This window comes from Streptopelia decaocto (assembly GCF_964273445.1).
Source record: "Streptopelia decaocto genome assembly, chromosome: 7".
NCBI classification, from domain to species: Eukaryota; Metazoa; Chordata; class Aves; order Columbiformes; family Columbidae; genus Streptopelia; species Streptopelia decaocto.
Genome location: NC_138661.1, coordinates 38,779,404 through 38,923,582, shown reverse-complemented (window position 1 = coordinate 38,923,582; position 144,179 = coordinate 38,779,404). Strand labels below are relative to the sequence as shown.

Sequence of the window (144,179 nt, the reverse complement as noted above, 5' to 3'; positions counted from 1 at the left end):
AAGGCTTTAAAGGTTCATTTCTTCTGTTTAATACATTTAGTCTGTCCTTCCAGTGCTTGTCTATAGTTGTAGACAATGTAAGGTGGTACTTGAAATGGCTGTTAGCCATGTGGACACGTGTGCTATCAAACTGTCCTAATGTAAGCTCAGCTCGAAAAGAGCAACTTTGCTACTGAAATAGTAGGTTCTGCTTCGCCCTGTAAGAGTACCAGGCACATTTTCATTAAGACAGAGACCCTGAGCTCTGCCTCGAACAGTTTCCTGCTGTAGGAACAACAGTAAACCAATATTTAGGTGGCATTTAACGAGATCAGGCTGAATAAGGACTACTGAGCAGTAATGATTTTCCACTTCTCCAAAACACCCAGTAGCACAAGAATTGCAGAGCCATTTCTAGCAGGTCCTATGGGAGGGAAAGAGAATTTGAAACTGTAGGGAGAAGGAAAAGCAGAATTCAGCTGGAGGGAGATAGCTTTGAAACTGTGGGAGGAATGGAAATGATGGTGTGTGGTTTTTGTTGTGTTTTTTTGGTGGTGGTGGTGGGGTTTTTTAATTGTTAAAGATGAATGAGTTAAAAATCAGAACTGTTTTATAGAGGAAAAGTCTAAAATGCCAGGTGTTGAGCATTGCGAAAGGGTTTGAGAGGTTAACACCTTGAGTTATACCCGAAAAGAGTAAGGGAAAAGTGGAGATGGAGGAAGAACATAAACAAAGGAGTCATATTAAGTACAGCTTACATATTATATAGTCATTTGATTAGATGTATTGCCTTAAATGTTCATGTATATCGTAGTGAGCACTTACACTTCAGCGTGTATGGGACAGAAAAATGAATGTTGTCTTAAACTCCCAGTACCATTACATTATTGCCTATAGAGGGTGATTTAGGATACAGAGTAAATGAGTCTTAAAAACAGTTCCTTATAGCTTGGTGTTTTAATTGACCAGGCCTGAGCCTCAGAAACTGATACTCCCCAGTTAGGAATTAGTGGTTATGGACTAGACCATTGCTCCCCAGTTGTGAGTGCAGGTGGCACTCTCCTGCACGCCCTGGAGTCTCAGATCTCTTCTATTAAAAGAATAATAATAAAAAATTCCACCTCTCTTGACCAGCGTTGTCCTATAACAGAACAGTACAGTGGATGCATAAAGATGCTTCCAGTGTTGGTGGCAGTCTGTCCTGTGGAGAGAGGAGGCCTGTCTGTCCTTGTGTACATCCTCCAGCCTTTCTAACTGATTAGAGGGTGAGGACTTGGAAACATTAATGAGTTCCCCACGCTTTCCTTCCCAGGCACTGAATGGAGCAGCACCTCCTCAGGTGCAGCCTCACCAAGTCCTTTCCAAGGAAACCACAGACGTACTCCCTCAGAGGCAGACCGCTGGTTGGAAGAGGTCTCAAAGACTGTCAGAGCCCAGCAGCAGCCAGCCCCAGCCCCACAGCCACTCCTCCAGCCTCCTCCCGCAGCTTCCCAGTCAGCACCAGCCTTCCCAGTCAGCACCTTCATTGCTCCTCAGCCTGTGCCGGTGGGTGTGGTGCCGCCCATGCAGCCACCGTTTATTCCAGCACAGCCCTACGCCGTAGCAAACGGGATGACCTATGCAGCCCCAAGTGTACCTGTGGTGGGAATCACACCCTCCCAGATGGTGGCCAACGTCTTTGGCACGGCGAGCCACGCTCCCGCAGCCCATCCGCATCAGTCACCCAGTCTTGTCAAACAGCAGACGCTCCCTCAGTACGAAAGCAACAGCGCTACCGCCAGCCCTTTCTTCCACCCGCCCGCGCAGCACAACGGCTCCGCAGCTTTCAACGGGGTTGAGGGTGGGAAATGGGCTGCAGAGGACAAGCATTCGCAGCCCCCCGCCGCTGCGCCACAGGTAGATCCCTTCGAAGCACAGTGGGCAGCACTGGAGAGCAAGACAAAGCAGCGCACCAACCCTTCGCCGACTAACCCCTTCTCAAGTGATTTACAGAAGACATTTGAGATTGAACTCTAAGCAGTCCCGGAGGGGGTGGATAAATTGTACATTAGGATAGAGGGATAAAGGGAGCAGAGGGGACTGTTTCCGATCAGTTTGCTTTGATAGTCCCAAAGGTCCCTTCAAACAAAAATGGGTTAGAAAGAGGGAGCAATTACGGGAAGGATATAAACATACAGAGAATTTACCGTGCAGTTCTTAAGAAATGCTGGAGCTGCCCCAGTCTGCATTCCCTCCTCGCTTGGAGAGCTGGAAGTCAAACAGAGCAAAGAAAGGCACCCAGTCCCAAAGCCTGTTCTGCAGAAACAGCGATTATCTCACAGAAAGGGAGGCAGATTTTGTACCTGAGTCCTCCCGATGCCACGTGAGTCCTGGACGTTCCCCCTCAGGGAAAAATTGGGGTGGGGTGGGGGTGGATATGGGTGGGAGATTGTCACCTGCTTAGCGAAAGCTGGGTTTGTGGAAAAAAAGTTGAGCTTCCATTTTGAGTAACACAGTGAATATTATATGTAAAGAATAAAGTAAAGCCAAAATCTTTATTTTTATGCATTTAGAATATTTTAAATAGTTGGTTATTAAAAGCTGTATGAGTTGTAAGTAATCTTGCCAAAGGTTAAAAACAAAGGGGGTTGGATGTAAGAAATTGTACATAAGATTGATTTATCTCTGATTCTTATTGTAAGTAATATTGGGGGGGCGGAAAAAGGGGCTCTAGCTTGTTCTTGTATCTGTTCATTGTAAGTAGCATATTGCAACAACAATCACAACCCAGTAAGTCATGATAGTGTAGTTTTAAATAAAGAAAATTAAAGAACAGTATTGTCATGGTTTGAAAACCATGGGGAAAATTTACTGGTTTTTATTGGAATGAAGCTACATGTTATATATAGTATGGGTTTTTTCCTTTCATGTATTGCTGCAGTTTTGTTGTCTTAATCTATTGGTTCTAACACTACTGTGACAACTTACTGTAATCATATCTACATCCTGGGGCTACCTGGGAAACCATTTTATGTTTGTCTGTCAATAGATCTTAGAGGTTTTTAACTTTGTTTTTATTTTTTTCCCACTGATTTGTGAAACCTTGTGGTTAAGGCTGCAGCTGGTCCAGGTTCTGCCTCTGGTGACTTGTGAAAACCATCTCATTTAACTTTACTTTTAAACTTTGGCCTTACAAGCAAATGTAAGTTATATATATTTGTACTGATGATTTATAATCCGCTTTAACAAAAATAAATGTTGGTGGTAGAAGCACTGTCTGTGAAAGCTTTATTCCCCTCCCCCTTTCAGTTTTCAGCATTCTCCCTTCTGGGTGTCTTCTGTGTTATTAGGGGGATGTAGACGAGCCCTGCTTGCCAACCTAGATGCTCCGTAATGGTGTCTTAGCACCTCTCATTTTGTACACCAGGTGAGGTTACCTTGAACTTTGAGACTTGCAGATATCCTTGCTAATTAAAGCTCTGAAGTGCAGGGCTTTACTGAAAACATCAGATAATGGGTTTACATCACTGTATTTTCTAATGTTGAGCATTTACATACAGACAAATATGAAGACAGTAATATTCAAAAAGGAAAACTCACTTTGTTTTCTTTTCCCTGCTGGTAGGAGTGCAGATCCTAAGAGGCACGTAAGACAGTATTTTCATTCCTTTTGTGTTCTCCCAGTAAGTTGATACCTACTGTGTTAGTATGACTGTTTCTTACTGCATTCTGGTAGTTTTAGACCTCAAGAAAAGTCAGACTTTGCAACCTGAAGGGGAAGAAATGTTCTCTTTGTTGGGCTCTAGTGTTTGAGCTTGCCAGCAGTTTTCCATTTCCAGAGTACAGCAAGTCTCGCAGGGACATGGTCAATTCTTACCTTTGTTCAGTATGGTATGAACAGTCATGACCAACACTCCCTATAGTATTGGATTTGGTACCAATGCTTTTTTTAGCTTTCAAAAAGCAAGCAAATAAATGTATACATTTCTAATAGGATATAATAGAATAGCCTGTTCGTGCTTGCTTTTCTGATAGTGCCATAGCTTTCACAGCAGTGCCCAAAGTTCAGCTGAACATAGCCCAGTGTAGCTGCACCCCTCCCCTGCCCCAGAGGTAACAGTGAAGGAGATAGAGCCTTCCTACAATCCATTGGTTAGGGAAGAAGATCTTGATTCTCAAAAAAAATCAGTTAGGCAGTGAAGTGGCACTATACCGAGGGGAAAGCTCAGCTTGCCAAATAGAAGAAACATATAAGACCGTTTAGTTAACTAGTGCAGTGCTGACAGGTATTTAAAGCAGGGAACTGCATGACTTCAAATACCAGCCATAATACCCAGAAGGTCAGGAGAAACACTTCACCGAGCACCTTCAGCACTGACATCCTGCCCATCAGAATGTGGGTGCCTGTTACAGCCCTCACAGGTCTTGAGAAAGTGTTCCCTGGCCACAGCTTAAATGAAAGCTGGCTAAACACAATATTTAAATATTCTAAAAATAGAGCCTCTGACATGGTGGAAAGGGCTGTTACAGAACTCTGACTGCTTATTCTGGGACAAAAGGGTCTGATACAAACACAACAACTCCAACTGTGCCCCTGAGCAGGTCCACAGCCCTTGCCTATGCTCTGTGCTTGCCACATGGCAACTGAGAGGTCTTCACTAAGACTGGAATTTACATGGTCTGCGATATGTCCTTGGTCTCAATAGAAAGAGTCACACTATATGCTAAAATAGGAAAATATCCTATACACCAAAAAAAAACCGAAAAAAAGGTGCTAGTCTTTATGTTAAATGCAAGATCATGTACAAACACAATTAGAAGGTCTTTGGCCCCTCTAATTGTGCTTGAATATCCAGTGAAGACAACTTCAAACCTTATGCTGTAATGCATTAGCAGAGGAAGTTTTCACTAATCAAATTAAAGGGTCTTAACTGCAAAACACGTATTTTTTCTTTTTCTAGCAAGCAGAATCTCTCAGACCACAGACCCAAATAGCTGTGTGACTGCCACCTCTCACGCCTTTACTGGAGTGCTTCTAAACTTTTCATTTTGTTCGCATCTTAAAGCAGCATGTCCAATGATGCGGATGTAGACACACCTCTGCTGAAGAGGGTGCAATCATTAGGTTAGTAATTCTTATTTTAGGTGCAGCTGAACTGATTTACTGGATTTAGAGTCCAAACCAGCTTTCGGCTGTCAAGCCTGGGGATTTACACCTATGTACTACTGCTGCCCGAGTACTGAGTCCGGACTGAAGGAGAGGAGAGTGGTGTGAGAAGAGTCCTGATTTAGCTGCCTTCCCCAGAACTCTTAAAGAAGAGGACAAAAAAAAAAAAAGAACAGCAACAAAAAAAACCTCCACCACCCCAAACAAATCATCAACATCAACACTACACACCAGGCTACTTGTTTATAGCTACATCTATACAAATAATAAATGGGTGATGGTGCTAATTAATATGATTAACTCATCCAAGCCTCAGCAGGGAGTTTTGAAATGAGAAGGAGGGGGCCTGTTAGGCTGATGCTAGGGTACAACAATACTGTGGAGACTGTAAATAATGCTTTTTTCAGAAGTTATAATTCCATTTTGAGATATTGAAGACACCCAGGAGCCTTTTCTGCTTTAACAAATCCTCCCATAATCTCACCTCCCCACACACAACCCACCTTAATGCCCGACACGTTCACAGCCTCAAGTGCTTGTTAACCCTCAGTGTTTGTCTTGAAACAAAGGATGCTTTTCAGCTACAGCTGTTGTGCATCTGAAGTCCTCGCTGGTTAGCCCACAGCAGCAGGAATCAGCCCAGGCCACACACAGGGGCAGGCTGTCCGAGACCAGAGCAGATCATGGGAAGGTTTATCCTGGCAAGACAAATGCCCTACATGCATTTCTATGTGTGTATTATTCGCCTCCCCCAGTTCAACCTCAAGGCAATGCTACCACCACCAAGCCCAACTTCGCAATAAATTCAACAGCACCGTTCTGTCTCAGAAAAAAAAAATAATAATTAAAAAAAAACAAACCAAACCAAAACCTTCTGAGCCTTCCTAGAGTGATATTTTAACTGCAGCATCTCAGAATAATAGTGTTGGCATATTCATCTAAATTGCCCCTAACATTCAAGGAAGGGCTAAAAGTATTCTTCTATTTTGTGTTACGCTTTCTGTGAGGCATTGTTTCTGCAGTTTCATTCCAAAGCTGATTACAGTTAGGTAGAAACCAAATGGACCCAACTAGAGATTTTCCTCAGGTCTACTGGAATAAAACAGCTATGGTAACATGACATTACAGCTGTGCCGCTAAAGCTCGTAATCTCATAGGACCTGAACACTAATTTTATACGCATCAAGCTGTTTCTCATGGCCAGAGCCCTTTGCACTGAGCTGGCAAGTGCCCTCCAAGATTACAAATGTTCATCACTCATTAGTGCTTTGGTTAAGCCAGTTCAGGACCATCTTCAAACACTTCAGAGATTATTTTTTTTTAAGAGCACTTCTCTTGCGTGCTTGTATGAAGAACTGGTGTCTCTCTCTTTGGTTATCCGCCGCCTCTAAAGTCACAGTGTCCTTACATTCCCAGTGTCATCTTGTTCTGTGAATGACAGCAGCTACCCTTAAGTGAAGAGATGGATTTGCCACAGCAAGGCATGCAGGGGGTGGAGAAAGAAGTCTGCAATAAACTTGAGGGTGGTGGGTCTCCTACCTGGGAACAATTACAATCACTACATCATTCAATACACCCTCTTGAGCGCTCTGGCAGGGCAGAGCTCTCAGAACAGTTTCACTAAGGAAAAAGACAAAGTTCAGACTTCCAGTCTTATAATCTGTCGCCTGTGGCCGTGGAGGTGTCGGTCACCCACGGTGATGATGGGGCCTGTCCTGCGGCTGGTAGCGAGAGCAGCTGGCGCAGCAGAAGCTGGAGTAGTACTGGTTCCCACAGAGCTGGGCCTGCAGGATCAGGTCGCAGTTGGCGAGATGTGGCTGGTCCACACACTCTCTGCTCAGGTCTGCAACGTGGTTCACAGCAGCTGCAGCCAAGTAGAAGGTGAAGCAGCTGTAAATACACTGCCAGGGCTTATCCTCAGGTTTTGTTTCCCTCCCAAAACACAGAGCAGCTTCCTGCTTTCTCCACCCTGCCAGTTCTAAGGGGATTGTTTTAAATATAGTCCAATATCAATGAGAGAGATGAGGGAGAAACTAGTATCTCTGACGAATACATTAGGAGAATTCAGTTTTTGGGGCTGATCCCACTCTACACCCTGTGTAAAGCCATCTGGACAGTGTCCAGACTTCAAATACGAATCGTGCAGCAAACTGTTTTGTCAACCAGCTATGGCATTTTGGCCTCAGGAAGTTAATTAGCCTCCCAGCGCCCTGGTGTGTTCCCCCTGTCCTGCTTTTCTGACCCAGGGAACGCGGAGCTCCTCAGGCAGCACAACCAGAGAGTCCGAGGTCAGTGGTGGATGGGCACAGGCGATGCACAGATTTACAACAGTGGCCAACAGGCCAGCATGATGCTGGGGAAGCAGGGAGGACAGGTTGTACTCACTGCTAGGCCTGCTCCTCAGCACTTTCACCTCCGTGCTGGCACTGACGGAGTTGCTGCTGCTGTAGGCACTGCATGTGTAGGATCCCTCATCAGCCTCTTGAACGTTGCTTATGATCAGGCTTCCATCCTGGGACAAGTGGATGTGGTGACCATCTGCCCGCATAGGGACTCCATTCCTGTGGCGAAAAAATTTTGTATCATCACCATTCCCACCCATGGGGGCTAAAGGATCTCCCTGTGCTCTTTGGAAGGGGTGAATTTTTACAAATTCAGCGGGAAGGAAGAAGAGATCTTTGGTCGTGACCTGGCTCTACAACTGGGTAGTAACACGAGCCTAAGTGAGTCTGCATCCGTCAGCCCGCTGTCTGTGTGGGAGGTAGCTAGCTGTTTGCTCGGTATAAAGACATTGCCCTTTCTACTATTACACATTTTTGAGGTTTGAGGAACTACGAGAAAATCCAGGGTGCCTTTCCGTCTCTCCAGTTTGTGGTCTGGCAGTGCTTATTAGGCTGGCATTGATCGCAGCCAGATTGCTTGAGGACCATATGGGGTAGTGAGCAATGTGCCCTCTTTCCTCTCCCTTAAAAGTGTATTTAAAAAAAAAATGTTTAAAATACCAGCAAGATTGTGTCTGTTCCTGCTGATATTCTCTGTGCCCAACAGGAAAACTGCCTGAATTATGAGCTCCTAGTTATCAAGGAAATGACATTTGTTTCAGTGAAAAGGGTTTCATTCAGACTCTGAAACTTACATCATTTTGTTAACTGAAATACCAAACTTACACATGGAAGAAAAGCTCTCTTTGTCAGATGGCCCACTTCAGTCCTAACCCTTGGAGTAGAGGGATTTAAACAATTAGCAATCCGTCTCTCTGGATCCTTTGAAAGACGGCTCCAAAACAGAACTGATTATTTTCAAAAAGGGAAAAAAACCTGCCCCCAAACACTTGCACAGGTTCAGAATTTCACTGTAGACCATCAAGAGAAGAGGACATGGCTTTACCTTCATTAAAACACTTTCAATTCTCCTTTACTCACACTTGAGAGTAGAGGCAGAGAACTGTTGCAGCAGGAAGCTCGGAGAAGAGCTGCTGTTATGGTAGGGGCTAAAATGTTTGTTAGGGTTAGGCAGAGAGAGTTTTGTAAAGACCAACTGAAGATCTTCCTCCGGTTACTCACTTCTAGTTTTTGCTATTGTAATGTATGTCACTAGCTTTCCAACGTGGAGCCATTCCAAACTCCATGAAATCTTAGGCTAAAGTCTGTTTTCCTCTTTATTTGGCTGGAACATGAACTTGGAGACCACTACACCCCACAGGGATCTTGCCCAGGATTTTTAGGGTAACAGGTAAGTTGATCAGGAAAGGGCAGGTGATGCTGAGGCTGAGAACTCACTCTCTTACCTGGCAGGCATCCTGCATTGTTATTTGGAGGGTAAGGAGGTTCAGGAAGAGAAGGCAAGTTCTGTTTCACTTTAGCTCACCTGGACCACCTTATATTCACATTGTTGCCAGTCACTGTACAATGAAGCTGAGCAGTCCCTCCCTCAGGTACTGTGATGCTCGGAAGAAGACCAGTGATCCTCAGCTCTCCTAAACCAGAAGGGAAATCATCACTAGCAGGACAATGCCATGCTGCCCTGGCAGCAGGAGCATTCCCTAATGGGAAAAGTCCAATGTACGCTATGATGAGCTACGAGCCATTAGGCCTTGAAACAGCATGTTTGGAGCTATGATGCTCTTGCTATGGGGAAAGTGGATTTCCTAAGTAATTTGGCCCAAGCAAGGGCAAGTAGAAGAGGCCTCAAAGAGCTTTTTCCTCAGGTACCTCACGTGCACAGAAGAACCACCTCCTTAGTTCCTCTTGCTCCTATATCCATTCCACACCAGTGTCCCAGGAACAAGGCCCTGAAAGTCACTCTTACTGCTCTATTAGCCCCTCTACCCAGCTACCCGGAGCACCACGATCTACTAGACACACACAGATTACCCTTGGGTAAAACAACCCACTCTTCCCTTGTCCTCACGCTGCCTGTTGAATGTCAGGTGTGAAGCCAGGAGTCATGGCCAGAGAAGAAACCCACACTGCCCAGCCCCCCCTGTTTCCTGCTTGTGTGCACACACGTGTGTGCATACGGACATGCTACGCATGCATCCACCCATCCAGTACCTAGAGGTCGGAACAGGACCTGGCGCTGGTCCCGGTCACGTCCATTGGAGGCAACGCAGGTAAAGAAGCCAACATCTTCAGAGCTGACTCGGCTGATCACCAGGGCCCCATCTGACTGCTGCCTGTGTCTGGGGAACAAAACCAGAAAGCCCCTCAACCTGTGCTTAGGTCAGGGTGGGACTCCAGCTACCAGAGCTGAAGCTGAGCCTCGTGCACAACTTTATAGTAATGCTGAGCAAAGGTTTAGCAACAGCTCAGTTCAACCTGTAATGCAACTCCTGGTCCTCAAATCCCAGTACAACTGCTGAAGACTCTGGAAAAACTCACTGCTAGAGCAGGCTGTAGGAGCAGAGGGTGAGGGGAGCTGCAGAGAACAGCTCTAGGAGCTGTGGAAGTTCACTGCAGGCACCTGCTCTCTCTCTTTGCTTTGAACCTCTGCCCTGGCTCACAGACCAGCCAGATTTTGGCAAGTTTGCTTGCCATGTGTCCTCTTTTTGCTGATCTTGTGGATGAACTAGTTCCAGCTTTGGCTCACTTGTAGACCCTGTATCACAGCTGTTCACTGGAGGGTGCCATGTTCAGGCTTTGATCTATGAGCGAGGCTGGGACAGTTGGGCCCATACTGTCTGGCCCTAAACAGAAGAAGATGCCCAGCCCAAAGCAAGACAGGTCACAGCTGCATGGCCAGCAGTTCCATTCCCTCAGAGAGGAGAGACAAGGCGAGGAGGCAGCTCTCCTCCACATGAACCTGCTTGTGAGGATGGTGGGGCCACCAGGGATCTCACCTAGGAGAGGAGAGGGGCTGCCCGTCTTTCTGCCACTCAATGGTGAGAGCCGGCGATGCTTCCACAGCGCAGGGCAGTCTGACTCTGTCCCCGACGTTGGCCTCCACTACTGAGGGCTCGCTCTTATCCATCCTCAATCTGCAAAACCCACAAGCACAGCAAAAGATGCAGAAACTTCTTCCTTCAACATTTGATCTTCAACACAAGGCTTTTTTAATCACACACCGTATTTTTGGCTTCCAAAGGGAAAGGGTAGTTTCCACAATTCTGCCAGGGCTCTGGACCTTGCCATTACCAACATTCACTGACAACATTCAGAAAAGAGCAGCCTCCATCAGCTCCTGCTCCAGTTCAGCACAGCTTGGTGCTGCACTCCCACCAGCCAGCTTAACCCTTTAGAGGCAGCAACCCTGTTTCTTATGGCATCCCTCTGGATCACAGCCTAGGAAGTGTTAACAACATGAGCACACAGCAAACAGTACAAAGTCCTCAACAGGGCACCAAGCACACTTTCCCCAAGGTGCTTCTCTGGCACACAAAAACAAACAAATATTTTTGGGGGATGTGAAAAGCCCATTTCAATCACGCAAAGCCCAGGAGTTGGCCAGCCTCTTCATGTGGCAGAAAAGATGAGGTCAGGCTCTCACACCACTCATCTCTTCATGTGCTTTGCTTTCCTATAAGTACAGCTAAATACCACTTTACAAGGGAACTAAACCCTGATGTTCTCAGAGTGTAATAGAACATCATCTTCCTCACCCTCATTCTCTGACCTGATTTCTTGATCCCAAAAAAAACAAAACCAAAGAGCCTTAATTCAATGTTTTTAATTCAATGAGTCACTTCTTTCTGCTTTCAGGCAGAAGCAGCTGAGGAGGTTGTTAGGGAGTTCAGCCAATTGGCTAGGCTTTATGTTGTAAACTCAAAAGAAGGGAGAGATCAGATCATGGTCCCATTTAACTGGAAGCCCCAACATGCTTCATTTAAGGCAAAAATAACTTGTATGCTTTTATTTCTGTGGGGCCTAGAAGCACCAAAATAACAGGCAAGAAGCTACGAAATACGCCACCCAGTACGTGAGGAGAGTTTTGAGTCAAACTGGTTTGTTTACAAAATATTTAAAATAAATGGGTGGGGGCTAAAGTAACTGGAGCTTTTTTTAATATACTACATATTCCTAGTTTGTGCTAGTTAAACAGCTCCTATTTGCTTTTTTATAGAACAGGTTTCTTTTTCTGCTTACACTAACTTGAACATCTAAGGATACTGCTCCTGGTATTTCTACTTTCTTTTGAACATAGTTCCTTTGCTGTCAGCCTCCCTGCGCACCTTTGCTCAGAATATGCTTCTCTCAAGAGACCCTCAGGAAGGACAGAAGACAGCTTGCGACTGGGATTTTCTCCCGCTCCTGTTGTCAGCAGTTCAGCACTGCTTGCTTCCCAACCGTGCCCCAGAGCAGCTGACCCAAGACCTTTCCAATCTTCAGCTTTTCTACATGAAGAGATGCCATATGGTTCATCAGCTGGGCATGGTGGACAAACTGTTGCTGTACGTGAACTTACCTGTATGTGAATTGCTGATGCATAGAGGAACCGGCTGCCTGCGCAGCCTTCCCGCCTCTGGAGAGCTCACGATGCTGCTGATTTTCCTTGTGAAGGACCTGACCTCTCTCGCCCTCTGCCAGAACAGCATTCTGGTACTCTATTCAAAATAAAATGCCATATGTGAATGAAAGGACACTTCTTGTTGTGGCCTCTTGCGTAGGGTTTCTATGAGCTTGGGAGAGCTTGCTGAACTGGAGCCAAAGAGCCCTTCAGCCATCTGTTTTCTGGCTGACTAGTGCAGTAAGCCTGCGTTGTCTGCTAATGAGAGTCACAGACCTGCAGGCAAGCAATTTCAGACTCCTTTCTCTCCTCTGTCAGTGAACATGTTGCAGCATCCCTTCGGCCACAATGCCTTCTGCCCCATGTGCCATTGCTGCAACAAAGCACACTTCAGAGATTGAAGGCTACAGGGTGCCTTGCTGGCCCGTCTTTTGAGACTAGTCTTTCATATTTGTATGGTTTTGTTTCTTAAATAAGGCACGTTTTTCACAACAGGGAATCGTTTGTTACCCAGGAGGACCTGTTTGGGCAAAACACATAACATAAATGTACCAGCACAGAGAGCTATGGCAGACAGGTCGCATTACAGTGTGAGATGGAGAGTCCAGGAAACTGCAGAAAACCCTTTTCTGGAGTCTCATGTCTGGGATCAGGAGGCAGCTGATGAGTCTCAGGGAGGAAGGTGTGCTCACTGTGCTGGAAATGGGGCAGGTTACAGGCAAGCCACAACTCCAGTTATGGGGTGGCTTCTGCAGGAGAAGAAGTGCTTTAGGGCTAAGGATTTTTCAATAGGCAATCTCAAAAGAAGCTTTGCTGCCTCCACACTGCCTCTTGGCACCCCTATAGCGGAGAAGACCGACTGCTTTGCCTGGCTCTTGGGACATCCCGGCCATAGAGTGAAGGAACGCTGCTGGCACAGTGTGGCAGCAGAGGAAGTTTGTTCCCACAGCCGGCTTTGTGGCTCCCGTTGTCAACAACTGTCAACAAGGAGCCCTGAGCTACCTCTTTGGTCTTAAGTGGAAGGTAAGTCACCTATGATCTGTAACTGAATCTGTCGTCTCTCTGTCCTCCCGTCAGAAATGATACATGTGTAAGTCCCGGCATCCTCCGGTTTGACATGGCTGATCACTAAGGAGCTGTCGGAGCGGTAGGTGTGCCTGCGAGAGGAGCAAGGATGAGAAGGATGAATGGCCTCTGTTTGGCCAGCATGTAGTGCCCTCCCCAGCTCAGAAAAAATCCAAAGCCCTGTTGACCACACAGGGGTCACAGACAGGGAAAATAACTGCGGGAGAAAGCAGGCCAGGAACAAAGAGAAAACTGAGGTGGGAAAACAGGGAACTGCTTTCAGCAAACCTCTCCCGTCTGGAGGCAAACTGCCCTTCCAGGCAGGAGCGTGAGTCCCAGCAGTCATCTGCAAACAGAAAAGCATGACTGGGCCCTTCTTAACTGTGATTTTTCACAACATAAAGTGACCGTCTGGCTCCAAACTGTTGCTGGAAAAAGACCTCCCAGGAAAAACAGACTTTAAAAGTAGTTTAAAAAAAATATATATATATCTTGGATGTGACTGCCAGAAACTTTCAGCCAGAGGAACTCTGAGTTATTTGGCTACAAGCTTCACCTGGACTACTGACTTAGTGCTGCCTTACGATGAATCCAATAGAGAGAACGTTTTTCTGTATCACTACATCTGTCGTCTGTCAGCTTCCACCTGTGCCTTGTTATGGGACAGCACTTGTTGTGCTCCGTAACACCAGCCAACGCCTCAATATTATTGCAGGCTGTATATGTTTCTGCTGTGGACACACCAGGGGAACAGTTCATGCTCTTAGTGAACACATGGGCTTGTTTAATTATTTATTTATATATTTATTTATTTTTTAAAAATGTTAACACCAAGATTACAAAGAAAGCAGGCAAGCATATTGGGCCCTCCGCCCAGCAAGGAGCTCATCTGCTCTACAATGAAGGGGCTGAGCTCACCTGTCAGAAGAGACTGGTTGGCTGTCCTTCATCCACTCCACTCTGGAGAAGGGGGACATGCCTGTCTTGCAGACCAGCTGGACGTTTTGTCCCACGACTGCTGTCACAAGAAAGGGCTTGGCTTCCTCTAGGATGGTTCTGAAAGAGAAAGCCATTCCGCTGACATCTCTGTTGCCTTCCTCTCCTCTGGGTCCTCTAATGTGGCTCTGGATGAGTCACAACCACAGGACAAAGCAGGACTGGCTGCCTATTCAGCTCTGAGCAGATGCAACACATGGGGAGCCCTTTCCTACAAAGCAAAGGCTGCTCTGGACAGAATGAATGCTCCAGGAAGAGAGAGAGAGAGAGAGTCCTACAACCCCTCTTTTCTGAAGGAACTAGATGTAGCTCAGCACACAGACACAGGTCCAGTGCAAACACACTCATATCTAGCTCTACGCACTCCTGATTTTTGAGGTGACGCTGTCTGGATCCTGACCCAAAAAGTCTTCCCTAGAACAACCCACTGCTGCTCTATGCACTGCTGAGATAAAGGCTCTGAAGTTCAAGAGCCGGCTAAATTTGCTTGTGAGAACAAGCGAAACACCCAGGGATTCTCATTTACAGTGTAAGAATGCCTCCCAAAGACCCCAGGATCCTGCAAGTCTTTTCACAAACCATACTTCCAGTGCCTGTCAGAGAGCAGGGAGAGCGCGAGAAAAGAGAGAGTGGATACTCCAGGACCTGAATAACTTAATTTACCAAAGGGCTACATATATAGTCAATCCCCTGCTGGGTATTCCCAGTTAGCTGGCCCCAGTTGGGGCAACACTTTTACTGCAGAGGAAGCTGTACTGATGCTTCACAATGAGCTGGCAAAACAGGGGACGAAAAAAAACAAATAAAATATCATCACCTGTGCAGAGTCCGTGCTGTGAATGAGTCTGCAGACACCTGGTGCCCAAATCCCTCTGTCATGGAAACACCTGCTCCGAAAGCCTTGTGCCACTGCTGGCCCTCATGTGCTGGCACCTGCTGGGCACTGTTGCTCTGCCTCTGGGAGGGCCCTGGCACTGCTCTTTCCCACCAGTGCCGCTGGTTCAGGCTGTCCCACCTGCTCTGCTGGGTGCCCCAGCGCTGGCTCTCCAGCACACCAGTCCTTGGCAAAGACACTGGCGGCACCTCACTTCTCCAGCTCTCCTGTCTGTGGTTGTCTTGTGTGGGGTGTGAAGCCACATAGGCTCTTCCTTCTTGGCTGTGACTTGCAGACTCTGTCAGGGATGGCTGCTGCGGACCCCGAGCATCCCTGGTATGAGAATGAGAGCCAGTGTGCTGGTGTTGCAGGGCTCCGGTGCCAGAAGAGGGCTGGTGCTCCAGAGGACTGACTGCCGCAGAGTTGTGGCACACTCTCATGCACTCCTCCTCCGAGGCAAAGCTGTTTTTATTGCCGTGACAGCCACCGTACCAAAACCGGTTGCACCTGCCAACAACAGCCACAAAATACCAGCGCGTGGTCCAGTTTGTGCAGGGGCCGTGGGCGCTAGGCAGCAGGCACATGGCAGGATACGCTACCAAAAAGTGCAGAACAGAGGGAAATGTGAGGGTCATGAAGCACAAAGGTCTGGGTGCTTCAAGCCACCTAGCTAGGTGATCTGATGTGCCTCGTGGGCAAAGGGCAGCTGGGACACCTGAGTTTTACACCTGGCTCTGCTTTGAAATTGGGCAGCTTTCTGCCCCAGTTTTGCCACTGGTGGAAGGAGAACCATCCTCAGAGACATTTCTGAATCTAGATACTAGACAGATGCTTTATGACCTTTCCTAGGGAACTGTGAATTTGCAAAGTTAGCTCTGGGGCTTCCTCTCCTGCAAGGGACATGTGGCTGCTGCTTGCACATTTCCAGCCCACAAAGCAGGTGGATTAGACCCAGTTGTGAAGCCTCGTGAACTACAGAACATCCTTTCACACATATGAAGAGGAGCACAGCCCAATGTGCCTACAAACAGCCTTGTGCTCTGAGTCACAGGTATCACAGCCACATGCTGACAAACATGGGATGCAGGGCTCTGACTGAGGGGTCCTTTGCCAAGCTGTGGTTGAGCAGAGAGGATCCAGAGAGCTTTCCCCAGGGCAGCCCCACTGGGCTAACCACCAAGCAATTTCTGTGCTGTGGCAAAAGGGCAAGGCAACACAGCAGCGATGTGTCTGCAGAGGATACAGCTGGAACTAGAGGAGCAGAGATGCTTTTGCCCAGCAGCTCCAGTCCCCTCACAGGACAGCAGGCACTGTATTGAACTCTGCTGGCTGAAAACTTCCATGCAGCCTTGAGCAACACCTCCATCCTTAGCTGTAGCTCTCATTCCACCCCTGTCCATGGGCTGTTTGAAGGCTGAGTATGGCTCTGCTTTCTCAGTGAGGCCATATATCTCCCAAACCCATTTGGAGCACGCCAGGATGCACCAGGGTGTCTACTCAGGGGCAAACATGTCCCCAGAAGTCCTACAGACTGACAGAGACCACATAAACACACTTCTGTCCAACTATCAGCAGAGGACAACAAGAAATTCCGTGGTAGCTGACATAACTAAACCATGTGGCTGCTTTTCTATGCTCCCTCCAAGCTTCCCCCGCCTCAGCCAACAGGCAGAATTTATTTTCAAAGAGATAATTGACTACATTTTACAGAAAGTGGAATCTCTACACGGGAAACTTCCACAGACTACTGGATTCTGTAGGACTCCTCCTACATTTCTAAACCAAAAAGCCAAAGCATCACTTACGGTATTTGGGCCTATTTAGACATCCTTCCCCTTGAGGGCCTGAAGCTGAAGCGATATTGTCAAAACAGCATCCGTACAGGGAACTGCGGCACTCGCCCGAGGGAGGCTGCTGGGACAAGGCTTGGCTTGCCTTAGAGACAGGAATTGAAAGCCAGAAGTTATCATGCACACATGAGGACAGTAGCACATGCAAGGCACCGTGTCCAAGCTGTCGGCTGCAGGAGGCCAGCTGTTAGAGGAACCACTATGTGGTCTTTTTGCCTCCTAGAGGCTTTCATGCTGGGAAGGGGTGGGAAACTGGGCTGTCAGTGATGGAGCCAGGGCTGCACTTCTCTGCAAGACAGACCTCACCAGCCAAGCAGCAGGCTGTTTTTTTCAGCTGGCCCCACTAAGTACCCCAGGCTATGAGGCAAATTACCTCCTGACTAATTTGCCCTCAACTGATCTGCAGAGTTGACAAAGGCAATAAAGAGGGGCCATGTTTTTCCCATTTTTTCTCCTAGAAATTGGTTGGCAAATTTCTGACCGACGGAAATTTGGTTACTCAGGATTATTCAATCAGTTCTACGTGGGATGCTCTTCTACCTCTTGGACATCTCCCAGCCACCCACTCTGTCCCTGGCTTAGACGATCACAGGTGGATGCCCCAGATCGACCAGGAGCAAAGTAGGCCAAAGGGCTGATGCCATGCCTGGAGTATTGGTTCTCCAGTTTTACAGGCAGAGATGAAGTACAACAGAAACCCACAACCTGAGTCACCAGGGTCAAATCTGAATCTTTGTATCTGACAAATGGCTAGAACACAGAGGGTCTTGTACTTACTATTGGAGCAGCTGCAGTGGGCTGATTTCTGCTTACTTGAACATCACGGTAATATTGTGGGCATCCCATGTTGTTTGGACCCCGGGCAGCTGATACTCCATCAGGACAGCATCCATACCTATGGGCAGAGGCAGAAGGGCTGCAGCAATACCTGACCTGCCTGGCTCAACAGGCACAGGCTGTGAGTTTCAGCCAGCCCCCAGGAAAGGCAATGCCTCCCTGCTCAGGCCTATCTACTCCCAGCTACCTGTTTCGGTGACAAATGTTGAAGGGGCAACCTCTCCCCAGAGGGCCTGAAGCCGGAGTGTGTCCATCTGGGCAGCAGCCGTGTGGGCTCTGGTGACAGTCCTGGGAGCCGGTCCCAGCAGCGCGGTCCTGAGAGGAGCTGAGCTGATGGGAACCCGATGAGCGTGACAAGGACTCCCAGCGAACAGGCAACAAGTTGATGCCATGGTCCTGGCTGGGTGGAGTGTGGTGATTCCCAGAAGTACTATGGATTGTGGAGCTCCCAGGGAGCATCCTTTCATCACCAGAATCTGTGGAGAGAACTCCTATAAGCATGCAGGTTAGCATCAAAATCTGGTCAGTTTTCCTCACTTCCACCTGCTTATGGCTAACACAGCAGGCTTTTCCATATCAGGATTTCACCTGAATGTGTCTTCTGGTCCACTCTTCTGGATTCAGTTGTGCTGAGGTTCTTTTGCTCACTGCCCTGATCATTCTTCCTGTTGTCCCATGACAAACGACCTGCCACGTTACTGTGGTACCCTCACATGATCCTTTCTTCTTCCTATGGGCTTTGGGCAGCATTTGCATTTCTCTCAGCCAGCACTTAAGACATGCTGCCAGAGCCTGGGATCTATACACTGTACAGTCTCTTCTGCATCAACAGATTCAAATACTGCTCACTGTTGTGTAAAAGAATCTACACTTTGTCCCTGGCTCCACAGATTTCTAGAAGCCCACGAAATATATGAGAGAGATAAAGAAAAAGAGGAATTTTTCCCTTACCACACTCTGTTTCAAGTCTACCATCACCAAAAACCAAAACTAACCAAACTCTTCCAAACCTGTGGCAGGGTTCTTTGGGTTGTAACGTGTCAGCAAGGACTGGCGAGCGACATCATATCCCATAGTGTCCTGCATACTGGGGACCTCTGCAAAGAGAGACATACACAAAAAAAGGTGCAGTCAGTCCAGCTCTGTGTTCTAATAATTGCAAATGCACCCAACAGACTAAAGGTGATGAAAATGCTTCTTTTCTCCTGGAACAGCTGATGAGCAGCAATTGGATTCGACTGGATTTCTAGGACAACAGCCTGCAACAGGCAGGCTGACAAAAGTCAGCATTTCAACTCTGACATGAAGACTAGACACAGACAGCAAACGAAATCTTCTGAGCTGGTCCACAGAGGGATGAGAGCTGGCTCTAATTTTTGGTTACCGAGCCTGCACAGATTGCTATCCTTTGTGATGGGGAGTGCAGAGGGCAGTCTGTAGCATGGACTGGGACGGAGCCATCACCCAGTACTGAATTCAAAATGAACACATACCAATGTTGTTCTCAAGCCTGTTACATACATTTCAAACAGCACAGGTACTGGTGCTCTGAAGATGCCATGGTTATGTGCATAAAAGATAAACACAGAGGATGGAGACAGGCAGGTAAGAAGCTGAGAACAGCTAGTGCAGAGCTGGGAATTTCTACTCCTAAACAAAAGCATCTTAGGAAAAGCTAGGTGTGCAGCAACACCACTCACGCTGTGGCACGTAGCAGGGCTGCATGTTGCAGCTGCCCAGGGTGGCTGGTTTCTGTGGCTGGATGGCTTTGCACGTCTCAGGACTGTAGAATTTGGAGTCACCGTCAGCGCAGATGACTTGGCGTGTCCGGATGCCTGAATTGCAGCTCTTCGAACACTTGGGCACAGAGAAAAGGCAGGTGAGCAGGCAACAGAGGCCGAATGCAGAAACCCCACAGGCCAGAAGCATGGAAGAGCTGCATGATTAGCTGCAGGCTCAGCACAGCTTCCTCCACCAAGACAAAGCAAACAATACTTCATCTGGATTAATCTGGACAATTAGAAAACCGTACTTTAAACCATTTTGCCAAATGTTGCACCTAGCCCTGAAGCATTAGGCTCTGAGCCATGATCAGCCTCTAACATCAAGGTGAGCTGCTGTTACCCACAGTGGTGTGTCAGGGAGCTGGAGTCAATGGTTTCAGCCTGGCCTGAAGACATCTCAATACTATGGGGATCCACCAGCTGCAAGAGCGGCAGTTTTAAACTATGCACTCAAAACCAACAGTTTGCAATGGGAAAGCAAACTGGTGGCTTTCTTTAAGCAGCTAACTGGAGTTCCTCTCACTGGAAGCTGTGGATGAGGAGGGACCAAGGAGCAGCAGCTCAGGGGAGGAGAGAGGAGGCCGGTCTCTGTGTAACCTACCTGCTCATGGGCAAGCTTTACAAACACTGGGAGAGTATTTCTCTCTCTTACTCAGATGTAGGTAGGAACCCTATCAGAAAGCCACAGGCCAAGAAAGATCAATTTAAGGTATGCAGCTTCTTTAGCTGTTATTAAAACTTGGCCCACATCTCATGAAGAACCAGATGTAACATGTTTTAACTCAGAACAAGCTGGTCTGGTTAGCACAGAAGGGAAAATGTGTTTGAAAGTCACCTGGTGCATTTGATCTACCACTACCTTATCCCCCTGGCACTTTTCCCAGGTTGAACACAGTCTGTCTCCCTCCACAAAGGCAAGACTAATCCAGCTGAAGCACAGTTTATCTGAACAATTATAAAAATGTACTTTAAACCATATCATCAAACACAACGACCAGTCCTGAAGCCTGGAGCTCTGAGCCATACTCAGCCAGAGAGTTGTTGTGTTATTCATAGCGATGCAGCGAACAATTGGGAATAAGCAGCAAGAGTGGATTGTTTCAGCTTATTGGCTGCATTTTGCCACTGCCACTGAAACTATAATCCCCCCCTCAGAAGGATTTATTTTTGTAGCAGCTGCACACAAAGCAGGCAGCAGATTAACTGGAGCATCACTAGTGCCAGTTACAGTGCAACTGTGAGCTGAGGGATGGGTAATGAAGCAGTACATGCTGCCAGCCCCAGCCAATGTGCAGGCTGCACAGATCAAAGCTGGCTTGCAACGAGCACAGCAATATAATCAGTTATTTCCGGACTATGAAAGCAGGATGCTCACCAGGCCCCAGTCTCCAACGTGCCAGCCAATTTCCTGGATGCAGTTCTCCTTAAGGCAGGGCTGGGTGGCCGATGGCTTTGGCTCCATGAGGCAGGCGAAGTCCTGAGCCTGAGAGCCCTGCTGAGTTCTGCAGGTCACCGTCCGGGTCTGAACCCCTTCCCCACAGCTGGCTGAGCACTGCAGAAAGGGGCCCAAAAAATTACAAGGAAGCACCTGGTTTCCACTTGCATTTCTAGGCTGTGCTCCCTAACATTAGGACAGAGCACCACTTTGAGATTTCCTAAAACAACCAATCATCGTCAAAATCAGCTTCTGGGATGGGAGTTAGCAGAGTGGTTGTTTATGCTGTAGAAGAAACTATTAAGGCATGGCAGATAGGGTCTGGGAGATCTGGAGCTCACTGGATGATTTTGGCATAGTCATATAATTTCTCTTGATCTCTACCAAAGAAGACATGGAGAATGATTTTGGAAAAACATCAATACTGCAGAATATATTGATAACAATAAATGGCAGGAAATACCTGGAACCTCACTCCAATTTAAAATGAGCTCAAGGTAAAGAATTCAAGAGAAGAGAAAAAGATTTGGTTCTTGTATTTCTCATGTCTTCTGTCTGAAGACCTTGTGCTCCATTTTTACAATGTGAAGCTGTGACACAATTTCTATACTAGTAACTGGTTTGTGATGTTTTCAATGCCTTCTTAAATTCACAGTGGTGGTTCCTGGAATTCCTGGAATCCAGCCTACTTCTCCATGAATTAGCAAGGTCTCTTACAGAGAGCATTAACTTGGGGACAGTCTGAATTACTTTAGATGAGCTTCCCAGCTGAGTTTCAGCCACTCATTTACTAGAGTGAACTTTTATCTCTGTCTCAGAGATAAAACACAGTCGCTTTTGAGAACCCCAGAATGAATCACATAGGAATCAGTTTGTAAGAACAGGACACTTGGTGCCTCCCCAAACAGTGCTCTTACTCCACGACCCTGAAGTCATATCTCATGAGCGGGGAAAAAACAAAACAAAACAAGATTTTACAGTCTAGGTTATCATGCCTCTAAGTTACATTTTATGTTGTTGCACCAAAGTACCACCACAAGATTGTAAATCAAATATTGCAAGCACGTATGTACTTCTTTTAAAAGAGGGAAATTCACTTGTGCTTTAGAGACTGAGTAGACACTACCTTTACTTTCTAAGCCCCTGGAACATAAGATGCCTTCTAAACTCCTGGCTGGCAGCACTGAGCACATATAGTTTGAATGGTTTCCTTTCCTGAAGATAAAAATGCACACAGGCATCAAAAATGCACCACACAGTTGTGTTTGGAGAAGCCCTTGCACTGACACAGCCAACAGCAGGTCACCAGTATCTTGCTTACCAAATGCTGTGGTTTTAGTGCTGCTGGCCAGGGCTAGAAACGCTGAGGCAGTGATATGCATGTAATTAAACAGCACAGGCAGGAGCCACGAGCTCCTGTTTTACAGAGCAGGGTGTGTTGCTGCACATCACCCGCTGACGGACAGCAGCTCTCATGCCCGTCCTCTGACTTCACCAGGCCTGGCTCAGAAACTTGGCCAGGATCTGGTGGATCTGAAAAAAGTACAGGAGTGGGGTAAGGACTGAAGGACCAGAGAAGAAAGAACATGCAATGAGAGGAACAGAGGTGCAGGGGTACGCACATTTTTGAAGAACAAGGATGTGTTTAATAGGAGGGCACAGCTGCTAGCTAGCTGGAGGACTTGTTCGGAGGACTGCAGGGACAAATCCGGTACCTCTGCATACTACATATCTAGGGACACACACCTTTTACAGTCCCAGAAAAGGAGTCTGGCTCTTTATTCCAAAGCTTTGACATATTCTCCTTCAATAAATGCGAAGAGGCAGTTGGCTCTCACCCACAAACTCACCTCCGACCATGGCCCCGTGCTCCAGGTCGCACACTGTCGCACGTTGCAGGGCTGGCTGCTGCGCGGCTGCTGGGCAAAGACCATGCACTCAGCGTCATCCACCACCCCTTGGGAGCTCTGACCGTCAAACACCACGCAGTAAACAGAGCGAGTCTGGGTGCCCCCACCACAGGTAGCTGAGCAGGGTCCCCACTCCCCTGTTTTCCACCTGCAGGTCACAGAATCAAGCAAACAAATAAAAGTCCAGCTAAACACTCCAGAGGCACAAGGGAGGTCAGTGCTGTATCCCCTTTGTAATCAGGCAGGGAAAACATCCTTTTGCAGAGTAGAGTTAGAGGTGAGTTCCAATTTGATCAAGCGCTGCCCAGCATTACTGGCAATGCAGAGCAGGAGTCCCACTACAGAGAGAAATCCCCAATTATGCAACATTTGTTACACTGGAAGTGCAGAGCTCTTCCAGAGGGGGAAGATGTTTCGCCATGGCTTTTGGTCTCTTGATATCTGCAAAAATGTCATGCCTGAATGGAACACTGAAGAAAAAAAAAAATAAAGGAAGAAGAAAAAAGAAAAACTATTCAGATCAGATAGAAGAAAAATAACACACACCGGCCATCCGGAAGGACCTGGACAAGCTCAAGAAGTGGGCCCATGCGAATCTTATGAGGTTCAACAAGGCCAAGTGCAAAGGTTCTGTACCTGGGTTGGGGCAACCCCCAGTATCAACACAGGCTGCGGGATGAAGGGATTGAGAGCAGTCCTGCCAAGAAGGACTTGGGGGTACTGGTGGATGAAAGACTGGACATGAGCCAGCAATGTGCACTTGCAGCCCAGAAGGCCAATCGTATCTTGGGCTGCATCAAAAGGAGCATGGCCAGCAGGTGGAGGGAAGTGATTCTGCCCCTCTGCTCCGCTCTGGTGAGACCCCACCTGGAGTCCTGTGTCCAGCTCTGGAGCCCTCAGCACAGGAAAGACATGGACCTGTTGGAGAGGGGCCAGAGGAGGCCACAGAAATGATCAGAGGGCTGGAACAGCTCTGCTGTGAGGACAGACTGAGAGAGTTGGGGTTTTTTGGACTGGAGAAGTCTCCATCCAGGGAGACCTTACTGCAGCCTTTAAGTACTTAAAAGAGGCTTATAAGAAAGAAGGGGACAGACTTTTTAGCATGGGCTGTAGCAATAGGACAAGGGGTAATGCTTTTAAATTAAATGAGGGGAGAATCAGCCTAGACACGGGGAAGACAATTTTTACAGTGAGGGTGGTAAAACACTGGCACAGGTTGCCCAGAGAGGTGGTAGATGCCCCATCCCTGGCAACATTCAAGGCCAGGTTGGACAGTTTTCTGAGCAACCTGATCTAGTTGAAAATGTCCCTGCTCATTGCAGGGGGGTTAGACTAGATGACCTTTAAGGGTCGTCCCTTCCAACTCAAACTATTCTATGATTCTAACCACTCATTACACTACAGGCATTATCAGCAACAGTAAAACCAAGCCAAGACCTCACTCTGCTTGCAAACAATGCTACACGCTCTCAGAGGTGCTTGCTAACCTTTTGTTGACAGCTAGTAGAAAGCTGGTTTATTCCTTCCATTGGCCAAACAGCAGCCCACACAAAAAAGCCCCAAAAACTTTAAGTAGATTTTGTCCTTTGTTTGGTTGCTGAAGCTGTCACAGAAATGATACACCCTTTCTAAAGGAAGGGTGAATGCTCACAAAACAATCTGATGGTTTGGATGCTATAATCCCTGCACTTGTCCACTCCCATGTCTCAGAGCTGCCTGGGTAGCCAGGAACACAGCTTACGTGGCCTGACTTCAGGGACAACATGATGTTCCATTACTGACTCCAGTGTGCTGTGCAGTCTAAAGGCCCTGGTGGTGCAAGAGGAGGATCATGGTGATCTGCTTGTCACCTGCTGCCTCCCCTTGCAGTCAAGTCCCAGCCAGGGCATGAAGGCTGTATCAACTGGATGGCTCACCTACAGCTTTCTTCAATTGTGACCCAAGACATCTTGTCTGACACTTGTTTCATTTGCTTTGTAAGACAATGTCAATCCATAAGGCTGGGACACTCATCAGAGAGCAAAGCATTGCAAGTCCTAAGCTATTAGCAGTTTGCTGAAGGACAATTGTTTCGGTTTTATCTTTTTAATTCTCACACCTCAGTGTACATTTAAGTATTGTATCTGTCACATCCTTGTACTCATCACAGTATACAGGCACTTTTCTTTCTGCTGTAGGGTTCATGCTAAAGAAAGAACAGCTTTTGACGAACTCTGAAGCTTTTGCTATGGCACTCGGGGAGCCTGGCCAATGTTTCAAACTCCAAATCCATCATGCTCTGTTCTCCTTTCTGTTCTTTTATCTTGATACCAAACAAAAACATTCTAGAACATCCCTTCACCTCTCTACCCTGATTCCAGAGAAAAACCAGTTATCAGTATAAGCAGCCAAAAGCTATGAAAAAAACTCATCCCCCTTCTCAGTCCCAAGTTACCAGGAGCATGCACAAGCACCTAAGCAAAGCTGCCAGCCAGCACCCTCCACCATCATTTTCACTGTCAAGAATCAAAAGCAAAGCACCCACTGCTACCACCAGTGTCAAAGAGGAAAGCCCCTAAATCCCCACAGACTTCAGTGGGCAACTAGGTGGAAAGCAGAAGAGAGCAGCTGCCTTCCTGTGCTTTCTGCAGCCTCCTTCTCCTTGTTACCTCTTCATCTGAGAGCTCCGTGCTCCACTGCGACTCCAGGCTTGCGGCAGATAGATGTAAGAAGTCCTTTATACACAGAACACAGGATTTAAAGAGCTTAAAACAAGTAGCTACAGGCTACAGTATTCAGAAATGGTCCCAAGTTGCCAAGTGCCCTCTCACCCACAACAGCACTCTCATAGGCCTCCACTGCACCCACCAGATGCACAGTGAGATACACAGTTAAGGCTCTGGGTGCAGCTCTGGGTGCTCACATAAGAGCCAGGTGAAATCAACTGCAAGGCTATGTCAGCAAGGGACAAGGTGGAAATGGCTGGGTAAAGGGGTCTGAAAATGCTGGAGAACAAAAAGATTCTAGGATCCAGCCCTTTCTAAGAGCAAGGACACTGTGAATGCAGAAATTACATAAAATGACACCAGCTCTGACCCACTCCTCTGTTTTTGCCAGCTCCAGTCGAAAAGAACAAAAACCAAAGAATCTGTTTCTGTCTCCTACATGGACTAGAGGACTGTCTTCCACAATCACATGCTGGAAAGCAAATTTAATTGGTCTATAAAATGAACATATGACATATCAAGCCTTGTGCACACAGAAATGCTCATCACAGTGTTATCAACGTCCTTTGTCTTGGGCTTTCTCTAAGAAGTGAATTTCCTTGGAGAGCACCATGCTGATGGAAAGCAGTAGCGAGAGAGTATTTCTTTCTCTTGGCTCCAAAAGCACCTAAGGAAGAAGTCAGAGTCCAGAAGAGGAAAGGAAATCTTACCTTTTTGTCTGGGGACACATCTGAAGGCCACATGTCCGGTTATTGTCTGGTTGTGGTTTATTCCTGCACATAGAGTCTGGATAGATTTCATTGTCTATGGTACAAAACACCAAGCGTGACTGGAAACCTGAAGGAGAAGGAAGATAATATCTTGGTCAATGCAAGTCATGCAGGACTAGGTTTGAAATGCACTGGTGCTGGCAAGACAAATGTCTAAAGTCATGCCCCAGTCAAGCCGGAAAATTCAGGTGTGGTTCTTGGTCTGTCACTATATGTACAAATGATTCCTCCCAACAGTATGAGTCCATTGGAAGGGCAAGAAAAACAGAATAGTTCCATGTAGCTGAGGAACCATGCATGGTGTGTGCAGTGCACAGCAGAGAGCTGGGGGCCTCCTGCTAAACCCAAAAGGTCAGTCTCGTGAAGACTGGACACTGGATAAAAAACTTGTGACTCTTCTTGCTTCCTACAGGATAAGCATGCTAAGCAAAGACAATATCAGCTCCAACAACCACAATGAGCCAAAAGCTATTGACATGGCCATCAGCACAGAAAATCAGAAGAGGCTGATAGAAACTCTACGTACTTTCAGCTGGAGGTTTGTTGTTGGGTTTTGTTTTGCTTTGTTTTGTTTTTTAGCTTAAAATCCATAACTTCACCCATGGAAGAATTTGCAAACTGAACATGATATGACACCTCAGGAAATCTGACAGTCCCCCTGCAGAGGGGGAATCTTCCAGGTTGTGGTAGCAAGGAACGATGTGACTCAATTATGTAGGCCAGGTCAGCTTGGAGAGGACCCCTCAAGTGGTTGAAAACGCTTGAGAAAGACATAAAGAACTGAAGCAGAACAACATAAAACAAAGGCTACCTATGAAGAGCCTCAACAGATCCTAGTAACAAGTCGTGAAAAATAAGACATGACAAGGCATGGGACACAGTCCTGTTGTGACTCCCCTATGTGACCCTCCTTTGACAAAACTTTAGCTGACCTGCTGTCCTGTGTCATCTTCCAGCAGGAGACTGCTGGGAAGCAGCTGCAGAGGGCAGCACACAGTCACTCTGCCTTCAGGGGATGGACATAAACCCCACACCAGCCCAGAGACCAGCTCCTGTCCCCTTACCTCCTCCACACTCGGAGCTGCATTCACTCCAGGAACCATAGCTCCAGCTGTAACCCGAGGCCTGTCCTTGCACGGGCAGGTAGTACTCATACTGTACCCCTGGGTTTGGCTCCTGGCTGATGAGCTGTGAAAGCATGGGATAAAGTCAGAGAAATGGCAGCAGCTGCACTCTTCCCCTTTGCAGCATGTCCCCACTATGTCTGAGGGTCCAAGCTGACCTGCTTCCCTCCCATTCACAGAGCACTTCTCTACACGGTATTTTCTCCTTGCCTTCTGTGCTACTATTTACAGCATTATTTTTCAGAGAAGGGTGCATTCATCCCTCTCAGAGACCAGCTGCTCCTATAACAGTAAGTGTCCTTGCCTGGACTGCAGCACACTAGAGCCAGCAATACCCTGGAGCCTCTCCTTGCCCCAACCCCATTTGGTGCTGACTTGACTCTCACTCAAAGTCAGCACCCAAGGGGATGTGCAGGAAGCCAACATCAAGCCTTGCCCTCCTCCTTTCTGGGCAATAGAACCAGAGCCCTCTGAGAGTCCGCTCACTTCTCCGGTCTTCCCCATGTGGTCCCCATCAACACGTTCCCACTGCACAACGTGAAGGCTGATGCACAAATGGAAGGCTGATGCACAAAGCGAGAGAGCAGCACCATCAGTAGGGGGCAGGCGTGGCCGCTTACCTCGATGATGAGGGGTTCTGTGGTGGGGCCCCGGGCATGGAGCAGCTCTGGGGCCAGATCACCCTCGGAGCCACGGTCATAGTGCATAACCGTGCTGGCTACGTGTAGTGCTCGGCTGAAGTCAATTGCCCAATGCCCATTCAGATAGTACTCGCCTCGCACATTCTTGACAGCTGGACAAACCCACACACACCAGAGAAGAAAAAACGGGAAATTAACACACCTATAACCTGACGCATGATTTGTAGGGTGTTGGCAATCCACAGAGCTTTTGGCTCTATCATTTGAACTGCAGCTCCTTTACATCAGTGTTGGAACCCTTTAAGTACAGTGACAATCTAATACGGTAGCATCTACCGACACAGCATAAATTCACACATTGAAAGAGGACCATAAGAACTCCACAGGGATGCTCCTGTTTCAATTCAACACTGTATCGCAGGTGTGGCAAATAAAGGTGATCCTCCAACAATACTGTCCCCCCATAAGGTTGTCTTGCTGGAAGCTGCTCCACATTCAGACAGTGGTTCTTGCAGCTTAGCTGCAGACCAAGCACTTTTTTCCTGCACAACCAAATGCCTCACATTCCTGCACAACCAGAGACAGCATATTCCAGCGCTGTCTCTGCAATCCCCACTGTCAGTCACTGAAGCACAGCCCATGTCAGCCTCGGTCCCACTTGCCATTAAGATATGGGATTCATGCCCCACTGCCTCTACATCACTATCCTGTTCATCAGACATTCTATTCATAAGACAAATAACTTCGTGCTGAATTTGACTTCCTACAAGGGTAAACATCACCAGTCTGATTTGTCCAAAGCATTGGGTGATGGAAGATTCAGAAAGCAGAATATTTGCTTTCTCCACTGGAATTTCCTCAGTCTTAGCCAGAAATCTTGGTGAGGAGATTTCTCCCTCTGTTTTGCCCTCTGCAGCATGACCAGAGTTTGAGGTTGTACAGACAAACACCCAGAAGGTATCTATGGGGAAAAGAAGCCCATCCCAAACTTTTGGATGGCAGGAGTAGTCAATGTTTACGTTCACCAAGCAAACAACAGAACTCATAGCCAAAGTTTGCTGTATCAACTAGACTCCTTGCAGGTTTCGGGCAGGAAGTCTGAATGTTGTTTTGATATTTATATTCCCCTCTCAACAGAAAGATCACCACAGGAGAGAAAAAGAGGTAAACCTGAGGCCCAGGGTTGAACATCACTAACACTTCAAGGATATTCAGCATTCAGATCCTAATTTTCAGATAATTTTTCCCTCTGCTGTATGAAGCCCTCAAAGTAATCATCCCATAACCCAGCATAGCTGAAAAAAAAAAAATTAACACAGTGGCTGGAATCCAAATGGACTGAAACACAGGTTCTGACATGAGACTTACCCAGGAAGTTCCTGCTGGGCATAACCTCCTTAATCTGGACACTTGTGGCTCCCACAGGAATGATGAAGATTTGATTGTAACCTAAAAAAATAAACCAAGAGGGTTATTCAATATCTGTCTGTGGATGCCACACAGTCACTCTTCTGTGCCAAAGATGCTTATGGTTTCATTGGTGCCTGAACAACTGGATGAACTTTATGGTGGTGGTTTGAACCATTTCAGCTGTCACTTTATCTGCATTCTGAATAGCTTCACCCTACAATATCCACAGGTCAGTCCACATGTAAAAAGTTCCAATTATGCTTCAGAAAAGTAAGCACAGGAATCAATACAAAGGGCATTTTTTAGATTTTTAAAATCTTTGGAATTTCAGCAAGCATCATATTGGAACTCAACACAGAGAGATGTGGCCATGAGTTTAATTATTATCTTGAAATTTTTCAAAACGGGCCAAATTCAGAAGATGCAGTCCCATTTTTAGCCTTTGCACTAATCCTGGTGGAGCTATCAAGACACTGGACAAGGAGAAAGTCTTATGAAGGAGACACATGGCTATGTTCATATGCGACACTTACAGCATCTGCTGGAGATTGAGCAGGGAAAGACTCCAGCAGCAGAAGCACTTCAGAAGAGCAGAAGAGACTGAGGAAGTGATTCCCAGGATATGGCCATTTTAATTTCAATACATTTTCTGATGCTAAAGCAGCTAAAGAGCCACATGCCATACAGACATTTCAAGTGAATGTCCAAGCCTGTCTACAACAATCATGTGAGCATGTGTCTCCACCAGCCCTTGTAGCAGCTTGATGTTAGGTTTAACTCTCTCTTTCTCACCTGACCATACTACCTAGATCATCTGTACCTTTGGGGAGGCTGGGCACATCAAAAGTGCCCTTCACACTGTAGCAGGTGCTGCCATCTCCTCCACACTGCAAGCACTTGTCCTCCTTTTTGACAGATTCCAACATGTTATCACAGCCAACGGCCTGTCAGAGCACAGGAGTATTGATATGAATAAACAGTAATGAAAGATGAAGAAAGGGAAAGCGAAAATGAAAGAAGGAGAAAAGAGGAGAAAGGAGAAAGAAAACATGGCCAAATACTGGACTGATCTAATGAGAAGTCTGAATCTAGGAAGTCTGGGAAGTCAGGACAGGGCAAGAGTTGTCAGGAGGAAAGAGTTGGCATCTTCTATTTCACATTCAGAGACAGATGGAGAAATGCTGTCCACATGCTCCTCAGCACCTTGGGAGGTGAATGATCCTCCTTTTCTGATGCTATTATGAAAGGTCAAGCAGAATAAAGGGAAGCAACAGAAAGACTGGCAGACCCAATGGTAAATGAAGGAAACAGCAAGATGACTAACCCGACAAGCTCCCTCTACACAGATGTCTCGCTTGCCAGGTTCACAGGTAGTCCCATCTACCACTGCTTCCTTGTGCCTGTAGTAGAAGTTTTCTCCCTTTGGAATACAGTTTAACTCACACTTATTAGGCGCTGGTTAGGAGAGAAAAAAAACCAACATTATATAATATGGCTAATAGCTTGATAATGCATCAGGAGCCTGGGTTTAGATCACAGGAGCAGAAACAGAGAATGGGATTACATTAAGTGGCAGATACTGAACATATTTCTGTGTCACAAACTGCTGGGGGCTGGAAAAAACCCTGGTAAAGCCTCACTGTATGTAACCATTTCCTCAGGCACCTTGGCTGGCTAGTGGTGGAGGGGGGACGTTGGGCCAGGTAGATACTTGGTTATTCCTTAGTAGGATTGTTCTTATGCTCCCTTGGAGTACAAGGCTTTCTACAATGAGAACAAGTCCTGATACAGAACACAAGGGAGCTGTTATCTTAATGACCAAGAAACAGAACTTTAAATTAATCTTGAAATCCCTCGTAATTTGTTAAACAACTGTAAACGATAACACATCAAAGCTCAGAGCAAGGGCTGCTGGTTCCTACACCTGCCTTCTGAGCTGGTTCTTCAAGAAAGCATGGGCCAATTGTCATATTTTCAGTAGTGCTCATCAGTTATATGTATTTGTTTCTCCTGTACCCTGCTTCTATTTTTTGCCAATACTGAAAAATGCAGCAGAACTTCTGCCTCTCTAATACTTCAAGACCTAGCTGCAACCAATTCCACCTTTCTTGGGCAATATTTCTGAAAGAATGGCTGTTACAAGAGATGTATGCACCCAGTGTCTTTGTGAGAGTAATGGTTTGCTGCTGGCAAAGTTTTTTTCCATGCCACCCGCTGCCCCACCCTCCAGCTAAGGAAGAACCCTATGAGGATACTATAGTCAAAAACATTACAATCACTTCAAAACATACTGTTCATAGTTAGGGATGAAGTGCAACCCTCCATATTTATCATTACCTCCATAATATGGAAGCCACTTGTATTTCTTTCCTTGGAATTCTGTCCCATCGAACTCTGCACATTGCTCTGCCCGGAAATCCCGAGAGCCTTCTGGGCAGCTCTGTTTGGAGGAGAAAATGTTTGTATTGGGCCATTATAAAAAGGAGGAAAAATAAGTGAACAACAAAAAATTGCTTTTTATTTGTTATTGCTCCCATATAAAGTTAGGGACATAAATTCAATATGTTTTTGAAGGGGTGCTGTTGAGGAACCACATTCACCAGTGATGCTAGAGAAACTAACAACGACATATTGCCTCTGAACAATATGATGTCTGTCTTGGGGAAAAAAAGGCAACAGGCAAATAAGGAAAAAAAAAAAAAAAAAGAGCGAAAACAGAGTGCTGTACCTGAACGTTGCATGATCGATAGCTTCGAGTTGGTCCAACGCAACTAGAAGTACCTTCTGTCCTGGAAGACAAGGAACCAACATGAAAGTCTCTGAAGAATATACATGCAAAAAATCACCTCATGGCAGACTTTACAAATCACCTTCACATCAAGCATATCACCCTCACACAGTTTCTTGAAACAGCAAAATAACTAAAATACACTTTTTTCCCACTAAAGCAAGATGGGATCTTCTCGTGCTTTTTTCTGCTATGGTTTACATTCTGTCATGAATGAGACATGCACCATGAATGATTACAGTACAGTTCTTCAGGGTCATGTTTCAACTAAATAATAGAAGCAGAGCTTTTAGTCCTTTGTCCACCAGCCACCAGTCAAGGTGTCCATACCAGAACCAGCTGGAGGGTAGTGGCCAGTTCAGAATAGGTACACACAGCATCTCGCCTGCTGTTTACATGCATATATACTAGGCAAAGTAGTAGGAAGAGCTACACATGCCTATGGAAAGTGTGCAACACCCTCATCCCAGTCAAATTACTCCATTTGAGAATTATGGAGTAACAGTTACGGAGGAAATTGATCTGAAAAGCCAACCAATGTCTAATATCTCAGTATTCCTCAAATGGAGAAACAGGCTTTCAGGGATTCTGGCAGGTGTATACTACAGCAGGCAGCCTTCAAAAAAGACCTTTCTTTATTCTGGGTGGGAAGAAGCAGTGGTCCATAACTGGATTCTTCCATTAAAAATTCCCCTCTCATTTCTGTAAACATAGGATGTTTCAGGATATTATTGAGAGTTTGCCTTGTTTTGTTTTGCTTTTTTGTTTTGTTTTGTTTTATCCACAACAGAATCTCAAAGGTCCATCATTCCCGACAGGTGCAGTCCCAGTCACCATCCTCACTGCATCTTACCCAGCTGCAGATGAGATGGCACAGCACTAATGCTGCTCAAGCCAACTCCACTCTTCCATTTTTTCTAGGGCAATTTACCTTCCTGGGAATCATGAGCCTGAGAAAATCTTGGCACAGTCACCAGCTCTCAGGGGAGGCACCTGCTGCTCTGGACTGTTTTTCATCTCCCCCAGGCCTGCCAGCTAGACCTGGATGAAGGAGCTCCTGCCATCCCAACTGCCTGATTGCACAGCCTCAGATCTCAGAGAGATACCACTGTGCTCTAGAGAAGGAGCCAAAGCAAGGACATGTTGAAGAGAGTGCTATTCAAAACAGCAGTGACGAGACTGAAGCTGAGGATCATCTCAAAGTGGACACAGGTGATTTATTGCCCTGGAATCAAACATCAAGTCTCTTTTGTTCTGGATGTGTATTGGAACATAAGTGCAGGAGTTCAGTAACAGAAAAACACATATAAAGAAAGAAAAAGGAGGTTATTCTTTACCTTTGGGAATAGCAGCGCCGCTGCCGAAAGCTGACTCCACCGCCACAGCTCCGACTGCACTTGCCCCATTCACCCCAGCTCCCCCAGACATCAATCTGCCGTTTCATGCGGTGGCCCTATAGATAAAAACCCCCACAGACATATCAAACAGACATGGCAACACAAGAAAAAAAAAACACAATGAAAATGAAGCAGAGCTCCTATGTGTTCTCCTGGAAAAGAGAATATCTTGCTGGGCTGTGTTGCTAGTATGAAAAGCGTCAGAGAATAATACCTCAGAAACGTCAAGCCTCTAAAGCCATACAGCACATCCATCTTTATAATCTCCCTTAGACTGTTACTGTTTGTCTATTCATAGAATCTCAGCACTTTCAAATATATATCCAAGAGAGGATAACATCTGCATCTCAGCAAGGCAGCAAAGGCAATTAATTACTTCAGGGACTATGAGCACTGTCACTCCATACCAGATCAACAGAGAAACTTAATCCCAAATCCTTTGCTCCAACCCAAACACTTAAGAGAAATAAAGGAAGCAGTAAGGAAACCACTGGAACACACTTTTTACTGCAGCAGAATTCCATACATGGATCTTGCCCCCCAGGCTAACTAACTGTTCCCAATGGTGAGGTCGAGGTCTGGGCCATCATTAGCTACAGCCTTAATTAATTTGGTGTTTAGAAAGTATGAATGGATCCTGACATTAAGAGAAATAAGCATGCTAATATAGACAAAAAATTACAAGTGCAATGGATCGAGCCAAAAAACATTATCTTAGAAGCACATGTAATATCGTATTTTCAGGAAAAAAAGGGCCTCTTGCAGCTGATGGGACCCACATGCAGCAGGACATGGGGCTTTAGAGGGAAGAATAGCAATATCCTGAGAAAAAAAAATGCAAGATGCAGCAGAATTAGTTCCACTTAGGAAAAGAAGGAAAATGCAGGGTTATACAGAGAGTGATGCTGTAAAAAAAAGGGTTTGCTGTGCAGCTGCGCCTATAGGGCCACTTACGTGTATAATATACAACTGAGAAGATAATGCATACATTTGGTCACTTAGACATTTGATATGGTGAAAAGTAGACAGGCAGAGAAACAACAGGTAAAAAATTATTGAGATGTAGTCACGTGGTCTTATTCCCTTCCATACACAGAGCATTGCACCAAATCTGCAGAACCCTGGGTCTGGGTCCCAAACTGTCCTCCAGCTTCACACAGCCCCTTCTGATTTGGATACAGCACCCCACGTTTTCATCCTCTACATTTCCCTGCTCATGCATTGTTTCCATTCCTTCCTCTTGTCCCACTTGCATCCTCATGTGAGCTATGCCCTGATGATCACCCACCTGGTAAGAGCCATCGTAAGGGTTTTCCACTGGAGTGGAGGAACATAGAAATGGAGAATTTCACCATAGCAGGAATCTTAACCCTACTCAGCAAGTACTTTCCACCCAGCCAGATCACATTCTGAGACCTACAGAGAAGGCACAAGGTCCTCACTTTGAAAGCATAATTTTTGCTTCAATTGGCTGATAACTGCTTTTACATAAAACATCCAGGTCTCTGCTAGAAATAGGAGCTATCCTAATAAATTAACCAATGAATCCAACACAGGCAAGATGTATGGGTTAATTCTCCCTTGCCATGTAAACAGTTTTTGTAACTTTCTACACATACTCTCTGCCCGACCATATGTCCCTGAATTAGTGTCTGGTTTCACTCTTTCACCTTCTTTTAAGGAATAATTCCCTGCTGCTGCGAGAGCAACAGTCAGAGATATTAGCTGATCATATTTATGCACTTACTACCAAATTATCCACAACTATCTAACTGCAGAGTCACCCCAGATTGTTTCTGCCTATTACCCATATTGCTCTAAGTGAAACACTTTCTTCTGAACTCATGTTATTTGATTTCCCTTACACAAGTTTTGTGAGATTCTCTCTTAATACCTCTGCAAGCAAAATCCTTCATGACAAGTGTTCTGGTTCAGACTAACTCTGTTTGCCTTTGCCCTGCTCACTCAATGGCACTACCCAGGTTACAGCCACTCCTACATACCTTCTCTCTGCCAAGTCAACATCTCCCTGACCCTTAGCCAAACCCTTCTCCCATTCTTCTGTTCCAGATTATGAGCTCAGTGTTTGCCTTCTGCATTCTGATTTGCCTTTCTGGAGATAATCCCATCAACAGAGTTTTCACTTCCAGCCAGGCATCTTATTTTCCCAAGTTTTTCTTTCAGGCACCTAATTCCTCCCCCTGTAATCCTTCCTCCCTTACTCTCAAAAGAATGAAGCATGCTACTACTTCTTTTTTTTTGCTGTCTTATTCCTCTGTATCAACTGACTGATTTAGGAGGAGTATTAGCTCACCCTGGAAACAAGGGACCTTTCAGTCAGCATAAGGGAGAAAACATGTAGAGAAAAATCCAGAGGAAGAGCATTTGAAAGTCAGATTACTGGAGGGCAATTAGGATAGAAAGCCCTTCCCTGACACACACACCAACCTGATAAATATTCTAATATCCCTCCTACAGAAATGGAATTCTTTATTCCTTCTGTTGAGAGCAAAATCTGCAGGGACTCATTGTTGTAAGGTTTATGCATCTGCAGAGTGCAGGAGCAAAGATTTTCTCAGAAGCGCTCCATTCATGTATACCCTAAAAGAAGTATCAGCCAGAAGAATCCTCCCAAAGCTGTATAGTGTTACAGAAATATTTTAATAGGGGTCGAACTCCAACATTCAGAAATCTGTGCACAGTCCTCATTACTTCAGCAACTACATGTATGTGTATGCAGGCAAATATAAAGCTGCATATTAATAAGAAATCTATTATTACATAATCTTATGATAAGATGTTTTTACATGCTATCAGCTCTTAATAGTTTCTGTTCTTAAAGCCTCTTTCTACTCTCTTCAGACTCTGTTGCCAGCCAGGCTAAATCCCAGTTCCTCCTGGACCCCAGAAATAAAAATCTATGAAATTAATCACTGTTTCTGATTCACTCAACTCCATTCCCCTCTTGCTTCTGTCTAGCATGCATACAATAACACAGATCCTTTGTCTGCAACAGGTATATATTTGTGGTGGTTGCAGTTACCTCTGGGCCACCTGGATAGCAGGGTAAGTCAGGCATGCAGGGGAGAACAATTCCCATTGCACAGGTGCAGTGAGCCCAAACCCTGAGGCACCCCTTCCATGCTCCTGGGGGTCCTGCCCTGCAGGGAAAGATGCCCCTTCTGCCTGGGGAGGTAGCAACAGTCAGTCACTGCTGACAGCCTCATGCACCTGCAACCCACATCATAGCCTGAGCGGGATGGCATGGAACTGTATGATCTGAAAAATTCTGGACGTAGACAAGTGGTGGAAAAATGTCAGACTGTCACCTCATCCTAAGTGTGGTCAGAGTGGAAAAACAGTGACTAAAGTAAATGATCTCACAACCCTATAAAAAGCAATTCTGAGTGAGGCCGGTCGAGCTCTCTGGGGTTGCAAGGGGCTGTGACCTGCATTGCCCTCTGACAGGGACACCTGCCAGAGCTGGTTTCATGAAGAGTCAAGGATTGTCTACTGATGATTTTGCGAGTATCCAAAGGCCTAATTTCACGCTGCTTGATTATCATCTGCTGATTGGGCAAAGATAGATTTCTTGAGACTCAAGGAATTCCTGTTGAGAATGCCAACACATTAAAAGCGAGTAATTCGCTAAATTTACCTACAGGTATACCCCCACATACATTCAACTATCCATAGATTAACATGCACATGAGTGTGAGATTTATAAATTTGTATATATGTGTTTTTATCTATATATCTGTGTGCATGTGTATGTAATCTTATTTGTTTCTTTGTAAGTACATTGTGACCCTTGCCATTTTCAAATCTCTGATCAAGTCTCTGTTTTGATTATAACAAATCACAGGAAATTGTTTTAAATCACTTTATTAATCAGCTGCCAATCAAGTGCCAGTGGAAATCATGTATTAAACTTGTGACCTACCTCAATAAATTTCAAATTGTTGCTAAATCAAGAGTGTTTGAAATAATTTATCTGCAACAATGTTTTAATGTTTCAGAAAAAGCCATAGAAAGCATACAACCATCTTACTTGACTTCTAAAACCTCCAGAAGGGACAGTCGGTTAATGCCGAACTGCTGTATCTAGTTTTATTGCCTGTTAAGACAAGAGAAACACAGAGCTTCTGAGGATATTGATGATGCATGTGGCCCTGGCACCACATGTTCTCGGTGCTCATTGGTAAACAGGCTGCTGTGGTATAAAAGTTGAGAAGGCCAGTGATTTCACTTTTATGAACACTGCATTGCTTTCATCAGTTCCTAGACAGGTGCACTGCTGATGTAATGGCAGCATCTGCTGTTATTAGGCCAACTGTGTCTGATATCACCAGCGAGTAAAAAGACTCTGCCTCTGAGTCACCAGAGCTCCAGACTTTGCCTTTAGAGACGATACCAATACGCATCAGACACACACACAAATCTGGAAAAGGGCTCCAGGTAGCATAATATATATTTATATATAGTATTTATTTTTATAAATGAAACAGGCACTGGAAGGAGAGCTACAAATGGGACTTGACTCCATAAGACAGAAAATGTTGGTAGTATGTAGGAATACTTCAGAAAGGGTCCTTGAAATATTTTTCAGTCAGTCTGATGAGATGGATAGGAAACTATGCATAGGAAGAGGACTGTGCTTCTTATACAGAAACATTGCAGGCATGCAGTGATCCACAAAATTCATATAACCAAACATGGACTAGCAATTCAGCATGAGTAATTTCCTCGTGTCTTGTTGCAATTCAAATGCAACCAAAATACTAGCAAGCTATCAAAGCAAACATCAATTTACCATACAGTCCAAAGTGAGCAGTGAAGGTCTGCAGTCACAGGTCCAAACAACCTAAATCTCAGCCATGTTCTTACCCCTGGTGTTTCCCTCACTCCTTGGACGCCTCTGAGGGCCTAGGAATAATTAACCTGAATTGTTCCATGATTCGTTGTGTTGCTTTTCCAGACTAACAAGTGGCAACAAAACACCATGTTAAACCACTCAAACAGTTGCTGCTCGAAGAACATGGCTGCTGATACCCACGCTATGCCCGAGAGGTTTTCGACAATGGTAGTGCTTGCTTTTAGTTCAGCTGGTCACATAGATTTGGTCCAGTGAGCTGCAACTGAAGAATCTTTTTGGATACGTTAAAGTTGTTACTGTGACATCTTAAGCTGCAGCACGCAGTTACGAGACTCCATTCAGATCTGATAGAAATCTCAGCGCCAACACTGAGAACATGGTGAGAAAACCTAGATATTGGAGGTTGACTACAAGGCCCTACCGAAAATAGATAATGCTGTCTGATGAAATGAGTGATGTGGAGTTGATTCCCCAGATGTCACTGTTATTATATGCAGTGTTTCTGTAGCTTAAATCTATGGCCAAAACCAGAGTCTCTCTAACATTTCTTATTATTTCTGAAATAATACTACATCCTTTTATTTAACTATCTGCTTTCTGGGGTTTACAGTTTCTGAAATAAGGTTAATGTTTATTTTGACACACCCCTGAACTGTAGACTCATGTATGAAAGATGGGTGAAAAACAAATGCTTTGCAGAAGAAAGTTATCACCACAGTCATTTATTCCATAATGGTTTCATTGTCAAAGTCTCAGCAAGTAAGAAGTCTCCAGTGAAAAAATACAGCTTTGCTAATCTTGAATAATAATTGCTTAGAGAAAAGTTAATTAGGGAAGCGTAGAAAAAAAGAAATGGTCAAGGTGCCCCAACGACTGGCTGCTCCCTGTGGGCTGGGGCCAGTAGCAGGACGCTCTCCTGGGGTGGCAGGGCCAGCCAGGGCACAGCCCCAGCCCTGGGCACCTCCAGCCAAAGCCAGGCTGGGACATGGGACCACAGGTAGGCTTGGCCTGTGAGGGCCCAAGGCCACCAGGGCAGGGCTGTGAGTCTTGCTGCAGCATTGCTGGGGCAGGAGCTGACAGTCTTGAGGGGGCTGACATGGGGTTCTGGGCCACGGGCAGGGTGCGGGGAGCCCAGTCAGGGCCAGTAAAGCCTCATAGTGCCTTCAGGGACCTGATGAAAACAACTCACATGGACTATACCCTTAGAACACATGCTTTTCTTGACATGAACCATTTATTTCTCCTTTCTATATCCAGAGGACCTACCCAGTACTACAATGATGACCACCTATAATGTTTCCATATTGCTAAGCCCTGCAAAACATGTGTCATTCAACACACACTTAATTGAAAGGGAGCTGAAAAAAAATCAGTATATCTCACACATTTATAATGTAGATATATGCTACTATTCCAAAAGATGTGTTTTCAAGATAAATCCATCTGCAGCTGGTTATGCTATTAGCTGAAAATGCAACAAAAAAACAAGCAAATAAATCGGAACCACATCAGCAAAGCATTTTTAATAATTCTGTCTTAACCATTGTTCTTGGCTCAGACACAGCAGGCTTGCAAAGAGCTTTGAAGGTGAAGAATGCCAAGTACTATTTTTATGAATAATGAATAGGCAAAGAATTGCATTTGAGCAAAACTAGAAAAACAGGAATGAAAGTGAACAACATGGTGATGGCAGGAAGTGAAATACAAAATGGGACAGAAGAAGAGAGTGTCTTATTAGGACAAACCACTTCACAACGTGAAGGAAAAAAAATCCCAAGGCTTCATTGGTTTTACTGGCTTCTGGTTTATACTCACTTGGTATTTCTCTTTTCATTCTCCTATATCACCCTAGCCATGGCTTGTTAGCACATCCCCTCTAACAAATCCGCTAAAATCCCTCAGTTCCCCTATGTCTTCATCTCCTCAAAACACTTTAGGTTCTCCCTACATCATTTAACCCACTCCCTCATTGTTCCCAATTCTTTCTCGTGTTCCCTGTGTTCTGTGTCACTCTTCTGCCTCTTCTTGGGCTGTCCCATCATATACCTGGCGCTTTCCACCTCCCTGCTTTCCTGCCAGCTGGGCAGGACACGGTGCATCCCTCACCCCTGCAGAACCACATACATGCTGTCTCACTGGACTGTGCTGGCTTGCTGGCTGGTGAGCAGAGTAGATAATAGCTACTTTTCCAAAATGGAAAGCATACCAGAGACTCTGGGTGGCCTGGAACTGACTAGGCTATAAAAAGAGCTCTCTAAATACATACAGCCACTGCAGAGAAGTCAAATTAATTCTTGGAATCCTTGTGGAAGAAATTGTGGACACTCAGAAAACTCCACAAAGAGAGGGATTGTGAGAAAACTTTATGAGCCCAAACTTATTTGGAAATATGGATGAAACACACAGTATGAAGTCAGCAGAAGTCGTTTATCCAAGGGACCTACCAGGAACTCAAGTTGAAATGGATAAACCCTTACATACTAGTAGGCAAGCCTCTCAGCTAAAACCACCTTGGCATTTGATTATTGGAAACTGGAAAATCTGACACCAGTTTACAAAAGGGTCCCAGGGGAACTCAAGGAACTGCAACCCCTGGTATTAGTACAGGCTGGGATATGAAGGGATTGAGAGCAGTCACAGTCCTGCCAAGAAGGACTTGTGGGTAGTGGTGGATGAAAAGCTGGAGATGAGGCAGCAATGTGCACTTGCAGCCCAGAAGGCCAATCGTATCTTGGGCTGCATAAAAAGGAGCATGGCCAGCAAGTGGAGAGAGGTGTTTCTGCCCACCTGCTCTGCTCTGGTGAGACCCCACCTGGAGTCCTGTGTCCAGCTCTGGAGCCCTCGGCACAGGAAAGACATGGACCTGTTGGAGAGGGGCCAGAGGAGGCCACAGAAATGATCAGAGGAGTGGAACAGCTCTGCTGTGAGGACAGGCTGAGAGAGTTGGGCTTGTTCAGCCTGGAGAAGAGAAGGTTCTGGGGAAATCTAATTGTGGCCTTTCAGTACTTTAAAGAAGTCTATAAGAAGGACGAGGACAAACTTTTTAGCAGGGCTTGTTGCAATAGGACAAGGAGTAACGGGTTTAAACTAAACCAGGGTAGATTTAGAAGAATTTGGATTTAGATTTATAAGAATTTTTTTTACAATGAGGGTGGCAAAACACCAGCCCAGGTTGCCCAGAGAGGTGGTAGATGCTCTGTCCCTGGAAACATTCCAGGCCAGCCTGGACAGAGCTCTGAGCAACCTGATCTAGTTGAAGATGTTCCTGCTCATTGCAGGGGAGTTGGACTAGATGACCTTTAAAGGCCTCTTCCACACCAAACTATTCTATAAACTATACACCACATAGCGTAAACCTGACATCTACTAATAAATCAACAGAAATTATAACAAAGAGCAAGATTAACAGGCACTTGCATAAATACAGTATATTTGGGAAAAAGTCAACAAGGATTTTTTTAGAAGGTGAACCCTTCTAACAGTATTGCAGTTCTTTGAGAGATTCACAAACATGTCAACAAGGGTAACCTGTCAGATACACTCAGATTTCCAAAACGTTTTCAACACTTAAAGCCTTGAAGGAAGCTAAGCAGCTGGAAGGAAAGTCCTCGCATGAATGATGAGCAGGAGGCCCAGAGACAAAAACAGGTAGGAGTGAAATCTCCATCTACTGCAAGAACTGACATTAACAGCAGAATTCCACGAGGAACCTGAACTGCTCAACACATTTATAAGCTACACCAAAACCACAAGCAACGAAGGCAGCTGATAAGGGTAATTCAGAGTTATAAAGGACAATAGGGAATCAGAGATAAATTGCAAAGAACTATGGAAAGACATTACAGTATAAGTGACCTGTAACTAAAATGACAGTTGAAATTTCATGTAGGTAACTTAAGTGATGCAGAAGAGAAAACACAAATCATATCCTAACAAACAAAATTATTACATATGGGCTGATCTCATACGTATACCATTCAGGTGCTGGATCTTGGTGTTATGACAGAAATGCTGTGATGCTGGAAGTCTATATGGTTTCAAGGAGACACTGACCAAATTCAAGCAAGAGAAACTGAGTCATATCCCACTCAAAGGGTTTGTAAACTACAAGTAACTGGAGACTGGAATTGTACGGGGGAAATTGTACTTACTTACTATTCTTTTTATAGTTTTTTCTAGACGTGTTTGTGACTTAGCTGGAGACAGGGTATAAGGCAAAATGAACTGGTCCTACCCAGCCAAATTATTCTTGTGCATGTTTTTTTTACCTTTTCTCAATAAGAACCTTAATGAAATCTCCTCATCTTTCTCCCTCCTCACAGTAATTTTCACTGTTTCTGTATGACCTTAACTTTGAGGTCCTTTTCTACCTTTTTCCCTTTCTGTCAGATCTGCGGTTTAGAAGTTTACTCAATAGATTAACAGTGTTTAAAAAATAACAATGTTCATTTCTTTAGAAGAAATTTAAACCATAATTTTAACCTAGAAATGCAAAGTCCTAGAAAGCAATACTGTCCATATGAAAAGTATTTGAATATGATTTTCAGCCAAGCCTCAGACCAGCCTTCACTTTAAGCACTCCTGCAGTACAATCTAGGAACAAATATGAGTATTGGACATGATCTATCAGCTAATCATAGAATCACAGAATCATTTTGGTTGGAAGAGACCCTCAGGATCATCAAGTCCAACCATAACCTAACTCTAGCACTAAACTATGTCCCTAAGAACCTCATGTAAACACCTTTTAAACACCTCCAAGGATGGGGACTCCACCACTTCCCTGGGCAGCCTGTTCCAATGCCTGACAACCCTTTCGATGAGGAATTTTTTCCTAATATCCAGTCTAAACCTCCCCTGGCACAATCTGAGGCCATTTCCTTTTGTCCTATAATTTGCTACTTGTGAGAAGAGACCAACACCCTCCATGCTCCAACCTCCTTTCAGGTAGTTGTAGACAGCACTAAGGTCTCCTCTCAGCCTCCTTTGCTTCAGGCTAAACAGCCCCAGTTCCCTCAACCGCTCCTCATCAGACTTGTGCTCCAGGACCCTCACCAGCTTCGTCACCTTCCTCTGCACTCTCACTAATACATTAATGTTCTTCTTATGATAAGGGGCCCAAAACTGAACACAAGATTCAAGGTGGGGCCTCACCAGCATGGCATACAGTGGCACAATCACTTCCCTAGTCCTGCTGGCCACACTATTCCTGATACAAGCCAGGATGCTGTTGGCCTTTTTGGCCACCTGGGCACACTCCTGACTCATGTTCAGCTGGCTGTCCATCAACATCCCCAGATCCCGCTCTGCCAGGCAGCTTTCCTGCCACTCTTCCCCGAGCCTGTAGCACTGCCTGGGGTTGTTGTGACCCAAGTGCAGGACCTGGACCTTGGCTCTGTGGAACCTCATGGAACTGACCTCAGCCGAATGATCCAGCTGGTCCAGATCCTTCTGTATGGCCTTCCTACCCTTCAGTAGATCAATACTCCCACCCAATTTGGTGCATCTGCAAACTTAATAAGGGTGCACTTGATCCCCTCATCCAGATCATTGATAAAGAGATTAAACAGAACTCGTCCCAATGCTGAGCCCTGGGGAACACCACTCATGACCAGCCACCAACTGGATTTGGCTCCATTCACCATAGCTCTTTGGGCCCGGCCCTCCAGCCAGTTCTTTACCCATTGCAGAGTACACCCATCCAGCCACGAGCTGCCAGCTTCTCCAGGAGAATGCCTACGGATCATAAAAGTTTAAACAAAACTCTTCTCCTGATGAGCAATTTTCCCCTGAAATAGTCCCATGATGTGGGCAGATAAGACATTTTTAACCTGGAAAGAAGGAATTCCAGATGCAAAAATTTGCTAGTATGAAGTCACACTTGAAAAAATTAAATTGAGGCAGAGAGAAATCTGATTAATGTCATGCTTATTAAACATAAAGCAACCCCAAAGCATACAACACACACACAATCACGCCAAATACACGCACGCAACAATAATAGAAGAGTTATTCACATGGAAAAACCTTCAGAATTTTTTTCCCTAAATCACCAGAAGCACCGTTCTATCAGCAGTAATGCTAATGGACAGGGCTCAGCCAGTTTTATATCATTTTATTCTTCTCTGAAAACACAGGGGGAATCATGACAAAAACACTTGAACCTGGCATTTTCCATTATTGCCGCTGCTCACAGCCTTCCTGAAAACAATAACAGGATGACCTGAAATTGCTCTAGACTATTCTGTCTCAGCCTGTTTTAACAGCTAGGGTATAAGATGGAGAGACATCTTTGTTTTCTCTTTGTATAACCCCTAAACACAACTCCTCCTGACCATCCAGCTATACCTTCTAGTACTACCATAGTGCAAACAATAAAGGAGCTACAAGTAAAGGGTGACCTCCTTTTCCAGATCCTTCAAAGCCTGGTGAAAAGGCACAGACACCACAGGTGCTGTGTGGTAAAACCAGTTCCATATTCTAGCCGGAAAGAAGTGAAGAGTTTAGTTGGCCCCACTAAGGATGGAACCCCAGACAGGAAGTCCTCAGCAGCCAGCAGCTTTGACAAGCAGGAGTCTCTTCTCTTGCTCCTTAATGCTGCCTGTCATGTCTGGCAGATAAATCAGCTGCTCTCAGACTGCAAGCAGAGAGAAGAGGTAGGCAATAGCCTCAGCTGCTCCTGAAGGCTCAGCCCTGTCAACATTTCTGCCCTTATTCTGCTTGCTGCTTTCCCCAGTCTAACAATCAAGAAAATAAAACCAAGTTCAGCTACTCCACTCCAAAAATAGAAGAACAGATAAAAAACTGCAGGCATCAATCTATGTCCTTTAATCACAAGCAGACATGAATCCCTGTAGACCCAGCTTCTCCGGCCTTGCGTAAGCCTGCAGTTCACATGTTTATAGCTGTACTCCCATTAGCGCCACTGGTCCATGTGTTTTCAAGTTCACGCTTTCCTGCTTCTGGGACAAAAGGTGTCTGAAAAGCAATCATTTTTTGCATCAGTGGACAGGATGGATCTAAGAGGTAGGCAGTTCATTCTGGAATAAAACCCACACATGCTCATCTGTGCTGCTTCTGCTGTTTCTAGTTCTCCCACCATCACCCTCTTCTGCCCGGAGTATGCACTATTCACTGCACAGCTGGAGGTGACCCACCTTTCTGCCCTTGGGCTGCTATACTGGCAGCTCATTTGATACCAAAAAAACCAAGCACTGCCCTCTCAGCTACAAGGCTGCTCTGGATCGAGTATTTAGCACAGTTAAAGTGACAGAGCCTCAATTTCTTAGAGACATGGTACTACACATTAAAGGAAGTGTTTCTCCATCAATGTGAGGATATGCACCATGACACCTGACTATCTCTTGCACCTCTGCCACTGGAAATTACAAAAGAACAGCACAGGGAAGGGACCTTTTCAATGCCATTTGACATGGATTAAAGTTATTTTTTAATAAGCCTGCCATGTCAGGTGAAGCCCTAAAGAAGTGGAGAATGGTGCAGAACAGCAAGCAGTTATCCAACTTATTTTCCAATTATGCAGCATTCCCTGCCTCTGTTTTCAGTCTCATCCTCTTCTTCCATTCTTTTCTCCCATCACAGATGTACAAAATTTGCATTTATAGCAGCAGGGCTATCACTCCTGCAGCAGTGAAACAGAGGTGTGCAGTCACTTCTTCTCCAGTGCTGTCCTGCCTGTGGGAGTTCAGGCAGCCCAATTACTCTTTTGGTGCATAGTCTGATCTAGCACAGACTTGCGTTGGCATGCCTACAATCAGTCCTGCCAGCTCCAGCTCTTAGAATCTGACCCTCTCTTGCTATGGTCCAGCCTATTTGCATTAGCATCTGGTAAGGAATGGCCCATGTGAAGCCAACACCATGTCTCTCTTCCCTCCCAAAAAGAAAAATGGAGAATTACCACACCGAGTGCCTCAGTGCTGCTGGATCATTCTGCTGCCTCATGGCTTGGACAGATCCAGCATGTCTGGGAAACTGAAATTAAATGGTGGCCAAGCGAAACCTGCTCCTTTCATGCAGCGTGCCTTCAAGAGGAGCTACTGATTGCATGCAGGAGATAGTCTAATGCTACGAAGAAACGTCAGCCTTCACAGTTGCACAGTGTTTCAGTTATTTCCCTTCCAAAAATTCACCAGGCAGGAGATAGGCAGGTGAACAGATTAATTGTACAGTGCATATGTTTCTGGTTCTTTTAAACTATAACTCCATCTTCTATTAGATGTGAGCTATTAAGATCTTCTCTAAGCCTATTTCCATCTGTAAGATAGGAAATCTATGATGACTAACAAACTTTGCTTGATTTCTGGTCTCTCATCCCTGCTCTTCAAAGAAGGCCTAGAAAGCATTCGCAAATGCTGAATCCAGGAGCAGAAATTCATAATCATACTAGAGATTAAAATTAATGAATCCGTAACTTCTAATGGCATATTTATAGTTTCTCACTACTCCCACAAAACACTTACTCCAGGTGATAATTACCTCTTTTTTTCCCCTCTTCTCTGTTCCTTTACACCTAACAAACATAACACTTCTTCCTTTGCTAACACTGCCACTCTATTCAGCAGGTCACCTTTTACCTCAGATGTCCAACTAATTAATATAATTGAAGTTAAACTCAGAGAAACTGTTCTCAAACTGCATTTACTTCAGAAAGATCCTACTTCTCTCTCAGAAAGGATGAGGAACCCCAGTTCCTAATAGCTGTGTTCTTTTTCTGACAAAATCAAATTGGCTGAACTAAAGATTATCTCCTCCAGTAAAGATAAACTATGTGGCTTAGACCACTAAGACAAAAGAAAAGAGGAAAAAACAGCTAACCAAAGACTCTTTTTTTTTTTTACTTCAGGTGACAATTCTCTGTAGGTTTGAAGCAGATAACACCCCAGACACAAAGACACTACAAGAATTTTGTTGTTTAATTGCCATGTAAGATTTTTCAAAACATGTACCACAGCAGGCCTAATGACTTGAACCTATTAGGTCTTTCAGGAATACTTTCTACAAAACACTTGAGTTGTAGATGTTGACAGTCCTTAGCAGAACTGTCTTTCATTTCTCATAACAGTGTTCAGAAAAGCTTTTACTTACCAAAAATGCAGAAGGTGGCATCACTGCTAGCATGAGCAGAAGGAACAAGTTCTTCATCTCTGCCTGTGGGAACAGAAAGACTATTGATCAGAATTGCTTGCTTCTTTGCTGCTTGTACAGCGGGAAAGCTAAAATACCATACAGTATAAACAAAGGTAGAACTAAAATCAAGGTGAGAGAAGAAAAACGGTTTTATCACTACACTCCCTGAATAGATGATGGCAACTGCAAAGACAAATCATCCTGCACATAAAGCCGGAATGTAATTATGGAGTGAAAATATTTCTCTGAACTTTCCTCTGGAATGACGAGAACACCATCCCCGGGCACAGTGCAAGATGCATGCTGATGCATGTCTGCCCTCCCACCCTTTTACATATACATATGATAAAATACTTGAAGATTTTAATGATTTCAACCAAGCCAAGGTAAGAAATTCCACAGTTAACATTTTTGTACATTTTGTTCGATATTCATCCTGTGTGGCTTTGCGAAGCTTCATATCTGTCTTTATGTGATCTTGCTTGTTTAAAATCCTACAGTTCACCATGGACAGCTATAACTAGATTCAACCATCAGTCTTTATATCCCTCTGCAGAGCTAGAAAGGATATGAGGCCACAGAGACTGGTAGGGCAGCATACAACAGGATACAACAGTTCCTAAAAATCGGGGCTTTATGCACATTTGGGACCATAATACTTCATTGGTGCATTGCCCATTGCTACTTTATTCTTTGTCTTTTGAGTTGCAGCAACCAAGCCCACACCAACCACCACTCACCAGCTTTTACAGCTGCAACCACAGACACTTTAGCCGATTGTCTGTTCCTTGTGACCATTTTCTCGTGACCTCATGACCAGTTGATTGAACCCAGAAAGAAGAGATGGATTAGATATTCCTAGCACAGTTCTACCTAGTCTAAGCTTCTTTCCAGCTTGGGAAAAGGAAAGATAGAGAAATCTTCCTTTTAGAATGGATAAAAGCAGCAAGGAATAATAGTTTCTCTCATCAGTCATTGTAACAACATCTGTTTTAACAGTAAAATTTCATATAAATCTCCTTTAGTCTGACCTATTAAATCCAAAATACAGAATGCATATCACTATTAGCAATGATAATATTGATATAAAGTAATTGTTGCATAAGAATATCAATTCAGAAACAAAATATACCCAAAATGAAACCTACTTGATCTAGTATTTGTGTATTTCAGGTTACTTTATGACAAGCAACCATTTTTCTTACAGTGCTAGGCCTCACTGAATCACAGCTGATTTCAATTCTGTAAGTCCATATATACCAGGGATTTTGACACTCCCAGCATTTACAGTCCTGGGAATGAAAACTTGTTCTTTAATATTTTTCTTTTCAGATGTAAAAGCCACTGAGTGCTGAAAATCCAGTTGCATGAAATTCTGTGTGCAAAATAGTAATGAACAGGGAAAATGAAACTGGGAAAACAAGAACTGGTAAGCTTCTCTCCTTATATGCTGAGCACCAATAATTTGATTCATAAGAAAATGAAGCTATAGAAGCTTTTTATACGACTAGGCTTCCATTAATTTTGGGTTAGTTGTTGTTAAGAACCTGAGGGAAGACTATGTACTCTCTATCACCCACACATGCTACTACTTCTCCTCCCATTCAAGTCAACAAAGGAACAACTTGTAGATGCCATCCACAAGAGGCCAAATACAATCTCTGTGCTGTTGAGGCCAACAGCCAAAATATGTTAGATCTGTGTCACAAGCCTATCCAACTGCCAAATCACGTTCATGGGATAAGGACAGCCAGGAGAGACCCTTTTGCTACAAGTTCTGCGTGTACAGACCACAAAGATTTTCAGAAGCAGCTTATAATGTCCTCAAACCACAAGCAAAGGGCACTGTAAAAACAGTGTCTTCCTTGAATGGTGTTGGTGTCAAACTGAGGTAAATCTTTGAGACCGATCAGCTCCTCTTCCTACTGCCCAGAGAAAAATCTTTCTTCCCCAGCATTCCTCTCTCTCACGTCTTCCTTTCCAGCCCCTACCAGGTTCACAGACATGGCTGTGGAAGTCACACCCCTTGCTCCAGCAGCCTTGCTCTGTGACTAATGGGCTGCCCACTCAGTCCCTCCTGGCACCTGAGCCAAGAGATGGAGAGGCAGCTGGGCCCAAACCACATGAGGCTCCAGGAGAAGAGACTAGAGAAGAATCTCACCAGGTTGGTGGAGGTTTCCAGCCAGATGGAATAAAAAGATTCAGTGAGGAGACAACTAGAGACAGCAGTTAATGGTTGAGACAATCTCCTGCATTAAAGCAGCAAGAGGTTACAGCTCTGGTGCTCACTTGTATTTTTTTGGTATCACACTTGCATGGAAACTGCAGTCATATGTTTAACATCTGTCTCAAATTTCACAATAAAAAGTTTAGACCATCCAGCCCCATTAAATTAGTCAACAGATTCCAGGAAGGATGGTCAGAAGGAAGAACAAGGCCTTCTGTATTCAATTAAGTCCCCCACTGCAGAACAAATCTCATGTCTGATTCTCTGAGCTTCAACAAACTTGTTATTTTAAAAGCTTCCTCAGATTTTGTATTCAGCATTGATCCCTTCTGCCTTCCTTTTAACCAGGAACAACACAGATGGGATTGGGGAATCCGCCTGAAGCCTTTGAAAAAAGGTCAAGTTCTGTTACCAGATTTATCAGCTCTTTCACTCCTTGTAGGACCTAGGATACATCAGCATATGTTTATTCTGCTTGTTTGCCGTTTTTCTCACCGAAGGCTGGGTGTGTGGGGGAAGGAATGAAAAGAGCAGTGTTTTGCACTGCTTTCACTTGTAACAACAGCAGCTGTTGCTCCCTGTGCCTCCTGCCCTTCTTCAGCTCTTTTCAACCCTCCCCAGCTCCCTTTTCCCACTGTGTGCTAGAGCAGCATCGCCACCCCCTCCACCCCGAAACAGCAGCAGGGCCTAAGGGGAAATGGTGACTTTATGCTCAAGATATGGAACAGCTGCTGGAAAGCTCACACGGAGAAATTCCTGCCATAGTGCTAAAAGATGAAGTTAGCTCAGTGAGAGAGATTATGAGAATCAGTTCATAGTAAGTAACAAGCAACCAGAATCTTGAACCAGAACTAGTGGAGTACCCAGCTGAAGTATCTGTTCCGTACATCACAAGAGATTCAAATTGCCTAGCCAGCCACACCTGGCATTAACTGTTCAGGGTAGACGAATAAAAGGGTTGAAGTGATGACTGGTTCCAGCCATCTGTAAGTTGGGTCAAAAAGAGCCCAGATGCTGGACTAAGAGATGCTGACCCAAGCTTTTCTGAACAAAGAAAAGCTCAAACTTGGCTCTGACTTTACCAGCTCAGGACCCTTACTTCTATTCCAAAACAGTATGGATCCATTCATATATTGTGGAAACTTCAGGATGTTCTAGTGCCCTTTCTGAACTGCCTCCACAGCACCTCCTTCTCCCTGACACTGTGGACAGAAGGGCCAGAGCACCACAAAGGAAATGGCTGGAATTTCATAACTCTGGACAAGAACTCCAGTACAACTGGAAACTGGGACAAGCACCCTTATTTCAGGGCTTAACACTCAACCCACTCAGGAAAGAAGCTTTTGCCTTAACAAATAGAAGGTCTAGAAAAGTCACATGGAGATTTCTCTATAATGGAGCCAGAAATGAACTGCTGTAAAAATATTTAGTTGCAAATTCTTGTCCAGGGCCATACAGGCTTAGCAAGATCAATCAAATATTCATTAAGACAAGGAGTACATTTCAGAATCAAGGACAGTTTTAATGACTCCTGTATTTATTTTATTTGTGCAAACTCCACCTTCCAGTGCAGAAGCAAGGTTCAAGATTGCTTACTTAAACTTGGCCTCTTTTACAAATAGCCTCTAAACATCCATGTTCCTAGGAAAACAACATCTACATTGCCTGTATACATATATATATATATATTTATGTAAAAATAACTTTGAATCAGTTGGCTAATTTCAAGGTTTCCTGAACATAAATTTAACTTTTGTTTGAGGGAAATAATACTAGGTCAGGACAGAGAGACACGTTAGAATTTTTTAACCCGTTCGGATGGCTTTTTTTCTCCCCAATGAGAGGGAATCCAAACTTGAAAGATGTTACAAATAATCCAGCCTTTCTTAAAGAAGAACTTAAGATGTTTAGACACTACAGAATCAGATCACAAAGTCAGAAGAGCACAGGTTTCATGAGTTCCATTGCTCACAGGCTTATTGGTCTGGGTTTTTCTCAGTTCTTTTTGAAAATAATTTGACAGGCAGTCCTATATGGCTCTCCTCTGTTTAGCCTATCAGACCAGTCTTCTTTTGCATGTGAATGGCATTTCTAAATAATCTTTTGGCCAAAGACACATACCACATTTGTGGGTCAGGGACTGTTCTGGGAGTGGCAAAACCACCTAGCGATACTTCAGCAGGTCCCTAAAGCTCATTTCATCTCCCAGCTGAGGATTTGAATTACCCAACACAGATCTATTATTCCCATCTGAGGCAGCCCTGACACAGAAGCTGCTTTTGCATTGCTTGTGAGCCACAGGTTGGCTGCCTCTGCAATAAATATTTGCCTGTTGCAATATAGATAGATATTACTTATTGTAAAGTTTAGCACATCTAACACTAAGACAGAAGTTGCCACTGTGATACCACTGCTCACATCTTTTCAGAGTTTTCCTTCCTGTTCCTCCACTCCCAACTCCAACCTGCTTTAATACGTCATTTCTCACTCAGCTGTTATATTTTCAGAAGTTTGGTTGAAGGAGGTGGGAAGTCAGAAAGGATGGTAATATTTTGCCCAGTTATCTATTGGCACAATTTTTTTTAGCCATTTACTCAAAGCAAAGTCTTTTAGCTTTTAGACTTATTACACTTTCTAAAGACATTATGATTTTTGCTTTGCACTCAAACATCCAGCATATGTCAGTTCCAGTTTCCTTTTATTTCCCCTGTCTACTGAGAAGCACCTTTTAAGCTTCCGGTGGAAGAGTTAAAAAGAGAAAATATATACCAACAGCAAAGAGACGAGATGAAAGTGAGGAGAAAAAGGGGTTCCATGGAGCAAAGATCCAGGGTAGGGAAAAAGCTCCTTTCATTTAGGCTGGGAGCAGAGTTGGGAGAGCAGGAGAACCACATCAGACAGCCCAGAGGAACTAAGAAACTAATCACTCCTTTAGGCAAAGGATGTCACATGCAAGATACTTAATATGCCTGTTTTCTTCTGTAACTACAGTAAACCATGTTTTGTTTGACATTTTTCCAAAGAAAATCCTGGACCTGATGTCCTTTGGGCTAGGGCAGGTAAGCCAATTAGTGTGCACGTTCCTGTTGAAGTGGGAGGATGCCAAATTTCCTTTGCCTTGACCACAGGATGAGCCACAATCATGAAGAGCTGCTTATATACAAAGCAACAGATAAATGTTTATGAAGATGTGTTTAAATACAAGACTGGTTGGAAGGGCTTAGTGGGAGAGAGAATAAAGAAGAGCGTGACACAAGTTGCACAAATAAAAGTTTTAAGGATATGTCTTTACCATTGGTATCCAGATTTATTAATTCACTCAAAATACATGTTAGGAGTTGAAGAGTCCCCATCAAGAAATTCATCCTGCTGAGATATACTTTCAGCCATATTTCACACATTATGAAAGATAAAGTTATTCTAGCTGAAAGTTTAACATTCGCCTTGTTAAATGAAAAAAAAAAGTTACAAAAACTTCCTAATGAGCACAGCAGCAGAGCACCATTTGGCTGGAGAACTGAGCAGAGGTACCATACAAGCATCTTCTCGACTGCTCTATCAAGAGTCTTTCATCTCAGCCTTCAGCCTGATTCGTGACAGGCACAGAAATCTTCACTGGGCCATCACTTAATGCGGCTGACTCAGAGTGACAATGTTTCTACAGAGGACTTCTACAGCAATGCCAAGTTCAGCAACACCTGAGGAAGCTGTAGCAGCCTCTGTCACACAGCTTTAATCCAAATGCTAAAATCACACAAAACCGTAACTGAAAAATCATCAGGTGTAAGAGCAAGATCAGACTTGGAAACACACAGAAGTTCTAGTGAGGCTTCATGCTGTGCCCTACTTGGGGGCAGTGAAGAGGCTGACCTGCTTCTGTCTCACTCTCCAAAATCCACAGTGAAGTGTCTAAGGTTTAGGTCAGTGAAGCAGCATCTCCCAAGTACATGTGGTGACTATGCCAGGAGCTAATACAGTATTTCATGAGGACAGTTTTCTGTCTACCTATTAGTATCAGCCAAGATTCAATTTTCTGCAGCCAGTGTTCCACTATTAGGTTTGTGGCTAGGGATTTATTATAAGGAGTAAAGACAGGATTCTGCCTTCTATTTTGGTAGCCTTACTGTTCTTAGCTGCTAATTAAATCTGGGAGCACATAAGGATAAAGACAAGTGCACAGAGAGTAATTTAGACGGTTAACATCGCAACAAAAAGCCATACACTGCCTATGGAAAATACATGACAAGGATATAATATCTCAAACACTAACATATTTGAAAAGGAATAGCTAACAACCGTTTACATTTACTACTGTCCTGTCACAGCTCAAGCTTCAATTATATGACTTATTTTGCCTGATCTGAAATAATATATTACCCAACACTGAGCATTGCTCAGTGTTAGCCAGCTGAGATTAATCCCTTCCAATTCAAATTCTGGGGAATTCTTTAGGAAAAGAAAGGATTTCAATGCTGTAAAATTACTTCCAATTTCATTTAACTTCACTCCATCGTAAATATACATATGGCAGTCTTCTGACTTGTGCAAGGGGTTTAAAAAAACATTAAAAATAGTGTGATCTCAAAAGGAAACTTTAAAACAATGCAAATTATTTTCTTCCTCTTTTCAAGATCTACATCTCTGTTCACCAAGAGGCTGCTAGCACCATATTCAACAGTATGCTTGTAGTATTCATAAGGAACACCTGTGTTACCTCTAAATAAATTTGCTCCAGGACTAATAACATAGGTGGGAAAACATGAGAGTATTCACCTCATGTGGGTTTTGATTGTGGCTGCCTCTACATTGTTTTTGGAACCAGATAGCTTTAAAAAAAAAATTTTTAAAAAAAGTAACTCAGTTTTAACTGTATCTATCTGTAAAAATGCCAAGCAGGCCACACTTGTGTGGTTACATCTGTTCCCTAAGGAATCACCCTTACTGACTGTGCTGCAGACACACCTTTAGCAGTATGAAGCAGGAATTCCTCCCCCCTGAGAAGTCAGTGGGCCTACTCTGCAAAAGAAATGAAGAGGAAAAAAAACAAACCTGGAACTTTTGGCTAACAAACTTACGAAGCAGTGGAATTAGGGCTGCTGTCTCCAAGGATACCAGACCTAGCATCTTTCATCTGTCACTAAAAATTCACTTCATAAGAAATGATCTTAGGAGGGTGCGATCACACTGCAGTGCCTGGAGAGATCTCAAAGGAAGCACATGCTCGACTGTGTGATCACAGCAAAATGACAACAGTGTGATCTAAAAATAAATGGGTTCTTTACTCTGAAGCTGGTTTCTCCCACAAATGCCTAAACCAGAGCCTCCAATTACCACTTTAAGGGCCAGGCAGAGAAATAAACAATCTGTGGATGGTACTTGTTTTCTATACGTCTTGTCTGCATGTCAAGGAGGTGAGCTTGTTACTGTGGGAGAAAGCATGAACAGAGGTTTGTACATTGAATATGAATATGAGTAGCTACCCACTCAAATCCTCCTGAAGTCCCTCCTCAGACATCTAGTAATCATTATTATTCATCATCCAAGACAAAACTGGACCACAACAAATCACATTTGGGAACCAGAAGTGTTAAAAAATGAGACAGTGAAACTGTATCCAGCAGAGTATAATTTCCAGTGAAATAAGTTATTTTGACAAGTCCATCATACTATGGGCATAACTGCATATGACTGTACTGGATCAGAGCAATCATCCTTCACTGTCTAGGCTCAGTAGCTACACTGGGTACACTGAGGGGTTCATCGTCGGTTTCGTATAATTCTTCCCACAGACCTAACAGCAAAGCAACTTATTTCCTCTGTGGTTCACTGAGCATCAATATGACACTAGGAGAACATTTTCCCCTTTACCCAGCTAATGATGAACCTATAACATGAAGCATGAGGACTGTCATAATTGTAATTCTATCTATTCTAGGTGCTGATCTTTTACAAAACAGCAGCTCTCATCCTCTTATAAAAAAGGCTATTTGCTTTGTGTGGATGAGTCACAAAGTACATACATGATCTAATAAAATGGTTCACATTTTATTAACATTTGAAGACCCTTCTGAACAAAGAGAAAGCCTTCTGGCAGCCTAAGCCCTACCTGTTCTGAGGCACAGAACAGTTTTTTGTCTTATTTACATTGCATTCAGAAGAAGGGGCCCTCAATCAATACTGGAGGTTTGTAGTGTGTGGTTCCCTGCCACTCCCACCCAGGTTCCTCATTTAATCAGAATGCCTGTGCTTCTTTAGAATAAAATTTGCTCTTTTAGCTCAAAATCAAGTACCACCAGGAAAACCAGTTGCAACAACATAACTCTGTTCCCATTTCCTAAACTCTTTCAGCAAGTCAGGGCACAGCCACTCACACAGACGCCAACTGAACCTTAGGGCCTAATTTGAGAGGCAAGTAATCCCTTAAGCAACTCAATTAGGTGAGGTCTACCAGTGTTCTCTTTCACCAAGCTGCTAAGTAGCTGGATCTGAGGGTGAGCCAAGCCCAACCCAAAAAGAGACATACTGAATCTGCATCAAAAAGTTCTGCACTTACTGAGCAACAGCATTCAAGATCATCCATTCTCTAACTTCATTATGGTACTATAATGCTATGGAGATACCCACTTTCCCCTTAAAATCAAGACAACTTCATTTGTTTGATACTTAGCTCTATTTTTATATAGATAGATAGAGATATAGATATATATACACACACATACATAGATATATATACACAGAGATACCAGCAAACAAAAACCTACAGCCTTGCTTGAAAAGTCAGCTCAAAATAATTTGTCACTCAGCTTTTCGCAAATGCTACAGAACAGACTGTTTACTAGTAGACAGATTTAGACTATGCACGTGCTACAGAGTACCTACCCCAACCCCAGCATTTCTGTGAAGCTACCAAGAATTTACACTCATGAAGCAAAAGATTTTAAAAACAGACACCTCCTCGATGTCAGGGTGCTCCACGATGTATGAGAACCTGTAAATATGCTTGAAAAAGAAGTCTCAATTATCTCACACTGGATAGGAAAATATGCTAAAAGCAAAACTTCCAGAGACAGCAAGTTTACTCTATTTAAAAAAAAAAATGTTAATCTTGTTATTTACTAACATGAATATATATTGCCAAAGATACATGGTCCTACCTACCTTTGTTGCTCATCACAAACACTTCCATTTGGTCCCCGTAACAGCAGAGCATTTGTCCCAAAAGTCCAGAATGTGGCTGTTCAACACACGTCTGCAAAGCACACTGGGTCACCAATGTGTTGCACCTCAGAAAGAATAGTTTCTCATGGCTGCTCTGTCTACAGAGACTGGGAAATGCTTTGGCATTGCAGAGTGTGGTACATCTCTAAGAAGCCAGGAGAGAAATATTTATGAGGCAAGCCAGTTTACAGAGAACCTGTTGAAAGGCACTTGTAAGTGCAATGCAGAAGTGGTAAAATCAACTCCAAGTATTGTGAAGACACTTCCAAAAGTAATAAGCGGAAGTGTTTACAAAACCCTGTTAGGGTCTCTAAAGACAGACCTAAAGAAATGTATGTACTCACACCAGTTATTCCTAGTAAGTATGAACTCCAAGACTTATGTTACCTTCATCAAAGATTTGAAACTCAGTTTTTAAATCAGCTGCTCCTCTGCCTCCGCCTGCCCACCCACGAGGAACACCAAGGCATCAGGCAATCAATCCACTGCCATGCTCCTGCCAGCCCATTACCACCTCCTTGCCAGGACATGTCCCTGAAGCTGCCACCTTGGCGTGCCTCATACGTCAGGCTTCCTCAGGGATGACAGATCCAGGCCTACAAACCTCCCCTTTCACAAGCAGCTCTGTTGGCTCTGACAGCACCATTTCACTGGGGGGAAGCCCCCAAATGGATCCTGTCTCACACAGATGAAAGCAATGCAAAGATTAGAAGGCACTCCGTCCCCTCAGCACATGAAGAGAAGTATCTGTGTACTCCAGAGGTGATCATTGGGGACACAAGAGTCTTAGCACCTGGGCAAGCTTTTATTCCTACTAGCAAAAATTATGTTTCTCCAGTCAACATCCCTGCTACTTTTGTCCAGCATCCTATCAAACTGATACCTTCCTCTTCCACCTCCCTGCTCCCCCCACCTGTAATGTCAGGAACAGCAGTTTTGATTGGATTAAATCTCAGTGTAGCTAACTGCAAGTGAAAGAGATTTATGTTCACCAAGTACATGTAGTGTCTTCTTACCTGCCTTCTACAAAATAAGATTTTGCATTCATAAGGACTCCAGTCTCTCATCTCTCCTGTACTCTTTTAAATTAAGGGAAAAAAGGTGGGAAATGAAAAAAAGTTTAAAAAGCACGAACAACACTGAAAAGACTATTAGAAAATAAATATCACAACAGAGGGATCAGGAGACAGCCCAGAATACGAAGTTAACTCTTACCTTCTGTGTGTACCTGTGCAAGGTGAGTGCAAAAGCTGGAGACACTGACACCACCCTGCAGCCAAGCTCCAAAGCCCACTTTCCTATAGTTCTGGCTCGAACAGTGTCTCTCAAACGCTCTTCTCTCCAGCTTCTGTTTGGTTACTAATCCTTACTGCACAGGAAAAAGAGAGTTGTATTTCATTTAACCCCTGCAGCCTTGAAGTTTCTTCACAAGAGTGTTTGCTTTTGCTTGGGAAAGCCAGAGTCGTAAGCACGCACTCATGCATGCTTTGGAATTGTTCCTAGCTCCTGTAGCCTGTGTGAGCACACACGTGGGTTCTAAACCTTGACTTACTGCAGGGGTGGGGCCCTTTGCAACTAGTTTTATTTTAGCTGTAGGCAGCATATCAAAAGAGAGACAGTTATCCACAGATCACTTCACTATTCATTTTCAGTAAGTTCCCGACTATAAAAAAACCCTATTTAACTTAACATTTACTTTAAAATTAAAGCCTGAATCACAGCTCACAGATATGCTTTTGACTAATTAAAGTTTGAACTTAAACACAATTCACAACTAGATACGGCTCTAGGCACAGTTAAGCAAATCCCTAAGGTCTGAAAATACCAGCACTTTGGATACAGATCTGAATTTAACCAAAGACAATGGCTGCTCAGGTTGCTCTATTTTTTTCCTCTAACAAATTCCATGTAACTCAGAAAACCTCTGAAAAATCCCATGAAGAAGCAATGTAGCAATAACAAAAAGAAAACTGTTAAGGGAAAAGGAGTCTTGTTGGATGCATTACAAGGAAAAACTTGTGCTGTTAATCATGTGGATATTAGAGAAATCATTGCATAACAACTTACGTGCTGCTATTGTTTTGTCTTGAAAACAGACAATTCCCCCCTTCCCACCCCAATTTTGTTCTCTGCTTAGTAGTAAAACAAATAAATATTGAAACACAGAGATTACCGATCTGTAAAAATAGATTCTGGTCCAGCAATTATAAAAGCTACAAGCATTTCAACTCTACTTTATGTCAGATGTCTCCAAGATTATGGGAATATGTTTAAACTCTTAAGTTTGGGTTAGTCTTTTTGATTGCCTTCCAGTTTTAGAGTCCTGTTTCATCAGTAGTTCATTGGAAACCACGAGAAAGAGAACCTTGCTTTCAGAAGGAAAGATGCAGCTTCTACCTTATATAATTCCACGTGCTGGATCATCCAAGAAAGACATCAAGATGTGCAATGAAGTTTCCAGAACTGGTATCACTACTCTCTTTTTGGCCACGCTACTGCTTTAGATGATAAAAGGAGACAATGACCTTGGCAACTGCTGACAAGCCTGGACACATGTAGCTCCAAATAAAACAGAAAGTTTCTAGCAGCCTCAAAAGAACACTGGGTGACACAGAAGCGATTTTATTCCGGGCCTACAGCTCTTTTCAGTCCTGCTGGTCAATCCCTGCCTGGCAACCAGCCATGAAAGGCACACACTACTCAAATCCTACTATTACACATCCCACAGGGGACAGAGTTCAAATAAAAGTCACATCTTTTCCACATACACAAGCAATCCTGTACTTTTCTGTCCAAGCCAATTCTGTTCACAATAAACAAGGATAAACCCTAACATGAAAACCAAAACAAAATGGCAACACCTCCAACAAGAAGCAGGGGAACTCCAAAAACTTGAAAGACAAAACACACCCCAGAAAAGGGCTTAAGGGTGGTGTTGAGACATGGCTACCTATGTTCCCCTTGTCAGGAGAGACAAGAACTGGACATTGCTGATGCCTTATTAAGAATACATAAATTATGGTCTTTCCCTTTTAGATTTGAATTTTCTTCTAAGAAAATAAATCGGGCCTTGGGCCAAGCTGTAGGCCCAACTTTTTCATCATAGATAAGTTACATCAGCACGTGCTTTTTCTTTACACACCTATGCTCTCCGCTGGCCATTGGCTGTGGCCATCCTGCCAGATGTCACAGTTATATCCTAAGCTTCATTATATTTGATCAAACCAAAACCTGAACCCTTGGCCTTATATGAGTAAACCACACTTTCAGATCAGTTTAAATCTTTTAGACTGCATAATTGGCAAGAGAATGCTCAAAATCCAACCCTAAAGGTTCAAAAGTTAGTAGGCAAAAAACCCGCAGCTCCAAATGAATTCATAAATACCTGATTCTTAAAATTTCTTCTCGCAGCAGCAGAACCCTCAATTAATGCTTTTTTTGAAATACCAAGCTTAGTAGTGCTCTTGTGGTTCTTGTGTTCTTGTTGATAGTTAGAACGACAAGGGAGTTCAGAGACAGGGAAAATGTGACTGCTCATGCTGGAGTCTAGCCAGAATACATCCAAAAAACAGCTGTGCCTACTGCATTAAAGCAGATACTGTGTAAACACATCTGGATTCGTTTTTAACCCCATGAGGACTTAATAGATAACCTCCTGAGATGCTGAAATAAAACAAGAAATGATGAGACTTTTACCACAACTAAGCAACAGGAAACATTGATGAAACTCCCTTTATTAACAAAAGGAAAAAAAAAAACAAAACAGCTCATACTTCCTGGTTCCAGTAGAGACATGGCAAAATCAGAATCTGCTAGTGTGGGATTTGAATGTGAGGCCAGCCCATACCAGGAAAAAGACAATGCAAATATGAAGTAAACCTTTGCCCTGTAGTTCCACAGAGAGTTTTGCATGTGTACATTTTTTCTGGGAGAAAGAACATGATCTCTGTATTGAAATTATTTTCAACACCTACAATTTAGTGAAAGGGAGATAGTCCACTGATTCGAGACCATTCTGGTCTTTTAAGAAGACACTCACAGTTCACTGTGGAGTGAACAGTCAGGACCACAGGCATTTGCCTCTGGTCACTAGCTCTCCCCAGTGGCTAGCCTGGAGGAAACGGTATCTGGGTGTCACTGATGTGATCATCAGGAAGAAACAATTGAGGTGAGATGTGATCATCAGGAAGAAACAGTTGAGGTGAATGCATAGTAAATGGATACTGCTGAACAAGACATCCCTTCTAATCCCGTCAGTGAAGTGCTTTTGGAAAGAAGCAACCTCTACAGGAGCTGTGATACTGGGATTTCCACAGTTACATGGCCAGAGGTCAGTCGTAGGACTTGGGCTTTCTGTTTTGTTATGCTCCAAAAGTACCTTTAACAGAAACAAACCTACCAAGATTCCTTATTGCCAGAGGTTGTTTTCAAAGATCTAAAGATTTGCATGCTTTACTGGACATAGCTCCAGTCTAACTGGTTATGGCTGTCTAACAGTCACAGCATTGTGCTGGGTTGACCTTGGCTGGTTGCCAGATGCCCATCAAGCTGCTCTATCACTCCTCATCCTCAAAAGGACAGCAGAAGAAAATACAATGGAAAAGCTCATCAATCATGATAAGGACAGGGAAATCACTCACCAGTTACTGTCATGAGCAAAACAGACTTGACTTCAGAGAAATTAATTAATGAGAAATAAGAACAAAACTAAAAACACCTTCTCCCCACCCCTCCTTCTTCCCAGAGGGGAACTTCACTCCTAACTCTTCTACCTCCTCTCCCCTCCCCCTGAGCAGCATCCAAGAAATTCAGACAAGGCTCACAAAGCCTCCAGAAGAGAAGTTGGTCTAGCGGCTTGAGTATTCACCCAAGGAACTGAAGGATCTGTGCTCAGTTTGTTTAGGAGAACTAAACCTCCCAGGAGACTATTGTGACCAGGAAACCGTGGTGTAGAGACATTAAACTGGTGTTCTTGATCATTACCCCTCAGTCATTTAGCCAAAGGGTAAGGATCTGTGATGTCATGGTTAGGTCACATGATTAAAAATTGGACGTTTGCCTTGCTTTGCTTTCAGATTAATATCCAGTTTCTTAGAGAAGTGTAGTAGCCTAATCAAGGGAAACTCAGAGCCATTCAAATACTTCAGCCTGTATTATTCAGGGACATTTATTCAGGGGATATGCTCAAATTCTTCTGAGCACAAGGTAGTGCTGAACAGTAATCTGACGTCCCAGGTAAGTGTGCTGATGATTGAATGATGAGGTAGAGAAATAAGGGCCTCTGGGATGGCAAACCATATTCGCTGCCACTGGAGACACTACAGCATATCACTCTGTCCGTCAGCTGCACAAGGGTTTGGAAACAGGAGGCTTCAGCTCACTCTGAAAAGAGTTCACCTTTGGACACACTGAACTTGTTCTTATTTTTTAAAGAAAAGTAAGAAAAGTAAAATTTGATTCAATCTGAACTGAGATTTTTTCAGACTTGAAAATCACACCAATAATTCCATTCTTCCCAGACTCTCACTCATTATTGCAGGACTGGCATGTCATTTAGCCCTCTGAATCACAACCTCTGAGTATATGAAACAAATTCTTGCCAATCCTTCAGGAAAAGAAGCTCCATTTCACACCCAGGAGACAGTCCTTAGTGGAAAGTATATTAGACACTGATGAGTTCTGCTGTACAACCTAACTGCATCAAAGCCTCTTGCAGTAACTCTTGCACTGGTCTCTACCTGCTCCAGAGGCCTGGCCAACCATTAACTCTTTCAGATGGTAAGGACTCATGCAGAGGAGTTCACCCCCTACAACTTTTATATAGATCCTGCTACTAACAGAGACAATTTTATCGTTGTCTGCCAGTGTGCAGCCACTGAAGCCAGTAATGCAAACTGGAGTAAGATACATGGAGAACAGACTCCAGTATCAATAGGATTATTGGTATATAACTCCAGATGCCCTAAGCCAGGGCTTTGGGGACAACTGTACTACAGAAAACCAGACACATACAGACCTAAACCAAACAGACTTCTGAAACAATCACCTTCTACACTGTATTCACATTTCCACATGATTTTTAGTCTAGAGGATCAAACTCTATCTGCTGACCTTCACAGGTTCTCCTGGGGACACTGCATTTCTAAAATCTGGAGACCTTTCCAAAGGCAGGTTTACATGAGCAGTGATATGTAATGAAACAAGTATCACACATGGCTCTTTCAGCTCTTACATGCAGGGGTCTTAGAGCTGTGCTTTCTTTAAGTTTTGGGGACTTTTAGTCCACTTTTGAGACATTTTCCCCATGTTTTTCTGGCTGCACGGCAGCAGCCCACTTTTGCTTGTTCAGTAAGTGAGTACTCCCCAACAAATTCTTGCTTCTTTTCACACTCCTTACAGATCCCAAAATACCTCTGGTTTCTACTTTTGATTCACCAACACAATTTCTTGTCTGTTGTGAGCTACTAGCCCAGGATTCCCATCCATCAGCTCATTTGCTCATGTGCATCATTAAACTCCCTCCCCCTCACCCAAGGATTTTCTTGTTGAATTTCAGAGAAAGAGGTATCAGCTTAATTCCTATCCAGTATCCCTTCTTGTACACTTCCATACAATGCAGCTCAGAACAGAGAAAACCAATGCAATCATCAGTATTTTGTTATAATCTGCTCCAGGAACAGACCAACTCAGAGGCACTTGGTCTAACTGGGTCCTCTTCTAGTCCCTTCTTGACAACTGAGCCAATTCCTATGCCGTGCTCTCCAAGAGAACCTTCAAATAAATTGGCTTTTTGTATTAAAATAATTAGATCTTCAACCCTTTCCAAGATGAGGGAAATTGTAAGCCTGTCACTTCCTATTTATTTTGACTCTCAATCAAATCAGGCGAGACTTTTATTCAGGCCAATGTTCTGAACAAGCTGATGATGCTACACACAAGTTTCAGCTCCTCATCTTTAGATATTTAAAGAAGAAAAGCAGCACACACCGATAATGTCTGTGTTCAAAAAGCAGCAACAACTTCAAAGTGCTGTGACTAATTCCAGGCAAACTTTGTTGTGAAAGGCGCTCCAATACACTGCACCTCAGGATGCAAGTGAAGGCACTAATCTGTTGCTAAGACCATACTTGGATACACAAAGATTTGCATATTAAAAAAAGAGAGGGCCTACATGTAATTGGACATACATTGATTTTAAAACAGCCCAAACTACTCCCAAGATTAACCCATGTAAGCAAAACCAGGACACAACTGAGTCTATTGGAAGGGAAGGGGTGTTCTATTAATTTTTTCTAGCCTTTGGTAATGCATCCGGTTTTCTGAATGTCCCATCCCTAATCTTAAGACATTTACATGAAATGATTCTCATGGCTTTCCTTAAAATCAGATACTTTGAATCCTGTTAATTATTAAGAAGCCAGTCATAAGGATACTGCAATCCCATTTTCTTTTTCTGTATCATGGATTTAAATATTGCGTAGGGTGAACTTGGCAGCCACACAGAAAATCTCATTTAGAAAGATTAACCTGGGAACACAGAGAGATCTGGAGGGTCTGCATTAGTCCATTCCTTGTTGCACAGGATTTAAACAGGAATAATTATATTTAGCAAGCACAAACACACACACTCAAAAAATAACATATACATGCATTGAACGAGGCAGTGCCTTATCCAAAACAGACGCTTCCTCAGCTGTTTGTTTTCCTTTTATTGTTGGTTTTACATTTTAATGATATGTAAAAAGTAGAAGAAATCACAGGTGGTAAGCAGATTTGGGATAGAGAATTAAATTCAAGAGAAAACATTTTTAGTTCTTATACAAACAAATATAGTGATTAATGTTGATTTCTTGTCCTCTTCAAGCTGTCACTGGTGAGCAAGGAGCATGGGGTCAAGGCTGGTCATTTGTATTCAGATTACATTTCAAAACATGAAGGACAGTCTCTGATCTCCCAAATGTTTTCTAGATATTCCAATCTGTTCCACCCAAGGTAGCAAAAAAGAAGTTTAGCTCACAAGAATTTAACAAAACATGTTGTCACGGTTGCCACTTACAGAGATTCACAGAAAAAGCTGTTCCCCATGGATGTCCCGTGCTCTGTTTGCCACACAAACAGCCGCCCTCTGCTCAGGTCTGGCCCAGAGCTCAGTCCAATTCATGGGAAGATTTTAATTTCCAAAGGTTTTGGATCTGGCCTAGACTGATGTGGCAGAGGGAAGAACAGGGAAGGAACAATAACTAGCCAATTTTAGTCCTGATCTCAGTATTTTTGTACACAATGACAAAGCTACAATTATTTTCACCAGTGCTGGCCTGACTCCTGACAGAAGGTCTTGCTGAACACTTCTTCCCTTGCCCCAATCTCTACGAGGACAGCGAAACAGCCAGGTTTCCCTTTCCCCTGGGCTGACCCCCGGCTTGCAGCACAGTTTGTCCCCTCCACCCCACACTGTGTGTGGGGCCCCCTGGTGCCATACAGACCCTGAGCCCCTTGGGGACAGGAACAGTGGCCCTGCTTCTCCCAAACCTCAGCCCCTCCCAGGGAAAGAGAGCTTGCTGGGCAGAGACAGCAACACAGCAAAGCTTTGGAGGGAAGAAGGAAGCTGGCTACATCACAGCCAACATGAAGAAAGATCCTCCTGGAACTATTCCAGCTATTCTCCGTTTTAACATTCAGGCTTCTTCGCTGTTTAAACATTCAGGCTTTTTCTCTCAGCAGTCTCTCCCTGCTCCCCCCAAGGGATCTCCTGCTCTTCACTGTGGAGCCGAAAGTCCCCTGCTCTGAGCTGGGCTTGGCACTGGCTGCCCCAAATGCTGCTTAAGAGAGACAGGAGAAGAGATGAAAGTTGAAAGCAAAACCTCTGACAAGCAATTCTTAGCCCCACGCCCCACATACATTTATCCCTCCTAATTCACGGTCCGTTTATACATGTTAGTTCTGCTCAAGAAAAGTAAATCCAGTGCCAAAACATAGCTCTTTGGTTTAAAAAAGTGTTACATTCAGAGGAGGTTTAACTCTGGCATACTAAGCATGGAGTCACTAGGATTTAATGCTATTGAAATGGAAATTGAGACAGAAACCTTCCTTCTTTGGGACTGGAAGAGGACAACACCAACTGTAGTAGCATTAAAAGACCCTCTGGACCAACATGCCCTTGATAGCAAGTACTTGGAAGCATGAGGCACGATGTAATCTCCTGCTGATGTCTTCCAGTGTCAGGCAGTGAGGAAGCTGACACCCTGCTGAGGACAGCACCCCAGCCTCGCTGTGCCACGGAGAAAAGTCAGCAATGAAACAGAGCAACAGGGGCTGTCAAGACGATGATCCTCCTCTGCGTCCCAGCAGACTCTCACGGCGCAGCAACCTCCAGTGGCTCAAGGCAGCAAAAGTTCTCTTCCCGAGCTCCGTCCTTGTGCAAACCCGATGGGGCATGAGAAGGTGTCCAGATCCTGGCAGCCATCGTGGTGCGCCTGTGGCTCAGATCTCTGACAAGGAACTCTGGAATGAGATTTCCGTCCCGGCATAATGAGGTATTTAGTCATTAACAAAGGAGCCTTCTGGGGCAGAATTCCAGCTGCGCCTGAGATCTTGCCTCCACAAAGAGACCTTTTTTTTTTTTCCAGCACACAGGTTCAGTCTGATGAGAAAGGGAAAGGGTTGCTTTAAAATACTGATCCAGGGATTTTCAGTTGCAGCGGTCAAAGTTGTCTGTTTAGATCAGGTTGAGAAATCTCTCTCTTCTCTTTCCTGCCTCTTCACAGCTGCCGGTTGAGCTTCTGTGCTTGCCGCTCCTTTGCCTCAAAGGCAAACTTGGTGTCCTGCAGCTGGGCAATGGCCTCCTTGGCCTCCTTCAGGTCCTGACAGATGTGCTCGTACTTCTCTGTCAGCTCCCTGTTCTCCCGGCGCAGTTCCTGTACCACCTGGTTTACCTCCTCTGTTTGCTTGGTGCAGTGGATCTTCAGCTGCTCTACCTCAGAGAGCATGATCTCCATGTTCTTGACCAGTGACTCCAGTTTCTCTTTGGACATGGCGTTGGGATCCGTTCGATTCAGCCTGCCTAACCCAAACCCGAAAGGGACAAAGAAAGCCACCCTGTGTAACATGCACTGGGAAGCCTGGCACTCACAGTCTTGTGATCTGTTTTTATACTCCCTCCTGATCATCCTCCTCCCTTCCCTTTCCTTCCCCAAAGTGTCTCTAATCTTCTTTGCTTGGTTAATCTACTTATTTTTATTGCACTGAAGAAATCTACTGAAGGGCTGACAACCCCGCAGTAACATATGTGCTGTGCAGCAAAAGCCAGAGCAATAATGAGGCTCTGTGCAGCCTGCCCATGGAAAAACAGCTTTCATCTGAAGAATTCTCTTGGGAACCCCTTGCAGTGCCCATTAAAGTACAAAGAAACCTCTTCAATCCAGGCGCCTACTCCAGTCTTGCACCCCCAGTCCCAAGAGCACAGCCTGACTTCTGTCTTACATATATTGAGGTAAGCAAGCTTAGAGCAATATAAGCAGAGTGTAGGCAAAGAAGAGAATTATCCTCAGTTTCTCTTCGTCTCTCCTAATACTACGCTTGGGCAAAGTGGAAGGAACAGAACATAAATTTTCTTTTTTTCAGGAGGTCTATCCAACAACTAACTCCACAACAGCCTGTACCCCATCTTCTGTTGAAGGAGTTCACAATGGTTATCACCATCAGTGGCAACCACAGTTACTGGGCCATGTACCACTGAAAGGTGTCTCGTGTTCTGTTAATGACACGCAGGCTAGAGACTTTGAACCCTGGTCCCATTCCTCTCCTGAAGTCACTTAGGCTTTAGCAGTAACAGTGCCCCCAGAAGTTATACGCCAAATGACCTATTGAAGGGGTTCCCAAGCTACTTCCAATCCATTATCAAGTGCTGCCTGAACACATAAAAACTTCTTCCTGGACACACATGCCACCCACAAAAGAGTCTTGAACCACTACTGAACAGTGTTGTGAACCTGTGAGAATAGGGACTGAGACATGCCAGTCTGACAATACACCAATTACTCAGGTCACACCAGGCAGCAGGATGATCCCAGCAGCCACAAGGGATTGAGAGTGTCTGGCCGACTTTCTGAAGTTTGACCCAGGCTTTCTTATCTATCCAGTTAATTAATGCACTTGCCTAGACAATAAGAAAAGTTAATTAGCCAGGGATCTGATGTAACATTATCACCCTTGAGAAATTAATTTGGCTGAAAATAAGGTGTTATTGCATGTGGCTCTCCAGGAAAGAACCCATGCAATTTAGAACTGACTGTCTGGTCAGAGGCCATAGACCATGGCAGAGACAAGAACATAGGTTTGTACTTGGATAGCTTGCAAATTAAGGACAGAAAGGCATCATTCTCCTTCCTCCCCACCTCAGGAACATTTCCTCCAGGCTGAGTCTGCATCTTTTCAAAAGCCCTCAGCCTGTTCTACACACCCACAGAAATGCACAGTCTCACTTGTCATATATCACATACAGACACGGATCTGTCCTTACTATATTCACCTTGCGGAAGTCATGTTCAGTGCATAACGGCCTTTATTCTTGCATACGGTTTTGCAATTCCAGTTCCCTTAAACATCACCCCTAGGTAAGATCCTGTAGTTGCATCACATACATTCAATACGGGGCTGAGAGAGAACACATGTTCACATGCATAGCTCCCACAAATACGTTTTTCCTTAATTTTCCTCCACAAAACATTGCCTTTTTTCACCTATGGGGAATTTCAGAAGCTTCATCCCACAACTCATTCTCCCCTTTTCCCCTGCCAGGCTCATAGAAATGAAACTCTTTCTTCCAGGGAATTTTATATCTCCTCCAGCACTGGATGAAAACACTGCTGGACGCTGGCCAAGCTCTGACAGTGTTCAAAGGGCTGGGACTTCTCGCAGCTGGAGGTTCGAGAGTCACTCACAAAGGCTGCCATGCTGCTCCTCTCACACAAGGGCACCAGCGGGCCCCTCTCACGCTGGCAGACGGAGGGTTTTGCACCGCACTTTGAAATGAGCAGAAAGAGTGACATCCTTCACATGAAAAGAGAGTGGGAGAATCTAAACATAATTAGAATATGTCCTAAAGTCCTTGGAGAAACATTTGCGCTGGCTGTCAGCCCAGATGCCACGTGATGCACGTGGCACTGGAATAGGCTGGAACACGCTGCAGCATTACAAAACAGCAGATCTTCATTAGTGAGGAATCTTCCCTGTCTCCACAACTGTACACACTGCACCCAAACGTTTTAAATCAAGCAGAATTACAGGGATGCATGAAGGGAGCGCCACAGAGGTCATTTACTTGGGTATTAGTAATTGATACATCACCTCTCACTATCTTACTCTCAAAATTATTTAAGTTGCCTTGGATACAGACAGAATCTTGGCAACAGATACTGGGTAAGAGACACTACTGAAATAAAAATATAAAATGAAAACAAGGAGTAGCATGAGAGGAGTCTCTAACAAAGGAAGATGGGAATCATTACTAGGCTTGGTTTGATTCAAAGTATCCTTTGATGAAACAAGAAGCAGGAATTGAAAACATGCTCATGAAAATCGCAGTGGGAGAATGATGCAAAAATCACTTCAGCTAGAGAAATACAGCAATGAGACTCTAACATGAACTGCAGTTTGTTACCTTTAGTCAATGCTGGGCTCTACCATTGCAGAAGAACTGGAGGCAGAGGCAAATACCAACAAGAGTGAATTCATCTGGGAAAAATGCAGAACAGCATACCTGAGAAAAACAATTCAAACCACAAGAACTCAATGCACAAGGACAGACAGCAAACAGCGGTGTCAGGAGTGCTGGGGAAATAGCACGTCAGACAGAAATTTGTGACACAAAATAGCAGGGGAAAAATGTCAAAGCACTGCTGGGCTGTACTACATAGAGGCACCATACAGGCATGAAGCACCTTCAGCTTCTCCCTCCCTTCACCCAGTTGGAGGTGAAATGTAATGTTTTGTTCTGGACATCTTGTTATAAAAAGGCCAAACAAGAGTTTGAAACTTAGACAAATGTTCAGAGAAGATGCTGGTTTCAAAAAATGCAGACTCAAGAAAACAGTTTTAGGAAGAAGGATTGAAAATTGCATGGCAAGATATTTCTAGGACTGTTTCGGAGTCGGGCCTGGGTCCTCTGCACATTCTAGGGAAGATAGCTCTGCTGTAAGAATGCTTCTGTAATTATTAATGGCCAGACTGTGCAATCGGCATTTTGAAAACACCACTGACTTGTATGGACTCAACCAAATGGTGCCTGTCTGGTCACTTAGTAGCCTTATCAAGTCAGGAAAACTTGGTGTCCAACCTCTCACTATAGTACCCACTACACTGAGGGACACCATTGCTAAATCAGCCCTCCCTTGAGTGTTTTTCCTCTATGCCATCTTTCCCTCATGCACATGGATTTGAGAGATATGAAAGCAGGCAATGCAGAGCTAATTGAGAACAAACCAGGGCAGCAAGCCCTGGGAACACCCACTGCTGCTTTTGTGGATGCCAGGAAAATTGCAGAAAGTGGCACAGGTGGAAGTGGAAGTTCTGGTGCTTTCCCATAAGGGCTGGGAGCTGCCGCGTCTGACTGCAACACCACACTCAACTATGCTGGTTTTAGCACTAGAAGCAAATGAGAGTATGAGGCTGCCAAGCTGAGGATGGTTCATGTGAGATGTACTTATGGCTTCTTCACGGGTCCCTGAGCCAAAAAGAATCAACTGTTCCACTCCCCGAGAGGCACAAGCAAGCCAGAAATGCAGGTTTCCTACCGTGTGCATACCTCTGAGGAGGAGACACAAAAATCATATCCCTTCAGTATCCATCTGAAAGCATACCGCAGTGTCTAGCTTATTTCAAAAGGGGTGCTGGGAACATTTGTGGAATCAATCAGTAAGCTACTCTCTCTCTGGGATTTTCTCAGCAACACAACGGGGACAATTCACTAGCCTGTTATTATTAAATGGGAATTAAAAACTGCAAACCCCAACAAGAATGGCTTTTAAATAACTGCTCAGGCCGATAAAGAAAACCACTTGGCATAAACCCTGCGGAATAAGAAGTAAAGCTAAAAACCCACGTACCTCACCTTCTCAGGTACATACTTGAATTGCTGTAGCTATTTCAAGTTTTATCAGCCACAGACACCAACACCAAATGCAATGTTCACAGAACTGTGGTGGAAGACAGCACTTCACTGTCTCATTGTAGCTGGTTTAAGGTTACCATTCTAGCTAGCAATAGTCACTATTTTAACAATTTTTATTTAATTTTTTTTAATACATTCGGTGCACCAGTAACTCCAGTGATAGCATTAGGTCCCTCCATGCTGTTTTCTCTTGCAGCCTTTTCACTTGTACCTGGTTTATCCCCAGTGGCGTGTCCAGCAGCCAGAGCAGCAGGCACAAGCTCTGTGCTTCAGCACCTAGGAAGCCCACTTGGGTAAATGCATTACACAAACTCATTACAAGATGAAGCATAAAGAGCTCTCACCTCTATAATTATAGTAAAACCACTTGGAAACAAACAAACAAACAAACACTAAAGACCAAGCAGCACCTGGAGGTGCTGACCATTCCTGCAACAGAGAGTGGGAGACATCTGTACCCAGCTGTCCAATTTGTTTCTAATAAAAGACAAAGACCATTGCTACATGTGCCAAAATACCCAGCACTGTGTAAGACACTGACATAATAATGATCTCACCCTGCAGAGCTTAAGGGACTATTGATAAAATCTGCTTTCTTATTAAAACATGACATTTAGCTACTATTACAAGTATTAATCGTATCTTATGCAATTTGGCAGAACCTGAGTTGAGCTGGACATAAAACCACATTATTTACAGGTTTTAATCAAAAATACTGCACCAAAAGGATATCCACCCAAATTTATGATCAAAATCCTTGAGAAAAAAATAAAACAATCTGCCTCAGTACTGTGTCTAAAGGGGTATTAATGAATACAGGGTACTTTCTTCCATTCAGTCTCCATCTACTTAACAGTCAGATCAAAATGTTTAAGAATAAATTTAGCATAATACAGATCAGTAAAGAAAAAATTATACCTATAGCAGAATTATCCCCAAACCAGGCTGAGTTCTTGCTAAGAAATCAACTGGGTAGCATAAATACCAAACAGTAACAGGTTGCTTATATAAACTGAAAAAAAACCCTCTACCAGCATTTTTACCATCTAAGAAGAGAAAGGAACAGTTGCTTCATGCCATAAAATTATTGAAGATATGTGGTGAAAAAACCTTCGAAGTGGGACAAAGTGTTGAAACCTTCAGATTAAATAAACCAGTGAAAAATCTGAATGTTAAGAATGTTTCAAAATAGAAGCTGTTTTAAAATAAGAACTTTGTCAAACGGGAAAGTTTCCAAAGCTCCTCCAAACAGAAACGCAAACCGTTCTGCTGGGAAGGCATCCTCCAGCCCACCTGAGCAGTCTGCTGGTAAGGACACCAGACAGGACACCTCCTGGGGACCAACGTGGAACTGGCCGAGGGGATGTCATCTCCACATCAGTCTCCTTGGCCTGTGCCCCAGCCGGGGGGTGTTCACTGCTCCCTCCCCGCAGTGTCCAAAGCCAACGCTGTGAAAAGGAAGGGAAAAGAGGAAGGAACCACCTTCCCCCGTCTCTCAGTGAGGATGGAGACCAGCCAGCATCTCCAAAGCCTGCACGGGCAGACTGGATGTACAGGAACCAAGTGATGGTCCAAGTAACTCAGTGAGAATGGCACCCTGATCTAAAGGTTTAGTGGTCACACCAGGCATCAAACAAAAGTCACCAAAGGTGCAGTTAGTTATTCCAAACTGCTAAGACTATCACAGCATTTCAGTCAAGAAAGTCTCATGTTTGACTAAGGGCATCTAGAAAGGAGGGGAAGGAGCAGAAAACTATTACCCATGATTAAAACTTTGTAGAGGAGCAATCATAGATATGTATATATAGCCTTAGAAACATTCTTTTATTTACTCTGCCATGTACTTTGTCCTAAAAACTGAGGGTCCCTCAGCCAGAACACCCAGACTTCAGGAAAACAAACAAACAAAAAATCCCCAAACTGTTGCTGCTATACAGTACATGCAAATCGAAATACTAGCAAAAAATCTGTATATTGCTTATTTGTAATCCAGTACTGTAACTGGACAACACCGAATAAATCGGCAATGATGCAGATCTCAGTAATTACTAAGAAATTTGATCTGGTGAGAAAGAAGGTCTGTTTTAGTTATAGATACACATGAACAAACTTTCACTCAATTTTTGGTTCAGGATGGAAAATTCTATTATAATGATTATTTTGATATGACGTTTAAAATTCTTCCTACCTAGCTAAACTGATCTTAACAACACAGCTGAAAAATTTGTTGGTTTTCTGTAGATTTATTTTGACATCACTACCTGTTGTACATTTAAGAATAAGTCACGTTGCATAATCCAAATACTTCAAAGGATTTAAAATTAACTTTCCAAGGACTACAGACTTTGCAGAAATATATAAATGTGACTCAACGGTGTTTGGGAAGCCTCAGATACTCAAAGGAATGGAAGCACTGAAGATGAAAGGACTTCCTCAAAAAGGTTGCTTTTAAATTTTGGGAGATCCATGGTAGTGGCAAGAACTACCTAGAAATGGTTTCGTTTAACCATGACAACAAGTTGTCAATGCCAAAACACTGGTATAAATGAAGGTCAGCTGCCCCGGTGACTGTCCTCCTACCAGCTCCTCATAAGATCCGTCTCCCAGCAAATCCCAGTCAAACACTATCAAAGCAGACAAAAAGCACTAAGCGTTCTGGAGGCAGCAAGTAGCATCTTCTCAGTGCTGCATCCCTGCTTCTCTGTCACATAAACAGCCTTGATGATCTTTAAGCAGATTAAGTACACAACAGCTTCACCTCCGCAGGAAGTGGGATTAAAAGGTTTATTGCTACTATGACAACAGTCAGGTTCTGCTGCTCTTAAAATAGTTCTGAAACCTTGGCAGTGACTGGAAACGCACACATGCCTCGCCTACAGGATTCATCAAGTACTAAATACAGTCCTTCAAAAGGAAATCATATTTTATAACAGTCTGGTTTTTTTAAGTGTATATTTTTATCGTGCTCTTTAATCCGTTGTTACGAGCACTAAGAATAGAAAGCAGGAAAGCAGGCCCAGTGCTGCCATGTGGCTGCGATCACAGCTTTAGAAGTGACGACTGCGGGGAGCTGGCTGCAGGCACCAGGACCTGCACTGCTCTCCCACCTCTGCTCCGAGGCTGCGTGGGGGTTCTTGCCCCCAGACACTATCAACCCCTGTGCCAAAACGGAGCCCACCGGGGCTGACCAGCCCCTGGAGCTGCTCCATGCTGCCAGACACCCGCCAGTTCTGATCTTCTTACAAATCTCCCCATTGACATCTACAGATATGCTGTTGTGTCTAAGTCTGAATTAATTCCTTCCTCATAGGTAACAACTGGAAGTAGAATTTGTTGCACAGTTCAATACCAAACATTATCAACTAAGCTTGTGCCCAGGGCATAAGTCTGCCAATAACCAGATGGCAGCAGGACATTCTTCATTTGAGTAGGCTATTGTATCTGTGATTAATGTTATATTGTTGAGAATGGCTAAATAAGCCATTGATTCAATCAAATATGCAGACACTACATTCGATGGACATCCAGCTGTGCTCTGCGGCAATCACCAAGTACATTCATGCTGACTTATACAATAAAAACTGTAAGAAGTACAATGCTTAATTCTGACAGCAGCACTACCCAGATCAAAGGGGCACCCTTATCTAAAACTACTGAAATCAGAAAATTAATATGAACATAGAAGTCTATTAGTTACTCCAGTCCGTTTAGATTGAAAGCATATTTCAAAACAGAGAAAAAGCAAATCTAACCAAATTACATTGGTACTACCCATCAGTGCCTCTTAATGCCAATCTGAAATCACCCTCCTGCAGCAAATTGGGCTTTAAAAAGAAAATAACTAAATTCAGGCTGTAAAATCCAGAGAGATGGATTGTTTCCTTACCCAAACCCCAGTTCTGTTACCTCCTGTAAATGGAGGCTGGTTCTTTTCTCTATGGAGTTCACAAAATCCTGACATTTACAGACCAGAATTCAGCCTTAAAATTACCTTTGAGATATCTTTGTAATTTAAAAATACCCAGCAGTGACTGCTATGGACCAAGACAAAATATCCTTGAGAGCTGATGCTATCAATAAAAGAAATGTATTTAACTATTCCCAAAAGATGACATTAAAAATGGAATGAAGAAAACAAATGGGCAATTAATTAGCATATTAGAATCATATTGCCAAGCTCAGTATTTAACCTCAGTAAGATACTACTAAAACAGAAGTCAAACGAAGTCTCAAGTCTCACTTTTACAGGAAGTTTTAGTTCTTAGTTCCAAAAACTATTTCTATTCCTAAAACATTTCATCATCTCACACATCAGAACTATATCGCAATTAAGAAATACACATATTCTTGCACAGTTTTGTGGCCGTGCACTGGACTCACTCCAGTAAGCCCCATCTTCTTTGTATTGGGGAGCCCAGAACTGCAGACAGCAGTCCAGGTGTGGCCTAACCAGTGCTGAGCAAAGGAAGGGTGACCCCTCTGGACCTGCTGGCCACACTCCTCCTGATGCAGCCCAGGATGCTGCTGAGCTTCTCTGCTGTCAGGGTGCACTGCTGGCTCACTGTCTGCTGGCTGTCCACCAGGACCCCAAGGTCCTTCTCTGCAGAGCTGCTTTCCAGCTGGTCAGAGCCCCACATGTACTGGTACCTGGGGTTATTCCTCCCCAGATGCAGGGCTTTGTGTTTTCCCTTAAAACTTCGGGACATTCCTTTCTGCCCAGTCCTCCAGCCTGCTGAGGTTCCTCTAAATGGCTGCACAGTCGTCTGGTCCACCAGCCACTCCTTCCATTTTTGTATCATCTGCAGACTTGCTGAGGGTGTGCTCCATTCCATCATCCAGATCAGTAACAAAGAAGTTGAACAGCACTGACCCCAGTATTGAGCCCTGGGGTACACTACTAGTGATTCGCATCCAATTGGACTTCGTGCCGCTGATCACGATGCTCCAGGCACGGGCACCGTGCCAGTTTTCAGTCCATCTCACTGCCTATTTACCTAACCCATACTTTGCTTGTCTTTGATGATATTACGGTAGATGGTGTGAAAAGCTTTACAAAAGTCAAAGCAAACAACTGCTCTTCCCTTTACCCAGCAAACCAGGTACCTCATCATAGAAGGCAATGAGTTTGGTCAAGTACAATTTCCCCTTCAAAAATCCATGCTAACTACTCCCAGTCACCCTCTTATCCTTAATGTACTTGAGTGCTTTCCAGGATGATTTTCTGTGTCAGTCTCCTGAGGGGAGGACTGAGCTGAGGTTGATCGGCCTGTAGCTCCCCAATTCTTTCCTGCTCCTCTTAAGAATAGGAGTGAAATTTGCTCTCTTCCGGTCTTCAGGAACCTGTCCCGACTACTATGACCATTCAAAGACAATTAGGAGTGGCCCTACAATGAAATCAGCCAGCTCCTTCAGCACTCATGGGTACCTGTCAGGCCTCACAGACTTACGTAGATCCAGTTTGTTTACATGCTCTCTAACCTGGCCTCTTCCACCAAGGTTATGTCTACTTAGTTCCAGACTTTCCCTCTGGTCTCAGAGGTATGTGATTCCTTAAGGCCAGCCTTAACAATAAAGCCCGAGGCAAGGAAGGCATCAATTACCTCAGCTTTGTCCTTGTCCTTCGTCACAACTTCCCCTGCCCCATTTAGCAGGGAGGGCACCTTTTTTTCCCTAATCTTCCTTTTGCTGTTATCTAGTTGTAAAATCCTTTCTTCTTGCCCTTCACCTCCCTTGCCAGACTCAACTCCAAAGGGGCCTTGGCTTTCTTACCCCTATCCCTGCAGGATCAGAAAGCAACTCCATGCTCCTCCTGGGTCAACTGCCCCTGCCTCAACCTCTTCCGCGTTTCCTGGGTGGGTTCACTTAGGAGCTCCTTCCTCACCTGTGCAGGCCTCCTACAACCTGTGCTTGACTTTCTTCTTGTCAGGATGAACCGTTCTGCAGGTCTTCCATGCGGAGACAAGGCAATCCCCCAAAGAAACGTCTTTAATGGCAGCCAGTCAACTCAGACAAATTTGAACCTAGCAGTAAATACTTCTCCAAAACAAAAGTGCTGCTAGGGAAAAGCTCTTTTTCAATCATAGTGATATGAAATCAACATCAAAATAACACCACACACTACTGCTCATGAAGTGTTTTCTTTCTCAGCATCCTATGCATTTTTCATGGGTAACACTGATCTTCATCGCGCCAGTGAGTGTTTCAGTATAAACCCATATTTTTTTACACCTTTATTATACCTTATGGCTGCTTTTGCAAGAGGCTTTGACTGACTCTTTAAATGAACAGAACATTAGCTTTTAGAAGAAAGTACTTCTACAGAAATCAGTCTGAAGCTCTTCTGCTGGGAAAAAGCATCTACTTCAGTGTCTTAAAACAGGAATCTTAATCACTAAAAGTTGAATAAACCAGCTACAGTGTTTAGGCCTCCAACAGCTTTAAGTGATGGCTTTAAAATAATATAGTAGAGGCAAGATAAGTCAGGATCCATGCGAGTTTTATTTTAACAATTAGACAAATACAGGAAAATTTGCAATAACCTATCAAAAAAGTATTTTATCAAGAACTGGAAAGGTGTTTAAAAAAACATTCACATTCAATTCAGATTATGTACAAACCAGTGTTTGTAAAAAAAACAGCAAATGCTTTGAGTGTAAAAGAATTCCATTCATGTTTCAGCATTTCCAATGACCAAGTTACCACCGAGATGCAATCACAGTGCAGACATGTTCCACAGTCTATTAAATTCATTTCAACAGCATCGTTGCCAAAAGTATTTTTTTTTAAATAAAGCATTTTGAGAAGTTTCTTCATACAGTACCAGCCACCCAAAAGATACTTCTGCATATTTAATTCTTGACTGCACTAATGGCAGAACAGTTGTCATCTATATGCCCAGAACACATATTATACATATCTACATCTCTATAGGTACAGATATATATCCATATAACCAAGAAGCACCAGTCTCCTATGCCTGAAATAGTCAGAGTCTGCTTTGTACACTGAGATCAGCTGTTTTTAGTGGAGCACAGCCCTTGAATATTTGGCTCGAAGAAGTCATCATCTGCCCAGTCAGAACCACGCGGAATGTGTTGCAGCATCACACGCGCACCTTCAAGACTCACCTCACACTGATGACATTTGAATTCGAGTGCCACCACAGTAGCCGTACATGGATATGACAGTATAATACACATTTGCTGTAAGAAGTCTTTTTGCTCTGGATTACGCATTCCAACACACACACACACACACACAAAGGAGACATGAAAGTGGCTGATTTTCAGGCAAATCTGTAACTCAGTATTATGTTTTCTCATCTATTTATTTGAGGCTTAGCCAAAGAAGACTAATCATTACTGTAAGCTGAAAAAGAAGAGAGAAAGCTCTCATGATCCCCAGTTTCAAAGTGTGACTCCTGAAGCAGTCACACAAGTTACCAGTCAGTCTGCTTGGGCACAAAAGGGATGAATCAAGCTAGGTGGGTCACACAAGGGTTCTTTCAGAGCTACAGTCTAACATGCTGCCATTAACATTCTAATTTAACAGTAAGAAAAACTCAAAAATGCAGACTACATCTCAGTAAGTCCTTCAGTTATACCAAGCTAACCAAGCTGAAATGGTTCACGATCTCAAATGAGATTGGTGTTTTAAGACAAAGGAGAGAAAAGTGACACAACCTTCACGCTTACCTAGTAACAACCCGAATGCAAGCAAAACCTGTTCTCAACTGAACCTTATGGACCTAAGTACTGAAATGATCTTTAGCTGCAAGATTTCAGTTAGAACATAAGCTACTGTGACTTGGCATAAAAGGGCAAATCTAAAAAAATTCATCCTGGTTTTTGAAGGGGTACACAGGACTTTGGGTACTTTAACATACATTGGCTGGGGCTTGAACAGCAGATTTTGAATTCATGTTCAGATTCAAATATATAAACTTGAACAGTTCTCTGAATATAAATTTTATAGTCTCCAACACTGTAACTCCACACTAGCTCATAAATTATAAGTTCAGGGTAGCAGAAGCAGCTCTGGAGAGTGGAAGACTGGCAATGTAGTGTTTGAAGATTCTAAGCTCTTTCTTGGGTTGTACATCTAACACTCATTCAAGTATGTGGAGAGGCTTTTGTGTATTTCCACTGATTCTAAAACAACTCTTAATGGAGCCGGTGCTCCCATGGTGCATACTTAAACCAAAACGAAACAATAAAGATGACTGCTGCATTTATGTAACGACTCTTCCCTGGAAGTCAGCTCAGATATGCACACAGATGCTAGTGATACCAACTCTTAGCAAACCTGTTTTATATGATTAAACAATAGTTAGGACACCAAATAAAACACACAAGGGATTTTCTTAGCTATAATGCTCAGGAAGGGGACAAGTGACAATAGTATAAAAATAACCAAGGTCTTGTAAAAAAACAAAACCAAAAAACACCAGAAAAGCCAAAACAACCTGTTTTAAGTCAGGTTTCATGCAGCAAAATATGGAACAGTGACTTAAGCTAGAAAACACAAGCAAGGTTGACTGGAAAAGTCAGTGTAAGCATTTTTGATATGGTTACTTTATTAATGCTATCCACGACGAATCAGCACACAAATGAGATGAATAAAAGTACTTTAGAGGAGACGAGACAATATACCTTCTGCAAATGTAAATGCTAACACTACAGTTAGCAAGTCATACTGGAAAAGACACAGACATTTCCAAGGACAATCAAAGTAAGCCTTTCTTGGCTTTAAAGCAGATTTACACATCACAGCCTTTCTTCCCTTATTTGGGCAATGGTTGGTGAGCATCTGTGATGTCTCCGTCCTTTGAATCTACAGGCACTGAAACAAAGCCCCAGACAAAGAGCAAAAGGAGTCTGCCTCAGGAGTTTGACAGTTGTTCTACTTGGCAAGGACTCTAGTATCAAGATGCAAGTAAAATGGAATGCCCATCAGTAGTACCCACTCCCTGTACCTCCCTCTGAAAAAAAGTACTTTTACAGAGTAAGAGCCTACGGCAAAAACAACCTAATCTCACACAAGTCTCATTTCCAAGTAATTATTCATAAACGAGGTCTTTCAAATGAAGAAGGAAACAGAGTTTAGCAGTTTTAAGGTCAGAATCAATTATTTTTCTCTTAAGAAGTTCAAAATCTTGTATCTTCTTTGCAGTGATTTTGAGTTGTCTTTCATGCCTCCAATCTTCTGTTCCTCATGGAAGAGGTAATTAAAGTGAAGAGGGCCACAAATTTTGCTCCTGGGTAACATTAAGTTATGTCTCACCTAACTTAAGTATCCTCACCAATAAAGATACTGCATGAAAAAAAAAAAAACCTGTCTAATCTGAGGTGATAGATGGTTGAGTGACCAATACTTCAGGTCAACAGAATTGTAAACCGTATTTTTGAAGAGAAAAATCTCAGTGATGTAGTAGAAGTGCTAATAATAGCACTATGGCCTCTAGATCTGGCAAGCTAAGAGTCCATCTGGGATTGTTGCAAATGTCTACTTATTTCATAAGAATTTCAATAAAAAGAACTTATACCAACAATGCAGTCCGTGCTGTTAGTGACTATTCTCAAACGCAGGGTTTGAAATGGTGTTCTAGCAAAATGACTTGCAAGATTACAAAGAGTAAGTCCTGAAATTGCTTTTAAATGTAGTTTATTAACCTTTTAGAATTTAAGATCCAAATTAGGACTTTGTGATCCACTAATGCCAAATAATTCAGTCCAGATCTAAGAAGCTACATAAACTGCAGCAGGTGTACAGAAGGTGCACTCCATGCTTGAGGATACAAAGTATTAAAACTGAGAAGAGGCTCTAGTTCCTGTGTGGGAAAAAAAGAACACAAAACTTTTAAATTCACTACACCAAGCACACTCAGGCACAGAGGATATGATGTGGTGGAGAACTCCCAGAGCGACAGTACTTTCTCCCTTTGTCAAATTGCTACGAAGTCCTTCCTCGTTACACAAAGCAGAGCCAGGACTCTGTTGTCAAAAAAATCACCGTCGAAGAAGTCTGAATTGGGTTCTCCCTCTCCAAGTGGTTACAGGGACAAGTTCCATGGGATCTGTCAGCTTCCTCTGTTAACACCAAGGAAGTCCTGAGCATCCTTAATGCTGTGAAAGTAATCAACCTGTGGTAGGAGATCATGTTGCTGGTGGAAGCGTTAGCAATTTTCACACTGGTGGTCCTCACCAGAGATATGTACATCAGATTACCTCTGATATAATAACATCTGGTTTAGACTGGCCATCAGGAAGAAGCCACTTTCAGACAGGAAAATTCATATGGTGCCCAGTGCAGCAGTTGTCTCAGGAAAAACAAAACAAACAAAAAACCCCCAACCAACCAAACCAAAACACATCGGAGGAGGTTGTGATGATTCAGGCTCGGAATCTTGAATTTTAAACTTCAGTTTCACTTGAGAACTGAGGGAAAAACATTTTTACTCCTCCCAGATTTGCTACAAATATCCATAGAATACCAGCATCAAGTGTGCTAGATATAAAACTGATGGAACGCTAGCTGGTCCATAAAGGGTTGCACCAAGTTGTCTGTAGCAAAGTAAAAAACTAGCCCAAAGGTTATGGAGATTGGAAGAGCTGGTAAGGCCTTCTTAAAGATGGCAAGAAGCAGAAGTGTAAGGCACAGGCCCTGAGGGGAAGAAAACAAACAAACAAACAAACAAAAACACAGGGAGAAATTAGGGAACTCTGACAAGCAAAAGATCACATATATAAACACTAATCCCACAGAAATACAGGGTACAGTGCACGCATTCCTAAACTAAAGGCATAAGTGATGGATTTGCAGCCAATGAAAATCACAGCTGAAGCCCTCATCAGTTTTCAGTCAAACCACCAAATAAATGAATTCCAAACAAAAAATGTAGCAGTTACAACTTTGTCCCTGATGAACAACAGAAACAATGCCTATTATGATATTACATTATACTCACAATTAATATGGCTACAAAACATGCTAAAGTTGTATTCCAGTCCCCGCTTGCTGTTGCAGAGGCTTTGCCAACAAGGACACTGTAGAAGATGAAGTCTCCTAAGCCGAGCTTTACTCCTCCTGCAAAAAGTGAATATATAGCAACAATAAGTATCAGTCTACTAATATTACATATCAGTAATTGTCAGAGAATAATACAGATTTACATTAAGTATCAACAAGACTTTCTAATCAGGACATTTTATTTTCAAAACTGGTACCACTCCTGAATCAGGTGATAAAGATCTTGTGTAACAAGACGGTTTAGGAACATTACACCAATTAATTCATCCTATAATGAGATTTTTTTTTTCTGTATTCCTAGTCTCCTGTACATACAAATGCAGTATATACAAACTCAGATATTTGTAACTAGATTTGTTGGGTGGGTGTCCACTTTGGTTGTCATGTCATGTTCAACAAAACACTGAAGTACAATTCTGTAAAGCTGGCCAATGGAGGAGAAAAAAAAAGAAGTCGCTTACTTGCAGATGATGTTTTATTTGCCAGTTAGAAACCCATACCCAGCAAAATATAGCATTGTCCTCCCAATTTTCCTATAGAATTCTTGCTAAGGTAGGTCTAAAAAGCAACTTGTGCGTAATCACAGAGCATATCACAGAGGTAAAAAACCAACATATTTAGTCCCAGCTGTGAGGTTTAGGAAAACTCACAAGTTAATGTCTTATTCTTTTAAATAGTAATTACCATGTTAGCAACAACTCTGGGAGCACATTATCTCTAAAAACAAAGTAACAAAGATTTCCTGATTGCCAGTTCACTTTCTGAGCTTTTAGTCCAAGATATTCAGTCAGAGAGGCCAACATCAGGTCACCAGCTGTTATCATTTGCCCTATCATTCACTTTGTCACCTGAATATAGTCCAGACCAAAACTCACTTCAGAGTTCTAAGAGGAACTCAGAGCATCAAAAGAGATATTTATACCTGGTTGACTACTGGCAGGGGAAAGAAGGGGGGGATAAAAAAAAAAAAAAAAAGAAAAATAGAAGAGAAGAAAAAAGCAAAAAGCCACCTCTACTCTCTTTCAGCAGGTTTCCAATACAAGGCCTACAACAGTGCATTCATGAAAAGCTCTTAAGCACTAAAACACCCTTTAGCTGCTGAAACAAAATTTGGGTGCTTGCTTTCAGCATCACAGAACAATAAGCAAAGGCCACTACTAGATAACTCCTTCTGCACAAGCGAACTCTCCAAATTTCTAGTAAGCTACTCCAAACTTCTAGTAAGCTAATGCTGGCTGACAAGTCTGACTGGATCGCTGCACAGCTGTCATTACTATTTGCTGTAGGAATACAGGAGGGGGAAAATTCTTAGTCTGGCCAGACAAGAATTTTAGTTAACCAGTTAACTAACTAAAATAGTTCAAATCCTACAATTTTTGCATCTTTATGTTATTTTTCTAAGCTCTAGAATGAAAACGGATTTGCAACACACACTGAATTTGGAATTTTTGGGACAAAATAAATTCCAAAATTGTTCTTAAAGTACAAGTGTCTGTATTTTTAAACAGAGGAGCAACTGAGAATCAGAGAAAGCAGTTGCACCTGCTAAATATGGCAGCATCACATGGGGAGAGCTGTTCATTAGACAGGCAGACCCCAATTTATTTAGAGCTTTGCAAATCTAATACCAGCTTAAATTCCAACTGGAAATCACAAGTCTGTTAAAACAGATCTGAGTATTGATGTAACATGCTCTCCAAAGATACCGCACCTCAGCAAGATGCTAGAGAAAAATAAGCAAGCCCATGGCATTCTGCATTTGGTTCAGTCTCCAATTAGGTTTTAAATATTGCTTTGTGCAGAGTGGATTACAGTAGTTTAATCTTGAGGCAAAAAAAAGTTAATGACCACATTTACAGGGTCTAAAATCCAAAAGAGGTGATACACAGCAGAACAATGCGTGAGAAAGACAGAAGCTAATGCAAAAGGCTGCATAATGGCCTGAAAGCAGCTTGTGCTATTGAAGTTTTGAGTTTGTGTATAAAACTGAAGATCAGTTTGGCCAATATCACTCACTGCTCCAGCAAAAAGAAAACCTGCCAAAAAGCAGCTTCAGCTGTTTCTAGGGGACATGTTAGTATTGATCATGAGCAAGAGCAGCTCTTCAGTTTGCTATTAGCTCACAGCATACTACACCTCTGCACTCAGGATGACTAAGACTAGGACTAACTAGCTGCAGATAGTTGCTAAGTCTTTCAGACACAGTATTCCACACTCACGTTCTTCGGGGTCTTCACTGGTTTGAGAGTTACTGGGTAGAGCCTGAACAGCAGCACGTGATTCAGGAGTTGATTCAATGGGTCCTATTCTGTTGTCTCTTTGTTGCTGCCATTCCTGACTAAAGCCACCATCATCTGCTTCAGCATCTTCATTCCGAGTCTGGTTTGCTGGAGCTCAAAATAAGACAGGCATTTAAGATCTACTTCAAAAATGTGCCTTCAAAAACATGACCATCTCTCCACATGTAAGATCATAGAAGAACAAAATAAAAACAGGTATTCCATAATACTTAGCAACATCTAACGTGGGCACATGCTATTACAAGACATTCTCACTTAGGATTTTAGTACTTATTTAAACAACCAGGAGGCAATGTGCACTCTGCAGCCATAGCACCTATGCGTTGCACTCAAGCCCTAGGATTCAGGAGTACTTCGACATAACAGAGCGGAAGTTCTGTGGTGACCTCAATAACGATCACAGTTTAAGGAATAATTTATCACGTAATACTTCATTAGCTTTTTCAGTCAATACTGACAGCTTAACTTTGCAGCAAAATAAAAAAAATGCCTGGAAGTTACATATACATACACCCCTTCAGCACTGCTCTGCTTTAATAATACATGTAAACAAAAGAAGCCCAGGTTTTTTAACACTGGCTGCATAGCCAAGAGGACTAGACACATTTGTGTTTAATACAAACATAAATGAGCTAGTATTATACTATATCATCCCAATTTGACAAGAAATTGATCTCAGTCAATAGTTGTTTACTGAGAGTCATTTCACCACCAACATCCAGCATCTCAGAAAAATGAATGCAAGAACAGTAATTGCACAATAAGTGAGCAATTTTTGAAATCTTGACAGATTCATCATTCCTAATTAGGCCTCCATGTTTTCACTCTTCTACAGCAACCAGGCCACTTTAAAAGCTAAAAAAACCAAGTCTCCATAAACGTGTATTCCAAATAAATGACAACTATATAGGCTTGTCAAAGACTCACCTTGTTTATCGTAAGTGGAGTTTTTAGTTCCTTTCCGTTGAGCTTCTGGATCTTCCTCAGCCATGTTCACAAGCCATATCATTGTTGCTATTAGGCAAAAAAAAAAAAAAAAAAAAAGGCATAGCTAATAATATCCTCAGATGTCTGCAGTTCTGAGATAGCACTGGCATCAATCCAGGCTTTTTCTCCCCTGCTCCCTGAACTATCTTTCGCAACAGGCAATTTTACCCTCGTTAAAGCACAGTAATATCTGGAACACTGTCAGTACCAGTTCCAACATGTGTTTACAGATTTTGGTGAACAAAAGTTTTATTCTTATTAGATCATGAAAAATATGGCAACAGCTGTTGCCAGAGAAGTTCCTACTGTATGTGAGGCCCACTCTGAAAATCCGAATAAAATATTTACTTTTTGCCATTAATCAGTTCTTTTAGCCACAAGTAAAAAAGTCTATTAAGACTGGTACTGAGGTAACTTCAATCAGAGGCAGCATCTGCATCAAAGTCATTTGTTCTCTGCCCCCACTATCATAAAGAATTTCCAATCTGCAGGTAATGAAATGTTGTCACACTTAAATGGTGCATTTTAATTTGAGTTTGTGGTTTCTCTGCATTAACCTCTCCTCCCACAAAACAGAACAGGCTGCTGCGAGCAGTAAAACACAGCAAGAGTGGCAGACACAGAAACCCCTCTCCTTTCTCCACTGTGAACTTGTCCCTGAGGTAGCCAGTCAGTCCCACAACACAATTCCTGCTTTTCAGGCATAATGATTTATGGTTAACCAATTTTTTTATCCCTACGATTATGATTTGCAACACAGAACTTCAGAAGCAGTGGAATCATGTACCAACTGATACACAGCTCATAACAGCAATTCGCATTCAGTAGGTTATTTTTTGCAAATGCAGGGAGAAACAACCTAGCAAAAAAAGACAAGCCCTGTAGAAAATAGCTCTGTAAAAGAATCTCTGCCTCGCAATTTCTCCCTTTCCTTCCAGTAACACACAGGTTATTTAAGCACTGAAAGCGGATAAGTATTTTCTAAAAACAAGTACTCCTTTTGAATAGGCTTGATTCACAGCCCAAGAACATACTACTTTGGCAAAACCAAGGTGTACTACCATTTTTTTCTGTTCGTATTTTGTAACAAAACATGCTGGTTTTTATCTTGAAAGATCTTAGCCAGATGATGTTCCACATTTTTGAGTCACAGTGAAAGGAAAACTGAGGCCCAAGTAAACAGACTAAGAATTCCATCTGACAACTATCATGTTAAAACAAGAGAAAACTGAGAAAAATCACTTCAGCTGAGTGGGTGATCCTAAGTGTGTAAGTATTTAACGAAATATACTTACAGGAGTAAATAAGTGCTGGGAAGAGAGTTTCATTTCTCTCTTGAGCTGTTTCAACCAGCATACGAAGAGGACCCTTAGGACACAGGACAGCAACCAGGTCTGGGAATGAAGAGCAAATAAATCTTACAACACCACAGACATACTTTTAAGAAGGTTTTCCTGTAACACTTGCAGAGACTGGTAATGGGGTAAAATGCTATCCTGAACATAGACTTCTGAGGGAGCCTGTGGCCACAAGCCAGTATCCTACAGAAATACTTTTTAATATTCTCACTTGTACAACCTGCTTTACATTTTACTGTAATGTGCGTACAAATTTTAAAAAATGTGCTCTTCCACATTTGCAACTATATGTTCACTTGCAAGTTGAAAGCAAATCATAAAAGCTACTGTTCAACTAACACCTTGGAAATATGCAAGCTTCCGTTCTATTATCAATGCTTTTCTTAACCCAAGTTCAATGCTAAAACAAATTTTAAGACAACAGGTAAGTGAGGCTTAAATAACTTCTATGAATTAGGCACGACTACCCATTTATTCCCACTTAAAGAGGGGAAAAAAGTGAATGCGCATTTCAAGAAGAAAAAAAACAGTTTTATTAAGCATTGTGGAAAAATGCTGTGTTGCATAGATTTGAGAAGTGTTCAAAGCATATTTAGCATAGGAAAAAAACAGAAGCTTTTTGTTGCTTCCCTAAATTCTTGTTCATGGGACAGTATATGAAACTGGGTGAACAAGTGAAAATTAACTGAAAAGTAATCACTTACAAAATAGGGTGACTGTACAAGTTACTCATACAGATCAAAGAACAGTATTAAGAAAATCTGATCCATCAGATGCTCCATTTGCTTTCTCACTTGAATGTTGATGGTTTGTTAATTAAATTTGCAACTTCACAAACAGCCTCGGCTATTTTTCCCTTGTCTTGCATATTTGGACAGAAAACTGTAATGTTTACGTATTAAACTTGCTACTACCTTTTGCAGTTGTCCACTCACTGTATATCTTTAAATTAATTTGAAATAAAATCTGACACGGAAAGGAGCAGGTGACTTGCCAGGAGCTGCATGTTGCACGGAGCAGGCTGCCCGTACCTGAGGGTCACTGTTGGTCCCGCTCAAGTAAAGAATTCTTAGCATGGGGTCACAGGCTTTGAATCTTACCTCCCCTTTACTCAAAACAACCAAGTTATGGCCTTGGAATACGATTTGAAGAGTAATTTTGTTTTGCAATCACAGAATGAAGGCTGAATGCTTGGAATACTCCATTTGTTGCAGTCGTAAAAGGAGCGGAAGCGGGGAGGGGGGATTGGAAGGTTTTTTTAATGTGCCTTATGATCCATGAGCCCACACACATGGGGTATTTTTCCTCCCTCTGAAGGAAGAGGATACCTGAGGAGCACACTGACCTACTAGAGCTAATCAGATCTTATTAACCCCTGCAACTTCTACAAAAGGCCAGATTCTCAGTCTTCGTTATTACTTTCAGCGTACACATTCACCACACTTACAGGCTTAAAAAAGAAATAATCAAGTTATGAGCATATCTTCATACATACACTTAGTTATAATGTTTTAATTATGTCTAAGTAACTGGATTTTAGTCTTGCCCGAAAACTAAATTTGTATCTGGGATATAGAGTCATCTTCTTACTAAAAGTATCCAGTGCCCTCTAAAGCTTTTTCAAAAAACTGCATCTCGGTGTCTCTCAGTCATTCTGAAAAAGCGTAATATGCAAATAGTTCAAATGAATTTTTATTTAAAAAAATCAAGGAAACAGATCTCACAACTATATTCTTCCAACTGTAAAATGACTTTTAGCAAAGAAAACTGCCTTTAATCCCTCCTCACTTCCTCGTTATATTATCAGTCATGGATCAGGGTGTTGTTTTTACGTCCGAAAGTCCAAACAATTTGTAGGTTGGGCAGATCTGTACCTATATGGGACTGTACCCAAACAAGAAGATCCTAAATTCTGAACATACAATAGTTTCCAAGGTTTCTTGGGGAAAATGAGAAGCCAAAAGCTCTCCAACTTCACAGAAGAGATCAAAATGGCAACATAGGCCTCTTATCTCCTCTTCTGAATTCCTTTAATTCTGCTCCCCAAAGAAACTCCAGAATCCAGTAAACATGAAAGAAGATGGCATCACACAGTCACACAAAGCCCTTAGCAGCAGGGGACCAATCTCCATTTAGCTCCTGATCTTACTTCTGAAGTCTGTAATCACCTTATCCACACACTTTTTCTTTTTTTTTAAGGTCTGGTCAGGGAACAGAAGAAATTCCCACCATATTACTGGTTAGTATAGCTCACCCCAGACCTTACCATACACTGAAATGACAGCCAGGATGAGCCACGCAGTCCATTCAGGAAGGTACTTAATGAACACCAAGGCCATGAGAGCACTTATCATAATGAGATATGCCTGCTGGAGCCGAAGTGGACCCTTCCAATGAATACAAATCATTCCCACAACACCGAAGTTCCAGATTATAAGCGCCACTGTAATGTAGTCCATGGCAACGTTATATGTCTTAAAAACCTCACTAAAAAGTGAAAAAGAGAAAAAAAAAAAAGGAAAATTATATGGACTGTATTTGCTTAAAACAATGGAAACAAGTTACAGATGCAAGCTTCAGAATATTCTCTTTTTTTTTCAATTTTCATATTCAATGCAGTAGCACAAACGTAAAATTCTATCTCTAATTAGTACTTAACTGTTCTTCACAAAGTGGATAATTTTACCAGTGTCTGTTTCACACCAACTCTTTCACTCTTCTGAAAATTTTCATTAATGTTCTCTTTCTTCTCAAAGCAGAAATTGACAGGAAAGGACACAACTGCAAAACCAGTCATTTTGATTATGCTCATGATTTTTAAAAATCAGAAGAATAAGTACTTGTGAGGTTATAACGGACCTTTAAAGGCATGCAAACAGATCTTTCTCGCCTTACCTGCCACCTGTGGAATGGAAGGAAACACTTGGCTAGCTTCAAAGTAAGATATGCATGGTTATTTTATTTTATTCTTTACCACAAACAGTAAAGTAAAAGCTTTCATTTTGGATGAACCGTGCCACTCTGTAACACCAAACACTAGAAACTAATTAACATCCCCAATAAGTAGCAAACCAAAATAGACAAATGTGTTGTCACCAAGGCACAGGTGATTTGCACTGATCCTGGAAAGAAACGGTTGCGGTGGCTGTTTGCAGATTCCAGTGCTACCAACTCATTGAGCTACCAAGAATGTCATAATTTACATAATGCTTTCCTCCAGAAAATTTGTCTTCCGTAGTTGTTAGCTGGCTTTTGAGATGTAGCCTGTTAACAGGATGCCCCTTACTGCCACCACGTATAATCGGTCTACAAACTCACCTCTGGCTCACTGCACCTCTGCAGAAGGAAGCCAGAGCTACTGGGAGGCAGCAGGAGAGGTGGGGGGAAGCAGAGCATCAGGAAAGCCTCCAGTCCACACGCTCATGGAAGAGTATCAGCTCCAACCCAAACCCGAAGGCAGTGAGCCTGGCAATGTGTCTCCGTCCAGACCGCACCACACTGGTGCAACACACATTGCCTTGTATTTCAAAAGTCATTATTAAAAAATCAGGTAAAAATCAGTTACTGAAGGAACACCATTTTCTCTCCCTGGAGATCAAACTAAACACACTTCTTCAAAGAGAAGAATCATCAAGCAGTACAAAAATATACACACTATAATAATTTCATGGCATATCTCTAGTTACAAACCCCAGTCAGGATGCCCGTTTTAGAGAATACCGAGTATTAGGTACAACTTCCTCTGATGTCTGGATAAAGGCACGCTTCCGAATTTGAAAAGAATAACACTGAATATACTTTGGTGAGAGAGCAGGTTCTCTCCTGCTGATCCTTTACTGCCACCGCCATGCAAACAGCCTTTGCACATACAGCCCGCCACCAAAGCTGTGATGTAAACAACTGCCCTTGAGTAGTATGAGTCAGAAGATAGGCTGACGGAATACGCTACCCAAGAGAAGACTGCTTATTCTGGTGATGCATGTGTGATGGACGGCTCCTGTACAATATCAAATGTCCTACAAACCCCTAAATCTCTCTTTTATGTGTACTCTATGAACCTATAAAAAACCTAAAAAATATATTGCAATACCTTACTCACTATCATTCTTGTTAAGATTCATGGGCTAGTTCTAAAATAAATACATACAGAAACAAAGTGATACATGAAAAATAGCATATTAATGCTTTAATCCACTTACCCCAGGTAGATAAATGAGAAAAAGAAAAGCAGCAAAAGAGAAGAAATGATAAGCCAGCCATGGATCACCTGGAAAAAAGATATCAAGACAGATTTTTTTTTTTTTAGATTTGATATTTAGTATCTACTTAAAAATGCTTTTAAGGTTATTTTCCCTTTTGATTAAAGCAAGAAAATTATATTCAGATAACTCTCTATTTGGTTGTTGCTAAATTCATATTTAGTCTATACACGTTATTGTATTTCAGTTTACCCTTATGCATTTTAAGTACTTTGTTTTTTTCAGTAGAGGTTCTATACAATGAAAACTACCATGTGTATATTTTTAGGCCACTCTGATAACAGTGGCATTATAACACAGCAGAAGTATCCAGCCTTAACTCAGATGGAAAACATGATTCATTTTTGCGCAATTAAAAAGTCTGCTCTGATTCCGAATCATTTGCAGAATACAGTTATAGAATTAAATGCTGGAATATAGAAAAACTTTCAATGCTTATCTGTTGGAATTCAGAATTAGCATGTTATCAATGAATCACTATACAAGGATTTCTGTGTTCTCTGTCAATCATCTATACACATAATCCCTAATTTTGACATGAGAGCAGAAACACATGCCCAACAATTTAACAAAAACCAGCTCAGGATTGTACTTAGCGGGGACATGCATAGATTTAAACCTGGAAATGACAAGTGCTCAGACTTTGCACTGACGAAGGTGCACCCCACTCTTGTACCTTACTGTGCAAAATTAAAAATTAAGATTGAAGAGCCCTGTAACTCTGGTGATCTCTGAATTGAGAATGAAACATGTATTTGTCAAATTGCCAGCACCGAATCATATACATAAAGCCACACCCAACATTGCAAGTAGATAACCAGTCAGAAGCAATGGTCTAGAAATTTAACCAGCATAAGAAATCCTGCTTTGAACAGACATGTTCAGGGGAAGATTAACTGGTTAAATTAGCTATGTATGTACACCAGAACAAAGTACTGCTTAGAAATTGTTTTATCTACTACTCTTCTTCTGAAAAATGTGCAGGAGAATGCATCTTATGTTATATTTTAAAAAATATTTTGCAAAAGTTAATTTAAAAGTAAAGCCCATATGTGCACAGACTAAAGGGATCACATTCATGTGAGGCAACCAGGACTTTCCAGCAAATTAAGAATCTGGCTATTACATGTAGTAATTTAGTACCTTTAATCTAATACTAAACTTTTCATAAGCATTTTTTAAATCTCAGTAATTTTTGAAACATCCTTTCTCATCCTTAACTGTCTGCCTTTTAAAACAAGTTCAAATTTAACCTTCAAACTAACAAAAACTGTCATTTAACCTGCTAATCTAAGATTTGCTTTTGATATTTGTTAGTGTATTCTCATAAAGACTTAAGACCTCCCTACATGTAAAAAGTATGGTGCCTGTAGAGATGCTGCAGGAAAACTGTCAAAGTATCTGTCTCAGTCTGTCAACCCATCACCACTCATAGCAAGTGGGGGGAAGAAACACCACAACCTACTAAATCCAAGGACTGATAGGTACCTGAAACAGAATCCAACTTCCAAACCACTTGTAAAGCTACCTATACGTATAAGTGGTGACCTAACAGTAATTTTATTTCGCTGCAAAACTAGTTGAAACCATATTAAGAAAATGGCAAAAGAAGCTGTGTCATTTCTCTTAGTTATAACAAGACTTCTGCCTGTCTGTCTTCTATTTGCAGTATAAGCTCTTAAACCTCCTTACCACTTAAGAAAACAATGGGAATGCTAATGTTTCATTCTAGTAAAGAGTAAAATGCCAACAATGTCAAACACCAAGTCCATGGTCCAGCAAATGTTTACACACATTTTGCAGAAGTCCTGTCAACAGTACTAAAGGAGGTAGTTTCAAGAGCTGACACAAGCTGGCATTTTACACACAGATGTTCATTTTCTTCATGGTATGTATCTCATTTGCTATAGCATTTTCCAGATCACCAGTCTCTTTTCATACAAGTGACTTTTCCAAAGCATTACTTGTTAAGTTTCAGGCAGTGTTTTCCTAGCAGCATACCATGATAGGTTTGTTGCCTTCTAATTAAAGAATTTTCATTCTTCACTTGACAACAGCTTCAACACTAATTAATTGCTGCTACAGAGTCAGTTTTGCCTGCTATGACTTGGATAAAAACTAAGAACTGCAGAATGCAGATAATTAAAATGAGCTACAACAGCCAGATTTTGGTTAGGCAGACTAAAACAAAGAAGAATGCATAGAATAAAATATGTTAAAAGAAAAACTAGTCAAATAGGATTGCTTTCAAAGATGTTGTTTCTGGTTAGATTTAAGGGCTAGAATAAGGACCATGCTCAACTCATCACATATAGGAGAAACACAGGAAACTAACAGCAGTAAAGCTAAAATAGTATTTTCTTTCTTTGGTGGAGTTTTCAGGTAATAATCTTGTGAATATAAGCAAATTATCACTACCAGTTGGAGGCCTAACATTCCTTCATTGTAAATTCAATTCTCAATAATCTAGACTACATTCTATAGACCTGCATGTAAAATAGAATCCAACGGGCAGGTAATACATTTTACAGCACTCTGGTACAGCAGCATAGAAATACTCTGTCATTCTGAAAATAATTTTAAAATAAGTAATTTTCAAAGAAAAGGAAATTTATGTTGCCTAATCATTCTATTTTTTAGTACAATTATTTTTTGTAAGGAGAACGTGCAGTGTTTTGTAAGTCAAGAGGGAAGCCAGAAATGTGAAAAGCTTGATAAAAAACTAGTTGATGCCTTCAGCACCTGAGGAGAACCACCTGGCTGCCAAGGCAGCCAGCTGAAGCACATCAGTTACTTGACTTCATTAGAATTAACAGAATTCACAGTTTAAAAAGAAAACTTTGTCAGTTCAGACTTAACACCAGAATGTGATAAAAGAGAAGGTCCATTCTTTAAAAAAACACTATTCCAAGCTGTATGCAGATTAAGGTAAAAATCATTTCCCAAGTTGCTCTACAGATACTTTGTAAAGGGGTTTTACCCATAGTCATGAAGACCAAAAGCACCTTCCCCTCTTGACACCAAAATAGAGCAAAGCTTTGTGCCACTGCATAGATCCCACAGACAGTTCTACAACTATGAAACAGATTCAACTTTCTGGCTTACACTGAGAAGTTTTATTAGGCCTAGCCTTGTCAAATGGGTCATTAAGATCAAAAGACATCCAGGACTTTTCACAAACAGCTCCTCACAGGCAGGTGACATTGCAATTATTTATGCTAAGCCTGGACTTGCCTCGATTACATCATTATTTAAGTCTTTCACAAAAGAGCCTAAGAGTCTCTGTGTTTGCTATAAGGATATTGCCTGGCCAGTACAGAGAGTACACACACCCCACACTGCTGGGAGACTTCTATACTGGGGGCAGGCTGGGGAGTGGGGAGCCCTTGAAAAGCCCCTCAAGTCAATTTCAAATTGTGGGACCAGGTCTCCACTTTGTAGTTCTTGACCACAGAAAGATTTCAGTACATGGTACATTTCACAGGAATAGGAACCAATGCCACTGGAATTCTAACCAAGGAAACAGCCAGCCGAGTTAGCACCTGGCCTTTGCCTCCCCCTTGTGTCAAAGGAACGGAAGCCACAAAATTTAAACAGTGAAATGAATCACCATATCTGCTACTTTCGCTCACTCATCCTTGACAATACTTCATTTTGTTCCATTCTTGATAATCTGTACTGATAAACCAAACTAGCACAATTACTAAAGTCAATTATATTTGTACTCACCTTGTAGCACCTGTATTTGTAAAGCACAACCAGAAGTATGGTCATAACAATGATAACGCTGATCATGATAGCGGCGTTGAGAATTGAATTCAGAGCTCTCTGTCCTACTGTCTCTGTCTCTTCTGTGAAAGGAGTGTAGATGCTAGAACAACAAAGAGCCAACTGAAATGCCACTGAATGCACAGATGTTTCCAATATGCAAGGCCAACATCAAATGAAATTGCAGTAATCTCTCAATTCAGAGCTGTAAAAGCAACAGCCATTTTCTACTTTGACAAAATTCAAAATGCAGCATAGTATCATGTTAGGCAAACTTTAAAAAAAAAAATACCCTTCGAAGACTTTCCTTTCCTACATTCTTACATTATTACTATTTTCTACTTTGCAAAACAAACAAAAATGATAACTCCACCTTGTTGGATACGACTTGCATGCTACGGATCATGAGACTATTAGTGCACCCAGATCTTTAGGAGCGCAGCATCTACTGGATTTACAATGAAAAGTTCCCCAGTGATTCCAACAAAACTACTTATGGGTGCAACTCTCTATTTCTTTGAGTAATACAACAACCTGGGGAAAAAATGACTTCATTAGGGGGCACAGGAGATGGCAGAAAACACGATAATCTCCAGAAAAATAATTCTTTAATCAACGACTTCCATAGTGAAAAAAACTTTTGTGTTTTATTGAAACATTTTATGACACGCTTATATTATACAAACATTTCAAAGCCAAACACACTTCAAATCATTTTGTCTAAACGTTTTCACCTTGGAACATTTAGACTGATTTGCTGCAGTGTTCTTCCTTTGTCTTCTTTCTCTCAAATCAGCTTTCACTGAAATGACTTTTTGGGCAATATTAGTATTTTGCCAAAAATTCTATACAGTAAACCTGCCAGGAAAGTTTCTGTAACTGCAACAGAAAAGAACCTCATAAAGCTACCTTCCTCTTGCATTTCCATTTCTTTATCCAATAGCACAGGAAAACTAGAACTTGGCATGTATGTTACTTCACTTAAATGAGTAGGTTTTTTCCCCTTTTCCAAAATCTTTGTATTCTAGCAGGGCACAACCAAAAGGGCTTTGGCTCAGTATTGAGTTTATAAATACCAGAGGGCATAACAAATTATTAAAATGAGGACTAGGATTTGAATCAAGCAGTAACAACCAAAACATTATGCCAACTGGTCACCAGACAGACAATAAATGTCAATGGAACTACAAATACAGAGTCTGGTTTCTGGAAGGAATAAAACAAAACCATCTTAGGGCTAGTGGAGGGGAAAAGGGAAGCGAGAGGGACTTCACTGCTAAAATTAGACTCCTGGAGCAATAGAGATTAAATAAAACTATCTGAATCCATTGAAAAGGCAGGGAAAAAAAAAATGATACATACAGCTGTCCATCCTTGCGTGTATAAAAGCTGACAGACTTGATGGTTGCAACAACGACTACCATGCAAAGTGTGACAGGTACAAACAACATAATCACATGTTTTGCCCCATATTTCAGTGTCAGCTCCTCATCTTCTTCTTCATCTTGTTCCACCACTTGCTGAATGTTGTTTTGTGGCTGCCCATTGGTCTCAGACTCGGGATTGTCATTTCTTCTGCGCCCACTATTATCATGGCGACGTCTTTCACTGTTGTCATTCTGCAATACATCAAAAAAAAAGTTTCCTTGGCAACTATCCACAATCATATTCTTGTACACTAAGCTAAAGATGATTTTGAGGGGAAAAAGTGTAAAGAAGCATTTACTGTCAAGAAAACTTGCCACAGCAAGGACTTAAACAGTAGTAATTAATTGCACTACATAGTCATCAAAAGAATGGGAGCACAGGGTTGTGTTAGAAGCATTAATATTAAAAGCAGCAGCAGCTGAAAGTAGGGCTGGTTACATCTAACAGCCTATGTCACCCTTCCTCGAAGGAGAACTTAAGAAACTGAATAAAGACATCTTTTTCCCTTGATCCAAACTACAGTTGATATAAGGGTGCATGACAGTAGATTACTCAAAGTTTGACAAGAATTAACTATACCTGTTAGAAACAGACATTTATGAACCTAACTCCACAGAAGTCCCAATAAAATTTCTACTTTCCTTGCCATGCTACTCCCACTATAGTACACTAACTAGAACAGAGAGCAAAATGGAGCTTCACAAGGTATTGTGTTCCCACTTACGTAGTGAGAAGAATGACACAGAAATGGCGATCAAACTCAGGTAATTCCCAGTCTTTATACCGAGATTTGATCTCAGAGTTTAACATGATAAACCAAATGTGCAGATTCTTTCCCTCCTTTCCTAAGGATACTACTGTTACATCCCTTCACTGACATTGAAGAAAGTCCACCACCCTTGTCAACAAATACAAAAGAGCCTCCTCGCCTTCCTGGTACTGCTACATGAAACATCAAGGGTGTAACTCAAACACAAGGACAGAAGTAAACTTTCAATGGAATTAAGATTAACCACAAGCAAAACGACAAATCAGGACCACCACCTACAAGTAAATAATCGGGCCTGCACTTCTTCTGTCACAAACCTTTTGTCCCCTCTTCAAGAAGCCCCGTCAGCCAGGGACGTTCAGCATTCTATATGTTGTGCGCACAAACAGAGAACACAAGAGGAGAGCGAGCTACATTTCACCTGGTCTGGACTACAAAGAAACAAAACCATTTTATGTTTATCAGTCACCCTAAACAAGCCCTAAAATGCAACCATTTATACAGCTTACTCTTTTTCCTACTGTACTACCACGTCTGAAGTCAATGCTGTGCTGTTCCCATTCCCTCCACTCAAGAGGTTTAATGTGAGATATTTTTCTTTGTTACAAAATGAATCTCATTTCTTCAGAATTACTTCCTTTACAGTTCATTTTGAGCAAGTGCATGGAAGTAGCTTTAGATTAAAATGTACAACAAACTGAAGCAAGATACCTTTTGCAATACCTTTAAAATATCACTCAGCTTTAGTAATATTGCTCTAGACATAACATAGGGCATTCAAAATAACCTAATGTACTTCTGCTTAAGTACTTTTATGCAGGTAATTTTTTTCCTGAAACATGCAATGTTAGTCTCATTACCTGTTATTAGTAGCATTTCCAAACCTAACTGCTGACTTGTATCTCATTAACGTACTGTAGTTTTTTGATAAATCAACAGTAATTTTGGAAATTCTTTATACAGAATTTTCCCAGCCCCACCCTCAGAAAGGAAAGATGTTAAGTACACACTCAGGAACTCAGAGTGGGGTTTTTAAAAGCGCTTAAGTGATTAAGGAGTACAAGTCCGTGGACTTCGAACTGCAAATACTGACGCTGCAAAAACCTTCGCTGAAGCTTTACAACTTCCCCAACTAATGAAAAATTCACTTTTACAAAACATTACAAGTTAACAATACACACCAAACACTCTGTGTATTTACTTCTTTTCTGTGGTATCGTCAGGATCAAGTTAAGCTGAGTTTCAGGAAGTGTCCTCTAAGAAAATCTGCTTTATTTTGTGAAAAGGAAGCTGAATATAAGGTGAGGAAAAAAAATCAAAAATTATCTTAATTAAGCAATTAAAACTATCAGGCAACCAGATTCTTAGAATTAAGGTTTTAACCTTAATTTGAATTTCGTATCATTAACTTAAAGTATGTCCTGAAAAGGACTTAGGTTTTAATATTATTTCTTACTAAATGAAAGATTCATTATAAATCACTTGACATTTTGTGTTAAGTCCTCACACACAATTATTGAAAGGGGAGAATGCAAATAAAGAGATCATGTTTAATTGTTCTGAAACGCTGGCTGCAACTGAACCTCCTTCTGTACAGATTATAGCTCAAATAGAACATTTTTTTCATTTTGATAGTCAAAATACTCCGTTTCTCTCAGTCTATAACAACACAACAATAAGCTTACCTGTATAAATAAGCTGCCTAAGATGATTGTAAGTAACACTACATTGGAGACGACCAGAGCCTTGGAACACTTTACAAGTAAAGCAGACCCAGTATTTAGATTTCTGTACACTTACAGAATATGTTGCTCCTTCTCTGCTGTCACAGCAGTCCTGCATGAAGGAGCACTTACCCCTACGTTAGGCATAGAAATATAAAAAGTAAAATAAAAATCTACAGCTTTGCAAAGTAAACACAAAAGCAGCCAAAGGAAAAGCCTGATTAACTACTAGCACACCACTACAACAAACTGCATAATCAAACATAACGATAAAAGTTGAAGAAATTAGACCAGTACGTGCCATTTTATTTCTTCCACTAGTTAGGAACAGAGTCACAAAATGCCTTTACATATTAAAACACAGTGCATGAAAACCAGATCAGCATCAAAAGAGCTATAAGAATTATTCTCTCATTCGCTGTCAAAACTAGGAAGAAGTTGGTTTTTTTCAGGCTCCTAAAGTGTAGCTAAATGTGACATGCGCGTGCCCCACTGCTTAAAAGAACAAAGTGCACTCATATCCTACCTGATCAGTATTAAACAGAGCAGAGGCCATGGACTCTTGCTGAAGTGGAAGCAAAGGAACAGACTCTTCACTTTCCTCAGACATAGTTAAAAGTGAAAATTCTGAAGCTAAAAAGTCAGTAACACCTGTTGTAACACCGTAAGCAAACGTAAGTTACGAACTACGCGCTTTCAGGTGAATAAACAATAGCAAAAGCAAATGATACGGGTTTTCTTCCTATCAGGAAAATAGTTAATAGCAAATCCAGAGCAATGCCCCTGAACCAATAGATAAAAACTAGCATATTTGATAAGAAGTTTTTATTAATTAAATCCAGATTTATACATCGGGACAGACCCCCTTGCCTGAGAGTGGGCACAGACTTAATTAGCTCTCACACACACCACTTATGGTTAAAGGTCATTAGACAGTGACAGCTATTGAAGAGCAGGTTGAATTCTTAGTGCGTGACTGGAAGAAGAGATGGCAAATTATAGTACTTAGTGATTTCACACACTGTTAGCCACAGCAGATAGATACACTTGTACATATGTACAAAAACAAAGTGGATGTGCATGGAGGAGCAAAATCATTACAAGTATTGAAACTGCACCTAAAGTTACAGGTAAACACAGCAAGAAAAAGCACAAGTAGCAGTTATTAATCAGTACAGGCTGTCAGTGAGAACAGAACCATTTGCCTGCCATTGCTGGGAAGAAGCATCACCAAGTCACCTGTAAGGATGGTGAGCCCACAGCTTAGCACTGAGCTCTGCCTTTTTAATCGGGCAGAAGTGTTCAATAAAGGTTAATCTCTCACCTGTCCAAGACGAAAAAAAGCTTTTTCATTCCCTCTGAAGCAAAAGCACAAAGGATGCAGTAGGGAAGTATCCATTTTTCTATTTTTATTAACAGCTTCTATAATCAGTAAGGTCTTAAGTCATATTGACTTCTTAATTTACAGATAAATTTTTAAATGTTTTATATTTTTACGGATATAGCAGGACGCTGACCTGAGATAAAGGCAAGTACTTTTCAAAATTCTACTTAAACTGCAGGATTGCATAGAAGAGTTAGAGCACAGATCAAAATATTCTCTTGAATTACTAACATAAATATGGCTACAAGTGAGGCCCAGCCTCACGAGAACATTTCTGTGTCGCAAGGATACCCAATACAGGAGCTGTAGCAGGAACAAAGAACTGAGCGTGACAAATGCAACAGCCTGAGCACCACACCCAAGCAGTTCATCTAAACTTGGTTTTACCAAAACACACGCAGCACAATGAGTACAGTTTTAGCAACAATTATGCGCTTATGTCTTTCAAAGCAACCATATAAAACTTTATGGTTTGAGTTCCCCCACCCCCTTAAAACCTCAAGATCTCTGAGAGCACCTTGACAATTATTCACAAGTAAGACACACCAGTGCTGCTCTTCCTGCCGAGGAGTCCCCCCGCAATTGCAACAACAAAACCCAGGCTTCAAGCTCTACCTAAACTAAAATTAACTCTGCATCTGAGAAACATGTGAATCAAGCAGACCACAGCCAGGCTAGACCAAGAGAGCACACTAAATCCCCTTAAAGGTCAATGTTTGACCCAGGAGCATCCCACCACATCTTCTTGATTTTTTTAAGGGCTTGGTCACTCCAACACCACTTTAAATTGAGGGAAGTGTTATATGTATATAAAAATGAGTTTAGAACATCAGATATTTTACAGACTATTTCTTTTGGCACTGCTTATTACCCCAACAGTCCAGACAGAGCTGAACTTTGTTTTCATCCACACTCGTTATTCATCATGTTTTAACTGCTACCACGTAATAAAATTGTTTGTTACATACGGTGTTGCTGAGGTGGTTATCAGGGAAGTTTTCCGTCAGCTGCCCATGCTGAAACTGGGGTAAATGTGCAGACAGTTCTGTCATTGGCGTTGTCCTCTGAAAATCACTTATTTCTACGCAAAATGGAGCTTTCCTCCTGAGACGCTGAAAGGAAAAAGATGTGTAAAAAGGCTTTGCTCTTATGTGACCAGGTTCTCCATCATCTACCTACCCCATTTTTTAAGAGTTCACACAAACCAAAACCAACCATTTTCTACCTATACCATGATACCGAATTGTATCACATCTTTACTACGGGTCATAATAGGGATTTTCCAGCATAAAAATAAGACTGTCTAGGTGTTATCAAATTAGTTCATCAGCCACGGAAGTAAGTCAACAACAAACTAATCATTCAAAACAGCTCTCCACTCCTTCTTGTGCAATACAAGAGAAGGACCGCACACTTGCTCAGAGCACAACTTGTATGCTTTTACCTCAGCAGAGCACAATTGCCCTAAGTTGTTCATTTTTGGACTGCTCATAAGCTCAAGGGGAATCTTCAAGCCAGGATGATTGAGTTACACTTCATCATTTAAAATCTGGATATATCATTAATACTGCAATGCCCTAAGAGCGACCTAGAGCCACACTAACCAGTATTTCAGCCAAGCCTCAAGAACTAATGTGCATTCATTTCCCCGAGTTGTAGGTTTTATGTATCAGCTAAATGTACATAAATATTTCTAATGGCTCTGTACATTCTTCCCTTAAAAAGTCACATGCTAACATTTTCCCACGCAAACATGACTAAACCATGTGCTCCATAACAAAGGAGAATAAAGCAATATAGGCAAAAAAGGAAGAAGGGTGACATAACTACACAAGTTCCAGAAAATAACACGATTTTAAGAAACAATGGGTAGGTCTAGATAAATCACTGGCTTGGTTACACAGAACATAGGGAAGTGAGTAAAGCACTGCCTCGAGGGTGGAGTGCCAGCCCCTACTTCCAGCCTAAGTGGCTCCTGCTCCTACCTTGTGCCAACTCCAGCACTCACCAGTCCTCCTTACAGTCACTTTTACTCACTAAAATGGAAGAAAACAAATCCAGGAAAAGAAAACAAGAATATTTTTCTGCCTTTTTAGTATACTCAACTGAAGTATGGAGGGATCTTGAAAAACTCATACAAAGGAGGACATCGCAAAGCAAGGCTTTTCACTTTTGGCAGCAGCAAGCCACAAGTGCTGCGAGACAGGTTCTTACTTAAAGAAGGAGTTAAGCCTATTTTCATACATGCTAAGATCCAGAAGCTGTTCCTCTACTTACAAATAAATATCTTACAAGACTAGTATATAGTGCTTACTAACTTCAGCAAGCAAGTAGCTTCCACTAAAGAGCCGTTAGGAGACAACACCAATTTAACAATTCTAGTGGGAGTATACAAATTGTGTGGAAAAAGAAAGACAATGTAGTACTCACTAGAATGACTCTTTTCCATGTTTCTAATTAAAAACAGAGCACATTTAATTTAAAATATAATGAAATGTAAGATTAAATAAAATATAAACAGGCATTGTATTGCTTTTAAAGGTCTTGCTCTAACTCTTTGGTTGGGCTACAGAATACAATGTTGTTTTAAGGCTGCTGTTGGTAAAATATTCTCAGTGACAGGGCCACAACAGAGGAAAAAGTTGGGTATTTTTATCCAAATGTGGAGAATTAGAGTGAAATTTTTCATATAGCAGCATGTTAAAATTCTAATGAAATTACAGGGAAAACCACACCAACTCACAACATCCTATTTAAAGACTAGTAAAGAAAACCACCGCAAGCTCACGGGGAATGACCTGTTAGAGAGCAGTGTAGGGGAAAGGGACCTGGGGGTCCTGGTGGACAATAGGATGACCATGAGCCAGCACTGGGCCCTTGTGGCCAGGAAGGCCAATGGCATCCTGGGGTGTATTAGAAGGGGGGTGGTTAGTAGGTCGAGAGAGGTTCTCCTTCCCCTCTACTCTGCCCTGGTGAGACCACATCTGGAATATTGTGTCCAGTTCTGGGCCCCTCAGTTCAAGAAGGACAGGGAACTGCTGGAGAGAGTCCAGTGCAGGGCAACAAAGATGATGGAGTGGAGCATCTCCCGTATGAGGAAAGGCTGAGGGAGCTGGGTCTCTTTAGCTTGGAGAAGAGGAGACTGAGGGGTGACCTTATTAATGTTTATAAATATGTAAAGGGTGAGGGTCATGAGGATGGAGCCAGGCTCTTCTCGGTGCCAACCAATGATAAGACAAGGGGAAATGGGTACAAACTGGAACACAAGAGGTTCCACTTAAATTTGAGAAGAAACTTATTCTCAGTGAGGGTAACATAACACTGGAACAGGCTGCCCGGGGGGTTGTGGAGTCTCCTACTCGGGAGACATTCAAAACCTGCCTGGACCCATTCCTGTGTAGCCTCATCTAGGTGTTCCTGCTCCGTCAGGGGGATTGGACTAGATGATCTTTTGAGGTCCCTTCCAATCCCTAATGTTGTGTGACTTTGTGAAACAAAACAACAGCTACTGAAGAGCAGAGAGAAACAAAAGACAGGGAGGAGTAACTGACAGAAGAGCTGCACCAAAGATTGAATGTCAGTGTCTAACAGGCCTTAAAACTTCTGATTTGTCAAAACAAGCCCTTTTGAAAACTCAAGAGTTCAGAAAACAGATTCAGGACATCTTCCCAAACAATTTTAATTTCTAGTTTTAAATAAACAAACACCCCCAAGTTTGAAATTTAACTATGAATGAATGAAATCTAGAAATTAACTGTGCATAAACAGACACAATCTCTTTTACCTGAAAACAGACTCACCGAAACATTTTTTCTAATGAAGCTGTTAACATTAAAGCAACCTGCCTAAAGAGTCCTTCCTCACTTCCTTTGTCTTTCTTTAGTAAGAACAAGAGGAGTTACACCTGTAGTTTTCATCCTTCTATATTTAGCAACCTAGTAGGCAGAGATAATACGCAAGTGAGCTTCATGTTTCTCTCAACTTAGAAGAGGAGCAAATACCGCTCAGCCCCAGCACAGCCGCTGGGCCCGGCTGTCTCTCCGGCGAGCAGAAGCAGCCCCTGCGCTCCCGGCCCCCCCCAGAGGCCGGCGGAGCTCGCCCTCAGCCCCGCCCGGGCAGCCTGGCCCCGGCTGGGGTCCCGGTACTCCCCGGCGGCAGGTGAGCCCGCGCGGGATCCCACGCGAGGCAACCGACTCCGCCGCCGTCCGCCAGAAAGGCCGTGAGGGCGGGGAGGCGCCCAAGGTGGGGGCTGAGGGTTGGGCCCCCGCCCGGCGTCACCAGCTCCCCGGTCCCAGCCTGACCGACCGCAGCCCCACTCGTGTCCACCCCGCCCATCCCAGCCCCGCCCGCCCGGGAGAGCGGCCAGGGACCGCACCCCGGCCCGCGGGCGTGTGGCGCAGGGCTCGCACAAACACCGGACTAGGCCTGCTCCGCACAGCCCCGCCGCCGCCTGGCCTGCGGGGCGCCCCCGGCCCAGCTCCGGGAGGCGCAGCGCGCCCGCCCCCCACGCTGCCCAGGCCGGCCGGGCCCGCCGAGCAACGGGCACCCGCGACCCGCGCCCGGCCGGAGATCGCGGCGGCACCGGCCCCCCCGCGCGGCCACTGACAGACCGACCTGCACGGGTCCCTCCCGCGGGCTCCGCCGCCGGCTCCTCGCCGCCCCGCAGCCCGGCCCCGCTCGCTTCCGGCCCGCGCCCCGCCCTCCGCCGCGACCTCACTTCCGACGGCGGCGGCCGGGAAACGCTGAGGAAGGGGCGCCGGTAGAGCTGCCGGGCCCTCTGCGGGCGGCCGAGGGGCCTCTCGAGTCCAGGAAGCAGATGCAGCCAGCACAGCCCTCCAGCGACCCGCAGGAGGCACGGAGGGGCAGATGTGAAAGAAGCAGCTGAAAGCTCGTCGCTAAGCAAAAGCAGGACACGGAGACGAGGGTATGGTGACCGACACAGGCTCGGTGTGTGTTAGAGAGCGAGCGCTCCGCAGCTCCAGCCTGCAGCAGTCCTGCAACCCAAGCAGGTTCCTGTGGAACCTGTAAGAGATGTTACCAACGAAAGAAAGGGGTGTTAGGAGAAAACACACTTCGTGGTTGTGTTTGGTTTGAATTCCAGTCATATATAAGACAGTGACCATGTTTTAAAAGGGTCCCACAAAAAAAAAAAAAAAAAAAAGTAAATGTGGCATCTTTTCAAGAGGCTTCTAGTACAGCTGCTGCTCACTCGTAGAAGAAATGAAGTTGATTTCAACCCTGAAACTTACCTTGGTGTCCATGATATTTGAAGAGCAATCCACACTTCCTTCTTAAACATACAGAACCTAATTGGATTACTAAGATATAGGGAAAGCTATGGTACACGATGATTATGGTACGAAGATGATTAAGGGAGTGGAGCACCTCCCTTATGAAGAAAGGCTGAGGGAGCTGGGTCTCTTTAGTTTGGAGAAGAGGAGACTAAGGGGGGACCTTATTAATGTTTATAAATATATAAAGGGTGAGTGCCATGGGGATGGAGCCAGGCTCTTCTCAGTGACAACCAATGATAGCACAAGGGGTAATGGGATCAAGCTGGAACACAAGAGGTTCCACTTAAATTTGAGAAGAAACTTCTTCTCAGTGAGGGTGACAGAACACTGGAACAGGCTGCCCAGGGAAGTTGTGGAGTCTCTTCGCTGGAGACATTCAAAACCCGCCTGGACATGTTCCTGTGCGACCTCACCTAGGCGTTCCTGCTCCAGCAGGGGGATTGGACTAGATGATCTTTTGAGGTCCCTTCCAATCCCAAACATACTGTGATACTGTGATCATTCTAAATATAACAAAAGTAAACTATTGAGACTGTGTCATTATGCATATTTACAACAGATGTTGTATTTCACTACTCAGCTACACTGCAGGAAGACTGATGGGAAAAAGAAGTGGCACAAAAGTATTGCACATAAATGTTAGTTTTACATGGACATTTAAACACAAATACTGAGTTTCAGCAGGTTGTATGCATATGAAGTGCATTTAAAAGAAGGTGGTTTCAGACCAAAAGTAATGCCTAACCATTAACCAAATCAGACTATCATTTTAAGTAAACAAACATGGACCTACAGCTGCACCAGACTGTTGTCTATTTAAGTATGTTTGATCTATGATGAAATGTCTATTCACAATACCTTACACCTCTCACACCGCATGACTGTGTACCAATTTATAAGTCTGCAGGTACAACATCCTATGTTCCTACATAAGAACATGTATAGAATATGAAAAAGCATGACTCTACTGTAATATAAAAGCCAAGGGTTTCCAGTTTTATGTGTATCCCCTTCCCAAAGTACTGTTCCTGCAAGTGTAACAGGTACCTAGCAACTCCCTTTAGTAAAAGCATAAAAGGTCTAATGCTTCCCACTCATTAACAGGAAACCACTAGTGGCAAGAAATAGGAATTCAGTAAGAAACTAACCTTACTGTTTGGGGCCTTCCCCCTGCCCACATTTAGAGCCACCATCATCAAACTAGATGGCTATTTTTAGTGCAGCCTCTTGTTTAAAAAGGAGGAAGGAAATGCCCTGAATTAGAAAGACCAAATCAGTATGTGAACAGGTTAAATATTCTAAGAACAAAAAAGCCTCTTATCAACTTAACAATAATATAGATCAGTCTTGGTACTGAATCTTACATGTTCATGGTTTCCCATTTTTTTTCAGTGCACACTAATGAAAACAACGATACTTTGTATTTCATACTCACGTAGTCCAAATGACACTGGATGGCAGTTATGCAGAATGATTATCCGAAAACTAAGGACATGTGTCCTCGTTCCACAGTAAAGTCCAGACTGACGACTAGTATACCCAGTTCTGTGGCATAACTTGATATTTTTCCCCCTCTATGCGCTGTATTTAACTCTTGAAGTACATTTCCATCACAGAATGGATCATACTATGGCATGCTGCATTGAATACCTAGTGGCAACCCATGATTTGCTAATGGATCTCATTCTTAGTATACTCTTAATCTGTGCATTCACTAACATTTACACACATAGTGTGTATTAAATCGCATATTCAGATGTTGTAATGTTGGCAAAAAAAAGGCTTTTTCGACCCCAAATTTTCCAAATTTATCTTGAAATAATTCTGTTACTGTGTGTTGAAAGCAAAACAGTTAACAAAGAAAATGACTTTCTATATTAAGAACTTCTCAGCAGTATGTAATTTGTGTTTTTACCATCCTAGCATCAGACACAAAATACATTTTGTTATCACTGAGAAGTAAAAACACTAATTCGAGATAAGCACTACAAGTGACATTACAAAGCAACATTTTACATTTTGAAAGAAGAAAATTTGTTGAAGTACTTGCATAAGCCAAGGCAGAGACACTACAGTGAACATTCCTTCCTCCTCCCACTACCGAAGAAAACCTTGACCTCCACTTTTTTTTTTTAAATGTCACAACTGCTTCTAAATACTTATTTACCTGGCTATTTAACACTCCAGCTTAAATTTCCTATCTTCCTCACCCAGATGCCTCCAGTCTCATTAGGAAGAGTACAAGCTTATGTCCAATGCATTAATAATAGAAGAGATGAATATACAGCTTTAGTCTAGGGCAGAAGAAAATAATCTGAAGTTTCCCGAGTTGAGCTTTCACAGAAGAATCTCAACAAGGACATTAGGTAATCTGCCACACAGTGGCATTACAATGCATTTGTTGCATTTATCTTGTTTAACTGCTACTAATGACAGAGAAAGAATGCCATATTAGCAGGACAAGGAACACTCATGAAGTTCACTCTCTCCCTTCTCTGTATTTACTACAAATAGAGCAAATCTTTAATTTATTTAGAACTTGGAGAATTTTTGGTAAATGCTGATACAAAACTGCATGGAGAAAAGGGGGAAGTAATTTCTTAGGGTAACATCAAGTTCCAGAAAAAAAAAAAAGAAAAGAAAAAAAAAAAGAGGAAGTTTGCAGCATGTAAATATGTAAAACAAAACATTCTCATGCGAACTCAAGCACAACACAGAAGTAACACTTTTATGAAGTTACACTTCAACTTCAAAAAAAGATAATATTTTGTGGTGTGTTGTATTATAGGGATGAGAAAGAATATATTTGGATCACTTGTGTATTTGCAGGCTTCTTGTCACGTGACAGAAAGCAGGACATAGTTTGAAAAACCCCGCCCATACTTTGGGAACACTTGTTGATACAGAAAGCAGTGTTAAATATAATTGCACGCTGCACAAGACTCCAAAAGAACATCAGCCCTTAAATCAAATATATACATTTTTAATATCTGAAATATTTACACGGTGGAACCTTTACACGATCCCATTTGTTAAGAACAGTGTTTTCAAGTGTCCTCTCCAGATACAAAGAACTAGTAACTCAAGGTCACAGTTATGTTTTCTGAACAGGTCAACCTGTATCCTTCAGTTAAATACAATATAGAGATACTGGAACACCTTTACTTAATTTGTTTGCTATTAAGAATTGTGTTTAAAAATTAAAAAGGTTGTAGAGACAGTTTGCTCCCTGGAACACAGTCCTCCTGCAATCGAAACAGCTCACAGCACATTATCAATTTGTCTGCTTACCCAGGTATGAGATAAAAAAATGCAGTTTACAGTACATCTCATCATTTATACCATATCAACCTATTCATAAAAACTCATATAAACAAGGCAGGAAAATATCACCCTCTTTTTGTGGACAGCAGACTGCTTACAGTAGAAAACAAAAGTTGGGGCTAGTCCAATAGTATGGATAAAAACAAGACTTCAGCTTTGTTTGAAAACTTATGGTTTAGTTTTTGTCAGCTGCTATGGTCAGCTACATCCAAACAGGTACTTTTTTCTAAATACTAAAAAAAATGTTTTAAAAAATAATTTCTTTAAAAAAAAAAATCTGTTTATTTTGGAGAAAAAAGGGATAATAGGGAAGGGCTAAAATGAAACTGAGCAGAAGATATCCTGTTTAAAAAAAAAAATCTTTAAATAGCACTTATTGAATTGAGGTCTTGCTCTTGTTTTAACTGAGCAAAGAATAAAAAACTTCCTGCAATTTCTAGGAAAGAAGCAGAGCATCTGTAAGAGGTTATGTTCCCAGCTTCATTAGTAATTCTAAATGGGGAACAAAGTATTGAGGCTCCGGCTGGTTGACATCAGAATGAAAAGTCTGAGGGAATTCCTCATCCAGAGTCAGCTGAGGGGACCAAATGAACACACAAAGCTGTTCTGTGAAAGCAGCTCAAGCCATTTTTAAATTGTTTTCTGATCACTCCTTAAATAAAAAGAGGGAGAGTATGCAAAAAAAAAAAAAGCACTAATAAATTTGCAGTAAAATAATTTGTCTTCATCTGTAACTGATACAGTTCCACATTAAGTGCAAATGTTTTGCAAAACAGGGGCTTTTTTCATAATATTTACAAGAACCAGAGTAACGTAACATAAACCAGAGAACATGTACAGTAGCTGCAGCTTATACAACATACCGGTAATTGTACCTCGTGAATTATAAAGAGAACCGATGCAGGATTCAGATAACTAACTGAGAAGGGTAAAAGTAGCCTCAGAGCAGAGGACAAAAAAAATTCACATTTTCTACATAAAAAAATACAGGTCTCAAGTCTCTGAGAACAGAGAAAATTCAAAGTCTCTGAATAACAGGGAGAAAAAAAAAAAAAGCCCAAAATTGAAATGGAACCCTGGAAGCAAGGAGAGTGCTTTATTTCACTAGACCAATCTTCTTCGCTTCTGTCTCGTATATCAACAACCTCCACATTTTGACTATGAAAACTTCAGCTTCTTCATCTAGTACCTGTGGGAAATAGACATTTTATATACAATTTTTTAGGTTAGGATTTCCAGTTATAGAGACTAATTTTAGACACATCAGAACTATAAAGCAGATGAAGTGTAATTCAAGTTAAGCCTTTGAGGGAAGCACTGGGTAAAACTTCAGTGAATTTGTCTGTCCTGCAGTTATCATCTGACTTGACTCTAATTCTATACTGGCAGGTATTGAGCACTAAAAGTACCAGTCTCCGAAAGTGGCATGGGAAGAGGCAGAACAATGGCAGGCTGGGGAAGAATGTAAGAACAAGACATACATCTGGTATTTTCCCTTAATTCTCTCCTAGTCTGTGCTCATTTTCAGCTTAGAACTTCCTTGAATATTTATTAAGTATTATTCTCTTCCTCGAAGTTATTATCCAGGCTTTTCAGGAATCCACACAAATTTGTAGTATGCACAATATCCCTCAGGAAGTTCCCCAGGGTCACCTACTAATCACACCAAGAACGACTTACTAGCTTCTGCTATGAATCTGGCTCCTACCAAATTTGCCTCCAAGTTTCCTTATTGGAAGAGAGTGAACAATTGTTTTTTATTCACCTTTCAGTGTATGAAAACATGGTGAAACAATGGCATTATTTTGTTAAGTTTCTCTCTTTCAATATCAGGCAAAAAAGAACTTTTACTGACCTAGAGAAAAAACACCTTTTGTCATCAATTGGGAACAGACCCATTAAACCACTAATTATAAAAATCTAGTTACAAGAAAGAGAAGGAATAGAAGTTTATATTTCTGATACAATTCTGTTATCGTTAAGTCCTACCTCTCTCTACTGTTAGGGACAGAATCTTTGTTCTATGTTTCTAAATACTGAGAAATTCTCATCAGGGATCAGGAATTTCTAACTAGATGCTGTAACTGCAAAATCATGTCTGCACTAGTATAATCTGTTTAATCAAAGCAGCTTTCGGATCTCATTAATGTTTTCTGTGAACACCAAATATTTCTGTCACGGACTCCTACTCTTTCACAGAATTGACTGTTAGCTTCAGAATTAACATAGAAGGTCTGTCAGTTACACGATTTCTGCTTACCATGGCAACATCATCCAGTATGCTCTGTGGTGAGCTGTGAGCCATAACCTGAAAGAAACAACTGTTTTTAGGCTGAAAACTCAGAGTAAACCATACAAACATCTTTGGACAAAAACCAGTTACTTCTCAAGGATTTTGAATGCTTTGCATGTGCAAAAAGTATTTGCAGTTCTTTAGTTCCCAGTATTACCCAGGGCAAAAATTAGTATTAAACTACATTGGATTCCATCAAAGTGAGTGCTAGTTTATGGCTAGTTACTGAGGAACAAGTTCCAGGAAGCTCCAGAGATTCAACAGGTCCTGTATTTGCTGGATATTCTTGCATTTTCAATTAAGCTCTCCTAATTGAAGAAATAAGCTCCCCTTCCTTCAACAATGAATTCTCTAATGGAAGGCAATAGCAAAATCCTCCATCTGTCATTCTTCATTACAAGCAGATGGAAAATTCAGTTAAGTATTTCAATTATTTTTTTCAGAATCAAATATCAGAAAATTGGTTTTTTAATATCTATATATAAAATTAAGGCTTAGCGAATATTCAACTTCTACTCTTCACTTTCTATTAACCACCTGTGCCACAAAACTATCACTTGCTTTGCCTCTGATACAGTAGCCCTAAAAGATAAACCAGGACAAGCCATTATGAACAGAAGTACTGTGAAAGCTGAAAAGTTTTTGAAATTCCCTGCCATAGAGCTGTCATGACAGATTTAAAAAGGCAAGTTATTAGAATTTAGTTTATAATTGGATGGGAGAAGCTACAGAGTTTGGTTTAAACAAGTCATCCAATGGCTAAAAGGTACAGCAGAATGACTTCTAATTTAACTCTAAAACCTTAGTGTTTGCTTACTACTAAAGCAACAGCAGCATCTAAAATGCTTTTTAAGAAATTTATCTAGTTAGTCCAAAAATGTATGTAAAAATCAAACTACTGGCTTTTTTCCCCTGAATTCACAAAAATCTTGGTTTAAAGTTAAAAATCTTAACGGTCAATGAGATATTAACTCTGAAATCTAATGATAAAACTATCAGTTAAAACAGCTGCTCTTGTCAATTGCTGATTTCTTTATCCAGTTCCATATGTTTATCTAACAGATAACACGGAGCATCTGACATGTACATCCTGTGCACAAGCATCAAAGGAGGTAAGTTGTACAACACTGAGGTATATGCTGATTCCAAGTACACCAGCTGTCTCTGCTGACCAATATCACAGATTACAGAGAAGCTAAGAGCAGGCTGCCTTCCGATACAGATACAGCAGTAACTGCTGCAGCTTAAATAGGGAGTAAAACCCAGACTTCATAAAAGAAATGGAAGATATTAACCTTAGAACAAACAAAGTCAACTAGCGTGGCTTCTTCTTCACCAATATACTCTATTATTTTCTTGTTAATCCATGGTCTAATTCGACGTTCCATTAATGTCTGGAAATAGAAAAAAAACAAAAAACATATTTTCTGTAAGTTTTAGTGTTCTGAAACAACATTGCCAGATAGGCAGCTAGAAGACCCAAACAACTATTTAGCAAAAGATATATTTTTGCTATCAATATAATCCTTAGTGATTTGGCATCTGCAGTATTTCTGACAGCCATTCAAACATGTTTGAATAGGACCTTTTTCCCCACCTTCCATAAAACTGCTAGACAATTTGTAGTAAGAATTCAGGAGACAGCAAACAAAAGTAAGCAGGCATACTTCAGAATAAGTATTATATACGGACAAGAAATACAGTATACAAATTAGATTCCATTTGATGCTGCTGCTCCAGTCTACTAGGGTCTCAGAAACATTGGATTTCTATTCAATTCCAAGGTTTATTCAGAAAAATTATGCTTTTTTGGTGAATGCTTGAAAGAAATCAACTTACTGAATCCACAATTGACCAGTCAAGAGGATAAGCAAAGAGCTCTGGTTTTGCTGTGGGAATCTTCTCAATGAGGCTCTTAATATGTTTACGTTTTTCTTCTGTATTGACACTGCCTTTGATACTGCTTTTATCTTCATCTCCATAATCCAGGGGGACGAGTTTCCTTTTCCGGGGTACGTCATCACTGTCTTCATCATCAAATTTATTGAAAACGCTATCCACAGCAAGCTTCTTCCTTTTTACAGCATTGGGCTGATTGGGACTATTACAGGCACCTACAACCCAAAAGACAGAATAACATATTCATAAACTGCAATCAAAGCTAATTTGCTCTTCACACATTTCTCAAGGAATATCAGTTTGTATGTATGTAAATGTCTGTGAATGCCTAGCATCAGTGTTTTGATCTCTCTAACTCTGTTATAGAAACAGCAAAAGCAGTAAAGATCTCAGAGTTTCTTCAAGATTTTTGAAAAATACAGTCTTCTTTCTCTTCCCTGAAACCAACTAGCACCCTCACTGAGGGAGGACTATAGCATGAGTTCAAACCTTTGCAGAGACAGAGCACAGAAGTGAAAGGCTGCAATCAATCTAGCTGTAGGAAAAGCTTTAATTAGTTAGCCTAATACCATACAGTCTCTTTTCATTTAAGATCTAATACTATGGGAGCTCAAACTGCAGCTCTAGCATAATTTATTCAAAATAATAAATGCAGAAATGTTCTGGAATACAAGTATCTGTAGTTCTGCTACTCAGAACACATTTTTTTTAAAAACACCAGGAAGTTGCTAAAGTACTAAGGAACTCTACACTCATGTTCCATTCACAAATGTCATCAATTCATTGTACTACTCTAAGAGAAAGAAAAAATAACCTAATTTTCATTTTTCTTCTTGTAAAAGCATCTTTGTGAATAAACATAAGAAGTATCTATGGCTTAAATCTAACATATACTTATATCAACGAAAAGTAGCAATGAGTTTGAAAAGAGATATTTAGACTTCTATTAATGTGGAAAAGCATGTGGAAATAACTAATCCCAGCTCAGAGCATTCTTAATAAAATTAAACCTTGAGGATGCCAAAACTTCCCTCTCTTTTCCCATCCAGATTTTGGAAGAAGAGAGATCTATAAAAGGTATCAACTGGACAGGAGAAATTGAGCACAGCATCTGGATAACAAGAGCTTGATATAAGTATGTCAAAACATACAATATATTTTGAAAACTATGTGGCTAAATCAGCCTGACATTTTTTCATTCTTATCCAATATGGAACACTAAAATAAAATGTAAACTTGCCTAATTTGAGGCTAAGTCCTATTTTGGGCCGATGTTCCTCTGGCTGCTGTTGATCAGGTGAATTTTCATGAGGGATAATAATGCCACAGGGTGATTCATCACCAGGTGTGTTAGGGGTTGCATTTCCACTAGCAGAAGAAACAGATGGGGCAGAACTGATAGGTCGTAAAGTAGGTTTAAGGCAGGGCTTTTGTTCAGGCTCCTCCTCTTCTTCCTCTGGCTCTTCTCTTTTCTCTTCTTTTTCTGCCTTTTCTTCCTCTTCCTCTTCAGACTCTGGCTCTTGTTTTATTTGTGGCTGCCTACGCCGCTCAGCCTCCTGCTCCATCTACAATGAAACAGACCATTAACAAAAAAGAAGCTCTCTCAAAAGCAGTGATGTTCAAAAAGAATCTTAAGATCATCTGTTTCCTAAAGAAGTCTCTGTTAGTCAACAAATACATGTAACTGGCATTATAGTCAAAAATGGTGAATAATGTGAATTTGGTTTTGAACTCCATCCAAACATAGATCTGGAAAATTATTTTTGTTTCCAGTGTTCTTACTGCTTATCTGAACTTCTTTTTAAGAAAAAATAAACAGAGCAAATATTAACTATCAGATCTCTTACACAGTTTTGCTCAATACCATTAAAATACCAAGCACTCTTTTCTCCCTGTCAGACCAACAGCTACTTACCCTCTGGAGCTCTGCATCTGGATCTGGGTGTCCTTCTGCCAGAAGGCGCTGCCTAATTTCTTCTAATTCTTCCTTTTCCCTTTTCCTGTCCCGTTCATCTGCTTCCATCTCTTTCTCTCTGTCTCGTAACCTCTTCTGAAGAGCACTACCCCTACAAAGGACACGGATTTTATATTTCAAAGAACATTGCGATGAGAACCTTGTAACGCAATACAAGGAATACCTGATAGAGATGTACCTTCCACTAAATGAAGATTCATAAGAGCATCTGCTGTCCTCTATTTTTATAACAGAAGAATCTAAGATACAAGTTCCCTACATGACTACACAGAATTTATCCCATCACATTAAACAGATGTAAAAATGTGACTGTCGATCTTCTCAGAAAAAGAATATAATTGTTTTTTAGGTTTTTACTTCACAAAAATCAGCTCTGCTAAATTAGTTTGATCCAAATTTTAGTTAGTCATGTGTTGAAGGACCTTCCCCATCCTTTGAGTTAATAAGCTCATTCTTTGTACAATTTACAACTTCCTTGTAGTAATTTTCTTAGAGGAGTACTTGATCTCTCTGCTGACCTCTGCTCTGCCTCACCCACAAGCAAAGTGGTAGGAAGGAGCAGCTACTCCCAAGCGTTAACAAGTAGCAACAAGTTTTCCTTTTCCCTCTGGTACTTAGCAAGTGACACTGCAATAATTCAGATAGTTATATGACCCTTACATTTCCACATACTCACTCACATATAAACTCCATAAGCCTCTGCCAACAAAGCCCATAACAGTGTCAAAACAAACAATGAAGATTTTACTGTTAGGAATCAAAACAAAGAGATACCTGTAGTATTTTGGATCATCTCTGTCATCATCATAATCTTCTAAGAATTCTTTTAACCGTTTGGCTTCTTTTGCCTGCAAGAAATTGAAACATAAGCCATGTTATGAAGTTATTTCTAGTTTTATTTCTAATAGTTTAAAAATTAGTAACATTAAATACCTTCTATGCTTACAACTAAAGATATAGAGTTTTCCAGACAGAAAATAGAAAGCTTTTGGAATTGCATCATCTTCCAGGGATCTGTAAACTTCCTATCATATATTCAATAGCAGATAGTACATCCACTAAGTCCACTACAATCATGTCTCTGATTTGCAGACTACTCTTCTGTTTTTAGCATGTCAATTAAATATACACACACCTCTTTTTTTTTTTTTTTTTTTTTTTTTTTTACATCACAAAAGAAGAGAATCCGATTTCCTGTTCTTCAAATCTGTAAGTCTGGTATTGGATATCTCTAGCATGGCAGTTTAAGTGTATTTTATCAGTACTGTATTGTTTCAAGAACTGTGCTTTTTGAAAAAGATTTAGTTATGCACAAAACCAAACATAATGGATACTTCTAAGATAAGCTATCCCCTTGCTAATCCAACCCACGTGGCACTGTATTAATGCACAGGCCTAAAACTGAAGGGGATGAGGGGGATAGAAGGGAGATACTTTTTCCTCCTCTGCTAACATAAAAAAAACCAAAGCAGTTCTTTAAGGTGAATATAAATTAGGACATTCTAACCTGTATCCAATATTTAGAACAACAGTAAGATATTCCTATGCTAATAACTTTGAGAAACAAATTATGATCATGGTTGGAAATAAATACAGCACAAAACTTAACACTGCTCTCTACAACTGCCATCCACAGCCAGCACAGCATCCACGAGGACTGTGAACAGAAAATATTCTTGAGTCATTCTCAAACTCTTTTTTTCCCTTTCAAGCATTCAGGGGGAAAAAAAAATAGATTCCACATAAACAGAAAATTAGAAACTACATTGTTTTATTTTTTTTCTTTCTTTTCTGTGTCTCTGTGCATATTTTGCTTCGAAGCAATTCCCAATCCATCTCCCACTTAGAACTCTCTCGTATCTTCTCTCCTTCTCTGGGATAATAATTGAGTGAAATAACACCACCATAATTTAAAATAACTCCTTTACACTTTAGCACAAAACTATGATATTACAGAAGTATCTGTCTTCCAAAGGTGTCTTTTCAGACAAAACTTCCAAGCATTACATTGATAACTGTGATAATTTCACAACTAATGAACTTGAGACAGAAATTTAGAAAGCGTTTTAGATACATTATAGACCTTTATTTTATATATTATAGAAGGTTCAGGCACATAAGCAGGTTGGAAGTAAAAAGACTGTTCTAGTTCCACCTGCATGACATAAAACATATAATAGATTTTGCCACAAATTTGACACAAACTCAGATTACAGATGTAATAGTGCATGACGATCAAACCACAGTATTTTACAGCTACTTCTCATTCTTTTGCCTTCACAAGACCAAACCACTAGGCTTTGTTTTCCAGACTCTCAATACTAATCCCACTTATTAGATATCTTCTTTTTTGAGTCTATTAACTCATCTTTTGGTATAAATACATATGTGATGTTTATACAAAGAGAGAGCTCTGTCACTATCCATAAAGACAGCAGAAGAATGTTCCATTCTACATGGGACAAAAAGAACAAGTCGGGGAAAATTACAAGTAAAACAATAAGCCTTACCATTTCCCTTCTTCTTTCTTCTTCCCTTTCAGCCTCTTTTTCATATTCTCGACTTTTCTTCCGTTCTCTGATTTCCCAGTTTTTAAGACGCTAAAAGAGAACAAAAAATACTCACTCTAATCTCAAGAACATTAAGAATAGCAGTACTACTTCAAAGTTAGTTTGGATTATTGTTTAAAACAAATTGCCCTAAAGGGGCAACAAGAAGTCCAAAGTTGTTCTGACAGTGTCTTACAGATTCTGCCCCAATTCATGTACTCAGAGGATTAAAACTGTATTTAGGAAAAGGAGGAGAAGGAATGACATATTTTATAGTAGAAGACTTATTATCACCCCTCAGAAACAATTATTTCCTTAAGGAACCTTCAAAATCCCAGCCTACCTCCTGATATGCAGCTTCTTTCTCCCGCAGTTTCCTCTCTAGTTTTCGGCGTTCGTAGGCATCTTCTTCATCTTCCTCTCGGTCCCTCTTCTTATCCTTCTCCCGTTCTCGCTCCCGCTCGCGTTCTCTTTCCCGTTCCCGCTCACGTTCTCTTTCCCTCTCTCGTTCGCGTTCTCTTTCCCGTTCCCGCTCTCGTTCTCTTTCTCGGTCTCTGCTTTTTTCCCTGAAAGAAGGAAACCGTCCAAGGTTAAGTAAAGAGCCTTCCTCTCCACTCAGTCAAATAATTTAGCTTCAAATGTGTGCTACTTATAGCATTTTGCAAGTTATTCTTCTTCTGCAATTGTACAAAAGGATTACCTGATACAGCAATGGGCATAAATCAATTCTTCTAATATATTCAAAATGTCATTTACCTAAAAGTAGTAGTTTGAGCACTAACCATTAAAACAGTGACATCTATAGAAACTAAGCATGAGCACAGGGCAATTCTTACCAGATTGTGTTAGTAGTTCGCCATAAATGACAGCTAAAACCCCCACAAATAAAAGGGTGTGCTTAATAAATCCTACATGTTTACATGTTTTACAGAAATAGAACCCTACTGACAAGATGATTAAAAGTGAAACAGCTCTTTTTTCTATGGTGAAGAGGGAAAAACCAGCATCTACAGCCCGACATTAGTCACAGTTTAAGACTGAAAGAGGAATCGCCCTTGCTTTTATTAAGAAACAGACAAACACAAACAACAACACCCCCTGGCCACTCTTCCAGCCCCCCCCCCCCAAAAAAAAAAACCACCCAGAAACCTCACATACTAAATGAAAAGGTAAAATCTACTTCAGCTAAAAGATACCACAGGCATAAGAGAACCTCAAATAGGAACTAAGCTACCCATCAAAAAATAAGGAAGATTTGAGATAAAAACAGTATGTTGAAGTCATAGTTGGGTGGTTGCTTACTGCATATTACAGTCCTTATATTCCTGTGCTGTGGAGGGAATCCAGTATTTTATGTTTATACTTGATTTTTATAGAATTTGTGTAAATACAACATTTGTCTAAAATTCTGATTTCCTACTGTGATCTTACAAGGGCCATTCTCTTCTGAACGGCAGCTGATCATCTGAACTACATGCACTTAGTAAACAGCACCAGGAAAAACCGAAATAAATAGCAACTCGAGTGCATTTACCTTGATCTGCTCCGATCCTTGTTGCGATCTGAACTTCTTTCACGATCTCTGTCACGATCTCGGTCTCTGTCTCGGTCCTTAGTTCGGTCACGATCCCTATCTCGCTCTCGTTCACGCTCTCGTTCCTTCTCCTTCTCTCGTTCACGCTCCCTCTCTCTTTCACGTTCCCTCCTTTCTCGTTCACGCTCCCGTTCCCTTTCTCTTTCTCTGCGTTCTTTTTCAATTTCCTGTCTTTCTTTCTCCTTTTTGCCTTTTTCCTCCTCCAGTTTCTAAAAACCAATAAGAGAACTTTCATAGTTAATTCTGCAGTTATAGGAACTGGATAATCCCGGCGCAACACACAAGGCTGGTAATGGAAATACCAAAACCGCCACTGATTTTAAAATATTAAATAGGGTTTGGTGGGTATTTTTTGGAACTCATAAGTATGAAATCAAAATGCAGCAATCACAAGACTAAGTTTCGTGCAAAAGCATAGATCTACACAGACCAGCAATCTCCAACCTTAGCAGAGTAGGGCTGGCCTCACATTGCAAGCTGACTAAACTGCACATACACAGTGCACTGCCAGTCATGATTCAGCTGGGCCACAAATTCCATTGGCCCTATAAACCACTGGGGTACAAGCAGAGTGAACTTCTAGCTTATAAAGTTAATGCTGTTCAGCTAGGTAAATATATTTCAGTGGAACGCTTACTGGGGCAGCGAGTCGTTTCCCAAAAAGGCTTGGCAGACCAAAACAGTCCTATAGGAAAACTTGGGTAAAGAAATTTATCCACTTACACGTGGTGCATGTGGTTTAACAGTGAAGAGAGCTGCAACCTTTCCCCTTTTCCCTCCCTAAAAAAGTTCTAACAGTTCATTGGTAAGAACTGGACTCTGCAGAATGGAATCCTTAACTTCCACCACTGCAAGACGGAAAGAGTTAAAAAAAGGTTGGAAATAGCTCTTTTGAAACACAGAAACTAAAGGGTTACCTGCTACAGTTTTACTAGAAATTGTACAAAACTGCCACTTTTTTTTTCAATTAGAAACAGTTCCTATGACCAGACTATAAGACAATAGAAAATACATCAACAGAATGATAGATAAATCCATCCTTGGAAGCAATTGTTATGTGTTAACTTACAGATGCTGTGCTAGGACATGGACCGCCAACACTGGATTAACCTTGCCTATAAGCTATGTTTCTGGGAGGAAGAGCAAGTACATGGTTCACAAATATACCAAATAACAACCAAATATACCAAATTTCAACCTGATGGATGCCAGAATACCATTTTTTTGAACAAATATTGAGCAGAATAAACAGGCTTATCCCCTTTGGCTCCACGTTTACCATCACTGAAATGAAATTAAAAACTGGAACAATGAAACGGCATTTTCTCTGTTTGTTTTTTTTTTTCTCTTTTCTTTTAAACAAAGCATTTAAGACAACTTTAAAAAGCAATCTTACCTGATAAGTGTTCTTCTGCCACAGGCACAGGGACCAGAGAACCAACAAAGGATTACAGAAATAAAGCTAATTTACTCGTGATTAATGTATCCAGTGAAACCAAGCTGCATTGATAGCACAATACAGGCAAACCAATGTTGGATACATTGAAATCACAAAAGAAAAAAGGGACTAAAAATGGTAGGAATTGGTAGAAAACTGATATGAAAAAGCAACACTTAGATTCTACAATATACATGGGGCTGAAATCCAGTTTATAAAAGGGCTGTATTTTACAGGAGCTTTACAGTATTAAAACTCAGTACGGTCAGATGTTAAACTAGGTTGTCAACTTTTAAAAATCCGACTTACCTCAAATTTCATATACTTTTAAAGAAAAGTTTAGATACTGAAGTGGTTGATACTTACAGGTTATCTTAGGTGTTCCAATAGAAATTTCATTGGTTGAACTTCTGCTTTTTTGCCACTCTCAAAAACTTTGTGGTGAGAAAATGATCTCTCAAGAGAGTGTTGTTGTTTTGTCTTTTTTTTAAATATATTAACACGTGAAAATATATACATAAAGTCGGTTTATTAAAATCCATTTTGTAGGTCCACTTTCTTAAAATCCAATTGAAAAAATAAATTGGTCTACTTTGTAATCAAAATCTGACCTCTATCAGCTTGATCAGCCTAAATAAGAGGATCTGAAAGGGTAATGGGATGGGAATGGTATCAGATATATTGAAGTAATGAACAGAAATGAACGGGTAGAAGAATTATAAATCTTACCTTGAGCTCTCTTCAGACTCGTCCGTGCTGTAAATGGACGCCCCCTGCAATGCTGACACCCTGACAGTCTGTGGTTATTGTTTTACAAACTCATACCAAAAACATGCAAAGGTTCACTGTGCTCACTAGCCAGCTGCTAAAGATTCAACAGCCCCTTTTAAACAGATCCAATATACACAATGACAACTTTCAGTTGATTTTTCATGTTGATAAACCCAAAATAGCACTCCAATAATAAGATTAAAGGCAGTAAAATGCCCAACAGCTTCTGAAACAATGAAGCATGTTTTTTGTTTTGTTCTTGTTATTTTTTCTTTTCTTTTTAACTTATTACTTGTTTGCATTTTAGTACCAGTAACAACTTGGGGCTCGGAATTGAACATCATTCTACTGAAGTTTCATCACTGACCATTTTCATGTTCAATTGCCATGCTTCTCCAGATAATTTCTTCTACAAATTTTCTCCAGGTTTTTATCTCCAACAACTTCAGCCAAGAGAAAAACGGAATACATGTACATACAACAATGTGTAGTCACTTGTGTTTACATTGATACAGTTATGTGAAAACATGGTACCATCCCCAGTCACTGCATGTGGTAAAGCTGAGTAACATGGGCATACTTCACCTTGCTGTACCTTTAACATTTTCTTTAACGTTGATTTGGGGGTACTTTGAAATAAGAGTGTGCTCAAAAGAGGAGCCTGCTGATGCTTCCCTAGGCCAAGGACAATTCCAGTCTTGTTGGGGAAAAAGTAACACCAACTTTAAGCTAAACATTAAAATAAGAACATTACATGCATAATTGTGCTTTACTATCCACAAGTATAATTTTCCAAAGCAGAAACATTCACAGATGCACTAACATTAGCAGAAACTTCTGTAAGTGGAACCCTGAAGTGGGACTTTATGTGCATAAACATTTCCAAGCCAGTTACCCCTTTGCATATTTTTCTGAGGGGGCATCCATAAGTATAATAAAAAACAGAAGCTCATACTTACATCCTATTCCATGTTACTTTCCAAGCTGTGAGTTTCATCTTGCATTAGTCACCATATGATCTCTATCATAATGGTGGGGGTCAATGAATAGATTAGCTTTATGGGAATTTACAGTTCTTCCATGCATCTAAAGTTTGGTAAGTCTGGTAACCACTGACCTAGTTTTATCTTCCCCCACTCTCAACTTAAAACTATTAAAATAAAAGACTTAAATTTAATTCTAGATTCAACTCTTCATAAAATCTTGGATTATGTTACAATCTACCTACAGAAACACACTCAAGTGTATGTCTTATACTGCAGCCCCGTTTAGCCTTTAGTTATAAATATCTTAATGTATGTGTAGAAACTTAAGTTGCCTTTATTCATGTTAAAGTGAGAAGACTGAAAAATACTCAGTAGCAATCAAAGTCTTAGCATAAAGATGTCAAGGGCCACTTTAACGTGGTAGTTGTCTTCTTCTGACTTGTAAAGAACGATATGGGTATTAAACCTAATATAAACATCATTTTAAGTGATATTGCAATGTAATGCTAAATTTTATAAAAGTGGTTTTTTGGATTTTGAAAAAGCCTAATTTGTATCAAGCGCAAAAACAAGAATACTACCTTGTGTGTGTCTCTGAATTTACTGATCTCTCTTGATATCAGGTCTCTTTTGTCTTCCTCCATTTCTATAGCATTTATATCCTCCTAAAAAACAAGGGGGACAGGAGGAAAAGCATTAAGAGCCATCTGTACAGACACAGGAGAACAAGAGAAAATCTGAAGGTTAGAAGTTTTCAACCAGTCTTGCAAGAGATAAATAAAGTCCTTCTGCAGTACCAAACCTGACAGTCTGATGTTAATGAGTGAAAAAAAAATAAAAAATCAGATGGACAAGAGTCACAAATCTGGCAACTAGCAGTAAACATAGTCATTGTCAAAGCCTACAATGTAAACGAACCTTGGTGATGAGTGGATAAGGTATCAGTGGGGCCACTGGAAATCTGCGGAAAATCTGCGGAAAAATCCACGGAGATTTTTTTTTTTAAAAATAGATTGCACACTACTCTGAAAAACAATGTTTTGTATGTTTGCACTATAAAGCAATTTTGTATTGCTGTGATCTCATTTCTTTGATCCAACAAAATTACAGAAGAACCTCGCTAATTCTCCCTTCTCTGAACTAAAAATACATAGTGAGGTCTGATATTAGCAAGACTTCACTGAAATACCAGTATACTACAGGATATTAGTATGCTATGGTAGCATCATAAACAAGACTAAGCTACACTTGCCAATATAAATGATTGGTATATTTGTGGTGGGTATGCCTTGATTTCATTTACTCGCTAATTCGCAAAATTTGGTAGATCACACCTACTAACTAATAGTTAGTGCGAATTAGCGAGGTTCCCCCGTGTTTGAAATTGAAAACCAGATTCCACTCACTCTCAGTTCCCCACACACATTTTCAACTCCCCCGCATCAGTCATTCTTCATCCAGAAGAACTAACAACAGACTCTGCTGCTCACACCACTGGGAGTCTTCTTCACATCAAGCCCTTCAGGGGATAACAGGACCAAAGCTGGCGAGTTTCCCCTCTCCACCCCACACCCCCATAGATCTGCATCCATCTTCCATTTCCCCCCCACCCTCCATAGTCCTCCTCTCCTCTCTCCTTTAAGAGAGCAATGAGCTTGGACCATCTCTTCACTCCCACCTCTATCCACACAGGCCAAAGATGGCAACTTACAAGTTTCTTTTCCTCCTTCCCAGTATGGGAAGGATGATGGGATGTAATTTCAACCCACAAGTGCTATGTATTTAAACAGAGCTTTTTCGTCTACTTGACTGGTCGAATTCTACATCATACAGAGCTAGCAGAATATCCCTCTGTTGCAGGGACAGACTCAGCACCCAGCCCTTCCAAGACTGCAATGGTCTCTTGCAGTGCTTAACTACCTAACATTATTCATGGCCATATATATGTATCTACCCACAGGACAATACACATTGTAACAGTGTTTGTAACAAAAAAATACAGCTGATAACATTAGACAGTGACTCATTTGTAAATTCTCATCAAAGAAAGCATCTTCTCCCAAAGGGAGGGAGAGGAAAGAAAAACAAATTCTCAGCTCAGCACTCTTACACCTCAGGTGAGCCACAGCTAACAATGCTGTGGGAAGATTTACTTGCTCCCTGAGGGAGATGTTGCTTCTTGCACCACACTTTAACCCCACAAGCATTTGAAACTGCATTATTGCCTTGGAATAGGTACTTAGCAGAAGACTTAAGTGGGTGAAAATCTTGGTCAAACAATTTTCCGATCTCTTTCAAATTAGGTGCAGAACAGTAGGTGTGAAAACCCATTTTCCCATGGTTAGAAACTTGGTTGGAAAAGCTAAGTCTGAGTTTGCTCATTCTTATTCCCCCTTCTCCAGTTTGTTTTATTCCATAGAAAGGTCATCCATAGAAGTAGGTCTAAACCAGAACATTCATTCTTGCTTAACAGGGTTGGTTTTTTTTTGCATTACACAATATACGAAAACCAGATGATCAAATCCAGCCAAATTGACACATGCGTGTAAAAGTGATTTTTTAAGGCAAGAAGATTACAATACGCCTTTCATCCCTGAAGGATCCCTCCAAGGCTTGTGAGGTTACATACAAAAAACGAATTAAGTGCTTCCACATCTGGAGAGACAGCTGCAATCAGCTGGATCAAGGCACACTACAAGAATGCATTCTATAAGCAGAGAGAAGAATTTTGTAAAAACTACCAGAGCAAATTCCTGCCATTACAAAAGCACCCTGGTATCTTTCAATGGAAAGAGATGGTATGCAGGAGCTCTTTACAGTTGTTTTTTAAATTCTCGTCTGACAAACCCTACATGCGTATACAGACTAAACTGCGCTAAATTCAGCACTTCCACTTTCAGAGGGATGAAAGGTCGGTTCAATCCTGCCCAGATTCAAACCTGTTGTTCCAAGAAGTCTAGGTGCTTAGATACCTAAACCATCCAGAAGGAATGGTGTCTATAACTGACTAGCTTCCAGTTAAAAAACTGCTGCTGACATCAATGCTTGTTGATTGGTTTTCTCATCAGAAGTTTATGTTTAAAGTATTTGCACAAGGTTTGGCCATTATATAAAGGTGAGTTGAAGAAAAATCTGGTTTGTCCAAAATCAAAACACATACGTCCTCCTTCTTTTCCTTTTTCTTCTTCCTGGGGTGAGAGTCAGATTCCTGGGAGGGGGCATTGAGCTCGCTGGAATATTCTCGTATTAAGACTTCAATGGCCCCTTTAATTATCTGATCTCTTCTCTTCGTTTCCTCATCCAGTGCTTCATCGTCATCATTTGTCGTCTCTGGTCTGGCGTTCTAAGGAAAAACGGCAAAGTAACAGGAATCAACAAATTGAGAATAATGTTAGTTTTATTTCAGAAGTTTACCTTTGATCATCTCTTTCATGCCCCTACGGCATTTACTTAAAACAAAACAAATCACAACACCAAAACAAACAATAACCACAAAAACCAAACCATCTCCAAGTAGTTAGCCATTGCATTATTTTAGTCAGATCTTTTCACACTGGCAATACCATAAGGATAGTTTTACATATGGAATGACTGCAGAGGGCAAGTGTAGGATTGCATAATAAAATAGAACAGAGAAATGGTGATTGAGGTGGTAGACAGGAAAAGAGAAAGTGCACACACGCTCACAGAAAGGTAATCACTATAGTCCAGCTCTTGGTCAAGTTCCTGCCTTGTATCCTCCAAAACCTCTAGTTATTTCAACAGCAGTTCCTCAAGCCTTCTACTTAAGTGCCATGCAATCCAAATGTCTACCTATAATTTTCAAGCCGCAACTTATAATTGGGAGAACTATATTAAAGAAACATTGTTCGGGAAAACATTCCCTGCAAACATTTTCTTATTATTGTCGATAGATCACTTAGCAACTTCTCATCTTTTTGCCCTTTCCAGCTTGTAGGGAGGAAACAGAACACACACAAAGTGCATTTCACTAAATATTACATGAAAGGGTAGAACAACGATCTGCATACTGAGCAAGGCAGCCCACCTCTTGATCCCCTGAATCTTTAAAAAAAAAAAATGGAATCTCACCTGAGAATCCAGCTGGGTATCCCGTCAAGCGATAGGTGGTGGGTGGAGTGAGGGGGAGGGAAAGGTCTGATGGAGCAGCAGCTAAGAATGAGGGGGAAGGGAGGATTCAGTTGGAGCTGAAGAGGCTGCCAGTCCAAGGAGGAGCAGGCTGAAAAGAGCTAGAAGGTAGTGATAGGGAGTGGAATTGAAGAGGTCCAGGGAGAAGTGATCAGGGAGAGGAGCTAATTAGATACAGGTTTGCTTGGTGTGTCTCTATAAGAAATTGTGTTGTAGTGTACATGTTCGATTTCTTAATAAAAAGATTAAAGAAACAAGTTGCAACTTCTGGATCTGAGTGGCACCAGCACACCAATTATGGTATGAAAGGAATCAGAAGCAGAATGATTACAATACACTTCATCAATATTCCTCAGCAATTCACAGCCTTTCTTTGCACCACCATGAATAGAAAGAACATTTGGAGCTAATCTCACTCTGCAGTTCAAGGGACTCAACATACACTGTTGTCTTCACTGAAGCCACAGACAGTACCCTCTGCTTCATTACAATCAATCCAGCCCAGGGTTGACTGTAACCCACAGGAGCTCACAGAAAACAAAATACATGAAAAAGATGCACAAGAACTCCACTGATACTTTAAGCTTGTTTGTACTGTCAGCTGTGATGCCAACAGGAAACAAGGAAGTATAGAACAGAAGGGGCAGTGAAATCAAACCCTTACCTCCCTTAACAGCTAATAATTTATTCCAGAGGTGTCAGACTCATTTTCACCAGGGGTCACATCAGCCTTGTGGTTGCCTTCAAAGGGCCGAACGTAATTTTAGGATGGTATAAATGTAACTACTCCTACATGAGTTTGACACCCCTGATTTATTCCATTTAAAACCCATAAAGTTAGTTCTCTGCTTTACTGAGCCATTGCATTTAATTCCATACACTGAGTACACAGTAAAAAAAAAAAAATGTCAGGTACTTAAGCCATCATAAAAGTACTTGTGTTCCCACTGCATCTTACATACCTTTAAGAACAACTACAAATCGGAATTTTTAAAATGTGCCTGCTTCAGTGTGATTAGTATTTTAAGTTTTCTGAACACGAGTCTCTTCTCACTTTCATTTTACAGAAACTAGTTGTTTTAAGTACTATCTTAAGGTATACGCAGAACTTCAAAACAGTAAGAGACCAAGACCAACAACTTGATTGTGATGTGAAATATCTTATTTTAGCAAAGAAATAGACAAAATTTATTTCAATGCAAATTTTCAGTTAAGTATCTTTGTATCTTACAAGAATTCAACATATCAAATATCTGCAAATATTCCAGAACAGACCTTTAGCTCTAAAAAGGAATGGTACAATAGCAATTTCCCTGTCTCCTGAATGTCAGTAAGCTGCTCACTGCTTCATAACTGTGTCATCTACTAAATGATCTACTTCTTTCCTTTCATTAATTTGTTGTAGTAGATCACCAGTAGAGGCAAAATTCAATCCAATTCTCCTCAGAGAGCTGATTTACAGACTCTGGCAAAGTAACTACTACTTCTGGAATTCATATACTTCAAAAAGTTTCTAAACAAAAATGAAGTGACAAAATCATAAGTTATAGCACACATTACTACACTTTAGAATTAATTACAGAACTAATTCTAGAGATTCAGTTGTAGCTTACAGACAAGTTTGAACGCTGGTGAATTAAGAGGTTACACTTCACTGCCTTTTGACATACCTTCAGACTCATTAACATGATTCTGGCAAAATCCTAAAGCGAAATAAGGGCAGAGACAAGAACAGAAACCAAGAGACACACTCACAATCTGATCTGGCAAGTATATTACATTGCCCTCCTGCCAAAAAAAAAAAAAACAAGTCACACATTATATACCTACCCCATTAGAAGCTTTTTTCTTTGCCTTCCACTCATCTAGCTGAGCCTTTGTCTTTGCATCAACTTTGACTAGCAGCTTCTTCTCTCCAATCTGGAGGTCATGGAGTAGTCTCAGTGCTCGTAGAGTGGATTCTGGTTCTTTGTACTCACAAAATCCAAAGGCTGAAATAGATGATTAAAAGGAAAAGTAAAAAAGTGTTAAAGCTCCTCAGGTATTTCACTTTGTGTAACAAAAGTGTTTTGAATCAATATACTTGGAACTTAAGCACTTTTTAAAACCAGAAGTGCAGAACATAAAAAGTCAGAGAAAGATCATTCAGTGCATTAGTCCTTGAATATCAACAAACAGCCCAGTGAATAAGGTGAAAGCAATACATACATTGTGCTTGTAAAGCTTTTGACATGCCTGAACTAAGGAATGCAGTCTATATGAACACATGTCTCAGGTGTAATTGTCTGAAAACCAAGGACATCAATCAACAGCTCACTGTTAACCTAGAGGGAGGGGTATTTCAAACTGGTTTCTTCACAGCAGTTACAGAAAGTTGGAAACGAGAAAAACACCTTATGAGAGCAAAATAAACAATGTATGATATATACATATATATGTATCTACTGGGGAAATGTCACAAGAAGAAAAAAAAAATCAGTTTGATTTGAGGACAGGAAAGGAAGATAAATTTTACATCTGGAAAACCTCTTCAAGAGAGAATGATAATACACAGTAATGGAAGGAACTATTAACAGTCCTGCAAATCTGCTCCTTTGAAGGCTAAATCCAAATTCGCAAACCTCTGTCCAGGATGATCTATAAGCACCCGATTCAGTCTCAGAACAGAAAGGTGAGCAAAATTAGGCCCCCCCAGACATTTTTCCGTTTAACTTATCTCGATTTTACTTTTCTCTTTCTGTCCCGATTCCAAGGACAGAAAATACTAGCTAGGAAGTATTTAGCATTAAAGTGTCATATACAATACCTTAAAATGTACAATTATTAAGAACATAGATGTATCAGACATTTGAAAATCTGCCAGTTAATAAAAACAAGAATCTGATTAGAGATTTTGAAACAATTACCTTGAAGTTTTCCAGATGCCCCTTGTACTCTCTTCCAACTCAAAACCAAGCCACATTTCTGCAGTAAAGATAAATATTATTATGTTCAAAACATTACAAAAACTTCACCACTTTTTGCAAAAGAAGACATTTAAAATGGGTAAACTGTTAAACCAAAATATGTCTAAGTTCACTGACATCTACAGCTTAAAAAAAGCTGTTCTCTTCACTGAGTTTAAACTCAAGTGTAATGGAGTACTGTTCTAGTGAGTGGGACTAACTCTGCTTTTAGTTTCAATCCACTGCTTGTGGGTCATTACTTCATTCAGCAGCCACAGATGAAATTTAACAAGCAGCCCACTGTACTTACTGCTAGAAGCTGTCGTATGAGCATGTCCGAGGCCTTCTCAGAAATGTTGCCTACAAAAACAGTGGTAGTGGGACCACTGTTTTCATCATTTTCTTTGTTCTTTAAGCCTGGGTGTTCTTTTCTGGCTCCCAAATGTTTTCCGACCATAGACACTGTGGTAGGAACTAATACCTAGAAAGAGGAACAAAGACCATAAAATAAAGTGTCGTGGTGTTTTTGTTTGGGTTTTTTGTTTGTTTGGGGTTTATTGTTTGTTGTGTGGTTTTTTTTTTTTTTCCTTCCTTGTACTTATATCCATATGACAATAGAGCTGGGGATGTACCCATATTTAAAAAAAATAATAATTCATATGAGCCTTAGGTTTATGGAGTGAGATGGCTCAGGCTTTAACACTTTATACAACACAAAAAAGACTGCCATTTTCTGGCAAATACAGACAGAAAAAAAAAAGGTGTACCTGAACATGGCCATCAGAAGGTCTCAAGGTAAGCATACAGTAATATTAGTTATTTGTAGAAGAAATTATAAGTAACTTGCAACATTTAAATCACTGGAAGTTGAAGTACCTTACCTAACAATGTAAAAAACAAGATGCAAATAGAAACGTAACTCTGACTCAAAAGGCTTCAATGGACACATGACAGGTCTTAAAGCTTTCACAGAGTGAATAAACACTACTGTTTTATTTAATCAATACACACCCCAAAGTCTCTTAGTGTTAAGGAGCAAACATTTGTAAAATAAACCATACAGAGACAGGCACAATCAACTGTTCCATTTTGCTGCACTTCCCTCCTTCCACCTAAGATTTAATGGTACGTATGCAGCGAGTCCCTCTTCTCAAAACACCCTTCTAGAGTTATCACTTAATGAAAATTATTTTCATCAGAAAATAGAATAACGCATTTGTTCTAGTGTCTTTGTCTTATAAACACATTGGTTACCATGAGCATATCCTCCTGTAACAGATAACAGAAGCAAACAAAAAATTCAGGCTTTTGGGGAGATTTCACTTACGCAAAATCATAGAAATAGTAGTTCGTCTTTAAGCCATGAAGTAACCTTTGTATTTCAAAGAGCACCTCCCCCTTTATCATAAACCTTCATTCCAACTAGAAATTAGTAAGACAAATGAAGAAGACACGTTTCTGTCATATGCTCTCCCATAGATGCTATTACACGTAACTAACTATTCCTTCCCCTACAAAATGGGAAAAGATAAATTGTTTACAAGCTTGTTAACACACATCTTTTGGCCAACACAGCAGTGCTGTATGATGGCCTTATAAACACAGATGGGGTGATGCCTCCAGAGCACTGTCAGGCCAACAAACTCAAAAGCAAGAGTCTTGGAATCTAACTGATCTAACCGTACTGCATAGAAAGACCACACATGACCTGAAGGCAAAGCCTACATCATTGTATTGAGAGAAGCACATCCTTTTGCAAGAACAGTAATTGCTTCACCTTTGCAGCTAGTACCCCAGAGATTACTTCAAACTTTGTCTAGCTGAGAATTGAGCATAATATTTGCATTATAGTTGCATTTAAAGTGAAGCATTTCTTTTCATAATACGAACTCTGATGGAACAGAGCAAAACAAACACACTGTTAACATCTAAGTTTTACTCTCCATTTTATTTTACTACAATCTCATATCCACTGCAATACTTACAGTTGGAGCAGGAGCCATAATGCCCATCGGTACAGGAATCATAGGGGTCCCTGAAAAAGACGAGACATTTATATTAATCTGCCATGTTGAGATTACTGATGAATACAAATGAACTGATTGCAGACATGGATTCCAAACCAGACAGCAATTTTGGTCAAATAAAGAGTTTCACAGTATTGATTACTAGTAATTCCTTAAGCATTCAAGCTTAAGGTCTGAGTACCCTGACATGCCATGTGCATCCCAGTCACTTCTACTATATGACCATTCCAACTTGGTCTGTTGCAAACAAATCTATTTTCAAAGCACATTCAAACCACAGTGTTGTTCTAGAAGATAATCATGTGATGAATGAGGCAGTGAATTCCATAAATAGAGAACAAAAGCAGCTGAAGTCCTACAGATGATAATCTCATTCATGACTTGCTCAATTCTCACAGCACAATCTACTCTGGCTACATAGGGATGAGGCCCTACAGAGGTCACCAGGTTTCATGTTACCACTTATGGAATAGCTTAATAAAGGCAGCATAGAAAACCTCAATCCAGAAGCTCCCTACCCGGTGAATACTTGACTACGTCTCTAAAACTTAATTTAAAACAATATTTAATCAGGTGAAACCATGCAATACCCTCTTTCCCACTACTAAATTCACCGGCAGCTTAAAGCAGCATGTGAGCCAATATCTGATGACAATAAAGACTGTTTAACTTTCCATGCCAGCTGCTACAGGAGGTTAAAGATAATAAGTGAAGGGATTTCAAAACTACTTGCTAGCCAGTAAAGACCTTAAGACTCAAGAACAATGAAGTCAATCTCATGTTCTTCATAGAAATACTCTCCAGTGAGCCTAGATATTTTTTTTCATTCTACAAAAAAAATCCTTCACCTTTCGCTCTCAGACCTTCCCTTTTGATCCTTCCCTTCTCCATCTCTCTTACTGCTGTACTTGTGAAATTCTAACCAAATATCTGCAACCTATTGTCCCGACTCATTCCCTGAGTTTCTACAGTGCTTAGTCCTGAAACACCACCACTTCTCAGACACCCTTCTCCAGCTTTCTCCTCATGCACTCTGGTTTTGCTTCGCATCATTTATTTTCTACGTTACTCAATCCTGTTCCTTGGTCCCTTCATATTAAAGTTACACTACTGCCTATCTCTCCAAACTGTTCAGAGAATCGAAAAGTGTCTTGCTCTCCCATGCTCTCAGTTTTAATGCACCATGGCATCTCATAGACCAGAGCAATTACTCCAAGACAAGAGTCTGGTTGTGCAGCCCTATAACTATTATAATTATCATGATGCTGAACTTGGATTTTAAAGTTACAACTCAGTAAAGATACTTGTGTTATCACTGACAGTTTTCTGAAACTATCAGCCCAATGCTCAGCAGAAGCTAAAAAAATCCAGTAAAATGTTAGGCATCATGAGCAAACATTGATGATCAGGACCACGGGAATCACACAGGTGCTATATAAAAACCTGGTGCACCTGTACCTTGACTACTGCTGTCAGGCCTGGTCTATACAACCCAAGAACACCACGCAGCCTTAGAGAAGAGCAACTACATGACTTAAGTGTTGAAGCAGCTGCTTTACTAAGAAAGACTGCACACTCTGAGACTCTTCAAGCGTGCAGGTTTACAAGGCATGGAACATGACTGAAGTGTGCAAACCCACACAACACAACACACCAAACTCCCACATCAGAACTGAGGCAGAAGGGAGACACTAAGTAGGCAGTGAGTTTAAAGACAGACATAAGATATTAAGTAGTGCTTTACACAGTAGTTAATGAACTTCTCAAATTTGATGCAAGAGGCAATAGTGGAGATGGACAGTATCAACAGGTTCAAAAATACCAAAACGTTCATGAATGACAGGTCCAGAAAAAGAGAAAGGAAAATTGAAAGATCATACTCCTTAACATCCCTAACACCACAGCTGCGCGAGGGTACAGACTCAGAAAGCAGACAGGTGTACATGCCCACCCTAAATACCATCTTGTATTCCCGTTGCCCCAACAATGCATCAGGCTGTACGGACTGCTGGTCTGACCCAATACCGCATTTCCAACATATGAACAGCAATTTTTTTACAAATTAATGGTGTCCAATTATCTTCAGAGATGACAACAGTTATCAGAATCACCTCCTTATCAAGTCTTCCCCACTTAAGAGAGGGAAATCCTAGAACTTCTTATTTTTAACAGCCATATTTTTAAACAAAGCAAAACGCTTTTCCTAACCTCATTCTTATACAACCAAACTGCTGCAGCTGAACCTTTACCAAAAAAAAAATAGGCTGAGTAAGGTAACTAAAATATTAGATGCTGGCCAAACAGTTAGCTAAAGATAATATTACAGGCCACTAAAATTGTAATCCTACATACGGAAGAACTTCAGAGTAGACTTTTATAAAGTCACCGTGGCATTTCCAGTTTGCCAATAATGAGTTGAATACATCACGCTAAGAAACTAGAGATCCATATCCTCTACATGACAAAATATGTTACCTGTACAGGTAGGCAAATCATGTTTCTATTGTGCAGAGAAAAATTAAATACTTGCCTAACACCAGGCTCCTCCACCTCTACATACTGTTTGAATTACTAATACTGAAACAAGACTATTTATATAAGAAGTCAAACACAGCAAGAGAACAAAAAGATTGTCACACATGTTAAGAAGCAAGTGTTCAGAACAGAAACTTACATCAGGCATTTTAAAATATTCTTCTGAAAGTTATTTTTTAAAGTATCTGGTGCTTTTCACACTAGTATATATAAACTGGAGCTAGTAAAGAGGTATGGTTTTTAAATTAACCTGAAATTTTTGGTGGCAGAATACTACCTAATCAAGAACTCTGCCATTAGCAGAAAATAGATAATATCTCATGGATTTCAGGAAAAAACGTTTTGAATAACTAATGCAAGTGAGGTTTAACTTGATGAATGGATGTGTACAAACCATTCCTGAGTTCAGCCATCTGGTTTTTGAATGCCTTCATTGTCTACAAAACACTTGTGCACAACACAGCTTATGACCATAAGGACAAGGGTTCTTTTCTGCCGCCCTCGTGACAAATTTTAAATGGGCAGTTTTCTGAATACTCTCTCCCACTTGGTCTCTGCTCTCCTGTCTTCAGTCACAGTTATTGATACAGGCAATGTATAGAAAGAAGGTGGTTCCAAAGTAACGAATTAAAAGTCTCAACACAAAAACCAGAGGCTGATCTTACAGATGAGTAAAGAAAAAAAAGGTGGGATTCATTTTCAGAAGATGAGAACGAGTGAGGAATGTAACAGTAAGTTTGCAAGATGTGTGGGGAAGAGTATGTAAGAAGCAGAATACAAGAAAGTGGAACTTTTAGAAAAGTGGAGAAAAACAATGCCAGAAGTTGGATCTCCTCTGAAAGTTTACTCATATTTTCAGACCACATGTACTCAGTGTACCCAAACATTTCCAAAGGTTGTTAAAATTGTTTATTTCAAAGGAACTGAAAATCATAGTCTATTGTCAAAATAGTGGCTCTTAGAATATCTAAGGTTGGCAAAAATCACCACCTAGCTTCAGTCTTGAAAAAACAGTCTAAAACAAAGTCCGGTATTGTCCCTAATGGTTTGATTTCTGGTCAGCAATAAGCAGTTTTTGGTAGACCAAAAGAAGCTTGCTCACATGACATGATCTGTGGGTAAACTAGAAAATCAATTGCAATGGACATGAATCAGAGTTATTGAAATACCTTAAGAGCCAGTAACTTTTGTAACTAATACAATTCAGAATAACAAAAGGTAATTTATTGCTACTACACTTTCACATACTAACATAACTTACCAGGAGGTACAGGTGGAGGAAAGCCAGGAAACTGTGGAGGTGGGATCCCAGGGGGAAGCGCTGGGATTCCCATAGGAGGGCGATTCAAATGAGGTGGAAAAGACATTCTTCCAGTCACAATCTGTCAAAAAGACAGAAAAGAAAACTTGTACTAGTCAATTCCCAAACATGAATTACAAAGGCAGTGCAAATTACAAGTTTCCATAATGATTTCAAATCTCTATATGGACATTTAACTCTTTTCCGCCAGCTATTCATTAAGTTACAAATGTAGTACAAGTCTTCTATCACAATGAGAAACAGCACTTCCAGGAAAGTGTTTCAGAATGAAGTGAAAACAAAAACTACAGGGTGTTTCAAAAAGATGGATCCAATTTCAAAGCTACAGCGATTTCACTATATGACCCCTCATACCAATGGTTTAGGAGGAGTGTGAAATAAACAGCAGCATTTAGTAGTTTGTACAGTTTCTTTAAAATAAAGCTATCTTTTGCAGTATCTGAAAACAACTGTGGAACAAGATGAGAGAAAGAACTGGGACATCCTGATACTCAGCACTGACAGGAATTGTATTTAAGATGACATGGCGGAAATCCCCAAATTCCAGCACATAGACAGTTAAAAGCTTGGAAGTTAAAAATAGATCATCAAACCCTCTTCCCAGTTGGTACATATTCTAGTGCTCAACTTGGACCATAGCCCCTAAGCTGAGAGTCAATATGCTACCATGGAGAGTAAAGATTGTTTTAATATCATTGCTATTCAGATGGTTATTACTATGTGCATATTACTGACCCTGTAACCTACACCACCCAGTAACAAAAAAAAACAAAAACAAAAACAAAAACAAACAACAACCCTCAAGATCACTCTTAACAAAGTAATAAGGCATATGTTCTTGCTTCCAGTATCATCTTAACAACCTCACATGGTCAAGTCTTCAACAAAGGCTGCATGTCAGTTCTAAAGAAAACCAAAGCTGGTCACCAGTATTACTGCTGAGTGGGTAGGTACATTCACGCTGCAGTGAGGAAGCAGCAGAGGAACTTCACACACATTGACCTGTGTGGATACAAATCACAAAGACACGGTGTCACAAGCGAGAAGTCCAGTTAGCTGCCTGCACAAATGTTTGTGTTCCTCAATGGCCGTACAGACTGCTCTACAACCTACAGTGCCAGACCTTCACTGCAACTGTTTTCCAAACAGGCAACCACAAGTCAAAACTGTGGTGGGTGGCCTACAGAAAAAGCATTATGATAAGCAAAATTCTGATACACACACAGTTCTGTAGATTATAAGACATTTTCACCAGTTTCCTGGTACTGAACACACAAGAAACAGGCAACGAGCTTTGCGGGAGACGGATGTGCATCCATACATGTACAGGAGCAAGTAGTTAATGACAGTCTTAAGTACTAGAAGAGTTAATATCAGTACTCTACCATAACGGTAGATACATTTGAAAGAGCTAAAAAATCCAAGAGAATCATGTACCAAAAATTTATTCCCACAGCATCTGGAAACAACTATGAGAGATAAATGTATAAAGTGGACTGGACAGGATGAAAAGGAAAACCAAATGTATTGGGTAATACCTTCGAACATTAGAACCTATTTAGTCTGGTATAAGAACACATATATGACCCTATAGCATAAATGAGCCAAAGACACATTTACAACTACATCTATTACAAGAGGTTCATGAAGACAGCAGTCATTAATTGGCCCCAAAGGGCATTTCATCAACATCTCACCAGGAGAAAATATGAACGCTCCTGTGACACAAAGTCTAAGATGGTGGAAGAAACAAAAGAACAAATGCAAGCATTTCTCCAACAGTTCAATAAAGATTCTTTTATACAATATAATAAACATAAAACCTTTTTGTTCCCCTTAGAATCTATATGCCTTAGAACACACTTCCTGTCATTCTTGAACTTCTAAAACTTAATGGGCAAAGACAAGCAGTAAAGGTGCACTGCCAAAACATTTTATTTGGAAGAACACTGTTCATTGTCTCTTTAGACTATGTGCAAATCAACCAACCTTCCTCTGGAATCTGAAACCTGGATGACATGGAAGGCAACAAAACTCCTTTATCTGCGTTGGTATCACTATTCAGAGCTTTTTCACAAAAAAACCCCCAGCCAATGGCCCCAGGAAGGGCAGAAAATTAGGGTCTTTAAAGCTCTCAATCCTTATCTGCACTGAAAGCTGACAGACAACTGGACAAAATCCAAAACTGTTTTGGGTCAGGATGGTAGAGCAATAAGCTATTGGGTCTGAGACAGTTCTAAACAGGTTGCAATAGCGTTACACCATCTGAGGTCCACGAGAGATTAAGAAGTGGTCTGTTAAACAAAAAAAAACAACCGGGCAAGTAACCTTCCAGGCTGCCTGTAGTTGCAGTCCTTTCTCTTGCTCTGTTTTCCCCAAAATAAGACCTACCCCAATAATTAGCCCTATCATGATTTTTCAGGATTTTTGAGGATTCTCAAAATATAAGCCCTACTCCAAAGATAATACCTAGGTACAGTTCATTAAAAAAAAGTAAATTTAAATAGTGTCCAGGCAGCTATACATGTAAAAAAGTAAGCATCTTTTGAAGCAAAAATTAATATAAGACCCTGTCTTATTTTTGGGGAAACAGAGTAGCACTTTATCTGAGACACCGTTTCAGAGAACCTAAAAAAAGCCTAGGGACTAAGAGGCAAAACAGTTATTTGGTTTGAAAGATGCTAAAATATACCATGCTCAATGGATGTTACATATGCACAAAGGCAAAGTTGTTATGTTTTTTGTTTGTTGTGTTTTTTTCTTAAGCAAAGATTTAGCAGTTAATGAAGTAATCATTACTGCATAAATGGAATACGGAAGTCAGTAAGAATGGATCAAATTTAGCCTTTCAGTCTTCTAGTCAGATGTGAAACACGCTGTTATCTGTAGGGCTTCAACAACCCATTTTACTTGAAGCGCTCTGTTGGTATTTTTTTTTCATATTTGTACAGTTATTTGCAGAGCAGCTAGCTCTGTTACTGACTTTATTCTTGCACAGACCAATTCTAGCACCTCTGCTGTCAGTGACACTGAAGAATTTCTCGCTACTATGTAACTACTAATGTGAAAATGGCAAAGAGAACAGTTTAATTCTGTTTTGGTTACAAAAACTGTGAGGATTAACAGATATCAAGACTGAAACTGGTCACTGGAGAAGTGAGAAAACTGAACAAGAGAGGAACATTCACCCAGTTCCTTGCAGCAGCCAAGATGCTACAATGAAGGGAACTGAGTAGCACATTTTTTCTGTCAGCAGCTAGAGCGCACACAAGAAACATACACGCTCTTCTTCCAGCTGTCAGAGGGGCCTCTGACATCAAATTTATAAGCAACTACAAACCAAGGGTTAGGTATGGCAAGTTAAGAAATGCTAAGCTGGATCTAGATAGAATACACTTGTAGAAATCTCAGGAACAGTATCCTGAACTTCTCTGCATACCGTCCTACTACCCTGCCCAGTTCAGCTCAGTGATCAGTGTCTCATATATTTACTGTGGTCTCAGTATTGTAGAGGGTGATCTTCAAATTTCCCCAATATATTCAGATGTGTAAGTGAGGTACTACACAGTCCTGAGGTATTTTAAAGCCTCAGTTGACTTATGAAAGTGTTGCTGCAAGTGAAACTGGACGTAAGCAGCATTCTAGATAGCTGCATTTTAACCAGCAGCTCTTTAAGTGACAGATTAATTTCTGTGAATGTTACAGTGGTCACAAAAACACAGGGGTAAGAAAAGCAGTGAGCATCTGGCCTGACACCATTCAAAAGACTGCAATCATGACATCTACAGCCCCCCAAAACGATGGATTAGTATCACATCTCTGAGTCCAAGTGTAGTCAATTTAAGTTGTATCTGTGCCAGCAAGCAGGGCTATACAACAGGAGCAGGTCTGTTAAACAATACAGATGGAGCTGAGACCCCAAAGGCCACATTACACATTTTGAGGAGGTCCACCGCCCCTGGAATGAATGCCCATTTGCAGGTAAGAGTGTATTTTTCAGTACATTTTCACCCAAAAGGGATCCAGTTCATCCACTGGAACAGTGCAAACGATGTGAACAACTGTTTCTCAAGTAGAGACAGCTGTGAGATTTCCTTCAAAAGCACATTTCTGATTCAAGCTAACAAAGTAATGTAGGTACACACTTTATTAGCTTTGTGCAGTTTTTGTAAGGTGTAGATTAATGATTGCGTGGATGGCAAAACAGCTAAGCTTACTCTAAGCAGACCCAGCTCAAATCCAGCCTAAGCTATTAACTAAAGCAAGCGCTGCACAAACACAGCTATAATATTCCAAGTTCAACTTCGGCCTAGAAGGAATTCAGTTGCTTTCATACACTGGCTAATAAGCCCTGGTGGAATCAAATGCCATGTGGCATCAGCTGCATCAGTCTTCTGAAACTGGGAGACAGCACAGGAATACCTGTACAGCTCAAAGGGTTGGTAAAATCCATGGAGACGCGTTAACTTTGAGTCAGTGCCACCCCCACTAGGCCAGAAGGAGGCTCTGAGACACCACTGAACAAATGCATAGGGCTTAGATCACACAGAACTCAGAATTACTACAGAACAACGATCACCATCATTCTGACATTGCTGCCCCATGCTTCTTTATTACCTCTGGCTCCCAAGAGTCCCAATAAGAAGGGACTGACTACGTGTACTAGTCTGGATGCACTGCTAATGTATTTTTTCTTAATCATAGCATTCTTTAAACTATTTTTTAATGTACTTCATTTTTTTAATAAAGGGGATAAGAGGCATGTCAAAAACAGAATGTTAAGTCTAATAAAAACCACTGGTAACTAATGTGTTTTAAACTGACAATTATACCACCTACTCAGGGCAGCATCATAATTCTACCAGTGTCACATGATTAATGTCCTTAGTATCTGTGTTTACACATCACAACTTTTACTTAAAAACCTGCAAAACATTTTAATGATTTTAAAAATAGATAAGTTCCCCAGGAAACAAAGTTACAATACTTACTGTAGAACTGATGTTATACTAAAAAAACTTTAAATTAACTGTAAAAATCCTGAAGTCTCAACGCCTAACCAAACTTTGTGTGTTTTAAGAATAAGAATATCTGGTGTCATAACAGCAGTGACAGAGAGCTGATCTAGCTTGATTTACTTTGTCTGATTTTAACTTGATCTAGCTTGATTTACTTTATCTGATTTTAACTTATCTTCGACATTTTCCGAAGACAATTATTCTGCACCACAAAAAAATCTGTACACTTACTCTAGAATAAGTTGCACGAAATTGCCGTGCTAGCTAGTCCCTCAAATAAGGGAGCTGTAAGCACAAAATTCATTGTCTGGAATTATTTTTAAATGAACCACAATCCAGCTTTGATTATAATCTTAACATCTAGATTATTACAAGAGCACCTGATAATATCCACACCTATGATAAGTGTGTAACACTATGCTATTTACTAACACCCTGGCTAAAGAGATGTGATACCAAGACATCCAATTTGTATATCCATATTATTATGTTTCACTGAAATGTCCCTATAGAAAAGCTTTCACACACAATAATGTTTTCAATGCTTTTTAAGAATTAGAATAATTCCTATTAAGAATCATGCAGTGTTTGGCATTTGATTCTAATGTCACTACATAAAGAGCTACAGAGTGTGAATAATAATTTCCTCTAATTTATGACAAAGTATTTTGTACATTTTGTCTCATATCATGGGTACAGCTGAGTAACAAAATCATTTTCAGAAGCAATTGGAGAAAACACTTGAGGTAAACCAACCTGTTAAAGTCAGTGCTATCACATAGGCTTTTACAACAGTCTCAACATGATGTATGGATTTTTAAGCCATTCCATTATAAAAATAAATAACCCTATAGTTTGTCACCCACTGGAGATGCTGTTTATATTATTGCTTCACACAAAAAACAAACTCCCTAAAAGAAAAATCCCTCATTTCAAGAAAACTGATTCTTTCAGTGAAAATGTCCACTTTCTCATAGAGCCCTTCAGTTTTCTCCAAAATTGCCTACAAGCTAGGCAAGGCATCTATGTCAAACACAGCAGACATGGTGAGAGATAAAACAGATTATAGATTTTCTAGGTATATTTATTCCTGAACAAACAAAAGTAGTATTTACTCAAGCCTGTTTTTCAGAGGTAATCTAGAAAGTGTTCACTAACTGCCATAAAATAAGTTGCATCCTGAACTACTATTATGAAGCAATCCAAAAAGCAACATGCTTATCCAAACTAAAGCCTCAGTCCAAAAGCCCTTTAAACTAGGGCTCCATTAACCATGTCAACGGAGCTTTAAGATCTTTGATTTAGTTCTTAATTCTGTGCCTCTGCACCCATATAAAGCACTAGTCAGTCAAATAAAGGACTCTAACTTTGCTACTAACTCTTCCTAAAACACAAACATGGCTGTGGCATTACAATATTTATGCAACTGGTCACTCAGAAGCAGAGAAACACAAAGCCCTATATGCATCACCACTTCTTTACAGGGAGAGTGAGAAACTGCCACGTTCTTCCTTCCTTGAGTTTGTTCTGAAGCATCTTCCACAAATGCTGATGCAATACCTGAAGTAAAGCTTTCCTGTCCCACAAAAAAAAAAAACAAACCAAACAACAAACCCCAAATAAACCAAAAAACCACACACACAAAAAAAAAAACAAACCAAAGAAACAACCACAACAACCTAAAAATCTTCGTGCATGCATTTTAATCTGAATAAACTGAGAACTACACTACTTTTAAGATTTCACTTCCTGTAAGCTCACACAGGGCCTAATACCAGGAAGAAAAAAAAAAAAAAAAAAGAGAAAATGAAAAAGTTGCGTTTGGGATATTCACTATAACAAAAAAAAAAAAAGACCTTTATTTTCCTTCAAGGGAACAATGGGTTTTTCTACAATGAAAAAAAGACACCACGAGAAAAACATAATATACATGTCACAGCTGCTTACTGACATGGATGAATCACTCGTTCTTCTACGCAGAAGCTGCTAACACGTGTTTTCAGATGACTACACCAGTCCACAGCAGGGACATTAACTTCCCTGCCGCGACACCGCCGAAAAACGTTTCCTCGCACGACGCGTTTCCCCAACATGGAAAACAAACTCCCACCCACAGCCAGCGGCGGACGGAACAGCCAGACGGCAGCTTCGGGCGCCGGCAAACGCTCGGCCACGGGCTCGCCCGCTGCCGCCCGAGCGGCGCTGGGCCTCGTCCCGGGCCTGAGACGGGCTCCTCTCGCCTCCCGCGGAGCCGCCGGCCGCCCCGCCCGCCGGGGCCGGCTCCCGCCGCGCCTCCCGGAGGCGGAAGGGGCTCCCACGCCTCTGGGCGGGAGAGGAAGCGACGGGCCCCGCCGCCCGCGAGCGCCTCCCTGAGGCCGCTCTCCCATTCCACCCCGCCACCAGGCCCACGCCGCCTCCCCGCGGGCCGCGGCCGCCGAGACGCTGCCGGCGCCTGCTCCGGCCCAGGGAAGAGGCGAAGCGGCCTCGGCCCAGCCGAGCCTCCTCTCAACAGGCGGCTGAAGCCCCATTGCCGCCTTCCCGTCCCGTCCCGTCCCCCGGCAACCCGTCGTTTCTTACCCCTTCGCTGCGGAGCAGAAGCCACGTCCGGAGCGCCGCCGCGACCCCTCCAAGCCGCGCGGGTCGGGGATGGCGCAGGGGGACGCCGCTGGGCCGCCTGAGGCGCGGCTGGGAGGCCCCGGAGCGCCACTAGGCCGCGAACACACCGCGCCGAGCCTCCGCCGCGCTGCGCGGGGCCATGTGACCCGCCCCTTCCGTCAGCGGCCCGACCTGCACTGCGCCGCGCGAGCATAGAAGCGGCCGTGCCAGAGCGCCCCCCGCTCCTTACGCAGAAAACAACGCGTGTAACCATAGAGCAACAGCGGCTAGAAGGGCAGAGAGAAAAACCCGGCGTCCGGGCGGCTGCCATTTTTGCTGGGGGCTGGCGGTGCGGTGGCTTGAACCACCTTGGGACTTCGCCATGTTGAGGTCAGATACCGCCGCTCGGGGCTCCCGGCGGCCGCGGCGCGGGTGGCTGAAGGCCTTGGAAAGCCTCCCGCCGTGGGCCAGCACCGGCTCCTCGCCCGGCTGCTCGTGTGTGCCCCTTGCTTGTCCGCGCCCCCGCGGTTGGTCCGGGCGCCATTTCCCACCGCCGAGCTGCGACCCGGCCGTGACAGCGGTAGGTGCAGGGTATGCCCGCGGGCACAGCCGCCTGGGAAATACGCCTCTTGCTCTTAGGAGGGTGTTTATAAGGAGGGAACGTGTGCTTCAGCTGTGTTTCTCAAATTCTGAGGAGCTAGAAAGCTACAAGAAAAAGCAGTCTTAAAGTCAGGAGGTGTATAGATACAGAATCATAGAATGGTTTGGGTTGGAAGGACCTTCAAAGGTCATCTAGTCCCACGCCCTGCAATGAGCAGGGACATCTTCAACTAGATCAGGTTGCTCAGAGCCCCATCCAGCCTGGCCTGGAATGTTTCCAGGAGTGGGGCATCCACCACCTCTCTGGACAACCTGGGCCAGTGTTTTACCACTCTCATTGTAAAAAATTGCTTCGTCACATCATCTAGCCTGAATTTCCCCTCTTTTAATTTAAAACCATTACCCCTTGTCCTGTTGCTACAGGCCCTGCTGAAAAGTCTGTCCCCATCTTTCTTATAGACCCCTTTTAAGTACTGAAAGGCCACAATAAGGTCTCCCCAGAACCTTCTCTTCTCCAGGCTGAACAAGCCCAACTCTCTGAGTCTCTCCTCACAGCAGAGCTGTTCCACTCCT

General features: G+C 41.9%; 4 protein-coding genes across 12 annotated transcripts in view; 1 reads left to right on the top strand and 3 right to left on the bottom strand.

Moving 5' to 3' along the window:
• The window catches only part of NUMB (NUMB endocytic adaptor protein), a 96,043-nt gene extending 92,815 nt beyond the window's left edge, over positions 1-3,228 (top strand). The window contains exon 11 of the mRNA XM_082059177.1: positions 1,292-3,228. Coding sequence (XP_081915303.1) covers positions 1,292-1,995 — 704 coding nt within the window. The 3' untranslated portion in view covers positions 1,996-3,228. The remainder of the gene's footprint in view (positions 1-1,291) is intronic.
• PAPLN (papilin, proteoglycan like sulfated glycoprotein) lies at positions 3,026-47,691 on the bottom strand (the record flags this gene model as incomplete). The annotated part of the gene is made up of 27 exons (XM_082059176.1): positions 3,026-6,989; positions 7,511-7,686; positions 8,993-9,101; positions 9,679-9,806; positions 10,464-10,601; positions 12,026-12,164; positions 13,100-13,224; positions 14,051-14,188; positions 14,946-15,597; positions 16,808-16,937; positions 17,630-17,747; positions 17,877-18,165; positions 18,700-18,786; positions 19,390-19,546; positions 20,849-21,025; positions 22,759-22,966; positions 25,467-25,532; positions 26,234-26,360; positions 27,358-27,481; positions 28,038-28,210; positions 29,427-29,507; positions 30,289-30,412; positions 30,793-30,923; positions 31,806-31,908; positions 32,197-32,257; positions 33,594-33,709; positions 47,635-47,691. 27 exons carry the CDS (start codon positions 47,689-47,691, stop codon positions 6,814-6,816), a joined length of 4,110 nt encoding a protein of 1,369 aa, XP_081915302.1. The 3' UTR covers positions 3,026-6,813.
• A 30,075-nt stretch (positions 47,692-77,766) lies between these two features.
• On the bottom strand, positions 77,767-105,000 carry PSEN1 (presenilin 1). Of its 5 annotated transcripts, none has more exons than XM_082057946.1 (11): positions 104,908-105,000; positions 101,262-101,405; positions 96,351-96,607; positions 94,950-95,091; positions 91,161-91,228; positions 89,228-89,448; positions 86,899-86,997; positions 85,544-85,630; positions 84,536-84,709; positions 82,255-82,373; positions 77,767-81,950 (listed from the first exon to the last, which is right to left on the bottom strand). In XM_082057946.1, exons 2-11 carry the CDS (start codon positions 101,343-101,345, stop codon positions 81,795-81,797), a joined length of 1,407 nt encoding a protein of 468 aa, XP_081914072.1. In that variant the 5' UTR covers positions 101,346-101,405; positions 104,908-105,000; the 3' UTR covers positions 77,767-81,794. The 5 variants fall into 5 exon arrangements, with proteins under 5 accessions (XP_081914072.1, XP_081914074.1, XP_081914073.1 ...); XM_082057948.1 differs by having other exon boundaries at positions 84,536-84,703; XM_082057947.1 differs by lacking the exon at positions 104,908-105,000 and adding an exon at positions 99,436-99,560 and having other exon boundaries at positions 101,262-101,400.
• A 3,554-nt stretch (positions 105,001-108,554) lies between these two features.
• Positions 108,555-143,189, bottom strand: RBM25 (RNA binding motif protein 25). 5 transcript variants are annotated; one of them, XM_082057943.1, is made up of 20 exons: positions 142,989-143,189; positions 136,262-136,395; positions 135,334-135,454; positions 131,496-131,545; positions 129,821-129,991; positions 129,472-129,529; positions 128,396-128,556; positions 125,577-125,759; positions 123,335-123,388; positions 122,998-123,081; positions 119,162-119,430; positions 117,971-118,193; positions 117,589-117,678; positions 115,853-115,926; positions 115,019-115,169; positions 114,344-114,668; positions 113,044-113,318; positions 112,500-112,598; positions 111,172-111,219; positions 108,555-110,100 (listed from the first exon to the last, which is right to left on the bottom strand). In XM_082057943.1, the coding sequence occupies exons 3-20, from the start codon at positions 135,437-135,439 to the stop codon at positions 110,008-110,010; spliced, it is 2,514 nt and encodes an 837-aa protein (XP_081914069.1). In that variant the 5' UTR covers positions 135,440-135,454; positions 136,262-136,395; positions 142,989-143,189; the 3' UTR covers positions 108,555-110,007. The 5 variants fall into 5 exon arrangements, with proteins under 5 accessions (XP_081914069.1, XP_081914068.1, XP_081914067.1 ...); XM_082057942.1 differs by lacking the exon at positions 136,262-136,395; XM_082057941.1 differs by lacking the exons at positions 136,262-136,395; positions 142,989-143,189 and adding an exon at positions 142,359-142,618.
• Between the last annotated feature and the right edge of the window lie 990 nt (positions 143,190-144,179).

What these genes read in the sequence shown, in the direction of transcription:
- PSEN1 (XM_082057946.1), bottom strand. Translation starts at nt 101,345, where the DNA reads ATGACAGAACTGTCTGCACATTTACCCCAGTTTCAGCATGGGCAGCTG. An exon ending in ATAACCACCTCAGCAACACC is followed by an intron (nt 96,608 to 101,261) that starts GTATGTAACAAA and finishes GATGTATTGCAG; the next exon opens with AATGACAACAGTGAAAGACG. An exon ending in CCCAGCACTTATTTACTCCT is followed by an intron (nt 85,631 to 86,898) that starts GTAAGTATATTT and finishes TTTGCCTAATAG; the next exon opens with CAACAATGATATGGCTTGTG.
- RBM25 (XM_082057941.1), bottom strand. An exon ending in AGGACTTAGCCTCAAATTAG is followed by an intron (nt 113,319 to 114,343) that starts GCAAGTTTACAT and finishes TTTGGGTTGTAG; the next exon opens with GTGCCTGTAATAGTCCCAAT. An exon ending in TTGACTTTGTTTGTTCTAAG is followed by an intron (nt 111,220 to 112,499) that starts GTTAATATCTTC and finishes TGTTTCTTTCAG; the next exon opens with GTTATGGCTCACAGCTCACC.